This window comes from Pholis gunnellus, assembly GCF_910591455.1.
Source record: "Pholis gunnellus genome assembly, chromosome: 10".
NCBI lineage: Eukaryota > Metazoa > Chordata > Actinopteri > Perciformes > Pholidae > Pholis > Pholis gunnellus.
The window spans coordinates 3,697,611-3,835,856 of NC_136537.1; the positions used below are offsets into that span (position 1 = coordinate 3,697,611).

General features: G+C 41.9%; 1 protein-coding gene across 1 annotated transcript; it reads right to left on the bottom strand.

Moving 5' to 3' along the window:
* Window positions 1–51,118: 51,118 nt before the first annotated feature.
* Window positions 51,119–120,316, bottom strand: LOC306702111 (GDNF family receptor alpha-4-like). Its single transcript, XM_079167623.1, has 8 exons — window positions 119,850–120,316; window positions 99,234–99,512; window positions 93,502–93,573; window positions 91,986–92,340; window positions 89,938–90,047; window positions 87,541–87,675; window positions 84,063–84,199; window positions 51,119–55,948 (listed from the first exon to the last, which is right to left on the bottom strand). Exons 1-8 carry the CDS (start codon window positions 119,887–119,889, stop codon window positions 55,736–55,738), a joined length of 1,341 nt encoding a protein of 446 aa, XP_079023749.1. The 5' UTR covers window positions 119,890–120,316; the 3' UTR covers window positions 51,119–55,735.
* Window positions 120,317–138,246: the final 17,930 nt, after the last annotated feature.

Genomic DNA, 138,246 nt, shown 5'->3' on the forward strand with positions numbered 1-138,246 from the left:
CTGCCAAAGCAAGACACTGAAATGGAATTTGAGAAAGAGGGAGTGCGTGGGAGATTGTAAATGAAGAAAGGGAGGAAGATGCTGACAGAGAGAGAGAGAGAGAGAGAGAGAGAGAATCAGGCAAAAAAGGGGAATCAAATGAGAGAAAGGGGAAAAGACAAAGAAACAGGGAGCAGTGGTAGAGTGCGAGGGATGCTGCAGCATAATTAAAAGTACTTAACTTTGGCCAGAATGACAATGAAGAAGCACAAACAACACTGACAGAGGTATTAACACAGACACGTTTACCTCGACACAAGACAAACAGCCACACTGACAACACAGACACCGAGCCAAAACCACAGAGCATCAAGAGGGCCACACTGTGCATTCAGACAGCAGCACGGGCTTTACTCTAAGTGAAGGTGACTACTACTAAAGGCACTGAGTCCCATGTACTTATTTATTTACTGTGAAGTCTGTTCTATAGGGATTGTCTGTTCCTGCGCTTGACGTTTCTTTCTGTAAGCCACGTTTCTCGACCAATGAGTTGTTGTAAAGTGTATAACACCCCAAAACACAAGCGTGAAAGTGCTCTGCACGTTAGGTGGACTAAAGGTATATACAATATGTCCAGGCAGGTCCACACACATTCATACACCGATGGCACACTCTTCAGGAGCAATTTGGGGTTAATTGTCTTGCCCAAGACATACAGACAGGGATCGAACTGCCGATCTTCCGATAAGAAGATGACCTGCTCTACCTCTAAGCCAAGCTTGTGAAAATAGCAAGTGAGGAAGCTGCAAGAAGTGGGAACGTAAACGGAGAACACCGAACTTCACAAATGTGTTTTTAGGTATTATATTATCCTATACTGTAGTCGGACATAACTCATTATTTGAATAATTACAAGTACAAGTTCCTGGGTGTCTCCATCGACAACAGACTGAACTGGAAGACCAACATCAATGCTGTGTACAAGAAGGGGATGAGTCAACTCTTTTTCTTGAGGAAGCTTCGATCCTTCGACGTGTGCAGCAAGATGTTGGAGATGTTCTACCAGTCTGTTGTGGCCAGTGCACTGTTCGTCTCCGTAGTCTGCTGGGGGAGCAGCATTGGAGCCGGAGACACCAACAGACTTAACAAACTGGTTAAGAAGGCCGGCTCCATCATTGGCTGCAAACAATACATTCTGGAAAAGGTGTTGGAGAGGAGGACACTGAAGAAACTATTATCCGTATTGGATAACCCGGACCAGCCTGGAGGGACGGCGGAGCACTTTCTCCATCAGACTGATCCAGCGCCGCTGTCACAAGGACAGACACAGGAGAACATTCCTGTCCTGCAATAAGACTTTATCAATCACACAACTATAACACCGTTGCACTGCTGCTTGTTTGTTGAATCTTTGCACTATTGTTTAGTTAGTTAATTTATTTTATGTTATTTTAATTGCTTTACCTGTATCTCTAACCCAGTTATTTATTTTCCACCAGGCACTCTTCTTTTTCACTCCCTTGTCCCAGTAACTTTACGAAGTACATTTCCAAAAGAAAAGGTAGAAATCACAAATAACTTTGAATCATTACATTTAGTTCAGTTCGAAGACTCATAATCATTGCCTACGTAGTTTCTTCACTTCTTCTTGTTCGCTGCGTTCACACCAAATCAGGCGTTGGGGCGATAAACACAGGGTTGTCTGAAGTTGTGGGGGTGTCACCGAAATTGAAATAGTCCATTGATTGCCGGTTGATTGCTCATGTTGCACGTCTGCAAAAGTTGATTCAGTTTCAACGTTTCCTGTGGTCCCCACCGCCGCAGCCCAAACAAACTACCCACATTCACATTATTAACGCCTGATTTGATGTGAATGCAACCTAAAAATAAGCAAATTAATGTCAAAATCCGTTACACCGCCTACACGTTAATGCAGCGATATATATCTGGAAACATCAGATATAATAGTAAAACACTGACAGGGTACATTTTACTGCACGGGTACTTTTACTTTCTGTACTTAAAGTACATTTTACTATAATAACTTAACTTAACTTAATAACTTACTTGACTGTTTCATCTGTATGGTATTAGTACGTTTACATCCACTAATTACTTGTCAATGGTTTAAGTTTGGGAACTCACTTGGCAAACAGTTAATATACAACCAGTGGTTCCTAACCTTGGCTCCAGGTCCTTGGCAGGGTCAACATTCTTGCTCATAGTATACAACTACATTTTATCTGTTAACTTCTGTAACCACAACAGTATGATTAAATATGATCACATCATGTTTTAATCAATGAAGATCAAAGAGTTTATTTGAGCGGTTTGTTCCAAGAGGTTTGACGATCAAACATTGTCTGTAATAGAATGATGGGGTGAATTTTGCTCGCGGAGTGATGTAAAAGCACTCGTCAAAGTAAAATACGCGCGCAGCTGTTTGATTTTCGGGCGCGCACGGATCTCATTTACGCTCTCGGATTTTGCCAGTGATTTGCCTTCATACACACCTACCGTCTGTGTCAGAGTGATATCCGGCCAATCCAAAGACGAGGATTGTAACCAATTAAATCTAGAGATACAATGGTGACTGGGTCCGCTCACTTAGTGTCAAACAGAAAAACTACTCGTGAGCGAGCAGGTGAACGTTTCGTGAGCAGAAGAGCAGTGATAGTCGCGCGCTAGGGAACGCCCCTCACGCGTGCGTGGATCTCATTTGCGCTCTCGGATTTTGCCAGTGATTTGCCGTCATACAATTTGAGATATCACAAGAAAACTTTCAAATGGGAATTAGGAGATACAGGATCGAAATAGATGATTCGCTACTGTTGGGGAAAATCTAAATGACTAATGATTATGTGTGCTTACAAATGCTGTGCCATGTTGTGATAATTTTTATGGCGTCCTGCTCGAAGAGGGTGAACTTTGACACTCAGGACAACAGCTGTTTAGTCTATTTGAGGGTCATGGCCTGCTGAGAGGGACCTCTTAGCAGCATGTTCTGAATTGGAATGATCATAAGGACTGTGGAAGCGGGAAGGTGGGGGCAGAGCGATGTTATGGCCCTAACCTCCTGATGAGGAGAAAGTGACCTTTGTGCAAGAACAAACGCTCTAGTGAAGTTGCAAACACTCTGTTAAGATTACACGGCATGGACGCCATATGTATGTGTGTGTGTGTCACCTTCTGTAACGAATGCCTCAAGTCGTAAACCAAACCTGCACCAATCATTGCAGTTGTTTACAAGTATAAATACAAGAGTCTCAGAGCCAGACCTCTGAGCAGTCTTGGCATGTTGTTGTATGTGTTCAACCCTGCTTCTTCTTGCAAGAATAAATGTTACATGATTAATGATTTTCCATCGGTCTTGTGTGCATTTTTCTAACAGCTACAGTGAAGATAAAGAATTAAAAAAATGATGGTTATGTTATATGCCCGCTGTACTGAAAACATACCAAACCGTGACTCCAAAATCATGTCGCAAACTGACCCATGACGTTTGTGTACGGTTCCACCCCTAATAAACTATTAAAAATAGTGTGAATTGCATCTCTAATAGCAGCATTAATACCAGTGCCAGCAGAGAGACAACGACAAAGTGAAACAAAAAACAGCCTCAAACCAAACAAGTCTACAGAAGCATCAAGCCTATACAGCTGGGACCAGACCCAGTGTGTGTGTGTGCATTTACACATAGCTTAACTGTGTTCTCAGCTGCCACTCCACACACAAACACACACACACACACACACACTCACACACACACACACACACACACACACACACACACACACACACACACACACACACACACACACACACACACACACACACACACACACACACACACACTTGAAGAGGCTGTATTGATTATGATGAGTCCTTCATCCTTTCAGGTTATTAAATTATTGATCAGAGACAAAGACTTTTAATGGAATCCAAATGCCATGATGTGTGTGTATGTGTGTGTAAATGTGTGTGTTTGTGCGTATGTATGAGTTGCCGTGTTTACACTGCCTGTACTACATCATCTCAATGCTGACTGACACAAGCACACCCACCTACACACACACAACCTTGTACTTCTTTCTTTGTGAGGACAATCAATGACATAATGCATTCCCTTAACCTAACCCTTACCGAAACCTAAACCTGATCCTAAGCTGAACCATAAAACCAAGTCTGTACCCTCAAACGTTTTTTGAAGGCCTGTCCCAAAGTGAGGACCGACCAAAATTGTCTCACTTTCCGAAAAATGCTCTGAAGTAGGGTTGCACCTAACTATTATTATTTTGATTAGTCCTTAAACGACTAATCGTTTATGCTAAAGATAATTTTTTATCAATATCACTATGACTTCACCCTAAATAAATATCCGAAACTTGTCTGATTAATATTTAAGTATTTTATTCAATCATCTTGTCTTCAACAAATGAATGTATCAAGAAAATAGACCCTATTTGTCAGATCCCTGATCAGACAAATACTGGACTTCACATTGTTAAAAATATCAGCTGTGACATAGATGAATTAAAACAATGTCTGTAATTACAACCCAGTATTTTACAAGTACTTGACTTGAGTAATGGTTGTGACATAGAATAGATCGATTTCATCACTGGACTAAGATTCAGTTAAGATAATCACGAGTAATTGTACTTTTACATCAGTGTGGGGCAAGCAGGGAAATAATTGAAATAATCACAGACTGTAAAAACAATATGTGACGTTAGCTTGAACCATTTCCTCACTCATCAATGGCTGTTAAAGTGAACAGAAAATATAAAACGGACGAATAACAACGTCAGATGAGGTATGGTGTAACGTTGCCATAACAGCAGCCTTGCCCAAATTACTTTCAACATCAAATCAAATGTACTACTCCTTCCAGAAACACATTCCACACATTGATAATCCTAATATATCATGCTTTGGTGAGAACAAAGGATAATCAGGGATGGTTTTTTCCTGTTTTTAATTTGCACATCAATATATTTTTTTGAACTGTTGTCTTAAATACTTTCACACATAGTGCTAATTTTACGTGGCGAACAAAGCATCATTTCTTTTTGAAGCGAGTCCAGGCTTTTCTCAGATTTCGCTCTGCAAATAGAGGCATCGACCAATCTCACTAAAATGGGTTGAGTTGGGCTTATATTTATAAAACAACAACACGATGGATCAATGACGTTGATTGTATGTCAACAAATTTCCCCAGCCCTAACCCGAAGGTCTAAAACACAAATTAGTCCTCACAAAGATAGCTGTACAAGTTAACACACACACACACACACACACTCACGCACACGCCTATACAAACACAATTACACAAGTATAATCAGAGCTATATGACAGGATTGAACAGCAGGAGAGTTGCTTATTAACCCTTTTTATCTCTGTTGTTTCATTCTTTGATATTCTTTATTGTCCCTTGTTCTCTCTCTCTCTCTCTCTCTGTCTCTCTCTCTCTCTCTCTCTCTCTCATTGTCCCTCTTTCTTATCTCTAGCTGAACTTTCCTCTTGTCTCGTCTGTTGTCCTGCTGGTTTCCCTATGAGCCGGGCCTCTCACTATCACACCAAAAGAACTCGAGTGCCAGTTCACAGTCCAGGTAATAAAAACATACAGATGTAGAAGAGTGAATGGAGGCCGTGGGAATTTCCCAGTCATACAAAAGAAGGCCTACACGGTAAGAGGATGATCATTCATTCAAGGCAGACTTTCACAATATTTACCATAACTCTCCTCAGGCATTCAACAACGTTAGTTCAGGTGTGAGGAAGGGGGGCCTCAGGCTAATTCTTAAATCAGGCAAGAGGCAAGACGGCTACACGCTGCTTAATTTGCTAGCTGGGTGGACTCGCTTAGGGGATGAAAACTAAATCAAATGTGCAATGAAAAAACTCCAAACACTGCATTTTACTGCATTGCTGATTCGTAATAGGCTCAATATGTTTAATTACATACTAACTTTGTATTCTGCGGAATTTCGACTTTAGCCTTCAGGTCAAATCGTATCAGGTTTCATTACAAAAAGCGCTGAAGGATCGGCCATATTTGTATGCAACATGTTCAACGTAAAGGACCTACACAGTGTGTCTATTTTCAGTAGAAATACCTTATAATAGACATCAGACGTTTTGAAATGATTAGAAGTAGAACAAAGGAAGAATGTGTCACGGTTCCACCCCCGTTAGCCCTGTGAGTGTGATTCATTTCTTTTTTAAGTCTCCTTTTAGTATGAATGCTGTGTGCCTGGTTTGTTTTCTCTCTATCTCACTATCTCTATGTGACAGCTTTCCATGGGAGGAGTTGCACACCTGTGTGCAATTTCGTCAGTGGACTCCTGCTGAGAGCACACCCGTGGAGGATCTTCATTAGTAGTTTATAGAAGTAGCATGCTGCTACGTCTGAGTAGTATGCATATGCCAAATTCCTTGCTTTAGACTCTCAGTCCTAGTTTTGAGTAATGTCAGCCTCTCGATTGTTTGTGTTTTCTGCAACTTTTGTTGCTTGAGTCCTCAGTTTCTTTTGGTACTGTATTTGAAAGTTCTTTAGTAAAGCATGTTCTACTTCCCATCTTCTGTGTCTCTGAGTCTGCATCCGGGTGCCTCCACCTACCACATGTTAGAATGATTGTTGGCCTCTTTAATCAGATTTATATTCATTTTATCTTTGTGTCCAGTACAGAGTGATTGGTCCGGGGTTGTTTTTAGTTTATCTTTATTTAGCTAGCACAAGACTAAAGACTGACCTGCTCCACTATGATTACTCAACCACTTTATCGGAGTGTCTATGTTCTCACATCCCACTGTGCCCTTAAAAGTCTAACAACATTGATGTTGATGTATTTTTATCTTTTGTGCAAGAAAGCCAGGAAAATAGCATCTATTTCCCCACATGGCTAACATAAGAGAATGGCTCAATCTGGTGAAACCTCATTACAAGAGCTGGGATTGAACCTCCAATGGAAATAAAAATGAGCCAACACAGCCAAAATGATTGAAAAAAGAAAAGGCCAAAAATGTCCCCATAAGGGTTCACTAACAAGGACCACGCCAATAACAGTATGAGTTTCGAGAGGTTTATTGCATAATGGATTGATTGTTAGATTAAGAAGCGGAAACGGAAAGGGTCGAGGGATGAATAGATATAGGGTAGGGGTAGAGGGATGTAGGGTAAAGGGATGAAGGGGAGTAGGGTAGAGGGATGAAGGGATGTGGAGTACGGGTCGAGGTAGAGGGATGTGGGGTAGAGGTCGAGGTAGAGGGATGAAGGGATGTAGGGTAGGGATGCAGAGATGAAGGGATGAAGAAATTAAGGGATATAAGGAAGAAGAAATGGAGGGTTTGTAGAAAAGAGGTTAGGCGATCGATGGGGGACCGTTGGTGTCCAGTGGCTGGCAAGAACAGGGGGAATGGAGACTGTAGGGTGGGGGCTATCTCTTCGGAAGCTCTGGCGGTGCAGAGTCCCCTGTTGTTCCTGTAATCCTGCAAGAGAGAGAAAATAGGACGAAATGGGGTTGGGTGGGAGAGATGTGAAGACAGAGAGGAAGTGAACAGGTTCGTTGTGCTTAAATACTCTGTGCAGAGGAAATGAGCTGTGTTCTGAAGTTTATAAAACTCAATTTAAATATTCTCCCTTTTAGTGTGCATTTCTCTCAATGGTATCTGCCAATGCAATTTTGATATATCATTTGTAAAAGAATGTACTTTTTGGAATACTTTGTAATGGGTGAAAGTATTGGTCAATTGGAATTGACCAAAATTCTTCTGGTATTTAAACTGCAACAATCAGTACTTTCATATTCACAGCCTGACTCATCAGTGGGTAAAAGCCTGCTGTTGGCTGCGTATTTCACGTGGCATTCTCCTCCCCAGAGCTTTCCCCCTATAGCAGAATGATAATGTGTCGAGCCGGACTTTTCTTTAGCTGACCCAGCGCTGTGGTGAGAGGTCTGGCTATGGCTATGCAAGACGGATGTCTCTGTCATTTTTCAGATTCAGCAGGTATGCATCATCAGGAGCATGGCCAATTGTAATCAATGTGGTGGAGTTCTTCAGCAAATATTTAGGGGTAAAAAAAAAGTTTGTTGCTCATTTACAACCCAGCGTGTCTTCACTTTATAAAAAGCAGTGCTTGCATGTGAACACACAACACAGTCTCACTTCCAACTCGACAAATACGGCAGCTTGGTCATTGGCCCTATACTGTGACGCTGTACCCCTCTGGCATCAGTTTTTGCTTTGAACATGCTTACAGTGCTGATTCAAAATAAACTTGCATCTTCACAGGAAGAACTTGGTTAAATTTAGACAACAAAGCTACTTGCATAGTTGCGTAGTTAATGTACTTGACTTAAGTTAAGTTTGTTACATTATGATACATTACGTTGACTACCGTAAAATACGTCAACACCATCTTTTGGTTTCACACGGGACATAAACATCGGTCGTCTGGGTGAAAGTCCTGTTTGTTTGACCCATCCGTCCGCCTCGACCTTCTCCTTACAAGGATATAGACTGTATATAGGAAGTGGACTTCATCGAGACGTCACCCATTGGTTGGTGGACTGTCGTTATGAAGCCTAAATGAACCATAATGTACTAAATGAACATCATGCTGTATTGAAGAAGACTTGAAACTAGAGACTGAGACCATAAACTCATGTTTACAATGTTTACTGAGGTAATAAATCAAGTGAGAAGTAGAGTCATTTTCTCATAGATTTCTATACAATCAGAGGAGTGATGGACATTAGAGAGAATGCAGGTTTTAAGATACTTCCGCATTGGCTTCACTTGCAGAACCAGAGGTTGCCGCCTGTTTATGCTTCATCACATAACTTCCTCCTCTACTCCTGCCATAGCTACTGCCATGTAGAACGTCATATTTTGAAGTATAAGGCCACTGACCAAGATACAATTTTGACGCTTTGATAGTGAGAATTTGCTGAAACACAGGGTTGTGGCACTGTAGGCCAAGCTGAGCTATTGCAGACAATTTGGTGTGGACACAAGCACAATGAAACAAACTCTGATGCTGTGAAAACACAAATTATTGTCACCGTCTATTGTTGGAGCTATTTCCATGGACACTGCTGTCTCCCAGTCTGTCTGTCTGTAATACTTTAGCCATTCCTCCACTCTGCTGCTCCATCTTCTCTCTCTCACTGTCTGTCTGTTTGTGCTTGTGATGTCAGAGCTCGCCTGGCCTCCTGGTGTGCAGAGTTTGATATTTTGATAGAAAAATGATGCAAGTGAAAGCAAGTAAATAAACCGGTTATATACATTATCTGCTCTCTATTTCACCTCCCCCTCTGTCCCTCGCATACACACTGAACAAAGCGCGCTGAGACATAAACCGTATGCCTCGGCTTACCGCACATGGTGTAGTAAAATGAAATACAGAGAGGAGGAGGTGTGGAGAGGGTGTGTGAAAGATAGAGAGGCTCTTAGGTGAATTGTTTTGTTGGATTAATGTTGAGGATAAATAAAGAGAAATCCGAGGTGTCGGTAAGCTGTGATGAGCTCCATCACTCCAACACCTTAATGAAATCACCCAGCTCTTCATATTTCACGGAACTACACAATCTGATTAAGACCTCTTCCAAATATGGACACACACACACACACACACACTCATATGTACGAGCAAGCGCAACCGCATTGATGCGCACACACACACACACACACACACATTCACGCATCAAATATAGAGACATATGGCCTGGAAAGAGTGAGGAAGAGGAGGAGGCTCAGAGGAGAGGAACTGAGTGATGGGTTGATGTCCCAGGAAAACACATATGGACCCATCCAGCAGACACAACCTGTACTAACTCCCTTGTGATGGGTCTGCCGTTTCCCGCACAAGGTTGCAACAGTGCTGAGAGCGTACAATAAAAAAGCAACTACTCTCAAAGAAAAGTGCTGTAGCAAATTTTCCGTTTGAGTGCTACTATTAGTTGCCAGTCAAGCAGAAAATAAGTAATCACTTTTGTTTTTATTTGATCCCATCCTGGATGATAGAGTTTGATTTGTGTTCTTTTATCACTCTCTCAAAGAAGAGGGAGACATTTTTTTTCCCTTTTTGGCTGTGGGCAGATTTTGAGACCGTCTCAAAAGTGAAGCCAATGTGGATGTGCCTTAAGCTTGCATTCTCTCTACTGGCCATCAGGGGGCGACTCCTCTGGTTGTATAGAAGTCTATGAGAAAATGACTCTACTTCTCTCTTGATTTATTACCTCAGTAAACATTGTAAACATGAGTTTATGGTCTCAATCTCTAGTTTCAAGTCTTCTTCAATAAAGCATGATGTTCATTTAGTAAATTATGGTCCATTTAGAGTCAAACAGACCATAAAGCAGGGTATGCTATAGGGCGGGTGTTCTGCTCCGACCCAATGTCGACTCTGTGTCCTGTATTGGGCTTTGCAGTCAGCTAAACTCTTCATCATGCTCTTCCTCTAAGGAACAGACCAGCATGTTGTATATGGACAGGTTTAATATGAAGAAGTGTGAAACTACAAAACAGGCAACAAACATACAATCACATATTTAGTTTTGATCAAACTTAAATACTGTGTATAATAATACTGGAAACATACATTGCTGTGCCATCCACATATATTCATCAGTTACATGTTGCACATGTCATCAAACTATCTCTAATTTCAACAAACTAACAAAATAAACCCTCAGAAATACCTAAAGCTATACAAATTATACTCACTGGCACTGCCACTCAGAGGGCCAGAAAATGCAGGACGGATGAAGATACTATTGCACAATCACTAGTACAACAGAGTCATGTTGTCACAAAACCAGGAAAAGGAATACAACGCTACTTCCTGTCACATGTGCCACATATATAGCAGGTGAACACTGCATCATCTACACTTAACACTAGGCGGCACTATTTGCAGTGTGGGCGAAAAAACGTAATACCATAACGTAACACTAGGTGGTAGTGATTCCTTCAAATAAAATGCAAGTCATTACAGCGGGGCTACCTTGTGATTGGCCGGTTGCTACAGCTACCAGAGCTGTATATGCAGATCTACGTCACTCCTGCGCATTCCAAATATGGTCACTTCTGTTCATGGGCTGCAAAAAAACAAGAAGGCGACGGCCAAAATTAGATTTTTTAAAACCGCAGTCGACTAACCAATTAGTGACCTTACTACGAACACGTCGACTTCTTATATACAGTCTATGCTCCGGACACACACATGTAATCCTTTAACTACAAGAAAATAATCAACACTAAAGGGGGAGTTCACTAAGAATGGATTCTTACACTGATGGCACCAAAAAATTGTGCCCGGACTCAAGGTCCGATTCACAAAAGGTATTGCGCCAATGAGATTACAGTGAAAACACTCTTGTCAAGTATAGATGTTGCCTTTGAACCAAGAACACAGTAGGCAGAAGAATGGCAGGGAGAAAAATAAAAAAAATAAATGTTTAGACCGCAATCTAGAAGTCCTGATGAACAAGGTGCGGAGGCATTCCTCAAACCTTTACATGTGATAGAGAAAAAAAGTATTGGCGATTTAAAATCCCAGTCTCTAAGTATAAATGTACTTATAGGAAGACACTGTGGCTCAGTGGTAGAGCAGGTTTGTTCTTCAATCAGAGGATCGGGGTTGATCCCTGATCGCTAGTCCTCGTCATTGTGTCCTTAGGCAAGACATTTAACAGAGTTGCTCCCGTAGCTTCACGACGATGTGTTTTGCATGGAAGTTCCTGCCATCAGTGTATGAATTGGTGTGAATGTATCAGCGCTTGTGAAATGGACTGTTTTTGCAATTACGCTCATTTGCATAGAATTCCTCTGAATCCGTTTTATCTGGCCAAGTATATATGCACATACAAGGAATTTGATTCCAGTTTTTTTGCATCTCTCACAATGTACTCACACAGAAATAGAATTATTAGCCAGGGACAACACATTTTGTCATATTTGTGCAGTTTTAGCGCCTGCAAAAGTGACGGGTGACAAACACGAACCGGGTTACTTTAAAGGTCTTCTCATCTCTGTCTGCTACCTGAATGTGTTGTTTGAAAAGGTTCAACATGAGGTTTCAGGTATTTTGCCAAACAAAGAAACTATCTGAAACGATTCCGATAACAATCAGAGCCCTTTGACTCATTGAAGTCAACAACCAGACATATTGATAGTAGTCTCTTTAAAAGGAGCCTCTGGCTTGGGGCCGCCTGACCGTTTGAGCCCCTGAGTCCTCCATGGTAAGTGTTATCAATACTTGGATGAGAAATGGCAGAAAAGCATGAGGTGAAATCTAAGGTTGTCCTCAACCCTCCAACCAATCGATTGGTCAGTGAGAGGCAAAAAGAAAATTGTGTTTTTTATTCAACCATCCAGCAATTGTGGTGACTTTTGTGATATTTCTGTCATTTATTATTTTACTTCGTTTAAGACAGACCCATGACTTTTCCCAAGTTTTCACTATTATTCATCAGTTTCAAAGCTGCGGTGCAAAGAGGTCAGAAAAAGCAAACAACTACCTCTGACCAGTAAAAGGCCATGTTATGTGTTTAACTTTGTTTTTCTTCAAATATTCACATATATAGAATGTATTGAGAATGAATGTAGAATGTATGAATTGGTTAATTGAATAAATAATTAGTAATTTCAGAGGATTAGACAACTAGACAGTTGTAATAACACAAAGAATAACAATTTAGTGTGGTGTTCCTCTATAAGATTTTAACATTTTAAAAACAAATCAAATCTGCTACATCTGGACAGTTTGTTTGTGGTTTTGAACAGATTTTATTGACAGTGACCAAATGACCCATCAACTGTCATCCGATTGTGATTCAAATGTTGCTAAACTGTGATTGGTGTACAAATACAGTGGGCAATCCAATGGGGAATAAGCAAATCAGAAGGCATGCTCCGAACATGTCTGTTGTTTCATTGCTTTATACACAAAGGGATGACAGAGGCAAAGGTTGTTCTCCACAAAGAGCGAATGGCGCTTGTAAAACATGCTTTTCCAGCTTTTTATTTGTCACTTCCTGTTTTAGATATAGATTCTTTTGTCAACAGTGCATCAATGAGAGGGTGACTCATTGCCGTTGCAGATCCACTTGGTGATTCAGACTGGAACGACAGGAACATTTTCACATTAATGCCCACATAATGCCGCTCTAAGATGGAGACAAGTGCTTTCTCTGGTGATATTGCTAATTTGTGAGAGTTGGCTTGACCAGCCAGAAACTCATTACCTGTGTTCAGGTTTAATCCATCCAGTCCACAATGCCATTACAACAATAAAACGAGTGAGTGAGGGAGAAGGAGGGAGGGTGAGAGAGAGAGAGGAATGTCAAGCGGATAAATGGATGATGATGACTATGTTAGGATTTTAAACACTTAAGATTTTCTTGGATTAGTAAAAATGTACTGTCACAAAACTGTTGACATTTGTCATTTTACTTGACCAAATCAGGTCCAACCACAAACTTGAGGAAAACCTTAATTCATTTTTGTATGGGTGGATGGATATATCAACTTTCAATGCATTCTTACACCAATGGGGACTGTGGCTCAGTAGCTAGAGCGGGTCTCCCTATATCAAAAGATCGGCGGCTCGATCCCCAGCTTCTCCAGTCCATGTGAATGAGTAGTTATTCCTGATGGGCAGACAGCGCCTCGCATGGTATCAGTGTATAAATGGATGTGAATAGGTGAATGACATCTAGTATAAAAGCTCTCTGAGTGGCCAGCAGACAAGAGAGGCGCTATACAAGTTAATTTACCAATGCGTCAAATAAAGTAGCTCATCAGTGTCAGTAAGCTTTAAACCTTCCCCTCTAGCACCAGTTCTGCACGCCTCAGCGATGGCATGTCAAGATGTGCTCGTTACATGCATTGCTTGAATTGCTTCTTTTCAAACGCATGTCTATGCAGGGTGTTATGAAGTTTACATCCTCTAGGGGCCGCTAGCCGGGCTTCAGACTTTTAGTCTTGTTTATTTATTATTATTGATATCTTATTATGAACCGTAATGCATTTTGTGGGTATCAGTCAATTCCATTTCATTGCTTTTTTTGCAGAGTGGGGCTGAAATAGAATCGAGGGGAGACAGACGGGAGATGCAGGGGGATGTGATGGGCCGATGGGGGTGTACAGCTCCATTAAGACAACAGTTAAAGTAGTGGTGACTACAGAACAGCAGAGGAGACAGCCCTGACCGAGAATTATTAGTCAGCAGCGCACTACTCAGCATCGCCGAGGACAGGGCCAGGGTCTCTCTGTACTACGCTCCAGCACACCAGACTACGTGCTTCGTCCCTGTGCCAAAACACAGCTGTAGTTGTTGTTGGCAAATCGGGCCTCTATACCTGTGGAGCTGGTGTCTTTCCAGCCCCCTCCCCCCCCGACGACAACGATGATGATAATGACTCATTTCAGCTGTGGCGATGAAGATTCCGCCTGCAGTGACGACGCCTCTGCCCAGGATGGAGAGGAAACACACTGTGAGAATTGCATTTCCACCTGACTGACTGGCAGATTCCATCCCGGGACGTGCTGTGTGCATATAAAGCTTGCATTAATGGACTTTCTCTCATCCGGATGAGATGTTCCTTACATGGATTACATATTAATAATCGCCTGTTAAAAACATAACCTAGCAACTTTTCCTCACTTTCCTCCTCGTATCACTTTTCTTTCTTCGCAGCTTTCAGGGCTCAAACACAGTGGGCCATCAGCTCTTAATGATGAGGGACAAAACCTGCTGCTGTGCACTTCAGCTACTGCTATATTGTTCTGATGCTGTAATGAGACTGAACGAACAGTGTATGTGTGTGTGTGTGTGTGTGTGTGTGTGTGTGTGTGTGTGTGTGTGTGTGTGTTGCGTTAGTGTTTTCTAATGGTTAGACTTAAGGGCTCAGATGAAGATTCAATTACTGTGGCCTGTTGTTGTTCACAGCCGCTGGCTACACACACACACACGCACACACAGATCCATACACTGTCACAAGATTGCCTACACACACTTCATATACTGCCCATAGTTCATTGACTCAATGAAATTTGAATGCCCTCAACACGCAGATAAACAAGCACGCACGCACACACTCACAACACACTCGACAACAAAGTCATTTGAGAACCCTGAAGGAGCAATATCCAAATCTGCCAAAGAGAAAAGAATGATAATTCTATTGAGAGTCAATCTCGGGGCGTTTTGTGATTATGGTTATTTATTTGGAGCCGCACGGTACAGTCAGCGTCAGAATGAACGCAAATATCGATCTCTTTTAGGATATGAAAACACCTGCAGGCCCCAAATCATTCCTCGCAGTCTCCCTCCACAACACTCATTCATTGGCTCCATCACAACTCCTCTCCCTCTCCCCCCTACTCCTCCCCCACCACTTTAGTCTCACTTTCTCTTTACTGCCTTCTCCTCTTTTTTTTGAGATGGGTCATCTGAGGGAAAAAAAAGTAAAAAAACACAATTTGCCACTTGTGTTTGGACACTTGTGTCTGCGGATCACTTTCTTACATCCTACCTCTACAGTAAGAAGCGGTCAAATACTAATACCAAGAAGTTAACTAATGCTTTTCCTTTGTGAAGACAGCAGAAGTGAGGTTCACAGACAGCGGTCTGAAAGGTCTGTCAATCTATCAGTCCATCTGTCCAACACTCTGGTCCAGCATACTTTAGCAACTGTCCGGCCAGCTTGCCATGACATTAGCCGTGAATATTCATGGTCTCTAGAAGATGTATTGTAATATTTTTGGCCAACTCTAATTGTTCCATCGTCCCTTTGTCCCATGACAGGGTATGTGGGAAACTAATGGAAAAAGGTTCATGAATGTCTAAATGGATATTGATGATATAGAAGCCGTAGAAGATGAACGCTACGGTTTGTGGTGATGCCCCCAACATTTCCTCCAATATCACTCTCAAGTCAACATTCACACTATACTCCACTATGATTCAAGCTTCACTTATCAATACTTTATCGAACTAAATCACATGAGGACCCGCATTGAGACGAACACAAAAGTGATCACTCAACGATGAAGAACCACTGAACTTTTCAACAACCTTTTGCTCAAATAGTGCAGCGCCCGTTCGTGCAAAAAGTGAGTATTGGATTTTGAAATGATCAGAAGCACAGCTTTGCCATGGAGTTTCTTGAGCACAATTATGGCACCCTAAGGAAAACCCATTTTCAAACTAGAGTTTTCAGGACTTTTTACTTTTTGTTGAGTCAAACCAGCCCTCTTGACTCCAACAATAGTCCATTTTTGATCATTCCTGTCCCACCCAGTGTGGTCCAGTCATGTGCAATCCATTCAAGCATCAGTTCAGTCATGTCGAATCGAGTCCAAAACAGTAGAAATTCAAAGTGACGTGCACAAAAGAAAAGCAGTAGAATATAGATCAATAAAGTGAGAGCAATAATAAGAGAACGAATTGACAGAGAGGAGCGGGTTGTGGTGGTGGTGTGGGGAGGAAGATGTTTGATGGGCAAATGTATTTATGCTACTCTAAGTTCAGGAATCAAGTAGACTATTTGTAGTGGACGTGAGTGATAAAATAAAAGCGATCATCAGCATGGAAAGAAGTGTTTATGAATTATTTAAAGGTTCAGGGGATTTACAGTACATGCCAGCTGACTTAGCTAAAGACCCGCTTCCTCTCCTCTCCATCTCATTATTTACTCATCCCATCTTCCACTCTGTTTGACCCACACCCCTTTACTCACACACTGCCTGTCTACGTATATAACACTGCTTTCATCTTTTATGGTCTCTTTATGCCTTCCCCAATCATTTTTTGTCCATCTCCACTTCATCTCTTACTCATCTTTCATCCGTTTGTCCCAGATTTTTTCCATTATCTCCTCCTGTCTGTCTTCATTCCCTCTGTTACTTCCTCTCTTCTCCCTTTTCCGCTTCTTTCTTTTCCTTCATCCTTACCCTAGCATCTTTCTGTGCTAAATTCTAAATTTGTTAGTAATTACAGAACTTCACTTCATTAAAAAAGAAATGTCTGCATCTCTCACTTTTTTTAGCCACACTAGTTGCTTCAGGATTAGCAGTCGGTCCACCACTTTTGTCCACAGTGAAATATTTCGACCATTGGAAGGACTGCCGTGCAATTTGGCACAGGCAGTCATGGTCCCTAGAATATAAACCCTGCAGAAATGGTGATCTCCAGACTTTTCCTGTAGCACCACCATGAGGGTGACATTTTTCCTTATATGTTAATATTTCAAAAAATATCAGACAGATTGCAATCAAATCCACGGTAAGCTTTGTTCTTAATATCGTTATGTCCGTCTGTTTTATTTTTGGCTCCATGAACATTTTGATTCTAATATTGTGTTATTGTATAAACGTGAACACACTTAGTATATGGCCATATAATAATATTAGCAGTAAGCTAGGTTTTAACAGAACTTTAAACTCAGTAAGCAGACTTAAGTGTTGAATGTGATAATAGACAACGTGTGTGATTGTATAATTGTCAGTATTTTTGGAGTTCTTTTTCACATGAGATACAGTAGAACAATGTATAACTGACGTCAAATAGATTTGTTTTGCATATGGTGAATAAATTGATTCTGCTGAGCGAGGCTAAACGAACAGGAGGGAAGTCGCCCTGTCTTATCTATTTGTCCTGTTGGCAGAAACTATCATCTGTCTATTCGGTACCAGGCGGTATCTGTAACACGAGCCTAACACCTAGCGCTTGAGCACCTGTTGGAAAACAGGAGCTCAGGCTGGGCCAGTCGATGAAGTCTAAACTACTCCTCGAACACTTAGTCTATTCTGTTTATTTTGCTGTTAAATTTGCGTAATGTGAATTAAGCATTAGCGTCCTGATATTTACTCAAAGTTCCACACAAAAAAATGTCATGGGTACTACCCTGCCAAAATGTCCTGTTTAGAAAAACATAGAAATACAATGTGCACTGAGAGCTCTTGTAATTGATGGAGAGCAACTGCGACTCGTTGATCTTGTGAGGTAATTGTAGATAATACCAGCTCACTTACTAAGTAGTCTTTTTCCAAAGCTAAGCAGTTGCATCACAGTCAATTCAGTTCACTATGTACACCAGTAGGTGAATGCATCATTGTAAATACCAACACAATGTGCACGCGCTGATTCTGACTGCCTTCAGTTTAGTAGTACGTTCAGACAAGACTATCCCCAAGCAGCTTATTACAACCCACATGTACGTTTTATTGTTGGGCGGCACATCAAACCAAACTGCGACCATTTCACAATGTTAACACGCATCTATCTATCTATTAGAGGGTAGGGACAAACAGCTTGCAGGGCTTGCTGGTTCAGGCTGTAGCTTGTCCAAACTGTCTCGTTCAGTGATCAGATTATGATTGTTTCTGTGGACTCAACTGCTAAAAGCTACTAATTTGTTAGTCAGTAATAACGGTGCTCTACTACAGTCGGTTAACTTTGTAGATTTGAAGATGAAGAATCGTTTGTGCATGCACTGAACACCCTTAGTGCCCACAAATCCATACATTTCCTCCAAGCTCACTGCTGTTCTGTTAAAACTAACGCCATTTATGGGAAATGGTGTGAAATTTGCAATTTGGGGGCACAATTTGATCCTATAACAAAACCATGGAGTGCTCTTCTAAAATGGAGGACTTGAATCTCAGCAAGCAAACAAAGATAGTAAAGTGTGGGCGCCAAGAGTATGTCATCTGCTCTAAGCCCCCTGCCACAATGATCCCTTCACACTGTCTCATGATTTAAGACTGGGAGATAACACACCAGATGCTCTCCTGTGGGGAAAAACTCTGCCACGAGAAAAAGGAATGGCATCAAAGGAATCAGTGAAGTTCGGATTAAATAATGCATTCTACATGTAACTTTAAATAGCCGCAGTATGGTAGTTATTTAGATTATTTAGATTCATAATTCAGGTTCAGAGAAACTTTAGTGTCCATCACAATGTGTGTGAAGTAAGTGTTTGATGTGACACACAGTACACACATCCTGCCAAAAGACAAACAGATATTGAATAAAACACTGGATGAAATAGTAGTATAAAGTGGCAATAGTGTTCATGTTTTAATTGATAATAAGTTGGAATGAAGCACTGACTGTCTTGGCCTTGATACGCCTAATTACCCCTGTTAATTAATTTAGTTTCCTAGCAACAGATTACAACATGGCCGATGACTTGGTATTTGTGTGCACAGCCTTCAGACATTGTTCATTCATCCTCTGCCAATGCCACCATCAAGCTCAAGTGCTGTTTCTCAACAACAGACATTTAGCCAGATAAGTTTCAGTGAGAGGGCAATTAGTTTGAACTCCCACAATTGTTGTTGTTTTCCTGCCCCTATATTGGCATGGAATGGAAGTGAACATGCATTTATTTACAATTCTGAAACAGGACTGGCGTAACTTGATGTAACTGAGGTCAACCAGACACTGAAAGTAGTTATTAGCAACCCCTCAACTCTATCATTTAATGTCTGCACCACAGTCTAGCTTGTTTGACAAATGCAATATTTCATGTTATATGGCCAATTTAGTACACAGTCTCACTCCCAATTCCTCAAATACCGTCATTTAGTCGTCCTGCACTCAACCTAAGATGCTCTAGGTACCCCTCTAGCATCAGCTTTGGACGTGCCAGTGATGGAGTGTCAGGGACAGTGTGCCCAACACATTCACACAGCCAACTTATTTAAAACAGCTGCTTGGTCAATGCCCCTTGGTATCTTTGACTTACGTCAATACTGAGTGACTCACATGTCTAACAACACTAACGACTCAGGTGACAAAACGTCACGTCACGCATTTACTTTTAGTTTCACACAGTACGCGAACGTGTCTCCTGGACGTACGTCCTGTGTTTGTTTGATACATACTCCCCTCCCTCACCACCATGCACAGACGTTCTCGCTCTTTATGCTACATCAGTTGTTCTGAACATCTACTAATGACCTGGATGGGTTGACATTGGAGTTAGTTGAAAGCCTGGTGCGTCTCAAACGGATCTTTTAAGGTGACTTGGTGCGTCGGTATGAGACGCTGAAGGGCACTGATCAAGCTTCGCTACTTGACAAGTTGGGAGTGAGACCATGTTGATTATATCTTCTCATTACAGTAGTATCTCAATAAGTCATGTTCATATACCAAACAGCATCTGCAAACCCTTCCCCCAACATCTTTCTGACGTCTTAATCTGGAGTGCATTTTTCTAACTTTCCAAAACTGACAATCCGACAAGTATACGACAAGTAAGAGAATATGTTTGGAGAACAGTTATTAATACAGTAACCCCATTTCCACTTATAACCTGTGGTGTATAAAGTACCCAAAAGCCATACTTTTAAAAAAAAGTAAAGATACCTTACTGGAAAATGACTCCAGTAAAAGTGAAAGTCACCTATTAGAATACTACTTGAGTAAAAGTCTTAAAGTATCTGATATTTACTGTGTTTAATTTACTTAAGTATCAAAAGTAATTTTCTGATATTAAATGTACTTACAGTAACTATTGAAAGTAAAAGTACAAGTAAATGCTGTTAATAAATTAGCAAAGGGTCAGAATTTTGAGAATTATGAAGTTTATTGTTATAGGTGCTGTGGCCACCATGACCAAGGACAAGAAGTTGTGTTGAAAATAATTGGGTTGGCTGTGATCCATCCAGGAGCAACAATGTTCAACATAATATATTGTACATACTTTTGCATCTACTATGAACTTATCATCATAATTCTCCGAAAAGCAATATGACACTATGGAGTTGTAACAGTGTGTTTATAAGTATGCTCATTCCAACTAGAGGATGTAGAGGGCAAATGCATAATATTGTGTTCAGCAAAAAATATCAACTTGATGCATCAGATCAGTGTTTTGAGAAAGGACACCTGCCTTGTAAACTCCTATGGGCCTGATTTGTGCACTTTCGTGTCATCATTTTTGCATTAGGCTGCAGTTCCTACACAAAACCTCTAAATGGTTCTTGTTCAACAACACAGAATGGCTGGAGCCCTTGGACCACATACTTCACGACAGCTTTGTCAATGGACCTCAGAGACACAGTCAAGGTGTTCACTAATGTGGTCTGCTCAGGAGCCCTTTTTCTCTTTGTTGATGCCAGCTCTCCATATCTTTTAAGGTGCTGTACATGCTTTCTCTGAAACAGTGAGAGAAAGACATTTTGTAAGCATAACAACTTTAGCTAGCCCCACTTGCTACACACACTTGCATGCATCTCCAACTCCGACGTGGTTCAAATTGTAATGCGGCGCTCTCGCGGCTCCTGTCAATCCTATGGTGTGGTGGCTAGCTAACATTAAGTTAGCTAACGTTAGCCAACTAGTGCTGCAATGATTATAGCTAAGATAACTCAAATCAACAAAATCTCACAACTGTCAAGACTTCCTCAGCTCGCTAGCGATCTGTCTACTACACTAATTGTCTCATTTGATTTACGATAGCTAGCGAACGTTAGCCTAACATACACTATGTATAGCTAAATTAGAAGATCAGACACCTGTCTCCCCCCCTCCCCCACCAAAGATATACTCCAATCCTGTGGGAAACACTGCTAGATATCTTAACAGGTTTATGGTAATTATGATAACTAAACATTAATGTTGCGGCTCATGGGATTAATCTTAATTTACCTCAATATGTTTCTTGAGGTTGGATGGGGAGTTTTTGAATGCCAATATTTCAGTAGCTTTGGGTCAGAATAGTAAAAGACATATTTGTGATTAATCAGACATGGGTAAGGTATTCACTATTATATGTTAGCTAAAAACCACAGGGTCACACTTATACATCTGGTACGAAGAATCTTTCTCTCCAACGTAAGAAAACATTTCTAGCAAATATGGCCACGGTGTTGGTCTTCGTCACCACCGTCGTTTGTTGCGGGAGCAGCAGGTGCTTCCATTTCTGCTTCCATCATGAAATCAGTCATCGTAGAGTGGAATTCTACTTATGTAGTCGCTCGCTAGCGAGCATCCTGGGCATCACTGGGAATAAAAAAAAAACGCATCACTGGGAATCAAAAAAACGCGGCTTTGAGAGCACTTGTTTGCAATTGCGCAATAACGTGATTAAGCAATGATTTAACTTGCAAGCTAGGACCACTGATTCACCAAACCTGCTTGCTTGCAGTCTGTGTTCCACCACAGTCCCCGACGTTGGCCTCATGATTAATTTTTTTTCTAAAGATAGATTTGATTTTGTAGCGAGTAACGAAGGTTTCAGGGGAAATGTATCCGAGTCAAAGTATCAGTTTTCTTTGCAAAATGTAGTGAAGTAAAAGTGAAAGTCAACAAATATAAATAGTAAAGTAAAGTACAGATATCCAAAAAAACGACTTAAGTACAGTAACGAAGTATTTCTACTTCGTTACTGTACACCTGTACTATACACTACTGCTTATAACCCTTCACACCTTGCATCGGATTGCAATCAGATGGTGCTTGAATGAAAGTACAGGTGTAAATGCACCCAAAACAAGGACAAGTTGGGATCCGATCGACCAAACCACCTCTGGAGCTGTCAGGGAAACGTGCAATGACATTTTCAATCCACATACAATAACTACCTGATATGAGAGAAAGGAGGTGACATTCAGGTGTTTGGGTTGGACAGAGCATTCTGATCTGAAACGTATCTCAATACCAGATGCACGCAATGTAAATGCATCCAAGACGGGTTGAAATCTGATTGTTCAAAGCACCTCTGGAGGAGGTTTGAGATTCTAGCCAGATGTTAAAAAGGTGTAAATGTATCCGTTTGTCTGAGATGCATACAGTATTTACGCCTACGTCAAACTATATCAGTCAGCAGTCTGTGGAAATATCTACTCACTGTCTGATTCTCTAAATACATCTATGATCTGTGTCCTCTGTCTTTGTGATGGAGTTATGCTAAAATGACACTGAAATCGTTCTCTGGAGGAGGGCTGACCCCAATTTACATGAGAAAACTTAAATACAGGACACAAGACACTTCAAATGACAAATGAAAATGGTGCCAGTTTTTTCTTTTGTATTGTGCCTGAAAAGAATCGTTTAAATCACAGAGATTCAGTAACCTACATTTCTTTCTCTACAGTCTCATCTATATTCTTAGTCACCTCAATGTCCTACACTTTGTCATTACCTTCTGTCTTTTATGTTTCTGTCTTTTTCACTTTTCATGGTAACATTCTTTGGAGGGGGCACAAAGACGGGCATTATAATGCAAGTAAAGTATATTGTGAGTCCCTGGAAATGATTATAATCACAGCACATAAGGACACCACTATGGTTAATAATGCGAAGCCAAATTAATTGTAATTTTCTGATCTTTGCCTGATAATTCTAGTATAATAAAAGTCAGCCTGTTTTCTAATGGGTCCTAATCTGCTGTTATTGCATCACTGTGCACTTGAGTAAAAATGTCTTCTTAGAGAGAGCAGGAGATTGTAAGAAGGGCAGCGAGGGTACAAGCAGCTGCAAAATGAAGAGATCACAGTTATATGTGAGATGAAAGGCAACCCAGTCTGAACATAACAGTAGCCATTTCTTCTGTGTTACACCAGGCTAATGGTGCTCAGTACTCCGAACACTTGGCAGAGGTTGTAAAACCACAGCTTGTTGTAAAAAAAAAAAAAGCAGCTTTGGAGATGTTAGTGGTCGTATTATTTCCCTTTTATCATAGGCGAGCACTTTCCCGCTGCCTCCAGTCTTTGTGCTAGGCTAATCATGTCCTGGATCTATCTCTTTGACAACATGGACTCACTGACCCAGAGTCAGTTTGATCTTGGTACAGAGTCCCCATGTATACAGCTCTTGCAACACAATATAATATAGACAATATTATATAACTAGAAAATTTCGCAAGAAATTTTGACAGTGTGGCTTCTACTGCCCGAAGACGTCGCAATATACACACACACTGATGTTACCGGTAGTATCGTTCAGGTTCAATTGAGATAGCGCTTCTCTCTTTTCTGCATTTTCGATTCATAGTCTTGGATTGAATCTTGTATTCGTGATGGACAGTCCACAAATGGCTCCCGTCATTTCTGTACTGGACATATACATCTTTGTATATATTGTATATATTGCGAAATTTTCTAGTTATTATTATTATTAAACCCGATGGATTATATACAGTGTGCTTTGGCACAGGCAGTTTTACTGCCAGCAAATTAGCAGGATTCTCTAACGATTTTCTAGGAGTTGGTATCAGATGTGTGCGTTTGCTCAGCCTCTCTAAAAGCAGATCAGTCATTTTTTTTCTATTCCAGTCCATTCTTCTCTTATTTGACAACTACCACCTGCTAGATGATTTAGTTTTTAGAGCATTATTCTGTACTGTGCTACACGCCTTCTTTCAACAACAACAAACAAATATAATCTGTATTGCTTATTTTTCAAAGAGACGTCTGTAAATAAGCGGATCATTTGTTTTGAGGTAAATCAACTTCCCAGTACTTGAATAGCCCTTATCAAAACCATTATGTCCTAAAAGTTGTCAAATACACTAACCGCTGAATGCAGAGTTATTTTCCTTCCTCTGTTCATGTGAACGAGCCCCAGGACCGAGGCTGCACAAAGGGCTGAGAGGTGGGGTTAATGAATCCCATGGATGTGGAAAATCACTGGAAGATCTGGCTAATTCTATCTGAATTGTACACATGTAAGTCAAACATGTTTTGGCTTCATGGGCCACTGAGCAACTTTCCTAGGAATGAACAGGGCCCTGCTTCCAACATTGTATCCAGTTCTCTTTATACATCCATGGACATCATCCAGTAAGAGTTGGCCAATGACATACATGCAAGCGCACATTCCTGGTAGACTACTTTGTAACATATACGCAGTGTGGGGGGGGGGGGGGGGGGGGGGGGGCGACAGAGTACACAAATGTAGTACAAATCACTTCTGAGAACGAATAAAATGATATTTTATGATATATCATATACCTACGTAACGAAGAAATTCTGAGTAAATGTCACCATGGAAGCTATTTTACTCACTCAAAACACAGTTATACACAAAGTAATACAATAAACTACAAGTGGTACCACAATTTCACGTATTTTTTGCCAGGACACGGCGAGCTATGTACTCCGTTACCGATACCAACCAAAAGCTACGGCTCTCTCACGGACAATCCGCACATCACAGAGCATGAGCATTCCACACTGAATCCAACCATACTTTCCAAATTTCTCTCCTTGAAAGTATTAAAAAGTTACACTCCATAAGCCACAGAAGAACACACAGCCAAACAGCAAAAACATTTTCAATGCTTCCCACCTTGAGATGGTTTTCTGGAAGAAAATCGCCAAAAATCCCAGATTAATCCACGTATGACGAAGGGGTAGTCGTTTTCATTTTCGGCGAATGGGTTTTACGCTTGGGGGCGCGCGCCACGGTTTTGGATTTTTAGTGGCTACAAATTCTGTCAATCAACTCAAAAATCAGCCGACTATCTTCTTGACACTCTTCTGCATTCAACGAGGTGTCATAGGCGAAAATCCGCCAATCATAGGCTGTGTGAGGTTCAATTGAAGTCTGTAAAACTGGAATTCAGACGAGGGTGAGCCATGTTTTACAGGTTTATATAGAGCCCAGGCTCTCAAAATGATGCCAAACTGCTGTTTTGGATGGATTGAACACTATTAGTGATAAAACAAGTGAAATATATAGTTATATAGTATATTAAATAGAATAGCTGCAACAGCTGGTTCCAAAATGAGAATTTGGCTTGACCTCGCTTGACCTCTCCGTACTTAAAACCTCTATATCGTTGGCTTGCTTCACTTTATCAAAGCCAAATCTTTTTCGTGAGACTACTGACATGTTGTGCTATGATTTGGGAGAGTTTTTGGTATTATCTCAAATAACCTGAAAATGTTCAATTTGAGCTGTGTGCCATCTTCATTTGGTATTAACCAGTAACATATACACTGATATTTACACATCTGATCAAATCTCACAAGTGTTAGTGTTATTGTGCCATTAAGATTATTTAAAATTTACCTTGTAGTTAGAGAGATGCACTCCTTTCTGTACGGGTCTGCAATTTTCGAGCAGAGGCCTAAAAATAGGGCTAGGGTTTATTAAAACGACTTAATCTGTTTATCCAACTAAAAGTCTTGGGTTGTATCACTGGTTCCTTAAACAATATGCCCCGACCAACACAGCCTCCTGCATTCACAGTGAGCTCCTCCTCCCCTACTCAACAATGGTGAGTTTACAGTATAGGCTACTCGCCATATTGAAGCCGGCAAATGACGTAATCATGGCCGACGCGTCGCTTGGTTGCGCACCTCTGAATTTGTGTTACTTACCGTGCGATTTATAGCTTTTTGCCGGTTACGCGTACATTCTATGGTCATGTCTCTGGGTTACACCGGTTGCTTTTTTGATTCCTAACAGTTCATTTTGTTTGTACGCCCTCTGGCGTTTAGGAGAATAACGCAGCGAACAGCGCATGGAGTATAAACGCCTCCGTTCATGTTCAGAGCCTGTGCGCCGTCTGCGGAGGTTCGCGAAAGCCGACCCTAGATCCGCTCTCATTTTGGAGAGAGCTTACTATATTATTGTTTTTCCTGCGCCGTGTCCACCCTTTACATATCTTGCTATTGGAAGGCGTGATTACAATCTGGCAACTGCACGCACAGTTTTTATAGAGGTTGACGCCCAGACACGTCCTAAACATAACAACATAAGAACCTCCAGGCAGAGGGCAAGGTCTCCACAGATACAGACACTGCCACACACTTCTAGACGGTCCTATGTGATGATTGAGAGGGATCCTTTTTGAATAAGTGAATACATTGTTTTGTCATTGTGCCTAGCAGCAGCCCTGGAGGGAGAGACAAATTAGAGGAGCGAATGAAAGTAATTAAAAGTCTCTGATCCTGATTGAATGGAAGGCATGCATTTAAAGTAGGACGACCTCAAAATATTCTGCATTGCAAAATAATATGAAACAAATCCAGCAGGGACGTCAACCAATATCTGTCGACTTCCTTCTAACTGCACATATATTCCCCAACATTTGATCCATGATGAGCAATCACATTGTTATTTCCATGAAAAATATGAAAGGCTTTGCCAGTCTTAAGTCTTTTGTGTCACAGCTGCATTTTCACTCTGAATTTGTTTCACTTGTTTTCGGGGAGAAAATGAAAAAAAGATTTTGAGATTGAATACAAGTAGTTCAATCTGATTTCTTCTCTTTTTCTTTTTTTTTTTTGGAAGTGCAGCTAAGATGTCAGGCACGTAGCCAGTCAGTCAGCCAAACAGTGTTATTACGTTTTCTGCAATGCTTCAGTTCTTCATAAAACCATAATAAAGGATCTGCTTTATGGATTCTCGTCAGGATGCAAAGCCATATCCATATTACAGTTACAATTCAGCTCATTAATTTTTGGGCACTTTAATAGTTACTGCTGGTGTGTGTGTGTGTGTGTGTGTGTGTGTGTGTGTGTGAGGCTGACTATCCTGTATTCTTTTGGTGTACAGCTTTAGTTCTGTTCATTTATGATACTAACTTTGTGTTGTTTGCTGTATCAATATGTAATTAGAGGCTAGGAGCCACTGCAGTCTGTACCGGCTGTGTGTGTGTGTGTGTGTGTGTGTGTGTAATACCATGAAGTTCCTTTATGTGCCATCATTATACTTATGAGGTACAGACAACAGCCCTGCAGCCACTGAAGTGCGCAAACGCACACATATAAGATGCACATGCTCTCTCTTACACACACACACACACACACACACACACACACACACACACACACACACGGACGGTTTGCTGGTTAATGGAGCCCTTCTCTTCTTTAATGAGCGTTGTAGTCGTTCTTCTCTCAGCTGTCCCCCTCATTACCTCTCTGTCTTCACTTCCTTTCTCCTCCTCCTCCTCTGCTCTTTTGTACCTGCGCTTCACTCTTTCTTCTTTTTCTTCTCTCACTTCTCTGTGTGGTCAGTTCCTCCCGTTCATTCTGTCGCGTACGTCCTACTCGGTCAGTCTTCTTCTTTCCGTTCCTCTTCTGCCTCTGTCTTTCTCTTTCTGTCTTTCTCTGTCCTCTTCTTACTTCATCCACGTCTTCCCTCCTTCTTTTTACTCTCTCCATGCCTCAGCAGAACAAATGGCACAATGTCACGATAACATCATCTCAAACAGTGGTAATTTAGTCATGGGCAACTACTTCTTCATTGACACATATCATACTCATGCTCTTATTAAGCCGTCGCTATTACTCTCTCCAGCAACATAAATACCCACCGATGACAACATGTAGCAGGGGGTAGTTTACCTCATGTATCTTTGAAAGCACTAACCGACCGGAGCACACTGATTAATGTGCAAGCCCTTAATATGACAACACATTAACATTTCAACAGCTTCTGTGTCTCATCAGCGGAACAATACACAGAGCTAGTCCACTGGCCGTGTAATTATGGTTTGATCGGATAATAAATACAACAGGAAGGTGATCTCATTGGATAATTCTTTGGAAAAGTGTCAGCCTAAGTCTAGGTGTCCACATTGAAAGGAAAACTTTGCTAACTGTTGGATTGTTTACAGCTCGTGTTTCTGGCCCTGTCTGACTTTGTTGTAATAATGTGGAACAAAGTAACCATGACTGATTTCCTTGAATCTATGTTCATGTTTTCTGTGATTCACTGCTTAAGTTTTCCCTACTAGACCACCTCATTTGGAGGTTGAATCGAAAGTGAGTGCACCTGAAATGTCACCGATTGCACAGGAAGGTATGCAGGTTTACCACAATACTCGACAACCACCGTCTTAGAACCATGGACATGTTGGCGCACATCTATTTAAAATATTTTAAGTAAAAGTGAAAACAATGAACGCTGGTGGTTCGAGAAGAAAAGTCAGGAAATCCAGAAAGATTGTAGGGTTCATCCTCTGAGGATCATGAATAGAGAAGTTAGTTTTGATTGGTGGTGGACCCAAAAAAAATCCTTGTAAGAAAGTTGATCTGATGTTCTTAGAGAACAAAAATGTAAAAGTAAAAAAAAAGAAATACCATGAAAGTATATATCAATAAAATGTTCCAGTGCATATTTTTACCATCTTCAGTCCTGATCAAAACTACCAAATATGTATTCATTTTCAGAATCTTAACCGTTTAAATACCAGTTTATTACACAATGCCAACACAAAAATCTATCAATGATTAGCAACAACATTGGTTTTGATGCATTGCACCAAACACTGCAGTGCTCCATAATATAGCAGCAATAACCCTAATGGAAACTAAGAAAGGAGCATGTATTTGCCCCATAGGGCAAACATGAGAATATGGCTCAGTCGGGTGGAAGGGTTTAAAATGATGTCCTTAAGGGTCTGAGCGTCTGTGTTTTAGCTACACAAGTTATCAGAGACTTGTCAGAGGAGCTGAGGTTGAACTTCAAAATGTATACCATATGATCAGACAATTAAAAAGCCCAAAATGTTTTTAGTGATGCATGAATGTAAAAGTAAATTATTAATGCACTCTGATTGTACTTTCTACAAAGTGTGTGTTGATTGAAATGACATTCAGTAGAAGTCAACCTAACCTCATTATTTATGTTCTCCGTTCTTTAATGTTATAAATACAAGTAAACAGAACAAATACAATGACCTACAGCCAGACATAACTATGCCCGAGGTCATCACACTGGTCTTCTGTTGTGTATATGTACATTCAGTCATCATCTCCTGGTCCGTGCCTTCATTTATATTTTAAGAAATGCTCAGACGAATCATGTTGAGCGTTATCAAGTGAGAAGACCGAGCCTCAGGTTTCTGTGAGGCGAGTGACAACATGTCTAGTTCGGGCTATTATGCTCACAGCACTGAATGCACCTTCCTGTAGACAAAAGAGCAATGGCTCTCTGAAAGGAGCACACTGAATACAGTGATCAGTACGCAGGTTGCACTCATGTTAGTTTTATACTGGCTACACATGAGGACAAAGGTAATACTGTGACAGCAGCTGGGGTATTTATCCACTGTTTGGTAGCTGCAATGGATACCGTGGCAGTGCACCTGCATCTCTCCATCCACAAATATAGCTGGGTGTCGAGCAGAAGCACATGTACAATTAGGACTCATCTACCCACTGAGCAATTTAGAGATATAGCCCACGCAAACCTGGTCTCACAGGAATACATGAAATGACCACAACCTGTTAACAGCACATTACGTGGTAGTGGCGACACTTATTGGGTTAATCCTACATGTTAGCGCTCCGAAAACAATGCCAATGGAAAGTCAATTAGGATCCTTTTAAGTGGGGGAAGTACAAATTCACTGCATCCATGAACATGTTAGTGACGTAGCATAAACAGTGAGAAAGACTACTTATAGTGGGTGGGAGGGTGACTGGATCAAAGGAACGGTTCAAATCTACGTAAAAGTACAATAAGGACTTCTACCTCTGCTCAGCAATTGTGTATTTCATCAAGCAGAACAATTCAGCAACACAGCTCACTTCCTCCGTTGCCAAATCCATTGGCATGCCGCAGCTGAAGAGTTTAACCATCCAAAGATGCTTCCTATCACATATGGTGGAAGATTGGATCAAATACGTTGGAGAAGACACAAACCATTTGCTTTGGCAAATCCAGAATGACTGAGCTGACAAAATGTGTTGGACTGTTGGATGTGTAGGAAAAAGATGTATTGATACGTGGAAAGGTTAATGAGTTTTAGGACAAATGAAAGTTGAACATTGTTTCGTGTTGAAAGCTAGAAATGATAATGGAGATAGTCTTTACAGTCCAATCAGCGGTTTCCCTGTATAAAGGTGGAGTTTTGTCTATCAACCACAGCTGAACAACAACTGCCACAAACTTAAAAACCCAGTACCCTGTAACCTCTGAAGTGAAATAATCATAACCAGTAACCTTTTAGAAGTTTGAATTGTGTTTCAATGAATACAATATGTCCATGGCCTATCTGAGACAAACACTTATCTTCTCTCTTCCTCTTTCACTCACTATTTCCTCCCTTTGTGCTATAAAATCCTGTTCAATTATATCTCCTCTCACTCACTGCTTTCTTCTTCATCCATCTCCGTGATAATACAAATGTCTTTCCATCTCCTGTTACTTCTCAGTTAAAAGTGAGCTTACTTGTTTAAATCACATTTACTTACATAAGTTCACAAGTTGGTTATTATATATAAGTAATATTTGCCCCACTAGTGGTGGTAACTCGATGGTGGGGCACCAGGTTTGATGTTTCATTTGGTCCAGTTAGGATATCTTGGCATGGCATGATATCAATTGGAGTCAGTCTGTTAACGGTAACACTGGTTGCTTGGAGTGCCAGTTTGGTCAGCGCCGAACTATATTTTTGTCAGGTTTGTGAGTCGATATTTTTAAGTTAGTCAACCGCACACATTACTCAAGTTTAGAGCAGAATAAACACAAACACATTACTCATATCTTGAACCCTCCAAGGTACATCCCCATAAACATTTAGTATAGGTCACCAAACAATTAAACACCACAACAGATATCTATCAGTGTAAATACAGTCGTATTAGTAATTCACTTGCAGGCAAAAACAATACACATAGTGAGCTTTCCAGAAAAAACCCAATACCCGGTCCGTATTTTCCTCAGTTCAGTTCAGTTTTGTTGAAACCACGAGCAACACACGGATCTATCTGTATAGCTTTAACCAAGAAAAACGAAGAAGACGGATGTTAACATGCAGTAGCGGCCATGGAGGCAAATGAGCAGATCAGGAGTCCAGAAGAGGTTTCAGATGAAGCTTCATTTATTTTTATATTCTAACATCACACCAGTCTCTCTCAGTCTCTATCAGTTCCTACCAGTCTCTACACAAACACAATGAGCTCCTTATATACACCTTGTCACTCTAATTAGCCCAGACACACTGTAATCTACGGGTAAGTATATAGATACCAACAATATATGTACAATAAATATTTACATGATTTCACCAACCCAAAGATATCAATAATAATTTACAAATATTTACAATCCCTATAAATAGAGTAAATTATAAACACAATTTATCTAAATAAACAGTCCAACAATAAATAAATACAATAAACTTGTGTGTGTAATCTCATTGGCTCCTTCATTCCACCACATCTCAAATACTGTCCACAGCATAGGTAACGGTGGTGCATCGTTACAGCGGACGCCAAAATTCTTTTCCGACAGTACGATCAGTTCACGATCTCGTAGCACTGCACCAACCCGAATTTCCACTTCTTCACCATTTTACAAGAAAGTGAATGAGGGGGATTGGTTTCCGAGCGGGGTATGTCTGTGACAGGGCTGGGTGTGTGTAATGAACAAACATATGATAACCTCCCGTGGTAGCGATAGCAGATCACTACAAGTCAAGTCAACTTTATTTATAAAGCTCAATATCATAAATTTCCCTCAAGGGGCTTTATAATCTGTACTGCATAAGACACCCTCTGTCCTTAGACCCTGGGTTCAGATGAGGACAAAATAATGAGGAGGGATCCCTCTCCCAGGGCACAAAACATGCAAGTTGTGTGTACAGAATAAGCAACATAATAAAATTACAGTATTGACACTCACAGTATTGACACAATTTATTGATAGATTGTGAAGATATATGAGGAATATGGATCCGAATTTACTGAGAATATTTATGCTTTCCTGAGGATTAACCATTTCCATTTTGGAGCTGTAGCACTATAACCTGACCCGCCAGATGGTTTGTGTTACAGAACCATCTGAGAAGCCGTCATATGGAAACAGTTTGTAAAAGGGCAGGCACTTTCAATTGTCGATGAAACTCTTACCGAAGGTAATAGCATATTCACCAACCTTTTGAACAAATAAAAAAACGGTTACATGTCCCCTGGGATGTTTGTATTTGTGTTTGCGTGGATCAGTATGCTGACTTTTCTTTTCTTTCTTGCTCATCACAAGGAGAACACTTCCTCCTGCCCACACGTCGAAGTGACCTTCAGCAACATATTGAACCACAATTGCTCCAAATGGTTAGGCCAGTCTCATTGTTGTAGAAGTGTGTTTGTGAATGAATGGGTGAATGAGAAGCACATTCCCACCGACACCACCAGTATTGCCACCAATCCAAAGAAAAAAAAACTTCATGCAGTACAATAGTAGTGACATACCCACTGGACCCGTTATCAGAGATTGTGGAAGGTGGCGTGTTGTACGCAATGTTTGTAAGTATTTAATAACTTACTTGGAATGCTGCTTTGTAAGACTTTGAAACAAATTTCAAAGTCCAGGAAGATAACACAGATGGGTGCGCAATTTCCTTTTATAAATCAGCTTCGTGTTCCGCACTCTCACGCCCACATCCTACCCTAAATGGTCAATGTAAAGTACCTCATGAAGGTTTATGACCCTGCTGGTGAATGATTCTTTACGGAGAATCAAGGCAACAACGGGGAGGGGAGGGAGAGGGAGAGAGGGAGAGAGGGGGAGAGGTCTGTTGCAGCCACGTTTCTGTAAGTTCTTAATAACTTACTTGTAGAATAAACCCAGGACTTTCACCCAGGTTTACCTATGTTCGTGTCCTGACTTAAAGTATGTCACTATTTTCGTTATTTTACCCTAGATTTGTTGCGTAACTTCCGTTCTTAAACGGCGATTACATAACAAACGGATATATTTTACGTAACAAACATACTTATCTTAACCCAAACCAGAATCTTTTCCTGAGCCTTCACATTTTGTTGCCTAAACCTAACCAAGTTGTTTTGTTGCGTAAACTTGAAAACTAGTAAAACTACGCTGGAAGTTTTTGTCTGCTGCCGTCCTTGCCACTGTCAACACGAAGCGCCGTGAAGGCCTCCTGCTGGTCGCTGAAGCTCCTCCGTAGGCGCGCGAGCACAGAACATATTTCAGAATAAAAGCTTTGTGATTACAAATGAAGGGACTCTTTTCACAAAGAGACGCTCGTGGACTTTTATTTTGAAGGAGGACTTTTAGTGCTGAGTTAGACATAAATATAACTGTTTCGTCTGTGACATGTTCTACAGATATAGACATTTACACTGTAGTAATGCCACTGGTATGATGTCGATATACTGTCAAAAGATCATTTTCATCGTCTATTTTTCCTGAGAACCGCATGCAGAAAAAATAGGCTTGACCTTGAATCTCTAGAAGAGACGCAGCCGAGCCACATCCGAGCCACATCCGAGCTGCGTTGCTCATACAGGCAGCCGTATAGAACAAGACCTACCTGCTATAACTATCTCCATGCACATATTTTAAACTTCACATCCACTCTTTCATTTACAACAAATATACCTTGATTCATGTGTTAAGTCATGTATACTGTACTGTACCGTATTATTCCAAAGTACATGAAGTGCAGGTTGTTCTTCACACTTACATTTTCCCTCTGCATTGTGCAGGTGAGGAGTATAAACATACAATCTGACCTCAGCAATGCACAAGATAATGCATTGTGTTGAGAGGCAGTGCATGCCATGTTGCTGGCAGTCATCCAGGAGATGTTATTAAGCTTTGTGCATCGCGTAGACTCGTCGTAAAACAATAGTAAAGGATTGACTTTATAGATTAGCTACACTCCAGAAGCAGACCTCATTTCCATATCATATTTGTATTATTATATGTCAGCTCCTTGGTTGGCTGGTTGGTTGAATGATTGGCTAGTTGGCTGGTTGGCTGTAATTAGCTGCAGATCAGCAGTATTGAGTGAGTCGAATCTGGTAGAATCTATTAGTTCTGGGGAATTTCAAGCGAATGTGCAAATAGAGGCAACACTATCAGCTGGCTGCACACCTGGGGAGAGAGAAAGAGAGGGGGTCGAGGGAAAAAGGGGAGAAAGGAGGGGAGAGAGCGTTGCAATGATGCCTAATGTGGTGTGTAATGCTGTTTTTTCTGTCTGTGATTGGCTTTATTTAACCCTGAGTAACCCCACCCCCCCTACCTTCCACACCTCCTCGCCAGCCAGCTGGATGACTGGCTGAGCTGCTGCCAACTTACAGGCCGTACAGATCGTATATGAGGAAGTGTACTTTGGCTGTTATCTCTACCTGCTCTTGGAAGGAAATTCGTCTTTATCTGTCCTGACCCAGTCGCTGTTACCCGGCTGTGCTGTCTCAGCCACATCTACTGTGAATCAGCACAAACCAGAACCCATCACTGGTCACACAGAGGGAGATTTGGATAAGAGAAGTGGAAAAAGTGGTGCAAGGGAAGGGGAAGAAGCAGAAGAGAATGAAATTATTAATAATAATAATTATTACTAAGATTAGCAAATTTGGAAAATCTATTTTGATAACCTTATGCCACACATCCCCCAACACCCACATCTGATATGACAAATATGTCATTTTCATTTAATTTCAGTTTTAAAATAAGTAGCTGCAGATCTGTTCGCCAATGCCGTGAGCAGAAATATAATATGATAAGGTGGATTTTTTCCAAAATGTAGAATAGCCTACACTGTCAGCTATCATATTCAGAGCGGATTAATACTCTGGAGAATGTGGGTGATTAAACATTAGTCACGCTGAACTGATCATTCATAACCAAATTTTGGCCGGTCCAAAAAAGAAAAGGATTCTATTTTACTATCTATCGAGGATTTGCACACAGCCAGAGGGCAGAAAACACATTGGTGCCATGATTGCATTGTTTTTAGAAGTACATTTTCTATGGGACACCTTTCCATAAGCTTTTGTATGGCACGCCACTCATTATACCCCACTATACCCCATTTAAACCTGGATATGTTATCTGGATGAGGAAGAGCACAAGATAATGCCACATGTAAATGCATGCAGACTGCATTGGGATCAGAATATGATCGGTTCAGCCAGACCGATCCGATTTGCATTCCAATCAAAGTGCGTTCTGCTTGTTCTTCCTGGTGCTGATAGGACACATTGATGCAGATTGCATTAATTAATGCATGCATGGTGTAAATGGAGTGTAATTTTTTACAAAATTGTTTGTTCATCAGTGCCTTACAAAACTGTATATATGTCTTCAGTCAATACATTTGGAAATGGTCTAAGACACCAACAAATTATCAGCACAAGGTCCACTTCTGGAAATTTCCCAACATCTTATAGCCTGCAAATGGACTCCATTGTCATGGAGATGGTTCAGATATCATCATGTGACCCAAGTATTGAACTTTCAACATGTTAGAGGAGGATGGAGAGAGGGAGGTGCAGTGTGTGCTGAGGGGCCCTTTGGACCACAAGGAGTGGAAGATGAGAATCCCACCATGATATAAGACCAATCCCACCTTGAAGAAGACCCGCACCACAAACACAATGGCAACCACCGGAGGCATTCCAGTGGGACTCCCTTATTGGACTGGGCTATCAGAACATTTATCCAAGTCATTGAACAGCTTAAGATCTCTGCTGCTACACCATAATGACAGGACGCCCCCTGAGAGGAATACTGGAGTAGTGCATAAGACAGGTGTGGGGAACTCTGTATTGGAGAAACAGTGATGACCCTGGACCCTTGTCAAGCGGCAACCTCGGTTCTGTCAAGTGAAGTCAATGAGAAAGTGTTTAGAAAATTGCATTCTCTCTACTGACCAGCAGGAGGCGACTCCTCTGGTTGTATAGAAGTCTATGAGCAAATGACTTCTCTCTTGATTTATTACCTCAGTAAACATTGTAAACATTACGTTTGCTCTGGTTTATGCTCTTAGATGCTTGTTTAAAAAAGGAGATGCACTTATGACTCCTGGTGACTAGTAGTTCTCTTGAATACCTGTGTTGAAGACACTTATTGTAAGTCCCTTTGGGTAAAAGCGTCTACTAAATGACTGTAATGTAATGTAATGGGTGCTGCCTGAGTTGTCTGGTTTCACACTCTGACACGGTCTAGTTATCCTTGCAGCCAAAAAGACAAAATTGGTAGTTAATAATAAAAGATCTCACCTTGAAGGTGTTTCATATACGACAAAGTCGACTCTACTGTTCAGTTAAAATGAAAAACCTTCACACGTTTTGTCCTTCACAACAGATGATTGAACGGCCACTGCTCTGACACTATCATATTAAAAAAACTTACCACAAGCTATAACAGTATAAAACATACCACAGGGTATTATCTAACTCAATAGCTGTCTCAAAACCATATCTAGTAAAAAAATTCGGCTATTTTTGGTTGCGAAAGTAGCAAGTTATGAATTTCGCTACACACTCCGTGAAATGAATATATGGTGTTTTGGGAGGGGAACCCTTCAGAGATGTGTTTAGGGAAAAGTGTAATATACAGTTTGGTATATTCCCCTTGACAGCAACACACTGCAGTTCATTTTCGCATTGCAAGATGACTATTTAAAGAGCTAATGTATTTTTCTTTGTATTCTCCCCCTTTCTGTCTCCATTTCTCACACTGTCACTCCATGTTTACCCCTTAATTCTGAGTCTCTCCCCCTTTCTCTCTCCCTCTCTCTCTCTCTCTCTCTCTCTCTCCTCACTCTTCCGAGTAGAGCCCTATAACCAGCAGTGATTTGATTACTCTGCGTAGCTACGGTCTTTCGTTGTTATCAGCCTTCATAAATGTTTAAGGGGCATTAAGGAGACACAAACAGAGCAGACGAACGGACGGGGGGGGGACGGGGAGGTATCTTAATGCTTAAATGACCATTACCCTTCTCCATTTACAGATTAAAAGCTTTACTTTGTTTCCTCCGCCTACGACTCATCTTCCCCCCCGCTCACCATCATCCCTCTCTCTGTATTTGTCTGTCAGGACTCTGGAGAATCATTTTTGTTTAGGTAGATGACGGCAATGAAGAAGGAATTAGACAGACGCTGAGTAGAGGAGGAGGGACAAACGAGAGAAAAGAAAAAGACTAAAATTGGTTTAAATGTTGATGATGAAATAATTTATTAGGTCAGATCCATTTATTCACGGCTGATACAATGGCTAAAACTGTAGATTTGGTTGTTGTCTGATGTTTATGAGAACAAATACCACAGAAGTATGAATAAACTGTTTTAGTAGTAATATTATAGGTAGTAGACATGGTTTGAAAAATCCTTTCTGGATGTCTGAGGTCCTCATTCAGTCCCTGAATGTGAGTCCAGATACTTGTCTTGCTTTCACTATCCAACCATGTGTTCTGGACTAGCATGACCTCATGCCCCACCTTAGTGTCACTCATGAACAAAAACCCAAAGCGTCTTCATGCTTCGAATTGAAGTGCTTCTCTGAGGTCGAACAGTGTCTGAAACCGTTTCCCTGCACATCTTTGCAACCTAAGGCTACATCCACACAATATGTTTTAGTTTTAAAACGATCTCCGTCCACACGGCGTTTCAGCATCGTTTTCAAAATGATCTCCGTCCACACTAAAAACGCCTGAAGACGAATATCACGTGACTAATCACGTACACTGGGCATACGGGTGGGTGCCGGTGTAAACAGCAAGAAGATTGGTTGCTTTGTTAAAAAAATACGACAGAGTAATAAAGTAGTCTTTAAGAATGAAAGGTTGTGTTTGACTTCAGATCTTCCTATAAGATCTTCCTCTATGAACTCAAACAGACACATTTCGTGGAAGGTTTTAGAAGTTTTATTTGTCAGACTTAGTCACAACACTGCGGGTCTTCATATCTCTCTCTCTCTCTCTCTCTCTCTCTCTCACATTAAATTTACTTTAGAATGAACACTTACACAAAAGTTTATTAGATTATGGTTCCATAAATGTGGTCAACACACATCTCTCACTCGTTTCCTCTGCATTTAGGAGTGGAGACAAAGACTTGTATAAAGAGTCAAAATACAGATTTAGCAAGGCAGTGAGAGACGCTAAGCGACTGTACTCTGAGAAACTGCAACACCAGTTGTCAGCAAGTGACTCTGCTTCTGTCTGGAGAGGTCTCACAGACAGGCCGCCAACTACAAGCCAAAAGCCCCCCCACTCCATCGACGACCTATGCCCGGCAAAACGAGCTGAACGAGTTCTACTGTCGTTTTAAAAGACAATGGGACAGTCCTGCCTCCATCCCCCCATGCCTCTGCACCACCCATCCTAGTGCAGCCCCCACCCCCCCAGGTCCCCCTCCCCCAGCTCAGCAGGGGCCCATGCCTCCGTATGACCCAGCGAGCAAGAAAGATTGTAGCCGACCCCTCTCACCCTGGACATAAACAGTTTGAGCCCCTTCCATCGGGAAGGAGGCTCAGGACCAAGACCTCACGACACATGAACATTTTATTCCTGTCATCAGTTGGGCTCATCAACAAAGCCCGGGACCCCCACTGGCTCTGACATCCCCAGGACAATTTCCTACCGGTCACTCCCCTGCACATCCCTTCTAGGTTTCTTATTTAAACACACTCTACACTTTTACATTACACTTACTTCTCACTTTATAGTCCTGTTATCTGTTCGTTTGTGCACTTTATTTTATATTTTACTCTATTTTATATTTTACTGTACATTTTAATATGTTTCTACTTTTTGCACTGTGTTGATTGTTGTTGATTGTTTGATATTGTGCGCCCCCCCCCCCCCCCCCCCCCCCCCCCCTACTAGCATGTGCACATTGTCAGCGTATATAACTGTGTGAAATGCCTTGAGTTGCTTTTTGGGAGGGGCTTAGAGTTAAGATAACATAGAAAGAAAGCATTTAGTAAAGATACAAACACTTTTGCCTGTAGACGTGGTCAAACGACATGTTGGATGACCTGAAGAACTTCTTTCAAACTGCAGGGTGCATCACCTTTTTTGGACACAATACCACAGCCTCAGAATTGGAGTTGCTCACTCTCATCTCAACTGCTTCACACTCGGCTGAAAGCCACCCCCATGTGTGGTGAGGAACGCTCCGTCCTCAGCTGTAGATTCTGTTCACAAGCACAATCGACCCTTCACAAATGCAGACTGGCCCCGCTCCCGACCAGGGCTTGATAACCATCCGGCTGTGCTCCATAGACTCTCATGCAATTGTTTCAGATTTTCTTCATTTTCAGGCTGCTTTTGTGGATTCGGAGCTAGTCATGGTTGAACGTTTATTAATGATACTTTTTATCCGGAGAGGCTGAAAGGAGATATACGTTTCTACGTATAAACCTGTGGAGCTAACATTGGCAGAGTACGTTAGCACATCATTAACTAGCGTTAGCACTTATTGCACTTGCTACACCCGCTACTGACGGTATACTAATTGTATATTGTGCTTTATCTTTATAATGGTTGTAACAGTGAATAAACACCTACCCAGCTTTACGGGAACATTGTCCTCGATCTCAATTGCCACGTGATGTGGTGGTAAACTTCTACACTGTGATCTGAAGCTTCTATCTTCATCTTTTTAACCTGTTTTCGCTGCTGAATGAGTTTGACATCCTGGATATATACTTCCAAGGCATATTGTAGATCCTTCTGTCTGAAGATCCTCCTTTTTCATTTTTTCGGCTTAGCGAAGGGTCAGCTGTCAACATTGTCATTTCAAGCACCCTGTTATTTTACATACATGAATAGAAGGTATTTGCAGTTTCGCTGTCAACCTTCAAAATAAATGCTATCAGTCAAGCTGTGTACGGGGAGAAGAGAAATAACGAAGGACAGAATGGAGTGAAAGAGTGGGTTTCAAAGTGTACAATGCGAGTGTGTGTGTGTGTGTGTGTGTGTGTGTGTGTGTGTGTGTGTGTGGGGGGGGGTTCAAACAGGGTTATTGGTGAGAGATGAGCCATGGAGGCTGAAAATACATAGCACTACTTCTGGAGCTGCTGCTCAGTGACTGGATTGCAGGAAACACACTTGCACAAACAAACAACATAGACGTCTGTAATTGTGCATGCACACCTACACACCGACATATAAAGAATCCTTCCGTCTCTTTCTGCCACACACACATAACAGGCACACGCAGTAGTTCGCTGAGGAGCAGCCGATTGGTTCTGATTTTTGCCAGTGGGGAAGGAACCTGTCTGATTATTTAATAGGCCTTGGAATGGACCTCACAGGGAGCTTTGTGCGTATGTGTGTGTGTTTAGGTGCTTCTATCTTTGTGAGGACTGCACTTTTTTGACCCAGGCAATGACAATTTATTCGCCTGATGTACAAAAGCTTGTCAGCCATCTGGACTTTAGGCTTTAAAGTTAAGTTAATAATCCATGACGTACAAATAAATGCTCACTCTTCCACTTTTCATCACAAATTGCCACAGCTCAATACTGATTCGACCAAAACCCCCTTTATGAAAGCTTTTATTTTTGCTCCTCCAATCACCTGAGGCTCTTATCACTGCGAACCAATGGCGCACAGCACAAGTCCATCGGGTGTGGCGAGTGATTTGTGGTAATTTGTGTGGCCCGAGGTGCACAGCGTAACTGCAGCAGAGTTCTCACACAGTATGGGATTAGTCAGACTATATTAGCAGCTGGTGTGGCGATGACCAATCATATCACCCCTGTTTCCTTCCCTGTAAAAGCAGAACCCTATCGGAGCAGAGTGGAGCCATCTGACCAAGTTGGACTCCAGCGCCCTTCTGCAGAATGTGCCACAGCAGTTCAGATGAATTATCTTTTGATGAGACAGAATGTTTAGTTACTGTGTTGCTCGAGTCATAATGGGACCGCTGCTAAATGTAGCAAATGGAAATGAATAGAGGATGAAGTCAGTATCTCCGGACTACATGCATTGCAACACATTCTGTGGATGAACATAATTCACACCATAGACATAACTGGCTGTGGACGTCGGGGGTGCTTTCAATGTCAATCCTTATATACAGTTTATCTGAAACAGCATACATTTTGCTTTATAAATTACACAGCCCTGTTCTCTCCTTTGAGAAAAAAATCTAAACCCCAAAGAGGGCAAGGCACCTCGAGGAGTCTTACGGGGGCTTAGCCCCCTCATTTCTATCTGTTTGTCCCTTCTGAATACTCAAACAAGGATTGGACCCAAACACAAAGAGTTGAGGAGGCTGCAACATTATTTATGTGATTTATTGAAGATTCAGCTGGTGGCAGAGAGTCATGCAACAGAACATCACATAATAACTGGTTTGGGAAGTCGGGACAGGTGAGCAAGATAACTAGGAAACGGCAGACAATCAAAACCGGTGGGAAAAAGCACACAAAGGCCGGAAGGGAAGTGATCTGAAGTAAGAGGAGAGGTGAGTGACGAAACCCAACAGGAAAAGAGGGTTTGTATTGGTGCAGCGCTGTCCGTAGTCCTGAGACAGAGCGAAGAATGTTGACAGACGGACAGACGGAACACGTCAGAGAGAGCAAACAGCTTTCTGTGCTGCAGATTTTAACAGAGAAACATTCATGAATTCAAAACATATTTAGCTTTCTTATAGCACTGCAGTCTTTTGTGAGTGCTCTGATTAATAACTCTTTTCTTTGATTTTGAAACAGCAGCCTTATGCAGGCTGGTCTCATCCAGAATTCTCAGCAAAACCTCAGAAAAATAACGGGCTGAATCTGTGAATATCCTAAAATAAATTGTTTTTAATGTTATCCAACTAATTATGAACGAGGACATATAAAGACCACTAAAGCACACGCCAGATGTTAGAAGAGGTGGATGGGTCCAACAATCTTTCAGCCAGGAGAACGGAACTTAATGTTGATGTTTCGTCATGTAAATTGCGTACTTCAGTAACGCCACCTCAGTCGGTATTTCAACCCAAATGATGACCTAAACCTAATCAAGTCATTTTTTTGCCTAAACCTAACTGACTTTCCTGTGAAGATGGAAGTTTATTTTGAAAAATACCTTTGTATGTCAAAAGCGGAAATTGACACGTGTTTACTGTCTTTTGTAGTAAAACGCACACAAAATGATGATTAATACGAACCGTTGTGTGAGGAAACGTTGCCTTATGTCGTTGTTATTTAGCCTTTCTGAGGGTATGGAATGGTTGAATCAATTCATTTTATTTTATGAAAGAAAATGTCACCTCGCAATTTTTAACAGTCATCACTTCATCCTGGTGCCTTGCCTGCCCAAAAGGGCTACATTTATATGTATTCTTTTTTTTTTAGTTAAATGATAGCACACCTGTGTCCTTGCATTAACTGGGAATGTCGTCAGGATAAGGGTAGGGAATGTGATCAATGGCAGGTCCTTGCAAGTATAGCAAAACAACCAGTCTTTGCAATGTTTGTGTGTGCCTGTTTTTTTTTTGTGCCAACATCAAATTAGTTTTCAGATATCGGTGTGTTTTCATCAGTCCCACACTGACAGGCTCTATTAAAAACACTCTTGGACTCATTCTCATCACAGTTTGACAGGAGTAGTTCCCATGGCAAGCAGGAGGACGAGCTGGAGAGCAGACGGGAGTTAACACGTATCCAATTTCAACGTATTTTTATTGAACTTAATTTATTTACTCCATCAAGCATATACTAACATGTAGGTTCTTGGGCAGTAAATAGAATCTACAGGGCAAATAATTTGCATCATTTAGATTGCAAGAAGGGTTCAGTAGTGTTTTTCTTAGTCTGTCAGAGGCAGACTTTTGAGTGAGCTGGATGCGGGAATGAGGGTATTGTTGCTGAGACTTGGAACCTGCTGTATCAGGCCGTTTGTGCACACTGCAATCTGTCCTGTACTTAAAACTACTGCCTGAAGGAAAATCAATTTGCCTGTAAAGTCGAATCAAATTACAGCTCTCCCTGCATGTCGTATACGTATGTACCATTATACATGTGCATGCTTATTGCTACGGCCATATGTTCGAGCAAATGCCCTCCCCAGTGAGTGTGAATATCCCTCTGCCGTTTGGAGGCTTGATTAATGCAGACCTTTTCAGATGCACAGGAATGTTTACAGCTTGTCGTCCATCTGTATGCACTATACATGCACATCTTCAAAGCAACAGTTAGTGTGTCTGTCAATCTCATCTAGTGGGTGTGATACATCGCTTTTAGTCCACTGAAATCCTTGTATGTTTTTGGGCTTTTCAGTAAACAGAAATGGCCTATGAAGGCTGTGTTTTTAACACAGACCTTTTTCCAACAATAAAGGAACCATCTTCTTCTTCAGCTAATGTGAAAGCATGGAGATTGCCGTAATTTGGAGAAGCAAGTTTTCACATGAAACCATCCATTCGATGCTTAACAAAGTAGCAGTCCGACTCAATTTGGTCAATGACATCTCGACAACAGCTGGCCCTGAATCAGTCCTGTCGTACACTGACAACCCTTTTGTCAAAAAAATACATTCTCATTCAACTAAACTGAATCATCAACTACGATTCGAGTGAAACATATTTTCTCCTAGATTATGGTAGCAGAAAAACGCATCAAAACTGTTTGATTTTTGCCAAACAATCACTAGAGACCAACGTATCTGCCTGAATACGATGTCATTAAAAGTCAATGGGTGATGTGTTGCCATGACACTTTGTGCCAGTGAGTACAATTTGAAAGTAAAAAAAAAAGACCTAGTTTCTACAAGTAAATAATCCCAATCCCAGATAATCATGACAAGACATCAAAGCAGAGTGCTGTTCAGTACTTTTAATCCGTTTATAAAAGTCTCGATAGCAACGTTATCTGTTGCGTTCTCCATTTTGTTAATATTATTACTCAATTCGGGCGCACTGCTGACAGCTCTTGACAATAGCTTCAAAACGGTTTCACAACGTTAGTCCCGCCCCCTGGCACTGATTGGCTAATTGTTCTGGCTGGTCTCCCCCCCGCTACGCTGTTTGGTCGATTACTTTTTAATCGGGAAACCTTTTGTTTCATGTCACAATGAATAAATCATTGGACTCGAACTTGGTGGAGTAGGCAGATTCAAAGGTCTTGACACAGGCAACTAGATTAAAGAAGAATCTGTTGGACTGTTTGGTATACAACATAGACCCAGAATAGAAGAGATCCATGTGTACATCATACAAATAAAGGTAAAGAACTAAAACTAAACCAAAATTAAATGAAACCCAAATGTGTTTGGGCAGTTACACGGTTCCTGTTGTGTTGGCTCTGTTCTCCATTACTCCATATTTAATGACTATAAAGTTAATGTGCCGACTCCCATCTGTAGTTTGAGGGGGTGGATCACATGAGATGAACGGTGTAGGAATTGTAGACATTTTTAAACATAATCCCCAAATTTGAGCTGGATCAACTAAAAACAATCACATAGTTTTTTTGTTGAACCTTGGTGGTCAATAAATGCAGTTTATGCTAAATGGTGCCTCGTGCATCTTTATCAGAAGCCAAAGGCTGTGACAGAACATCTGTATTTGACACCCGGGGAATGAGACCGGGCTGATATACCCAGAAGATCTGATAGAACATGCAATTTGGAAACAAACCTATACCACGATCTTTTCCTAAACCTAACCAAGTAAATCTGCACTGCAAACATCTGTAAGAAGTCATTAGAGAAGAACAGAGACACTGGAAGTCAAGATAAGGAACTGTCAGCTCGTACATTTATTTTATTATTCACAGGTGAACACAGCAGAGGCATGGAGTGTTTCATATCCCCTCTGGGGCACATTCAGCAGGGCAAAATGTCCACGTATGATCGGAAATAGAAATATGTAATGCCCCCCAGAGATACAACAGTTTATTTTACCAACACAGTTTGAAACCATTCAATCACTGATCTCTATCAACTGGAGTCGGTTTACTTCGATCTTTTTTTAACTTTTTTTTGTTGTGCGCAAGAGAGTCCGGTTAGAGTTCATGTGTCAAAGATTTACCAACAGTCCAACAGGCAGAAAGCACAGCACCAAAAGAACCGTTAGGATGGATTGCACACTAAAATAGCGACGAGTGGGGGAAAGCCCTGTGGTAATGGGACTCCCCCACTCTGGCACTGTACACACGGACATGCTTTAGACAGGAAGTGTGTGTGTGTGTGGTGGTGGGGGGGGCTTGGTTAGGGTTAAATGCAGTACATTTATCTCCACCTGCGGCCGCTTGTCTCTTGGGCTTTAGTCCGGAGTAACCTGAAGGAAAGGTTTACGTTTGACAGAATGAAAGCGAATAGAGAGATCCGTCCATTTTCACACAGAGGGATGGAAAGAGCAGAGCAGAGTTCTCTTCAAGTGACAGCTCAATCTGCACTGCTGTCTCCCCTTCAGAGAGACAACTTTTCATTGAGTCAGACTGTGCAGACTCTCGCTCGCGAAAAAGCCAGTCTCATTTCCGAGTCTGTGACTCTATGTGTGTATGTGTGTGTGTGTGTGTGTATGTGTGTGTGTGTGTGTGTGTGTGTGTGTGTGTGTGTGTGTGTGTGTGTGTGTGTGTCATCGCCTCAATCTCCCCGACGATGATGTCCCATTCAGCCAGGAACCTGCCGGGATAAGAGGTGGGGGATGAGGGAGGAGGGGGTTGGGGCTCATTCAATCAGGGGGGCGGCGAGAAAAAAAGCATAAAAATGGCCGCCTCGCCCCTCGCCAGGTGTTGGCGCTTTGAAAAGAATCAGACTTCCAAAGATTATTCAGCTCCATTTACCTTTTCGGGATCACGCAGGGTGCAGCAACCCTGGGTGAGACCAGGGTAACCATGGCAACACATGCCAACCGTGACATCTTGTGCATCTGTGTCGGCTGGAAAAAATCATCAAAAGCATGAAGTTCGATGCGGAAAAAAGTTGGTTCTCAATTAGTCCAGGAAGTCCTGGAGAGGGATCCCAGAGGGGGTCCTAGAGGAAGCTCCAAGAAGTCCAAAACTATTCATCCACTAGATATTCAACTGTACAGAAATCATCCCAGTCACGAAGTGTACAAGAATGAGACAGTTATACAACTAAATACCAAATCCTCAGCACAAATCTGGGAAAGTGGTGAAATTCACTGCACACAAATCCCTTTTTACCCACAGTATGACATCGTTTAAGTTTAACTGGACAAAACAGAACACTAGATTTTGAAAAGATGAAAGTTTTTTGAGGGGGATATCAGAGTTCTTCGACCAATAAGGTAAATATGACATAATAGATATTGGCCAGGAAGTGTGGTCTACCTCCTAAATGACAGAGCTTCCTCTCTGGCCACTGATGACTGTGTCTTCATAGAGTTCAGATGAAACTGAGAACTCACTAACGGGAGACTGTGGTCCTTTTTGAAAGACGATTTAACACATTCTTCCTCATGCAGTGAAAAAATCTAATTCATTAGACATAAAATGCACCATTGCTCAATTCAATACACTGAGGGGTATTTGCTGCTACAGCCTCACTTGATCTGGTATGAACAGTAACTTGTAGTCAGGGGTGTAGTGCTATTTGTTTAAGTACCTGAGCGCACCAATTATGCGTGCAGCGCCGGCGCTACGTATATATGCACATCACGCGTTGTGCGCAGGGTACTGACTGCCTGGGGGGACTACCACATGAAAGTATGGCCCCAGAAAAGGCAACACAAGTCGGGGCAGAGAAGAGAGGAAAGAAGGAACTGCATCATTTTATGATCCGTTTGTAATGTAGGTGACTGCTCAGTGTGCTGCTTTATTGTAAGCTTTAAAAATGTGTGAGAATCAGAAGCTTCTGCTTTATTTCTCTGATTTTTTATACTAGTAAGTCTCAGAAAACAATTGAAATGTTTTTATATAGGTTTATATACATTTTGAATTGATCTATCACAGATTATTTTTTATTTAGATCAAAGGATTTGAAGTCCTGGTTAAGTTGTACCCACACAAAATTGTGTGTCAGTGATGATTGAACCTTCAAGGGCTTTAAAAAATGTATAAGAATTTACAACTGGATTATGAATATTCTGTTTCCTTGGCGGCACATCATTCCGGTGTGCTCTGGCAGCACTACACCTATACTTATGGTGGCCAAAGTTAGCGAACGTTAGCTAACGTTCGCTAACTTTAGACAGATATAAGTAGAGAAGAGTGACTCAATAATAGCTATTGTTACACTATGTTTTAGCATTTAGCATTATCCAGTGAATGCTAGTTGTAGCTTACTGTTGAGCAAAAGTTACATAGTCTCGCTTCATTCTACTCGTATGGCTTTTAATGGAGTCTCTGAGTGCTCCATGATAGTCTAAATGCCGTTAACAATCTGTCTGGGCGAGTTTAGCACAAAGACGAAGCTGGGGAAAAAAGCTAACATTAATACAAAGTTTAAAAACGCACCTTTTAACGATTCAAAGGCTGTCTTTTTTGGACAGTTCATTAGAGAGACTGCTCACCTGTTGTAGCCTACCATAAATTCTACCTTTGTCAATGAGTTTGTAGTAGTTATTCAGAATTGTTTTTTTCAACTGTGATAAAGTTAGGCTAGCAGTTGTCCCCTGCTTCCGATCTTTTCACTAAGCTAGGCTAAACATGTGCACCAACATGAAATTAATATCCTGTTTTGTCTAAATAAGTGCACACATAGGTTGAAATGTCAGGCAGTTCCTTAACATAAGATACAATAACCCATAAATAAATAGATAAATACATAATAATAATGGGGAAGCAAGGTCACTATTAGCAAATGACATCTGACTTTTGAAATTCTATTACAGTTTTTTGCAATTGCTGAGACACAAAATCTGGCACTTGTGACACAATTATTGAAACTACTAACTCATGTATTTTATCGATTGATCAGGTGTGCTGGGCTACAAGCACGTTGTCTGCTTTGCACTAAGTTTGAAACTCTAAAACACACTTATTGCAAAGAACTACACACAGTTATCTTTATAAAACACATGATTTAAAGCTAAAAGCCTGTGTTTGTGTCTGTACCACACTCTATTCTAAACCCCCTGCACCCAGAATGCACCTGTGAAAATGCAACAGCTTGAATGCATGAACAAGATTCAAGTTTGCTCTATGGTTTGCACAACAATGAAAGCCAATTTTGGGAGAGAGAGTTAGAAGACTAATTGCTATATACTGTATTTTGTTTACGGTACAATACTGTGATATGTTCATGTCGTTTTCAGTTAAGGTCATTGTGGCTGAAGCTGTTATGAGTTTACGAGAATTGAGAGTAAACTTGGATTCTAAGTAATACTGTTTTATACACTTTTTGTGGTGTTTGTATATATTTTGTATTTTAAATATGTGTACAGTTTGGACAAAGAGAACCCAACTTTCAAAAATGGTGTTTTGGCAATTGCAAAATACTGTATTATGAAAAAAAAGACGTATAGTTTTGGTTTATTTCTTCAAGTTTTCTGATATTTGTCATCCAGTCAAGTTTTTAGAAACAATTTCTGATGTATGGTCAAAACACAATTCAATGCCACATTCAAACTTCTATCTCCCTCGATTGTATTGGAATGAATGGCAAATAAAACCCAAACCATCTGTATGGTTAGCGCACGCACACGTCTTCTCTCGGTACATCCTGTCACATTGGGTAATTCACGTTTTTGTTGTATCAGCTCTTCCTCGAACCTGACTCACCTCTGCGCGTCTCTGACAGATCATCAAGCATCGAGGTAAATGCTCCGTGCAACATCACCAGAGCCCCCCCCCCCCAAGAAAGGATTTACATATACGTTTCAGAGGGGCCTTTTATCTTTAACATCTCTTGAACCCACAGACTGAGAGCAGGGATCCAGAAGGCAGAGAGAGTCGAGGGCAAGAGCTGTAGGAATTTCATATTTAGCGACTGTGACTGTGTTTGTGCATCTCTGCTTGCATGACTGAGAAATGGCGGTGAACGTGTGTGTGTGTGTGTGCGTGCGTGTGTGTGTGTGTGCCGATGCGTCAGGACCTACAGAGTGTAAAATGGAGCAGGGAGGTTCAGGCTTCAGCCACGACACACTGCAACACACACACACACTGCAACACACACACACACACACACACACACACACTCATGCCTCTCTCTCTCTCTCTTGCTCCTTCGCCCTGTGCCACCAACCCCTCATCCTCCTCTCCTCTGCCTTCATTTCCCTCTCCTTCCCTGCTTTTCCCACTCACCCCCCCCACCCTTCCTCTTAATTTTCTTCTTCTGCTCCTTCCTCAATTTTACCCTCCAACCCCTTTCCATCTCCTCAACTTCTTCTGTATCTCTCCTTTATTTCGCACGCTCTATCTCTCTCTGGATAAAGCCCCCCCCCCCCCTTTGCTCTGCCTTTATCTCCCGTTTGGATGCCGTGTACGCGCAGCAGCATAGAGAGAGATGTCGACGGAGAGAGAGAGAGAGAAAGGAGAGAGACAGCATCCCCATGTCAGGCCACTGATGGATTAGAATACTAAAATACTGGAGAGAGAGAAAGCAGACACACTAGACACTCAAATCTGACATGGTGTGTGTGTGTGTGTGTGTGAGAGAGTGCGTGTGCGTGCACTTTTCGTGTGCGTAAATCTACATCGCGCTAATAGTACAATAAAACGAACGCTTCTTTCCGAGCACGCGCGCACACACACATCCTCCTCTATTCCCCTGTCACCCTGGAGGCTTTATTTCTTTCTCTCTCTCTCTCTCTGAGTTGATTTAACGCATGGCTTCCCTGCTTGTTTATTTCAGTACATATTAATGTAAATCACCGGTGTCCACTTCCTCCTCTCTCTCCCCCCCTCCGCTGTCTCTCTTCCTCCCTCCGTCCATCCCTCTTGTTGTCCTGCCACCGGGTGTCGGCCTGACAACAAACAGCAGAGACAACAATTAAAATGAACAATGGCTCCTGGGTAAAAGTCTGCCGCCCTGGCCACGCCAATCACACACCCGCCCTCCTATGCTGATCTCAATTAACCCCCACTATTGTGGGGAGGGGGGGACCTGCTATCTACTTCTGTGTAATGCAGGGGAGGATGGATGGAGGGAGTGATTCTGAGGTCAGAGGAAACTGCTCATCACCTTTTGAGCTATTTAAGAGTATCTCCCTCGCTGTTACGGACAGAGAGCTCTGTAGATGCGTTCCAGTGTCTTCAGACTGTTGGACTGGAATCCACCTCAGAAGTGGTTCAATCAGCCAATGCAAGCCGACTTGTTTCAAGCACTCTCTAGCATCAAAGCGTCATTTGTGGCTCGTCCTAAGCCCAGATCACTGCTCTTTCCCGGTTGTAATAACCCTGTTTAGACTCACTGGTGTGATCCAACATCAAAGAGAATCCTCAGACTGAGCTCACTCTCCGGCTGTGTGCGACCTCCAACAAGCTGCACCAGTGGAAATCTCAGCAAGCCTTTTCTGATGGAGCTTTCCATGGAGTTTGAATTGAGAGAACGATTCATTCATATGCAGATATCTGTTTATTGAAATTAATAAAAAGCTTAATCGCAGACAGATGATAGGCGATGGGTTCTGAGATTGCACTTCCCTCAATGCGTTCCGCCTCTTTTGTTCTCCACACGGACTGTTTTATTTGCAGCAACCACAGTAAACTCGAACATGATTGGTCAATACTACTCGCACTACTAACGGACGACAAATCAAAACCATTTCCAAAAACAAATTCTTGTCCCCTTTCCATCAGATATCTGCATTGATATGCAGATATCTGTTTATAGAAATTAGTGACCTTATTATAAGATTCATTTCATTTTTCTCTCTAAGATTTCAAATTTCTAACAATACAGCAGGTAATTGAAAAAAAGAAAGCTATTCTTACACAAATTTCAAATTTGGGTATTTTAGACCACCATAAATAGTCATAATAATCAATCCTGGTGGGACTGAGAAAGAAAAGGGAAATCTGCTGTGGGACAATGTTGAACTGGCAAAGTCCTTTCTATAAATTACAGCGTTACTTCTTTCCCACCAACATGGAACGGGTTCTGTTCCAGTTCGCACACCTATTGAACCATTCGGAGCATTCCGACCGACAATAAAACGGTTCGAAACCCGAATCAGCAGCTTTTCCTGGAACTGGTGTCAAATTCTACAACAGGTTCGAAAGGGAGGATGGAGAAGGAAACAATGGAGAAGTCAAGTGAGAAGGCGTTCAAACCTTCTTCCCTTTACAGTTTGAGTAGCTCACAGAACAGGACGACGGCACCAACGTGCTCTTAACCCAGTTTCAACTGGCAGCATGCCGCTGTGTGCGCTGAACCCATTGGCGAGCACGGAGCTAATCGCTTCCTGTGTGACAGGTGCTGTTCCAACCGCAGTCCTTGATGACGTTTCACTTTGACATTACTTATATTTTTACCAGGAACATGGGCTTCATCCACTTCAACTGCTTTAATCGTGACTTTATGTTTACAAGTGCAAACAGCTGCTAACGGCAAACTATTATATCAATAACAACATTCTCTTGAATTCAGCACTATGTGCGTGTGTGTGTTGAATACAAATGTACCACAACATTCTTGTCACATTATGTCACATTGTGAATTCAATAAACACAAAATAGTTGTCACGAACGCCGTAACACGACTGCTCAAAGGAACGGATGTCTCATTTGTTAAACGCCTTGACTCCTCTCCCCCTGGTGTCCCTTCCTGAGGAAAGGAATCAAGGATGTACAAACTGGGAGAGGAGAAAGGCCTTCAGTGTTGGTTTTGGGTTTTACACATGGCCGTCAGAAAAATATAGAATTCCACTTCATCCTCTTAATATTTCTTCAATGTCTAAGTTGACGCTAAATGACTTTATGTTTAAGGTGCACAGTGTGTTTCATGAGCTCTCTGATGAAGCCGAATGAAAAGATTTAATGTAAACATTTGCAGCCATTACTATGAACGAATGTGTCATTGTAATCAGTGTCATCTGCTGGATTCAAGTGGCTGATTGCTGTCGGAGTATTTACTCTTCAGCCTGCTGAATGTTTAAAGAAGTATCTCAGGTGAGCCGACGGAGCTTTTCTCCGTTTCTTATCGCTGTTTCACTTGATGGACAGGCGCTTTGTCTGAGGGGTGTGTTCAGACAGAGAGGCCTTGGAGATTGTGTGTGTGTGTGTGTGTGTGTGCGTGCGTGTGTTTCTCAGCAGTTGCACACAAAGAGAAAGAGAGGTCAAAGTACACTGCAGACCCGTCACCCCTCTCTCTATCTCTCCCCTCATCCTTTCATTCCCTCTGCAGTTTATTTCCTCAATGGCTCCACAAAAGCACAAACCTCTTCCTCTCTTTTATTTTTGTCCTTCATGTCCTTTTACTTCTCCTTCTCGCTGCTTTTCTTTTTTCCGTCTTTCATCCTTTCCCTTCACCTCCTTTCATTCCCCACTTCCACTTTGTGTCATTCATTTTGTCCTTAATGCTTCCTCTCTTTTTTACTTCCTCTCCATCCTATTTGTTTCCTCCTTTTGTCTCCTATCATCTCCTTCCTTTTCCTTCTCTTGTTTCCCCTCTGTTCTCCTCCTCACTTTCTTCTTTCTCTTGCTTTCTTTCCAATCCCCTTTCCTCTCATCTTTTTCCCCTTTTCTGTCTCCTTGCTCTCCACCTTCGCTGGCGCCCCTGTAGATGGAATTTGATTTTACACGTTCCAAGAAATAGGAAAGGGGGGGAAAAAAAATAGTGTCAGCAAAAGATTTATAAGACATAGAAAATCAAGAGCCGGCGATTCTCTCTGCTATGTTTGTGCTCCGGGGTCTTTTCAGTTCTCGCTATAGCACACTATTTCTATCATTGCCTGATACACACACACACACACACACACACACACACACACACACACACACACACACACACACACACACACACACACTCTCTCTCCTCCCTCCAGGAGCCTGTCAGATGATAAAGAGATGTTGTCAGGGACTGATTACCAGCCTCCCAACTAAAAGCAAGTAAAACATCAAACGCACAAAGACCACACAGGGACTTGGCCTTATTTTTTTTCCCAAATTTCTCCTCCATAAATCTCTCTCTCCCCTACTCTTCTAACTCTCTTCATTCTGATGCTTTGTCGGTGTCAGAAGTATAGCGAGTGGTTTTGTTGCCTGCTGGGGAGCTATTTGATTTGTTCTGCCGTTTTAGAGCTCATATTGTTTCTGGTGTATTGTTTTTATTATGACGGCTTTATTCATATCGGTGCCCGTGGCAGCCCGGGTCCCGGTCCTGAGTCACCGGGTAGAGGAAATAGGGATGGAGATAGAGCAATAAAGCAAGAAAGAGCCGCATTGGCTCAATACATGGCGGGCCGCATGTGTATGTGTGTTAGTCTATTTGAGTGGCTATGCTGACGTGGGTGGGAACGACAAAGTGCAAGACTCAAATTATGACAAAAAGCTTCACCCAATGTTCTTTGCGATCTCTCTGCCTGATCCCTGCACGCAAAAACACGCACGTCACACACTTGGCACTTGATGTTCATTAAACAGTGAGAGACAAGTGTGTCATTTGTCATTCGCTGTGAGGGGCGGCAGCAAGGGGGGAGGAGGATCCCTCCATCCATCACCATGATAAAGTTAGACTGATGCATCATATATCAGGGCCCCCTTCCCCCCTTCAGTCACTGTTAGGGTGACCCTTGGACAGGTAAATCGCAACCAGTGGGACAAATCATCATCCATCAAATAGTTACAAAATAATAATAAATAACAACAACAAGGTCCGACTGCAGCCGACTGGCATTTGTGTGAGGTGTTCACATCCAAGCAGCCACTTTGCTGCGCTCATACTCAGATCCTTTGTTTGGCCCGTTTGGCCCATCGTCTGATTTGACGAATTAAGGAGTTTGGAGTGTGGATGCAGCAATTTTTGCGTAGCTGCCAATGATAGCTAGTTAGCAGACTTTTGGTTGTTGGGTGTTCATTAATTTGACTGTGTTTCCGATAAAAAAGTGGATTGCTGGATTTTGGAGGAGCTATATATTTTTGTTCGTCTATACAGTGTATCCTTAACAATTTAACCAGCTAAGCTCTTTAGCATGCTAAAACCTTTGTTTGCACTTTGCCAACATAACACGTACCAACCTTTTTAGATTTCCTTATTGTCACATTTCAAGAAAGCCAAAAGGAAGAGTTTGGAGTATGTTTCTGCATCGCCAGCAATTTAATTATGTTGCAAGTAGTTGATACATTCATTTTCATTTTAACAGAGCCGCTCCGAAAAAATAAGCCGAGATCAAGTGATGAACAACATAGAAAGTTACCATAATGTTGCAAACAGAATGCAACATCGTAGTAGATGTGTTTGAGTGCTAAAATGCTAATATTTGTTTTGCAACACCCTTGCAGCCTAGCATGATATGCTTATTATTACGCCAATTTGTTAGCATTGTAAAGTATACTACGGTAATGTGATAAGTGCATTGTGTGCTATGGGGAATGGGATGAATAGGAAAGCGTTCAACGATGGTTAGCTCCTCTGCTAAAGGCACACCTGATGAATGGAAATGGAGCCTAGCTAGCTTGCTACTTTCATCATGGTACATTTGTAGCCTCTTGCTAACAAGTTAAACAGTAACTGTGCAAGCTAAGCAGTCGTTTCTACTCAGCTGCTTGCCGTTATTATCTGTACGATATGACGAGCCGATATATTTATTCTGCTCACACATCTTGCCTAATATTTGTGTGCTAACAACCCAGCAAGCCACTCTAATTAACAGGTTTTTTCTGGACCTTTGACAGGAAGAGCTACATCCTGCTCATTGGCTGATGGCAGCATGTGAACACCTAACACGACTATACCTTTTGTGCTCCCGGGATATTAATACACCACTGCAGCAGCTGCAGTAAGACCACGTTAAACAAAGTGCCATTTTCAAAGGAGGAAAAGAACGAAGCAAGGACAAAAGTGAGGAATCAAGAGGATGCTACTGACAAAATGTGAAGTCCATTTCTCCACTATGTTTCCGATAATTTTACAGCAATCAGTCCAGGATTGTTGGCAGGTCCATCATATGTGAGGGTGTGCGTGTATGTGTGTGTGTGTGTGTGTGTGTGTGTGTGTCTTCTCTGTATCTTGTTCTACCCCCAGCTGAGGGAGGCAGATAGAAGCAGAAGGAGCAGTAGGATGGCTTTAGGAGGGCCGGCGGTGAGGGATGCGCCCCCACCTGTCCCGGGGGAGTCCAGGTTGGAGACGGTGGCCCTCTCCGAGTACAGCGGGATGACATCAAACTGGCCACCTTCATCGATCACCTCTGTCTGTGTCTGTTCCTCCTCTTCCTCACTCTCCACCACCTAACAGCGAGTAGATGGAGACAGTAGAAATTGTTTCTCAATTAAGATGTTTTCACATTTCCCAATGCTTATTTAAAAAAAAGCAGCAGCTACATGCATCTGACGACTGAAGAAATGGTTCTCCTACACTCTCAAATGGTGAAGATGAAGTTTGAGCAAGGCACTTGGATATGATTTGGTGATTCATAATTCATATAACATCATTTGTCAAGTTTTTAATTTGAACTTGAATACGTATAAAAAAGAAGTACATTTGAAATTGGTAATTCCTAATTTGTATTTTATTATTTGAAATTGTGTTTTAAGACTGAAGTTGATCAAACGGAACTTGTAATACATCATTTCAATTTGGAATTGACTTTAATTTCCTTTAAGAATAGAAAGGAAAATATAGTATATAGTAAAATACAGTTGATGTCAGACATAAACCATCTTTCTGAGACACTGTATTGAACAAGAACAGAAAATTCATCCTACAAACTTAATACTAATACTAAAAAAGCGAGTGATGCATGATGTGAAGCCATTTTGAAGTACATTTTTTAATTTAAATTAAATAAATTATTGTGATGAAATAAGTGCAAGTCTTTACATATAAATCTTTTTTTATTTTTGCATGTCAAATGTCATTTGTAATAGTCACGTAAATTGTATTACAAAAGACAGCTTCAATAAAAAAAAGGACTGATATTTCTATACAGCCCAGCCCATAGACCTCGGCATTGTGTTCATATTGGAATAATGTTCATATTGGACGCTTCCACATGGTTTACATGTGAATGCAGGACGTTCAGTCATAGACACCGGCATCAAGAAATGTACCATTTATAGCAGATTTGGTGTAAAAGGCTGTGCTCCATGAGAGAGCTCCCCAAAGAGCCGAGAACTGGGAGCTATCCCCGTAAACAAACACATACATGAACAATCAAAATGTGCATGTGGACCTGTTGATGTGTATGATGTGATATTTACTGTATCGTTTGCAGAACTAAATTTGACTGACAGTGAACAGGCACATATTGTTTGTTGCTGCTTCACATGTGTAAAAATTCAAATAACTTTTTAATACAGATAATTACAAAATGATCAGCTTGATTTTGGATTTTTCGGGGATTCCCAGGTGTTCAAATTTGTGGGTCACCAAACTAAGATATTTCCCCCAAACCCAAACCAAACCAAGTTGATATTGCTAACCAAACCTTAACCATAGCGTTGCCACATCATTAAACAGATTCATTTTTAGCAATGATTTTGAAGACTCAGACAGACGACGTCATTCTGCTGATAGAAACGCTTCAAAGTATCTTTCTAAAGGACTGTTACAAACAGGTCATTTCATTTGGAGGATTTTGTTGTTTTGTTGTGCTGCCATGTGCAGATATTAGAAAGAACAAATTTACAAAATGCAGAATTTTATATTTTTGAACATTATTGAATTGATGTTTTCAATAGTTGCAACCCAAATGACATCGATAACATTAACATTCTTGTCAGACATTTGGCTCTCAGAAGCAAACAGACACACACAATACAGATTCTTGTTCAAAACCTGCTCGAACAAAGATCTGCCAATAAAGATCTGATGCCATGTTTCTTATATCGTGGTGTAAAAATCAAGGTTGACATTACTCTTAATGTTTTGTCATTACATCCATGTGTTTTTCGCTATCAAACACAACGTAGAATATATCATGCGTGTCCATGTGCGGGCACTTTGATCGAGACACGTCTTTATTTCTAACTTTGGAGCTGTTGATAAGTGTGATTCACTGCAGTGTTATGGGTGCTGACTGTTGAGGACGCCCAGCTGTTTGGCCTCAATGATATGCACTGACATCTGGAGGAGCCCCAGGCCCTGTGCTAAGTTATTGTGTGCAGGTTGTTTTTCCAACGATAATAATACAGCACTTCATCATTTCATTGAAATGCTGCATCTGATACCTGCTTGTTTTATTGCGACTCATTTTTAACTTTTCATCATCTGGTCTGACAGTCGCAGAAGTAAACAAGGCAGTTGTCTTGTTCCCCTCCGGGGCGCAGAAACAGATGATTGTTAGGTTTTTCTCACTTTTTTAAAGTGATGTGAAATTAATTTTGTTCATTACCAGTAAAATAAATACATATCTAATATGTATTGTGCATTTGACAACCATTTCAAATGAACGCTGGACCAGCAGTAAGAGCACCTTCTTTCTCTGCAACAAACTTTTCTCCAGCCTATTCTTAGTCTCCCTCTTGTACTTGAGAGTCTTCTGACCTTTTCTTTGATCTGCTGCTATTATAACACACTTGTGGGGGGACAGAAAAAAGCCTGAAGAACATTATTAATATGTCTTTGAAGATAATTGGAAACTAGAAGACAGGCTTGGGTACTTTTCAGGACCAGCACATGTCCAGGAAACATGTACACAGTATTTTTTAATGCTGTCTTTTCCTGTAATAAGAATATAGCTGTTACTGTATTTTGTAGTAGACTCCATTGGAACCTGGTATTGGTAAATGATAAATGGACTTGTATTTGTATTGTGCCTTTTTAGTATTCCGACCACCCAAGAGGTTTATACAACATCTCATCATTCACCCATTCACACACTGATGGCAGGGGCATCAGGACTATCGCATTCACACACATTCATCCAAATGGCACATCTTTTGGGAGCAACTTGGGGTTAAGTGTCTCGCCCAAGGACACATGGACATTGGACTAGGATCGAACCACCGATCTGCCGATTGGAGGACAACTCGCTCTACTATCCCATAGCTTCCCTCAACCGATATTTGGATATCTAACCCGTTCTCTACTCGTCACATGTGGACTCTTGGTCAGAACCTCTTGATGCCACTTAAAGGTTTAGGCAATTCCTTGATTAGGTTTAGTAAAAGATTTTGGTTTGGGTTAAAGTGAGTACATTTGTAAAGTACTTTCTTCACGTGCTCACATAACTTTAAATAAGTCAACCTTGACTTTAAGTCTCTTGAAGAAGAGTCCTGCTGAATGTCCTGCTGCTCGTTTCCCGTGGAAAACTAAAATACTGCACCTTGATCTTTTTGTCATGTCAGTTGTTTAGTCACCTGACTCACGTGTGGTAGTCACGTACAAAGTGAAATTATCACTAACCACACTCTTTTCCGAAACATTACAAAGTTGTTGTGTTGCCTTATTAACCTCCTTCAAAGACAGAAGTATATTTTGAAAGGACGCTGTGAACATAGCGGGCGTATTTTGACACAATGTCACTGAGGCAACGCTGGAGTGGTAGGTATGGAATCATAGAGGCTTAATGCCACTGAACAAGCTGCGTTATTTGACGCATTGCTGTGAGAATGTGTTGCTACAAAGGAACAACAACAACAACACCTGTCACTTTCTACCCCATCCATTCGTCCTGCCCAATTGGTACTGCACACGTGCAACTCTCAACAGAGAAGGCAGAACTCGTTAGCTCCTCCCATCATCAGCTCCAGAGAAAAACTGTGTCGCTGTGTCCGAAATCCATGATCTAAGTAAACTAAGGAGTGAGCCATCTCGCTTCTTTCTCATCTCTGTTGAGAGACATGCGCATTACCAATTAGCAGGTGCTAGCTGAGAGTATAACATTAGCAAAATATAAGCAATTTGGCAATATTTTACACTGAAAAATGTGATAAAAGAAAGTTCTATGGCATTCATGCTCTTTATCAATGTGTTCATGTGTAACAATGGGTTTAACTGAGCCTGGCCATAAACAATGATGAGGATTCGTAATATATAACTGTAAAAAAATAATCTATACTGTATATCTTTTTTTTTTCGGACAGACCAGATCTTCATCGGTCTGTCTTGAACTGGGATTAGATCTCAAATAATGTAACATAAACAGAAAAAGGCTATTACTTTTTAAAACTCAAAATAACGTCATTTTCATATGTTCTCTTATTGGCTGGATAGCCCACTGTCAGCAAAATGAATATCTCTACAAATAGGAAAATGAACGGGCTGCTGGCATTCAGAATCCCATTAGAATCCCACCTCACTACACATCTGATTGCCTTCCTTGTGGAAATGGAAACATGTAAAACTAAGAGCAGTCATCTGTGTGTCCAAATATGACTTGTTTTTTTTTTCTTCGCTGCCTGAGCGGATACTCTGCTTTTTGAAGTGAAACCTTTCAAATTCTGGAAAGAATCACTCCAGAGAAACAAGCCAAAGCTCCTCGGAGAGACGAGCCGAGCCACTGAGTGATGGACGGCTGAGGAGATGTGCAGCAGGTATAGATGGGGGGGATCAGACAGAAAATAATAAATGAGGAGAAGAGAAGGTAGGATTGGAGGAACTATGGAGTGAAGAGAAAAAGGGAAGTGGGGGATTTGAAGAGAAAAATGGGGGATACATATGGGCATGAATAAATTCATACTAATGAAGCCTGACTGATGCACTGCTTCCAACCAGCTTCTAATCCGCTCACTGGGAGAGAGACACAGATGGACACAGAGAGGGAGAGAGAGAGAACGGAGGAGGGCAACTGAGGAAGAGAGAGAGAGTTGGAATCCCCTCTTGTCTGGCGGCCCAGATTATCTCTGGCAGCGAGGCATGCTGGGAGCCGGGGAGCCACAGCAGATTGTGGTCCAGCCAAGGTTACAGTAGCCAGTGCCCACGATTGGATTGGGCCGCGTTTAACGGTCAGCGTTAGGACGAGGGCAGCCAGGAGCTGCCGCGGAAGCTCTCAAACACATATGTGTTTGCAGCATATTTCAGCCTGTCTGCACATTACTGAGCTGGCAGACTCAGACCCGATCCAACGGGACCGGAATCAAAACACGTCTGGGCCAAGACTCGTCCGCGTGCCACAGACTGTCTGGAGAGGATGCTGTCGGGATGGCTTGAACATTTGCTTGGTTGTGGTTGAGGTGTGACCCTGAACCCACCCTCACCCCCCACACTGCTCAGCACCAAACAGGAGAACATGTATATGAACTGAAGGATCACTTTCAGATTGAAACATTTTCACACTTAAACTGGTTCAATCTGAAAAATGCTATTCCATCCAACATTATCTTTCACCGCTTATCCTGTTCAGGGTACATCCTGGACAGGTCGCCAGACTATCGCAGGGCCGATAAAATAAAAATAAAATTATAATAAAAATGCTATTAATGTGTAAAACAACAACAACAACAACCTGCAGAGGTTTTCAGGCTGCCAGGCGTGTTAATTTATCCCCCCTCCTCCCCCCTTCACTCCTTCAGTCTGAGTTCCCTCCGCTGTAAAGCCCATTCCATGATCTTACTTCTGAGGAGGCTTTTGTCACTGAAGGCTACTTTGACCAGTTCTTAAAAAGTTTACGTCCTACTGAAAATCCGAGAAATCGTCAAAAGGAACACACTTTTTCAACGGTCCCATCTTTTGAACTACTCAATACATTTATTAGGGCCCGAGCCGCCGACAACGTCGGGCCGGCGAAGGCCCTATTGAAATTGTAGGGGTTCTTATTATTCCTATTCTGATTTTTATTTGTCGTCAATGAGCGCATATTTGGAGTATTGCCCATACCCAAAAACTCACCAAATTTTGCAGACTTGTCAGGTCTGGTGAAAATTTTCATATTATATAGGTTGCAAATATGCATTTAAAAAAATGGCTCTCTAGCGCCCCCTACAAGTCGCGCCGGCGACGCCCCTCGGCCAGTTTGTCCGATTGACTTGAAATTCAACACACATGTCCGAAACCACTAGATCTAAAAAAAAGCCTCTCAGACCCCTAAGCTCCGCCTACTTAGATTTTCCGCCATCTTGAATTTAGTGTAAAACACATCTTTGCAAACTCCTCCTACACGCTGGCTCCTATTGCTACCAAAATTGCTGTGGATCATTAGTGGATGTAGATCACTCAGATTTATCAAAAGCTTTTTGATATCTCTTTGCGTTGAAAAGATATGGACCAATGAACTTCTTAGGGGCGTGGCTTAATATCAATACACATAACTTCTCAACCCAGTGTCGAAAATTCACGAAACTTTCAGCATATGTGCACATCGCATACCGTTACATACCCTGTGATTTGTGTTGCATTCAACCAATAGGGGGCGCTACAGTAAACCCGCAAAGTTGTGTTTTTTGGCACTTTTCGCATTTTGCAGCCTTCGTATTTTAACGAACTCCTCCTAGAGCATTTATGCGATCGACTTCATATTTGTTCAGGGTGCTCTTAAGACCTTTGTGATTAAAAATTATTAAAAGCTAGCGCTTTCGTCGAAGAACCTTGACGTGGCGTGGCGGCCATTTTGCATCATTTTTCTGAAAAATCAAGTTGTTATAACTCCAAGGTACATAATCCAATCCACACAAAACTTCTTGTGCATGAGGCCACTTCAAGCCTGAACATACTTAAATTGAAAAAAATGAAATAACTCATAGCGCCACCTACTGGCTGAAGGAAATGTCATATTTTATACTTTTCTTTATTCCTCCTAGCCAGGTGACCCGATTAGTCTCAAAATCAGTAAGGATAGTCTTAGGACATTGATGAAGAGCCATCATAAGTATTGTGTGTTTTCGTTGAACGCTGTTGCCGTGGCGACGCATCGTTCGCCGTGCAAAATTGAAGTGGTTATAACTCCAAGGTACATTATCCAATTTGCACAAAACTTCTTGTGCATGATGCCACTTCAAGCCTGAACATACCTGATTTGAAAAAATTCAAAAAACTCATAGCGCCACCTACTGGCTGAAGGAAATATGGTTCAGTAGGTTAGGATGCTCAGAAATTCATGGAACTTTGCACATGTGTCAAAGGCATCGGAAGAAGTATGTGGTATGAGTTTTGGCCTTGTCCGTTTTAAATTGCCTCTGTAGCGCCCCCTACAATATTTCAAAAGACCAGCCCCGGCGCTACGTTTGAGCTACACGTACGAAACTCGGTAGGCGCGCGTATCCTGTGGAGACTTAAAAATAAGTCTCTTGGCACCATGCTCTAAAACCTACCAAAGTCGGCCATTTTGATTTTGGTGTCATTTTTCTATAGCATAGTAGGTTAGGATGCTCAAAAATTCATGGCACTTTGCACATGTGTCAAAGGCATTGGAAGAAATATGTGATATAATTTTTAGGCTTGTTCGTTTTAAATTGCCTCTGTAGCGCCCCCTACAATATTTCAAAAGAGCAGCCCCGGCGCTACGTTTGAGCTACACGTACGAAACTGGGTAGGCGCACGTATCCTGCGGAGACTTAAAAATAAGTCTCTTGGCACCGTGCTCTAAAACCTACCAGAAGTCGGCCATTTTGATTTCGGTGTCATTTTTCCTCAGCATAGTACTATTTGCAAAGCATCGTTTCCAGCATCGGGCGGTCCCACGCGGGATCGACGACGTCTCGCTCGCGGACGCGCCGTCCCGCGGTCGCGGACGTTCTCCGACGCACAGGCCGGAGTCCGCCGCCGGCCCCGACGCGCAAGGGAGGCGAGGGCCCGTTCATCACTGCTCGCAGTTTTAATTTTTGTAGGGAATGAGCTAGTTGGGGAACTTGCCATGCATGAAAACTCACCAAATTTGGACACCTCTCAGGTGTGGTGGAGAAACTCTGCTGCGCAAGGTTGCATACTTGCGTGTAAAAAAATGGCTCTCTAGCGCCCCCTACAAGGCGGGCCGGCCACGCCCCTCGGCCAGTTTGTCCGATTGACTTGAAATTCGACACACATGTCCGAATCCGCTAGATCTAAAAAAAAGCCTCTCAGACCCCGAAACTGCGCCTGGATAAATTTTCCGCCATCTTGAATTTAGTGTAAAACACATCTTTGCAAACTCCTCCCACACGCTGGCTCCGATTGCTACCAAATTTTCTGTGGATCATTATTGGATGTAGATCACTGAGATTTATCAAAAGCTTTTTGATATCTATTTGCATTGAAAAGATATGGACCAATGAACTTCTTAGGGTTGTGGCTTAATATCAATTCACATAACTTCTCAACCCATTGTCGAAAATTCACGACATTTTCAGCATATGTGTACATCGCATACCGTAACATACCCTGAGATTTTTGTTGCATTCAACCAATAGGGGGTGCTACAGTAAACCCGCAAAGTTGTGTTTTTTGGCACTTTTCGCATTTTGCAGCCTTCGTACTTCAACGAACTCCTCCTAGAGCATTTATGCGATCGACTTCATATTTGTTCAGGGTGCTCTTAAGACCTTTGTGATTAAAAATTATTAAAAGCTAGCGCTTTCGTCGAAGAACCTTGACGTGGCGTGGCGGCCATTTTGCATCATTTTTATGAAAAATCAAGTTGTTATAACTCTAAGGTACATTAACCAATACACACAAAACTTCTTGTGCATGAAGCCTCTTCAAGCATGAACACACACAAATTAAAAAAATTTCAATAACTCATAGCGCCACCTACTGGCTGAAGGCAATGTTTTTTTTTACACTTTCATTTATTCCTCCTAGCCACGTGACCCGATTAGTCTCAAATTGTGCTAGGATGGCTTTAAGACATTGATGAAGAATCGCCATAAGTATTGTGCGTTTTCGTTGAACGCTGTTGCCGTGGCGACGCATCGTTCGCCATGCAAAATTGAAGTTGTTATAACTCCAAGGTACATTATCCAATTTGCACAAAACTTCTTGTGCATGATGCCACTTCAAGCCTGAACATACCTGATTTGAAAAAATTCAAAAAACTCATAGCGCCACCTACTGGCTGAAGGAAATATGGTTCAGTAGGTTAGAATGCTCAAAAATTCATGGAACTTTGCACATGTGTCAAAGGCATTGGAAGAAGTATGTGGTATGATTTTTGGCCTTGTCCGTTTTAAATTGCCTCTGTAGCGCCCCCTACAATATTTCAAAAGAGCAGCCCCGGCGCTACGTTTGAGCTACATGTACGAAACTTGGTGGGCACATGTATCCTGTGGAGACTTAAAAATAAGTCTCTTGGCACCATGCTCTAAAACCTACTGAAGTCGGCCATTTTGATTTTGGTGTCATTTTTCCATAGCATAGTAGGTTAGGATGCTCAAAAATTCATGGCACTTTGCACATGTGTCAAAGGCATCGGAAGAAGTATGTGGTATGATTTTTGGCCTTGTCCGTTTTAAATTGCCTCTGTAGCGCCCCCTACAATATTTCAAAAGAGCAGCCCCGGCGCTACGTTTGAGCTACACGTACGAAACTCGGTAGGCGCACGTATCCTGCAGAGACTTAAAAATAAGTCTCTTGGCACCGTGCTCTAAAACCTACCAGAAGTCGGCCATTTTGATTTCGGTGTCATTTCTTCCATAGCATAGTACTATTTGCAAAGCATCGTTTCCGGCATCGGGCGGACCCACGCGGGATCGACGACGTCTCGCTCGCGGACGCGCAGTCCAGCGGTCGCGGACGTTCTCCGACGCGCAGGCCGGAGTCCGCCGCGAGCCCCGACGCGCAAGGGAGGCGAGGGCCCGTTCATCACTGCTCGCAGTTTTAATTAGGGCCCGAGCCACCGACAACGTCGGGCCAGCGAAGGCCCTATTGAGTTTCTAAGGGGTATTATTAGGGCCCGAGCCACCGACAACGTCGGGCCAGCGAAGGCCCTATTGAAATTGTAAGAATTATTAGGGCCCGAGCCACCGACAACGTCGGGCCAGCGAAGGCCCTATTGAGTTTCTAAGGGGTATTATTAGGGCCCGAGCCACCGACAACGTCGGGCCAGCGAAGGCCCTATTGAAATTGTAGGGGTTCTCGGTCGTTTTTATTCTGATTTTTATTTTTGTACTTTGGCTGCATATTTGGAGTATTTGCCATGCATGAAAACTCACCAAATTTTGCATACTTGCCAGGTCTGGCGAAACTTGGGGTTTGATATAGGTGCCATAAATGTGTGTAAAAAAATGGCTCTCTAGCGCCCCCCACAAAGCGGACGGGCGACGCCCCTCGGCCAGTTTGTCCGATTGACTTGAAAATCAACACACATGTCCTAATCCGCTAGATCTAAAAAAAAGCCTCTCAGACCTCTAAGCTCCGCCTACTTAGATTTTCCGCCATCTTGAATTTAGTGTAAAACACATCTTTGCGAACTCCTCCCACACGCTGGCTCCTATTGCTACCAAAATTGCTGTGGATCATTACTGGATGTAGATCACTCAGATTTATCAAAAACTTTTTGATATCTATTTGCGTTGAAAAGATATGGACCAATGAACTTCTTAGGGGCGTGGCTTAATATCAATTCACATAACTTCCCAACCATTGGTCGAAAATTCACGAAACTTTCAGCATATGTGCACATCGCATACCGTAACATACCCTGAGACTTTTGTTGCATTCAACCAATAGGGGGCGCTACAGTAAACCCGCAAAGTTGTGATTTTGGGACTTTTTGCATTTTTCTGCCTTCGCACTTTAACGAACTCCTCCTAGAGCATTTATGCGATCGACTTCATATTTGTTCAGGGTGCTCTTAAGACCTTTGTGATTAAAAATTATTAAAAGCTAGAGTTTTCGTCGAAGAACCTTGACGTGGCGTGGCGGCCATTTTGCATCATTTTTATGAAAAATCAAGTTGTTATAACTCTAAGGTACATTAACCAATACACACAAAACTTCTTGTGCATGAAGCCTCTTCAAGCATGAACACACACAAATTAAAAAAATTTCGATAACTCATAGCGCCACCTACTGGCTGAAGGCAATGTTTTTTTTTAGACTTTCATTTATTCCTCCTAGCCACGTGACCCGATTAGTCTCAAATTGTGCTAGGATGGCCTTAAGACATTGATGAAGATTTGCCATAAGTATTGTGAGTTTTCGTTGAACGCTGTTGCCGTGGCGACGCATCGTTCGCCATGCAAAATTGAAGTTGTTATAACTCCAAGGTACATTATCCAATTTGCACAAAACTTCTTGTGCATGATGCCACTTGAAGCCTGAACATACCTGATTTGAAAAAATTAAAAAAACTCATAGCGCCACCTACTGGCTGAAGGAAATATGGTTCAGTAGGTTAGGATGCTCAAAAATTCATGGCACTTTGCACATGTGTCAAAGGCATCGGAAGAAATATGTGATATAATTTTTAGGCTTGTTCGTTTTAAATTGCCTCTGTAGCGCCCCCTACAATATTTCAAAAGAGCAGCCCCGGCGCTACGTTTGAGCTACACGTACGAAACTGGGTAGGCGCACGTATCCTGCGGAGACTTAAAAATAAGTCTCTTGGCACCGTGCTCTAAAACCTACCAGAAGTCGGCCATTTTGATTTCGGTGTCATTTTTCCTCAGCATAGTACTATTTGCAAAGCATCGTTTCCGGCATCGGGCGGTCCCACGCGGGATCGACGACGTCTCGCTCGCGGACGCGCCGTCCCGCGGTCGCGGACGTTCTCCGACGCGCAGGCCGGAGTCCGCCGCCGGCCCCGACGCGCAAGGGAGGCGAGGGCCCGTTCATCACTGCTCGCAGTTTTAATTATTATTATTCCGATCCTTATTTTTCCACTTTGGCTGCATATTTGGAATATTTGCCATGCATGAAAACTCACCAAATTTTGCATACTTGCCAGGTCTGGCGAAACTTGGGTTTTGATATAGGAGCCATTTTTGCGTGAAAAAAAATGGCTCTCTAGCGCCCCCTACAAGTCGCGCCGGCGACGCCCCTCGGCCAGTTTGTCCGATTGACTTGAAATTCAACACACATGTCCGAAACCACTAGATCTAAAAAAAAGCCTCTCAGACCCCTAAGCTCCGCCTACTTAGATTTTCCGCCATCTTGAATTTAGTGTAAAACACATCTTTGCAAACTCCTCCTACACGCTGGCTCCTATTGCTACCAAAATTGCTGTGGATCATTAGTGGATGTAGATCACTCAGATTTATCAAAAGCTTTTTGATATCTCTTTGCGTTGAAAAGATATGGACCAATGAACTTCTTAGGGGCGTGGCTTAATATCAATACACATAACTTCTCAACCCAGTGTCGAAAATTCACGAAACTTTCAGCATATGTGCACATCGCATACCGTTACATACCCTGTGATTTGTGTTGCATTCAACCAATAGGGGGCGCTACAGTAAACCCGCAAAGTTGTGTTTTTTGGCACTTTTCGCATTTTGCAGCCTTCGTATTTTAACGAACTCCTCCTAGAGCATTTATGCGATCGACTTCATATTTGTTCAGGGTGCTCTTAAGACCTTTGTGATTAAAAATTATTAAAAGCTAGCGCTTTCGTCGAAGAACCTTGACGTGGCGTGGCGGCCATTTTGCATCATTTTTCTGAAAAATCAAGTTGTTATAACTCCAAGGTACATAATCCAATCCACACAAAACTTCTTGTGCATGAGGCCACTTCAAGCCTGAACATACTTAAATTGAAAAAAATGAAATAACTCATAGCGCCACCTACTGGCTGAAGGAAATGTCATATTTTATACTTTTCTTTATTCCTCCTAGCCAGGTGACCCGATTAGTCTCAAAATCAGTAAGGATAGTCTTAGGACATTGATGAAGAGCCATCATAAGTATTGTGTGTTTTCGTTGAACGCTGTTGCCGTGGCGACGCATCGTTCGCCGTGCAAAATTGAAGTGGTTATAACTCCAAGGTACATTATCCAATTTGCACAAAACTTCTTGTGCATGATGCCACTTCAAGCCTGAACATACCTGATTTGAAAAAATTCAAAAAACTCATAGCGCCACCTACTGGCTGAAGGAAATATGGTTCAGTAGGTTAGGATGCTCAGAAATTCATGGAACTTTGCACATGTGTCAAAGGCATCGGAAGAAGTATGTGGTATGAGTTTTGGCCTTGTCCGTTTTAAATTGCCTCTGTAGCGCCCCCTACAATATTTCAAAAGACCAGCCCCGGCGCTACGTTTGAGCTACACGTACGAAACTCGGTAGGCGCGCGTATCCTGTGGAGACTTAAAAATAAGTCTCTTGGCACCATGCTCTAAAACCTACCAAAGTCGGCCATTTTGATTTTGGTGTCATTTTTCTATAGCATAGTAGGTTAGGATGCTCAAAAATTCATGGCACTTTGCACATGTGTCAAAGGCATTGGAAGAAATATGTGATATAATTTTTAGGCTTGTTCGTTTTAAATTGCCTCTGTAGCGCCCCCTACAATATTTCAAAAGAGCAGCCCCGGCGCTACGTTTGAGCTACACGTACGAAACTGGGTAGGCGCACGTATCCTGCGGAGACTTAAAAATAAGTCTCTTGGCACCGTGCTCTAAAACCTACCAGAAGTCGGCCATTTTGATTTCGGTGTCATTTTTCCTCAGCATAGTACTATTTGCAAAGCATCGTTTCCAGCATCGGGCGGTCCCACGCGGGATCGACGACGTCTCGCTCGCGGACGCGCCGTCCCGCGGTCGCGGACGTTCTCCGACGCACAGGCCGGAGTCCGCCGCCGGCCCCGACGCGCAAGGGAGGCGAGGGCCCGTTCATCACTGCTCGCAGTTTTAATTTTTGTAGGGAATGAGCTAGTTGGGGAACTTGCCATGCATGAAAACTCACCAAATTTGGACACCTCTCAGGTGTGGTGGAGAAACTCTGCTGCGCAAGGTTGCATACTTGCGTGTAAAAAAATGGCTCTCTAGCGCCCCCTACAAGGCGGGCCGGCCACGCCCCTCGGCCAGTTTGTCCGATTGACTTGAAATTCGACACACATGTCCGAATCCGCTAGATCTAAAAAAAAGCCTCTCAGACCCCGAAACTGCGCCTGGATAAATTTTCCGCCATCTTGAATTTAGTGTAAAACACATCTTTGCAAACTCCTCCCACACGCTGGCTCCGATTGCTACCAAATTTTCTGTGGATCATTATTGGATGTAGATCACTGAGATTTATCAAAAGCTTTTTGATATCTATTTGCATTGAAAAGATATGGACCAATGAACTTCTTAGGGTTGTGGCTTAATATCAATTCACATAACTTCTCAACCCATTGTCGAAAATTCACGACATTTTCAGCATATGTGTACATCGCATACCGTAACATACCCTGAGATTTTTGTTGCATTCAACCAATAGGGGGTGCTACAGTAAACCCGCAAAGTTGTGTTTTTTGGCACTTTTCGCATTTTGCAGCCTTCGTACTTCAACGAACTCCTCCTAGAGCATTTATGCGATCGACTTCATATTTGTTCAGGGTGCTCTTAAGACCTTTGTGATTAAAAATTATTAAAAGCTAGCGCTTTCGTCGAAGAACCTTGACGTGGCGTGGCGGCCATTTTGCATCATTTTTATGAAAAATCAAGTTGTTATAACTCTAAGGTACATTAACCAATACACACAAAACTTCTTGTGCATGAAGCCTCTTCAAGCATGAACACACACAAATTAAAAAAATTTCAATAACTCATAGCGCCACCTACTGGCTGAAGGCAATGTTTTTTTTTACACTTTCATTTATTCCTCCTAGCCACGTGACCCGATTAGTCTCAAATTGTGCTAGGATGGCTTTAAGACATTGATGAAGAATCGCCATAAGTATTGTGCGTTTTCGTTGAACGCTGTTGCCGTGGCGACGCATCGTTCGCCATGCAAAATTGAAGTTGTTATAACTCCAAGGTACATTATCCAATTTGCACAAAACTTCTTGTGCATGATGCCACTTCAAGCCTGAACATACCTGATTTGAAAAAATTCAAAAAACTCATAGCGCCACCTACTGGCTGAAGGAAATATGGTTCAGTAGGTTAGAATGCTCAAAAATTCATGGAACTTTGCACATGTGTCAAAGGCATTGGAAGAAGTATGTGGTATGATTTTTGGCCTTGTCCGTTTTAAATTGCCTCTGTAGCGCCCCCTACAATATTTCAAAAGAGCAGCCCCGGCGCTACGTTTGAGCTACATGTACGAAACTTGGTGGGCACATGTATCCTGTGGAGACTTAAAAATAAGTCTCTTGGCACCATGCTCTAAAACCTACTGAAGTCGGCCATTTTGATTTTGGTGTCATTTTTCCATAGCATAGTAGGTTAGGATGCTCAAAAATTCATGGCACTTTGCACATGTGTCAAAGGCATCGGAAGAAGTATGTGGTATGATTTTTGGCCTTGTCCGTTTTAAATTGCCTCTGTAGCGCCCCCTACAATATTTCAAAAGAGCAGCCCCGGCGCTACGTTTGAGCTACACGTACGAAACTCGGTAGGCGCACGTATCCTGCAGAGACTTAAAAATAAGTCTCTTGGCACCGTGCTCTAAAACCTACCAGAAGTCGGCCATTTTGATTTCGGTGTCATTTCTTCCATAGCATAGTACTATTTGCAAAGCATCGTTTCCGGCATCGGGCGGACCCACGCGGGATCGACGACGTCTCGCTCGCGGACGCGCAGTCCAGCGGTCGCGGACGTTCTCCGACGCGCAGGCCGGAGTCCGCCGCGAGCCCCGACGCGCAAGGGAGGCGAGGGCCCGTTCATCACTGCTCGCAGTTTTAATTAGGGCCCGAGCCACCGACAACGTCGGGCCAGCGAAGGCCCTATTGAGTTTCTAAGGGGTATTATTAGGGCCCGAGCCACCGACAACGTCGGGCCAGCGAAGGCCCTATTGAAATTGTAAGAATTATTAGGGCCCGAGCCACCGACAACGTCGGGCCAGCGAAGGCCCTATTGAGTTTCTAAGGGGTATTATTAGGGCCCGAGCCACCGACAACGTCGGGCCAGCGAAGGCCCTATTGAAATTGTAGGGGTTCTCGGTCGTTTTTATTCTGATTTTTATTTTTGTACTTTGGCTGCATATTTGGAGTATTTGCCATGCATGAAAACTCACCAAATTTTGCATACTTGCCAGGTCTGGCGAAACTTGGGGTTTGATATAGGTGCCATAAATGTGTGTAAAAAAATGGCTCTCTAGCGCCCCCCACAAAGCGGACGGGCGACGCCCCTCGGCCAGTTTGTCCGATTGACTTGAAAATCAACACACATGTCCTAATCCGCTAGATCTAAAAAAAAGCCTCTCAGACCTCTAAGCTCCGCCTACTTAGATTTTCCGCCATCTTGAATTTAGTGTAAAACACATCTTTGCGAACTCCTCCCACACGCTGGCTCCTATTGCTACCAAAATTGCTGTGGATCATTACTGGATGTAGATCACTCAGATTTATCAAAAACTTTTTGATATCTATTTGCGTTGAAAAGATATGGACCAATGAACTTCTTAGGGGCGTGGCTTAATATCAATTCACATAACTTCCCAACCATTGGTCGAAAATTCACGAAACTTTCAGCATATGTGCACATCGCATACCGTAACATACCCTGAGACTTTTGTTGCATTCAACCAATAGGGGGCGCTACAGTAAACCCGCAAAGTTGTGATTTTGGGACTTTTTGCATTTTTCTGCCTTCGCACTTTAACGAACTCCTCCTAGAGCATTTATGCGATCGACTTCATATTTGTTCAGGGTGCTCTTAAGACCTTTGTGATTAAAAATTATTAAAAGCTAGAGTTTTCGTCGAAGAACCTTGACGTGGCGTGGCGGCCATTTTGCATCATTTTTATGAAAAATCAAGTTGTTATAACTCTAAGGTACATTAACCAATACACACAAAACTTCTTGTGCATGAAGCCTCTTCAAGCATGAACACACACAAATTAAAAAAATTTCGATAACTCATAGCGCCACCTACTGGCTGAAGGCAATGTTTTTTTTTAGACTTTCATTTATTCCTCCTAGCCACGTGACCCGATTAGTCTCAAATTGTGCTAGGATGGCCTTAAGACATTGATGAAGATTTGCCATAAGTATTGTGAGTTTTCGTTGAACGCTGTTGCCGTGGCGACGCATCGTTCGCCATGCAAAATTGAAGTTGTTATAACTCCAAGGTACATTATCCAATTTGCACAAAACTTCTTGTGCATGATGCCACTTGAAGCCTGAACATACCTGATTTGAAAAAATTAAAAAAACTCATAGCGCCACCTACTGGCTGAAGGAAATATGGTTCAGTAGGTTAGGATGCTCAAAAATTCATGGCACTTTGCACATGTGTCAAAGGCATCGGAAGAAATATGTGATATAATTTTTAGGCTTGTTCGTTTTAAATTGCCTCTGTAGCGCCCCCTACAATATTTCAAAAGAGCAGCCCCGGCGCTACGTTTGAGCTACACGTACGAAACTGGGTAGGCGCACGTATCCTGCGGAGACTTAAAAATAAGTCTCTTGGCACCGTGCTCTAAAACCTACCAGAAGTCGGCCATTTTGATTTCGGTGTCATTTTTCCTCAGCATAGTACTATTTGCAAAGCATCGTTTCCGGCATCGGGCGGTCCCACGCGGGATCGACGACGTCTCGCTCGCGGACGCGCCGTCCCGCGGTCGCGGACGTTCTCCGACGCGCAGGCCGGAGTCCGCCGCCGGCCCCGACGCGCAAGGGAGGCGAGGGCCCGTTCATCACTGCTCGCAGTTTTAATTATTATTATTCCGATCCTTATTTTTCCACTTTGGCTGCATATTTGGAATATTTGCCATGCATGAAAACTCACCAAATTTTGCATACTTGCCAGGTCTGGCGAAACTTGGGTTTTGATATAGGAGCCATTTTTGCGTGAAAAAAAATGGCTCTCTAGCGCCCCCTACAAGTCGCGCCGGCGACGCCCCTCGGCCAGTTTGTCCGATTGACTTGAAATTCAACACACATGTCCGAAACCACTAGATCTAAAAAAAAGCCTCTCAGACCCCTAAGCTCCGCCTACTTAGATTTTCCGCCATCTTGAATTTAGTGTAAAACACATCTTTGCAAACTCCTCCTACACGCTGGCTCCTATTGCTACCAAAATTGCTGTGGATCATTAGTGGATGTAGATCACTCAGATTTATCAAAAGCTTTTTGATATCTCTTTGCGTTGAAAAGATATGGACCAATGAACTTCTTAGGGGCGTGGCTTAATATCAATACACATAACTTCTCAACCCAGTGTCGAAAATTCACGAAACTTTCAGCATATGTGCACATCGCATACCGTTACATACCCTGTGATTTGTGTTGCATTCAACCAATAGGGGGCGCTACAGTAAACCCGCAAAGTTGTGTTTTTTGGCACTTTTCGCATTTTGCAGCCTTCGTATTTTAACGAACTCCTCCTAGAGCATTTATGCGATCGACTTCATATTTGTTCAGGGTGCTCTTAAGACCTTTGTGATTAAAAATTATTAAAAGCTAGCGCTTTCGTCGAAGAACCTTGACGTGGCGTGGCGGCCATTTTGCATCATTTTTCTGAAAAATCAAGTTGTTATAACTCCAAGGTACATAATCCAATCCACACAAAACTTCTTGTGCATGAGGCCACTTCAAGCCTGAACATACTTAAATTGAAAAAAATGAAATAACTCATAGCGCCACCTACTGGCTGAAGGAAATGTCATATTTTATACTTTTCTTTATTCCTCCTAGCCAGGTGACCCGATTAGTCTCAAAATCAGTAAGGATAGTCTTAGGACATTGATGAAGAGCCATCATAAGTATTGTGTGTTTTCGTTGAACGCTGTTGCCGTGGCGACGCATCGTTCGCCGTGCAAAATTGAAGTGGTTATAACTCCAAGGTACATTATCCAATTTGCACAAAACTTCTTGTGCATGATGCCACTTCAAGCCTGAACATACCTGATTTGAAAAAATTCAAAAAACTCATAGCGCCACCTACTGGCTGAAGGAAATATGGTTCAGTAGGTTAGGATGCTCAGAAATTCATGGAACTTTGCACATGTGTCAAAGGCATCGGAAGAAGTATGTGGTATGAGTTTTGGCCTTGTCCGTTTTAAATTGCCTCTGTAGCGCCCCCTACAATATTTCAAAAGACCAGCCCCGGCGCTACGTTTGAGCTACACGTACGAAACTCGGTAGGCGCGCGTATCCTGTGGAGACTTAAAAATAAGTCTCTTGGCACCATGCTCTAAAACCTACCAAAGTCGGCCATTTTGATTTTGGTGTCATTTTTCTATAGCATAGTAGGTTAGGATGCTCAAAAATTCATGGCACTTTGCACATGTGTCAAAGGCATTGGAAGAAATATGTGATATAATTTTTAGGCTTGTTCGTTTTAAATTGCCTCTGTAGCGCCCCCTACAATATTTCAAAAGAGCAGCCCCGGCGCTACGTTTGAGCTACACGTACGAAACTGGGTAGGCGCACGTATCCTGCGGAGACTTAAAAATAAGTCTCTTGGCACCGTGCTCTAAAACCTACCAGAAGTCGGCCATTTTGATTTCGGTGTCATTTTTCCTCAGCATAGTACTATTTGCAAAGCATCGTTTCCAGCATCGGGCGGTCCCACGCGGGATCGACGACGTCTCGCTCGCGGACGCGCCGTCCCGCGGTCGCGGACGTTCTCCGACGCACAGGCCGGAGTCCGCCGCCGGCCCCGACGCGCAAGGGAGGCGAGGGCCCGTTCATCACTGCTCGCAGTTTTAATTTTTGTAGGGAATGAGCTAGTTGGGGAACTTGCCATGCATGAAAACTCACCAAATTTGGACACCTCTCAGGTGTGGTGGAGAAACTCTGCTGCGCAAGGTTGCATACTTGCGTGTAAAAAAATGGCTCTCTAGCGCCCCCTACAAGGCGGGCCGGCCACGCCCCTCGGCCAGTTTGTCCGATTGACTTGAAATTCGACACACATGTCCGAATCCGCTAGATCTAAAAAAAAGCCTCTCAGACCCCGAAACTGCGCCTGGATAAATTTTCCGCCATCTTGAATTTAGTGTAAAACACATCTTTGCAAACTCCTCCCACACGCTGGCTCCGATTGCTACCAAATTTTCTGTGGATCATTATTGGATGTAGATCACTGAGATTTATCAAAAGCTTTTTGATATCTATTTGCATTGAAAAGATATGGACCAATGAACTTCTTAGGGTTGTGGCTTAATATCAATTCACATAACTTCTCAACCCATTGTCGAAAATTCACGACATTTTCAGCATATGTGTACATCGCATACCGTAACATACCCTGAGATTTTTGTTGCATTCAACCAATAGGGGGTGCTACAGTAAACCCGCAAAGTTGTGTTTTTTGGCACTTTTCGCATTTTGCAGCCTTCGTACTTCAACGAACTCCTCCTAGAGCATTTATGCGATCGACTTCATATTTGTTCAGGGTGCTCTTAAGACCTTTGTGATTAAAAATTATTAAAAGCTAGCGCTTTCGTCGAAGAACCTTGACGTGGCGTGGCGGCCATTTTGCATCATTTTTATGAAAAATCAAGTTGTTATAACTCTAAGGTACATTAACCAATACACACAAAACTTCTTGTGCATGAAGCCTCTTCAAGCATGAACACACACAAATTAAAAAAATTTCAATAACTCATAGCGCCACCTACTGGCTGAAGGCAATGTTTTTTTTTACACTTTCATTTATTCCTCCTAGCCACGTGACCCGATTAGTCTCAAATTGTGCTAGGATGGCTTTAAGACATTGATGAAGAATCGCCATAAGTATTGTGCGTTTTCGTTGAACGCTGTTGCCGTGGCGACGCATCGTTCGCCATGCAAAATTGAAGTTGTTATAACTCCAAGGTACATTATCCAATTTGCACAAAACTTCTTGTGCATGATGCCACTTCAAGCCTGAACATACCTGATTTGAAAAAATTCAAAAAACTCATAGCGCCACCTACTGGCTGAAGGAAATATGGTTCAGTAGGTTAGAATGCTCAAAAATTCATGGAACTTTGCACATGTGTCAAAGGCATTGGAAGAAGTATGTGGTATGATTTTTGGCCTTGTCCGTTTTAAATTGCCTCTGTAGCGCCCCCTACAATATTTCAAAAGAGCAGCCCCGGCGCTACGTTTGAGCTACATGTACGAAACTTGGTGGGCACATGTATCCTGTGGAGACTTAAAAATAAGTCTCTTGGCACCATGCTCTAAAACCTACTGAAGTCGGCCATTTTGATTTTGGTGTCATTTTTCCATAGCATAGTAGGTTAGGATGCTCAAAAATTCATGGCACTTTGCACATGTGTCAAAGGCATCGGAAGAAGTATGTGGTATGATTTTTGGCCTTGTCCGTTTTAAATTGCCTCTGTAGCGCCCCCTACAATATTTCAAAAGAGCAGCCCCGGCGCTACGTTTGAGCTACACGTACGAAACTCGGTAGGCGCACGTATCCTGCAGAGACTTAAAAATAAGTCTCTTGGCACCGTGCTCTAAAACCTACCAGAAGTCGGCCATTTTGATTTCGGTGTCATTTCTTCCATAGCATAGTACTATTTGCAAAGCATCGTTTCCGGCATCGGGCGGACCCACGCGGGATCGACGACGTCTCGCTCGCGGACGCGCAGTCCAGCGGTCGCGGACGTTCTCCGACGCGCAGGCCGGAGTCCGCCGCGAGCCCCGACGCGCAAGGGAGGCGAGGGCCCGTTCATCACTGCTCGCAGTTTTAATTAGGGCCCGAGCCACCGACAACGTCGGGCCAGCGAAGGCCCTATTGAGTTTCTAAGGGGTATTATTAGGGCCCGAGCCACCGACAACGTCGGGCCAGCGAAGGCCCTATTGAAATTGTAAGAATTATTAGGGCCCGAGCCACCGACAACGTCGGGCCAGCGAAGGCCCTATTGAGTTTCTAAGGGGTATTATTAGGGCCCGAGCCACCGACAACGTCGGGCCAGCGAAGGCCCTATTGAAATTGTAGGGGTTCTCGGTCGTTTTTATTCTGATTTTTATTTTTGTACTTTGGCTGCATATTTGGAGTATTTGCCATGCATGAAAACTCACCAAATTTTGCATACTTGCCAGGTCTGGCGAAACTTGGGGTTTGATATAGGTGCCATAAATGTGTGTAAAAAAATGGCTCTCTAGCGCCCCCCACAAAGCGGACGGGCGACGCCCCTCGGCCAGTTTGTCCGATTGACTTGAAAATCAACACACATGTCCTAATCCGCTAGATCTAAAAAAAAGCCTCTCAGACCTCTAAGCTCCGCCTACTTAGATTTTCCGCCATCTTGAATTTAGTGTAAAACACATCTTTGCGAACTCCTCCCACACGCTGGCTCCTATTGCTACCAAAATTGCTGTGGATCATTACTGGATGTAGATCACTCAGATTTATCAAAAACTTTTTGATATCTATTTGCGTTGAAAAGATATGGACCAATGAACTTCTTAGGGGCGTGGCTTAATATCAATTCACATAACTTCCCAACCATTGGTCGAAAATTCACGAAACTTTCAGCATATGTGCACATCGCATACCGTAACATACCCTGAGACTTTTGTTGCATTCAACCAATAGGGGGCGCTACAGTAAACCCGCAAAGTTGTGATTTTGGGACTTTTTGCATTTTTCTGCCTTCGCACTTTAACGAACTCCTCCTAGAGCATTTATGCGATCGACTTCATATTTGTTCAGGGTGCTCTTAAGACCTTTGTGATTAAAAATTATTAAAAGCTAGAGTTTTCGTCGAAGAACCTTGACGTGGCGTGGCGGCCATTTTGCATCATTTTTATGAAAAATCAAGTTGTTATAACTCTAAGGTACATTAACCAATACACACAAAACTTCTTGTGCATGAAGCCTCTTCAAGCATGAACACACACAAATTAAAAAAATTTCGATAACTCATAGCGCCACCTACTGGCTGAAGGCAATGTTTTTTTTTAGACTTTCATTTATTCCTCCTAGCCACGTGACCCGATTAGTCTCAAATTGTGCTAGGATGGCCTTAAGACATTGATGAAGATTTGCCATAAGTATTGTGAGTTTTCGTTGAACGCTGTTGCCGTGGCGACGCATCGTTCGCCATGCAAAATTGAAGTTGTTATAACTCCAAGGTACATTATCCAATTTGCACAAAACTTCTTGTGCATGATGCCACTTGAAGCCTGAACATACCTGATTTGAAAAAATTAAAAAAACTCATAGCGCCACCTACTGGCTGAAGGAAATATGGTTCAGTAGGTTAGGATGCTCAAAAATTCATGGCACTTTGCACATGTGTCAAAGGCATCGGAAGAAATATGTGATATAATTTTTAGGCTTGTTCGTTTTAAATTGCCTCTGTAGCGCCCCCTACAATATTTCAAAAGAGCAGCCCCGGCGCTACGTTTGAGCTACACGTACGAAACTGGGTAGGCGCACGTATCCTGCGGAGACTTAAAAATAAGTCTCTTGGCACCGTGCTCTAAAACCTACCAGAAGTCGGCCATTTTGATTTCGGTGTCATTTTTCCATAGCATAGTAGGTTGGGATGCTCAGAAATTCATGGCACTTTGCACATGTGTCAAAGGCATCGGAAGACATATGTGGTACGATTTTTAGCCTTGTCCGTTTTAAATTGCCTCTGTAGCGCCCCCTACAATATTTCAAAAGAGCAGCCCCAGCGCTACGTTTGAGCTACACGTACGAAACTGGGTAGGCGCACGTATCCTGCGGAGACTTAAAAATAAGTCTCTTGGCACCGTGCTGTAAAACCTACCAGAAGTCGGCCATTTTGATTTCGGTGTCATTTTTCCTCAGCATAGTACTATTTGCAAAGCATCATTTCCAGCATCGGGCGGTCCACGCGGGATCGACGACGTCTCGCTCGCGGACCCGCCGTCCCGCGGTCGCGGACGTTCTCCGACGCTCAGGCCGGAGTCCGCCGCCGACCCCGACGCGCAAGGGAGGCGGGGGCCCGTTCATCACTGCTCGCAGTTTTAATTAGGGCCCGAGCCACCGACAACGTCGGGCCAGCGAAGGCCCTATTGAAATTGTAAGAGTTATTAGGGCCCGAGCCACCGACAACGTCGGGCCAGCGAAGGCCCTATTGAAATTGTAGGGGTTCTCGGTCGTTTTTATTCTGATTTTTATTTTTGTACTTTGGCTGCATATTTGGAGTATTTGCCATGCATGAAAACTCACCAAATTTTGCATACTTGCCAGGTCTGGCGAAACTTGGGGTTTGATATAGGTGCCATAAATGTGTGTAAAAAAATGGCTCTCTAGCGCCCCCTACAAAGCGGACGGGCGACGCCCCTCGGCCAGTTTGTCCGATTGACTTGAAAATCAACACACATGTCCTAATCCGCTAGATCTAAAAAAAAGCCTCTCAGACCTCTAAGCTCCGCCTACTTAGATTTTCCGCCATCTTGAATTTAGTGTAAAACACATCTTTGCGAACTCCTCCCACACGCTGGCTCCTATTGCTACCAAAATTGCTGTGGATCATTACTGGATGTAGATCACTCAGATTTATCAAAAACTTTTTGATATCTATTTGCGTTGAAAAGATATGGACCAATGAACTTCTTAGGGGCGTGGCTTAATATCAATTCACATAACTTCCCAACCATTGGTCGAAAATTCACGAAACTTTCAGCATATGTGCACATCGCATACCGTAACATACCCTGAGACTTTTGTTGCATTCAACCAATAGGGGGCGCTACAGTAAACCCGCAAAGTTGTGATTTTGGGACTTTTTGCATTTTTCTGCCTTCGCACTTTAACGAACTCCTCCTAGAGAATTAATGCGATCAACTTCAAACTTGGCCAGGATGCTCTTAAGACCTTTGTGATTAAAAATTATTAAAAGCTAGAGTTTTCGTCGAAGAACCTTGACGTGGCGTGGCGGCCATTTTGCATCATTTTTATGAAAAATCAAGTTGTTATAACTCTAAGGTACATTAACCAATACACACAAAACTTCTTGTGCATGAAGCCTCTTCAAGCATGAACACACACAAATTAAAAAAAATTCAATAACTCATAGCGCCACCTACTGGCTGAAGGCAATGTTTTTTTTTACACTTTCATTTATTCCTCCTAGCCACGTGACCCGATTAGTCTCAAATTGTGCTAGGATGGCTTTAAGACATTGATGAAGAATCGCCATAAGTATTGTGCGTTTTCGTTGAACGCTGTTGCCGTGGCGACGCATCGTTCGCCATGCAAAATTGAAGTTGTTATAACTCCAAGGTACATTATCCAATTTGCACAAAACTTCTTGTGCATGATGCCACTTCAAGCCTGAACATACCTGATTTGAAAAAATTCAAAAAACTCATAGCGCCACCTACTGGCTGAAGGAAATATGGTTCAGTAGGTTAGGATGCTCAAAAATTCATGGAACTTTGCACATGTGTCAAAGGAATCGGAAGAAGTATGTGGTATGATTTTTGGCCTTGTCCGTTTTAAATTGCCTCTGTAGCGCCCCCTACAATATTTCAAAAGAGCAGCCCCGGCGCTACGTTTGAGCTACATGTACGAAACTTGGTGGGCACATGTATCCTGTGGAGACTTAAAAATAAGTCTCTTGGCACCATGCTCTAAAACCTACTGAAGTCGGCCATTTTGATTTTGGTGTCATTTTTCCATAGCATAGTAGGTTAGGATGCTCAAAAATTCATGGCACTTTGCACATGTGTCAAAGGCATCGGAAGAAGTATGTGGTATGATTTTTGGCCTTGTCCGTTTTAAATTGCCTCTGTAGCGCCCCCTACAATATTTCAAAAGAGCAGCCCCGGCGCTACGTTTGAGCTACACGTACGAAACTCGGTAGGCGCACGTATCCTGCGGAGACTTAAAAATAAGTCTCTTGGCACCGTGCTCTAAAACCTACCAGAAGTCGGCCATTTTGATTTCGGTGTCATTTCTTCCTTAGCATAGTACTATTTGCAAAGCATCGTTTCCGGCATCGGGCGGTCCCACGCGGGATCGACGACGTCTCGCTCGCGGACGCGCAGTCCAGCGGTCGCGGACGTTCTCCGACGCGCAGGCCGGAGTCCGCCGCCGGCCCCGACGCGCAAGGGAGGCGAGGGCCCGTTCATCACTGCTCGCAGTTTTAATTTTATGTTATTTTTTATTTTTTTTTCATTATCTAATCATTTTTACCTTCTTTTATGGCCAACAACCTTTTTTACACGTTAGCATCGGAGGAATAAAGAACAGCGAGCTGAAACAAATTCTAACTGAAAAACAGGGCACAGAAGCCTAGAAACAGCCTGTGAAATGGACGGTTTTAGTACTTTATGTAAAAAATGTCCGACAGGCCAGGGGGAGAAGACACTTTTAATCAAACTGAGCATTGAATACAGGGGAACCCATTTTAACCTAACACAGGAAGAACATGCAAATAATGCGTACATGGCCACCCCACTGTTTGTAAATGTATCCAATACTCTTCTCTATTTGCTGTTCCAAATTACAATAAACACACAGTCAAAATTAGGCTACTTCCATAAAGTTTTTACAGTATATTTTTAATGTACTTTGTTTTTTCTTTGTATATTACTTTGAATAAAATCACTATTTTATGTACTTTGTATTTATTACTGTGATTGCTGTACTATTTAATTACTACTTTATGTATTTCTTTTGTCTGAATGAGAGCAGGGATCGGTACTCTGTACCGCCAATTTCCCAACTCAAGATATAGTTTTTCAGAGATTCATTTCAGAGAAATTACCGATATGGAGGGTTTAAGAGCCAAAACTAAATATATAAATACATAACTAATTATACAATTAAATGCTTAGATTAATGTGTAAATAAGTCATTGTGTAATTTAATGCTCGTTTGTCACCATAAATAAATGGTGACAAACAAGTTATTTATTAGTTTTGTGCGTCTTTGCTGTGAGTGAAAGCAGTAAGTGAGCTAAAATCACAAGACTCCGCTGATGACGTATGCAAATCCACGACTTTAGCCTTCACCCTCGAGGTTGAGCATTCACCCTCGTCTCGCAGACTTGATGAATATTCAATACATTACAAAAACATTCTGCAGCGGCCAAAACACAGCTCCTCGTCCACCACGTTCCTGAAAACAATAAGAGACCTTAACAAGATCCCCATCTACTTCTTCTGCTGAGGGGGGGGGGGCCCCCAGCAGATGTTTGAGACGGCATATCGTTTTTATATTTTTGTATCAGGCATTCTCCAGGTTACATCTTACATCTTGTTTGAGTTCTGGATAACGTAAACTGTATTCATGAGGCCCTTCACACCGCCTGGACCTCAGCACTCCCAAAAAACAGTGCTCCTGTTGGATCGTACGCTCTCTGTCGAATCTTTTGAAGGCTTGTCAAAGTGCTTTGATAATTCCATGCCTCAGAGCTGCTCCTTTGATCTTCAAATCTGATGCTGAACCACTATTGTGTTCTACTACTGCCGAAGAGAGGTTTGATCTTCTCATGAGGATGACAACTGTCAATGAAAGCCTGATCTGATCAATCACAACTAATACCGAACGACTCCCTCAAAAAAAATGTTTCTTTCCTCATAACATGTCCGTATATATGTTATGAGTCAAAATGCATTAGTGCACTACAACAGTGGCTACCATTCAGAGCTGGGTTACACATCATGTTAATCTGTTATTAGTGCTGACGAATATCCTCAGCACTTCCTGCTGCATGCCGCTTCACAGTAAAAGCCTTCCAGTGGCTTTCCATTGAAGCTGCGCATTACCATTAACACACTGCAATCTTCATGTCAATCATTTTACGAGATAGTAAATTGTCTCTGAGGTCTTTAAAAGAAATCTATGAAAGTGAACCAATCGTTCTGTTGGAATCTGTATGTTAACTCTAATGTATTGCACCTTGATGTATTTAAAGGTGCCCTGACGAGTTTTCTCCTAAAGAAACAAAAGTTCAGTTCACATTGAATGTTACTGCCCAAAATACATGGTGTGTATCATTGGGCTCTAACAAATGTGCTGAATGCATTTCCTTCCATGTAAAACATTTACAAAGCAGATTCATATTTTAAACCCCACGTTGTTTGCATCCATGTTCACTTGCTGTCAGTGTTCTTCTTCACTGCCTTTGCTGCATATGTTGCCATGTTATCGCCGCTTTTACATCACTGAGATGAATGTGAGGCCATTCCCTGACAAAATGAATATATTTTGGATATCATTTGTCATTTGGACTGCTAAAGACATATATAAACGTCACTTTTAGCTGTATTTTTTAGCAATATAAGCAGCAACAATTGGTCAAATGGAGGACATGTGGTGGATTATGTTGACACAAACCAAAAGTGAATAGTAACAGTAAAGTAAAAAAACTGATTTAAAAAAAAAATCTACAGCAATGGAGATAAAACCAATAAATAAACAACATGCTGTGTGACAGTGACAGGATGAGCTCAAACCAGAGAAAATAGAAAAGGCCCCGGGACAAAAGGTAATTTGAAATGCGAAGGCAACGTGTGCGATGAGCAGAGGTGGTACTCACGATGTTGTTGTGCTCCGGCAGGTGGTTGTTGCTCAGCAGCTCGTCCTCCCGAACCAGCGGGGAAGGTCTGGGAGCCGGAGGGGGGCTGATGTCTGCAGGCAGGGAGCCGGGGCTCCCCATCCAACTGATAGAGTTACCTGCATGGAGACACAACCCCGTCACTGCCTGTGTGTGTGTGTGTGTGTGTGTGTGTGTGTCTGAACCCTCCTGGCCCCCGTGCTGCGATGCTGCATCTGAGTGGGCGTGAACCTACAGATCTATTTGACAGCTTTATTGTCCGAGCTGTCGGTGGCTTGATAAATCATGGAGTTTTATGGGAAGTGCATTGACGCATCGATCCCGGCTTTAGTGTTTGGACATACGGGCTCGGTGTGTATCGACAGCCTTATCGACAGCTGCTGTGATTGAGTGACAGACGGAGGGGCTTTACCCTCCGGCTCCTCTCCTCGCACCTCCTGAGCCCTGCAGAGGCCTGAAGCTGCAGATACACACTGTAAAGCTCTTATGAATGCTGAGGCTGGAGCATGTAGCTCACACATAAAGAGGCAGAGCTACCCAGACAGATTCAGCAGACATTTGTGTTAAAATTCATTCCCTTTGAGTGTCTTCGATGGTGACACATTAATTCTGTTTTCATAATTCGGGTCCTCAGATACATTATTCAAAACAGGGGTTATTAAAACAATATGGATAGCAGTATTGTTGGTAAGTCTTTTAAATGTGACAAACAATACCCCACAATTCTAAATAATCAATTGAGTTTGGGTAAAAAATGTCTGAAACTGAACACAGGGCATCATAGGACAGGAATACATAACATGAAACCATACAAAATAGTAATTATAATAGAAATAATTTGCTTTTAAATTCTATTTTTGATTAGACCAGAGAAAGCCTCTGAATAAATAAAAAAAATGTACATGCAGAAGGAATCAAAGGAATCTTTCAACTAAATTTGCACAAATATCCTGAACACCAAGAATGAGTTTAGTTCCACATTTTGGGAAAATATTAGCATTTTGAAGCTGAGAAGATTGAAACAAATCTCATGTCTGTGTGTTTAGTGTAGAGCTGGATTCAGGATGCAGTTAGCTTAGCTTAGCATAAAGACTGGAATCAGAGGGAAACAGCTAGTCTGGCTCAGTCCAATGTTGTTTTTTTTATAAACACACCTACCAAAAGATCTAAAGCTCACTCATTAACATGATGTATCTCTTTTATTTAATGTAATGTAAAACAGAGATAACACTGGTACCAACACTGGCAACCTCACTGTGATAACAAGGTTGAAGTCGAAAAGTCCAAAAATGACCTCCTAACGTCTATTCCTAAACAATTCTTTCTTGACCTCTATGGAAAACACAGGGTCACAGGGTCAAGGAAAGATGTGAAGGCGAATTCATGAGGAGTTAGGAAAGGAAAGGACAGCCGTGGTGCTCAGAGAATCTGACTTCACTTTCGTAATTATGATGCAACGGCGGATGTCACTGACGTAGGTCTGGCATGGCAAAACTACAACGAAGAAGGACTACAAAGCACAAGTAAAACATAACCCCACGAAATCAATTTCGTGGGGTTATGTCAATCAGTTTTCCTACTGATGCTTCTTATCGTGATTACAATTTGTTCATTGACAGTTTGCAGTATTTAGTGTTCATTTTAGAAGGGAAGCATTGAAGCACCTCCTTAGCATTTAGATAATTCAAACAGCTCTTATCATGGCGGCCACTTAGTTACTTCCGGGCAAAAAACACTTTATGACCACAGTCCAGGACTCCGGTAAGCTCTGCAGAGTCATGGTGCCCAACTGTTGTTTGCCACAAAATAGTTCCAGCATATAACTCCCTCTAAAATTAAGACAAATCATGTTTGCATTTAAATTTGTGTTCGGATTAAATGGACAAAATGGCAAATGTGTAAGCTTTATTAAAAGGTGTTAGTAGTTTCTGAACTATGGCCACAATAGCTGTTTCCCCCTGCTTCCAGTCTTTATGCTAAGCTAGGCTAACCACATCCTGATTAAGCTCTGTATAGGCACCTTTAAAAGCAAGCCTTCTCAATCCACTTGTTGCTTTAGACTGAAACCTTGTATCAGTGGTCTATGGGTAGATTAATGAACAAATATAAGTTTCACCTCCTCGGTCCGGTGGGGCTCCTTTTGGTCAGATTTTCACCAGACATTTTAATAACCTCAGTAAAAAAACAACAGCAATAAAAATGAGCAGAGGGCCCTTATTGAATCCCCGTTCTTCCCGCTCTATGTGAATTAGTGTACACAAGTATCCATCAGATGCAGGGCACATAGTAGAATCCACATGGCATTTTAATTAGATTTTGCCTATAGAGCCCCAGACAGCCACCAGTTCCCCGTCCTGAAATACTACCCGGCCCAAGGTCGTGTATAAATTATGTTGTGGTAATTTCGTTAAATACAAATTTAGGTGATATTGTGGTATAGCGGTGCATACTCCTCAACAAATAAGCAATTAATCAAATGACCACAATCAAACCAAGACCTCTGGTGGCCACTGGGGCAGTTGCCCACTTTAGCCAGTCGGGTCATTCTCACTCCCAACTCGTGGAATACAGCAGCTTGGTCAGTGGCCCTTCGTTTTCAAACTGTGACTCTCTAGATACCCATCTAGTGTCAGTTCTGAACATGTGAACATACAGTTTCTGCCCTTTACAAGCACGGAGTCTCCTTTCAAAAAGAACTTCCAAAGTTTACTGGGTTTTAAGGTTTACTTAAGGATAGAAAAGCACTTGGTTAGGTTTAGGAAAAGATTGTGGTTTGGGTTCAAATAAGTACGACTCTTGAGAGGAACTACGTATGTTTGTTATGCAACAGACGTTAATACGTAAGTAATGTAACAAAACTAAGGTAAAATGAGTAAACCCCTGTCTCCCTAGTGAAAGTCCTGTGTTTGTTTGACCCATCCAACCTCCCCTCCCATGCACCTTACGGACTCACTCTTTATACCCCGCCATTGCTCTGAGCGTCTAATAACGACGAAGTGCCTGCGTAACAGGCAGAGCTGGAAACTCAGTGGCAATCTGCAGGTCTTGTTGGCGAGCTACTTCGGGTGGCAAGCTTACGTTTCAGAACGAACGTTCAAGAACGAATAGTTTCCAATAAAGTGCCGAGTACCAAGTGTCGATATTTGACGAGTTAGGAGGGGGAACGGGCTGCCCAGTCTGTAAACCAGCCTCAACGACAACATTTTGGATAAGAATCAGGAGTTGTTTGGTCTGAGAAAAATGCTGTATCAAAAGTGTTAAGCAGTCAACACATCAAGTGAAATCTGATCAAAATGTCATCACTGTATCACTTCAGTTTGAAGGGTCAGCGGACAACAAATGAATGAATCAAACTCATCAGACTTGTAATAGACCAATGGACTGGTGAATCTCCACAGAGACCGAACACAGCATCTGAAAAGACCAATACATGACACACGTGTGTAGAGTGCAGACTCACGCAGGCAGGTGTTGTGGGTAAACATGCGCTGCAGCCTCAGACAGTCCTGCCACTGGTTGCCACTGCCTTCACAGTTACACCACAGCGACACGTCTGCAGAGCTGTTGCTGACGTAGTTGGGTGTCATGATGGTACCTACAGGTCAGAGGGGTCAAAGTTGGCAAATGTTAGCTTCTGTACAAGTTCAAGGACCTCGGGGTTTTACTTTACTGTTAATCTGCATCACAGTAACTCAGAGATGTAAACACAATCGCCAGATGCAAAATTTGCCTGGAAGCCTCTGCTGGCTTTTTACTTTGAGCAATTTGGGAGGAAAATAAGCTAAATTGCTTCACAGCACGACACAGAAAGAGGATGCTGCTCTTCTACTTCAAACAAAGCTGAAACATAGCCTGTAGGAAAAAAATGATGTAGCCTCTGTGACGTCTCCTAGGGGAGCTGAAAGGACATTTTGAAGTCCGGAGTTGGTGTTTTTTTTTCTGCTCAATGCCGTCTTGGCAAATTTTAGAGGCAAAAAGCCCAATTTTGACAATGTGTTGAAGTCTGGATGAAGCTGAGGTAGCAAACACCATAGCTGAGTGCGACGCACACACTCCCAAAGCATCCCACTTTTGTGTATAAAGAATAAGAAGAAACACTTCACCATTTTGGGAAGTGCACTGACTGGCTTTCTTGGGGGGGTCAATTAGCCTTGCTCAGTATAAAAAACACTGTCTAAAGTTCCCTAATGCACCTACCAACAACTGTAATACTCACTAATTAACATGTTGCACCTAATTGTTTTTGCAGTTTAATAGTCGTAACACCTGTAGAGTGCCAACATAAAAACAATATATATTTCCAATATATTTGTGTTTCTTCAGGAAAACAATGCACTGCAATCACATTATTTGATTATCTCTGGCAGCTATCCTTTTGTAAATATGTGGATTATGCAAGCTGTGTCTTTAAGAAGGCTATGAACCTCATAGAAAAGGCATTCATCACTGTCAGAGCAGGCAGAGAGCCAATCACTGCCTCTCTACCCACATCTCTTGTCAGCTATCACGCGTCCTCACTTTCTAGCTTGCTGCTTCTTCTCCTCCATTTCTGCTCTGTCTGATCACCTCGCTGACACACTTCCTGCCTCTCCACCCCATTACTCTCCCGTTCCAGCCATTCATCCATCCTTCCACTCAACCACTCTATCGCACTCTGTGCAGCCACTTCTTTTTTGGAGAACTTGCGCATTGTTAGCTCTGTTTGATAGCTGTTACTCATGATACAAATTCATGAATTCACCCAAACTTCTTTGTCTTTTCTCTTCATTTCAGTCCTTTTCTTCATGTTAGCCAGCATGCCCATGTGGTCCTGTGATGTGTCTTACAGCAACAATTGTTACAAACCAACTGATGTTTTGGGCCTCGATGTACAACTGAGGGTGCACCTCGGTGTAGCGTCCCACTTATGCACAATTCCCTATCCTATCCCCTATGCACCATAACATTATTTCCCAGGAATTCAACTCCATTTGGCTTTCTATGTATTCCTTAAAAGGCAAATTCTATAAATGTGGGTAATGGTAGCAGATCTCCTTGATAACAAAAACAAGTATCCCTTTTGTGATCTTCTTCTCTCTCCTGGCAAACCAGCGAGAGTTGGATTCATTTTTTTTCCGCTTGGAGTCTGCACGGACCCTTGCGGAAATAAGCAGATGGACATCCCTGTGGACATAAAAAGTATGAATTGGCCATGACGTTTTGTTGACATACTTATGTAGCCTAGTAGCTTAGCTACTTAGTCTAGGAGATTGGTATTTGATTTGTAGATGACAGCATTAAGGAAGGGATTGAAATAAACATAAATAAACAAAGAACTCTTTGGTGGTTTATTTATATATATATATATAATTGGTTCTTGATACTGACACCTTCAGTGATGCACACTGGAAATAGACTGCTGTACAATAAATTAGATGGTGGGATCCAACAGGATCGTGCTTTATTTCTGGGTCAAATGCACTAGTGACTGCTCCGCTCTGAGGTTGGATCTGAGCACCGACATCAGTTGTGATCACAATGCTGTTCTCTCTTGCTCTTCTGAGCTGACATCTTGACTTTATTGGTTATCATTTTTCTTTCCGTTTGCCTGCTCGGTAGCTCTACCTCTAGTACTTCTACTTGGTAGATGTTAGTTGTTGATCAGAAATCAAAATGACTGCCAAGTTACATTACATAGTTCAAGTGCCCAAGGCCTCTCAAGTTTCAGGGAAATCTGCATTAGGATTTTCAAAATGTCCTACGGACAAACTCAGTAACATATCAAAACATCCTCTCCTAGAAATGATGTTCTGCTGGCAGTGAAAATGAAATTCACATCACTCCTCCTTTCCTAACCGTTCCCCCCTGTATCCCGTACCGATGAGTCCGGCGTAGGCTCGGAGGCACAGGCCTGCTGAGTCTTTCAGACAGCCGCTGGGCGTCAGAGGAGATGGCTGGCAGTTATTAAGGAAATCCGCCAGTCTGGACCTGGCAACAACACAAACAACAACTCAACATCAAACACAAGAAGTGGGTTGGAAATCCGGAATGTGCATGTTGGGGTGTGTTTGCATGCATATAAATTGGGGTTCAAGAGATGTAGGGTTTTTAGTCCAACACCGTTTCATATAGGACTTTCATATAGAAATAATATATATTTTTTTCATATAGAATATTTTTTAATATACGCCAATTTGTATCACTGTTTTCTCTATACATTAACATTACAAGATGGAAGAGCCAATCAAACTAAACACTAAAATGAATGAGCATTACACGAGATTTAAATCCATAAATATATTAACAGAAGAAAAGTAAATCGCATAGAATGAACATTGACATATGAATTGGCAAAGTGGACCAATAGCAAATCATAGCAACAGTGCTGAGCTCTGATTCTGTGTCCACACTGCCGCCAACAAAGCAACAGGCTTTTCATTGCATGAGTAATTTTCAACAGAGGAAGCAACAAACTGAAGGCACTTGCCGCTGCGTGATGCAGTGGCAATTTAAAGTTTAACGGACCTCAAAGTTGACCTCAACCTTTCTCAGCGATCAGTGGTGAAGCGTCTACCAATCATATTTTTTTTTTTTGTTTCACCATTCACCCCTTCTCCTTCACTTCGATTCCGTTTCATCTAAATAATGTAAGACAGCCAAGCTGAGGTGCTTTTTAACTGTTGGTTGGCGTAATTATGTTGTTAAATAGCACTGGGAACTGGCTAACAGCAAGAATAGGTTTTCTTCCATCGTTTTAGATGAAACAGAACAAAAAATTTGTGGGCAGAGACACAGGGATCTGAAATGGTGAAACAAAAACATTTGACTGGTTGAACCTTCGCCGTGTCGTTGGAGCGCTGAAAATCGTATGAGGTCAATTTTGATATATAGCATGTCTCGCCGGTCACGCAGCAACACGTGTTGGGCCTACATTTGTCGCTTCATATCACTGGCTTCCATTGAACACCTGAAACCTTTTGCTTTGTCACTCGTAGTGTGAACATAAGTAAACAGGGAGCTGGAGAGGCCCAAGCAGTATATAACCCTACTCTGTCAAAGTATAAGCTGCTCCACAAATAAAGTTAGAGCATTTAAATTCATATATTTGAGTACAATTTAGACTGTTGTATGTTAGATAGCTGCTTTGGAGGATCATTTGCTTGCTATTCTACCTTGCCACCTGAAGTAGCTCGCCAACAAGCCCTGCAAATAGCCACTGAGTTTCCAGGTCTGCTTATTTCGCAGACACACAATTTGAATGAATTTTGCTGTACATGGAACTGTGGTTAAATGAATGCAGTGGGTGGATGATGTTAATAAGCTCAAATATCTTTATATGCCTTGCCCAATATCAGGATATCAACAATGTGATCTTATTTGTGCCTCCAAGCGTTAATTACTTGAACTGTTAGCCAGCACTGTGGGTGATCAATTAACCATTGATTATCTAATTTCATAGTCGGCACCAATATTTAGAGACAGTAGTCTGAATTCCCTGATTCTTTTATAGCACCAAATAACACCCAAACACCCACAAAAATATGTAATCAAACTGTGTAGAGGTGCACCGATTGATCGGCCGACAAACCAAACCAGCCAGTCAGCTGATTGGCCACCACCGGTGACCGGCCTCTTGAATCATATTTTTTGCCGGTCACGTTTAACACTTGTGACACACAATGTAGGCCAAGCAAGTGTCGGAATATCGCATCGCTTATCAGCAAACGCTTTCTGTCAACACTGGATCCGTCAAACATTATGTCATGTAAACAAACCTTTGAGGACCTAAAAAAATTAAAATAAATCGGAATCAGCCAAGAAAATACCAATCGGTGCTTCTCTACAACTGCCTTGTATAATCTTATTGTATAGCCTTTTACATAAACAGCATCAGCCCCCTACATTGGTCTGGGCTTCATGTCTAACCTGCAAAGGTCGTCTCGGCGGCAGAAACTCTGCTGGTGGAGGCAGTTAGGTTGCAGACCCTCCATCTCCTGAAAGGAGCAGGACGGGACAATGGTTTTCCTCCTCCTCTCACCACACAGGGTGTTGGTGCAGGGGCAGAAGAGGACGCCCAGGCTGTACTCCTCAGGCACCCGCTCCAGGAAGCGCCGCAGGCCCCGGTGGCACTTGTGCTGGTTGCATCGGTTGGTCCCGGGCACCCGTTTGACGCAAGCCACGACGTACTCTGATCGCAGAGAGCCGCACTTCTCGTACAGACCACAGTCCTGCGCTGCCTTCAGGCACTGGTTCTCGCCATCCAGTTGCATGAAAGATGATGCTAAAGGGGTTGGGGAAAAGTCGAATTAGTGCCAAAAATGGAAGTGCCAAACCTTATACGATTATTGCTATGGTACATTTTGCAATTTTTACTTTGGGAACCTAACAAGTTTTGGGGCAGATGGAAGAGTTTACTTTGTCCTGATGGTGGTGGTAAAGGAAAACTCATCTAATCTCCAAAATCTAAATGTGTCCAACCTATAGGGTCTCTCTGCATGTGGCTAAGCTCAGTAAACTTTATTGCCCAAAGAAAGGGCCAAATTGTGAACAATGATCCCTAATTGGTCAAAGAAACATTGACGGAGGAAAATCATTTTTCTTTTGTCTCGCATGCCTCTATGGCAAACACAAATACGAAAAAAGTCTTGATAAAAGTAAATGGGCTCAGCTTAAAACATTTAAAAGGAAGGTTCTAGTGAAGATGGACGTGTTTCGAAGTTATACTGCACAAGTTGTGTGAGTTTGTAAATGTTTTGATTAGTTTTGCTGTTTCCCCATTTACCTCAATTCAAGACAAAACGTTTCTCTGTTAGGCGTTGAGAAAAACATTTTCTTCAACAATTTAGGGTAAAATGGGGTGAGCAAACTCCCATGTTCCCCAAAGCACTTTTCAAAGGGAGCGATGGTTGAGGAAAGATCAGGGAGTAATAATTATCAATAGAAATCCTCCTCTGGGGTCTGAAAATGTGAGTGGTGATCTGGCCAGCAGGGTTTTGCTCTGAAAGCGTTGGCTTCGATCCTTGGGCTCCAATTCCGGTGGGGCAAAATAATGAAATGACCGACTGCAATCAGGTAGCTCATTGGACAAATCCAGCCATGGGCATTTCTTTTATTCTTGAGAAACTTAAAAGTGTTCTAATTATGTTTTGCTAGCTAATAAATCAACAGCTAGTTAATCTTACCCAGGTAACCCAGCACCTTGTACAAGGACAAAGTACAGTATGTGTGTGTCCTCAGCTGCTCACTAGGTATTACATCTTCATTGATTGATACATATTGATCACCATGTCTGAGGTTTAGTGATTATTTGTGCTGCAAGCAGTGATTCACTGGCATACTTGTATGACTCCATGTGTGACAGGGATGGACACTGACTCAAACTCAGGTCAAAGGCACCATGAGTGACTCTGTGTGTGTGAGTGTGTGTGTGTCAGAGTTTTACCCGCCACTAAAGAGGCCATGCGAGTATCCATTAGCGTGTCGTCATAGGGAGATATTTCCAGCTCATCTTCCCCTGGAGAAAAGGAACACACAAACATTGGCAAACAATTGAGTGATCTCTTAAAATGTGACCCACAGTAGCTTGGCAGGAACAAATGTAAGACAAACACTGTGGCAAAGAGAGAAAACGGTAATTGAAACTGAATGTGAACTCCCTCAAATGCACAATAAAGATACATTTAATGTAATCTAGAATGAGGAAATGAAATGATTTGAAAAGATGAATAAAACCAAAGCATTGTTATGTTTTTTACACTTTGCTAAGAAAGATATCTGTTGTGTTGATTAAGGCCATATCATCCACTCTGAGGTTGGTAGATTTCAAATGTTTTGAAATTGTTTTGAATAGTTGGATGGCCAAAATAACCGGGAAAACAGAAAAAAACTCTGAGGCCTAGGACTGAACTTTGGGGCACACCAAAATACAGTAATTGTTTAGTGTCTTTGAACAGAACTTCCAGAGGGAAAAACGTTTCTTGATAGAAATCTAAACCAGTCCAGAAGTCTGCTGGAGAACCTGAGTCACAATTCAAACCTCTAAATGAATAAATAGATTTTTTTAACCATTCAAAACTACTTTGATTTAAAACTTTAAGGACTGTTTCCATGCTATTTCTTGCACAAAAGCCGGATAGATTTTTGGGGGATATACAGCCAATGCAATTTGATAAGTGAAGAGAAACCAAGACCTTTATTTTGTTCAAAAACATTAAGAATCTACAGAAGTCCATTGAGGGAAGTGAGAAAATGATATCTGGTATTGTTAAAGTCTGATCCGAATGGTTTTATTTCTTGTGTTTAGGTAAAACCTCATGCTACACTTGGTCAAAGCATGAATTTCCCGGAGAACAAGCTCCAGCTAAAAAAGCTCACCCATTACCCTTTAAACTGTGGGAGTATTTTAGACATTATTATTATTTTACATTTATTAACATAATGCTCTGTGAGCACGAACATTTCCAAAACTGAACGCATCCTGGAGCGATGTGTCAAGGTGGCAGCAGCAGCAAGACAGCACCGTTGTTTTTACATTTTGTCTCCACCAAAGCATGATATATTAGGATTATCGACATGTTTCTGTTAGTAGCAGTCACTTAAAATGTATTTTCTAATTGTTTCTTCATTGTGGCATGTTAAGAGTAATCACTGCTGTTATGGTAACGTAACATTACACCATGCGTCATCTAACTTTGGCATTCGGCCATTTTATAACTTCTGTTTATTTAATTGGCCGAGTTTGAGAGCAAAAATGGCTTAAACACAATAATACATTTGAAAATGATTATCTTAATTCCTTATTACTCTAGTGATGAAATACATACATGTCATGAAAACCATTTTAAGTACTTGTGAAATACTGATCCTCCAGTATTTTTCTTCAAGGAGATCAAGGATCTGACAAATAAGGTCTGTTATCTTGGTATTTGTGTTTGTTTTTAAGAGAAGATGATTGAATATAATATTGAAATAATAATCAAACAACTTTCTGAGTCTCTGTGTAAATTAAATGTTACATAGATCTGGAATTGGTTACAATAAATGTCTTCAGAATATTAAATAAATTAGTTGTTTCATTACTTAACTATTCCCAAAAATAATTGTAACATTAATTGTTAAAAATAATTGTGAGGTGCTGACTCTACACCAAGATAAGCTAAACAGAAAATGAACTTCTCCGTTTCATAAATCAGCATCAGCTGAAGCTACTGGTTGTTTTGGTAGTATGTACTGTAAGTCATCTTGTGTCTAACGTCAACTTTTAGCATATACAGTATAAACAGGCAAACAAGTACTTAGCGAGCATTGAACTGCTGAAAGTAAAAGTCTAAGTCTAGAAAGTTTGATCCCAGTTTTAAAATTGCTACATTTTCCTTTAAGATAACGAGGTTAATCTAGTGGTTATGTCATTGCACAAAGAGTCAAGATAACACTTTATGGAGGTACGAGTAAGCAATACAGGAAAGAGAAATGACGGTGGTGGAACATCTTCCAATGATAAGAGGACCATGGGCGTAAACATGACTCATCTGCAACATCAACACATCCAATCCCCCGACATTATATTGCAGTCATACATGTAAATGATTGATAACAGATCAAACCCAGTAAAAGCTGCCTCACCATCATGCTGCTCTGTGTAAATTATTCCGTGACATATTATATTCTATCTCTAAATTAAGCTGTCACTGTATTTTCTGACAGTTCACAGCATGGACTTGACGTTTATTTTAAAGAAGTTAATTAGACGACCTGCCTCCCATGCACTGCAGAGGGGTCCCTGAAGTAAAACCACCCTTTGGCACAGCCTGTATGAGTCTGTGATGAATAACGCGCCAGTTTCTTAAGTCACTACGCGTTTTGCATGGGATTTGAGGTCAGGCAACGCAGTAGAAAGAGCAAGAAAGTCTGCCTTTGATCTTATTTACAGGGACTACCTAACTTCTGTGTGTAATTTACGTAACAAACATCCTTATTTCAACACGGACAGCGCTCTTTTCTTGAACACCACCAAGTGGTTTTGTTTGAATTCCCAACGTTAACCAAGCAATTTAAAGTACGACTATGCGTCCGTATGTGATGAGTTAGGAATGAGAACGGGGAGTAAAATGACAAGGCGAAAAAATTAAAATGCGTAGAAATGTCTTGAGATCATGGTGGCATGCAAGTCATTAGAAGGAGGCCATGAATTTAGCACGACACAAGTGACAAATTGCTGTCATTCAACGGGTTGTTTCATTTCTCATTTATTAAGTATTTAATCATTTGGGGAAATACACTTACACTATTGTCTTCCAAGAATGAGATGAGAAAAAATGGTGGGAAACAGCAACCCTAGCTCTGTCCAAAGTAAAAAAAGAATCACCTCTAAAGCAAACAAATTAGCAAATGCATCTCATTTGTTTGATTAAATTCACAGACACAAACAAAAAGGCAAAACTTTAAATACAGTTTGAATATGCGGAGTAACAATCTTTTGCTGGGCGTGGCTAATCACCCCCCAGCTCCAGCTCTACTTAATGCACATAAGTAATAGTGGCATCAATCTTCTTCCTCTCTTCTTTTAATATCATTCTTATTCATCTCATTACTGAGGGCTCTATACCCATGTAACACAACATCATAAAAACAACCCGTGTCACTCAACACTACCCCCTCGTCATTTGTTTTTCACCATCAGCAGCCGACATAAGGATAGTAGATTGACGGGCAGACCCGCAGTCACCATGAGCCTTGAGTGACGAGCTACAAATGATCTAAAACACCCTCAAAAGTTCAAACTCAATCAACAATGTAATAGCATGTAAAGTGTTTATGTATGTAAATCCTATTCTACACTATATATTTATGGTAATGACACGCTAGAGCAGCCTAGCAGCGTTAGGAGCTGAGGAGTGTGTAATTACACTAATGCTCCGCTGACTAATAGGCCACAGGGGAGCAGGAGTCCGCTGGCTAGCGGTAGCTCACTTACTGATGCACACATCACACCAGCACTATGGATGTGCCTCAGTTACTGTGTGGGTGTTGAGAGTGAGGTCTTTTTGACTAGACCTCACATAGATACATAAGGCTGGATTAGAGTTATGACAAATTTGGGTGGGTTTTCACGACGACGCAGCTGTAACCGCCCTATGAAAGCAGTGCAGAGCGGCGTTCGTGAGCTAACCAGTGCACTAACATGCTCTATAAAGCATGCGTAGCTGGCCTGGCAATGTTAACAAAGCAAGGGGAAGCTCGTATAATGACACGTTCTGCTCAACTAGACATTACTCCATTATGTTTTTACATAGCAAATAGCTTGTTGTTGCTATATTAATAGCTGGCCTTATTGTCCGTGTTAACAAATCTGATGAAAACAGCCAAACCAACAATAAATGGATTGTTACTACTGACAAAACATTATCTGTGTATCCAAAGACTGTCATACAGCTCCATTGTTGTCCACAAAGACATCCATGAGCCACACCGTTGCTCTAGGTCACACACACACACACACACACACACACACACACACACACACACACACACACACACACACACACACACACACACACACACACACACACACACAGTAGTTTATTTTGATTCAATCCCACACCGTCCTGCTGTCCCAAATTCACACCAGAGCACCAAATGTGGGTGAATTGCTGTAAATAGCCACCTACAAATGCACGTTTTTAATTACTGAGCCCTTTTTTAATATGAGGTTTGGGAATGAGAGTAGGGAAGTCACATACGTTTGAGCAATGGAGTAACACATTGTTGTTTTTTGTATTTTATATACAAAAGAATAAGCCCAGCTTAATATTAATTACAGGATGTTTGACTTGCCCTTAAAGCTGCACTGATACTGTTGTTTTTTACATCATGTATGGGTTGTAATTGCTAAATGATGGCTTCTAGCTGAAATTAATTTGCACACAATAAACTTGTCCTTACCACTACTACCACTACTTAAAACTCTTGGCTACCGAGCGAGGACCATTTGGGGTTCCAGCGAGACAGTTTAGTGAAGAGAGTGTCGTAGAATGCACTTTTCAGAAACGAATATAATGAATGCTACACACGTTATATACCAGATTAAACAGCAACATCTGGGCAACACTACCATGTAAGTCATTATTTTTAGAGACTACTGACGTGCTATGATTTGGGAGAGTTTAGGCTAGTCAGGGCCTCATTTCAAGAACAAAATAACAATAAAAGTGCTTTTCTTTCCAGGCGAAACTGACACTTTTCATTTCATTTACTCTTAACCAGTATATATACACTATATATACACTGATATTTACACATCTGAACACATCTCACAAGTATTACCATTATTATAACATCAAAATTATTCAAATAGACCTTGTAGTTATAGAATTACACTCTTTTTGGTATGGGTATGCAATCGTCGAGCAGAGGCCTAAAAATAGGGCTAGGTATTAAAGAGTTTTAAGGTGCTCAATGCTCCACTATGTTCACCAGCTAGAGTTTTTGTGTCTGCTAATTGGTGCTGAGCAGGTAGTGTGTAGTGGGTTTTAATGGAACTTGCTTGCTAAAAGCAGCTACCTGCTCTTACCGGAAACTACTGGTGAGAGCGGTGAGACTGAACCAACACATGTTGCAAGCCGTTAAACCAAACTAATGAGTTGAAAGATGCCAATAATGTTTGTAGAGCTGAGGGGAACTGCAGAGTTGGTGATCATTCTGTCGGTTTGTCACTATAAGCAACCCACATAGTCAACTGAGTCTTTTATTTAAGAAATGTATTGTTCAGTGAAGCTAAACGCCCAAAACGTTTTTCTGTGTCTGTGTCTGTGTTCATGTGTTTCAGGCAGGAAGAAATTCTGTATAACATAGGTCATCATTTCACATAAACTATACAGTATTTCCAACACTTCGCCAAAGTATCAAAACAGAAGCTTGCTGAGCTCGGGGCTCCCACCACAGCTTTCTATAGTCATTGCATGGCAGCTCGCCGCAGGCTGCACTTTACCACTGCCCTGGTGTGTATTCGGGGCTCTGATAACCACACTGTATTGGCTTTAGCCCCCTAGGACCTTGAACTGGATGAGGTGATAATGAATGGATAGAGGGAGACCCAGTTTTAGATATGCCCCCCCAAATACAGACATGCATATATGTCCACCCCCACACCTCAGCCCCAGCAGAGGCCTGACTGACCTGGCAGCAGGCGAACCCTCCAGTATATGCGCAGGCACTGCTCCTCCCTGCGAAAGCCGCGCTGGCACTTGCAGGCCAGGAGAGCGGGGTTCTTAGCCAGCAGAGCGTCCTGTCTCTCCAGGCACTCGGCGGCCACCTGCTCCCCCAACGGGGACACCGCTGCGTCGGCCGCACACAGCTCCAAGCCCCGGTACAGCGCCTCGCACCGGGGGTCGGCGGAGCACACTCGGTGAGCTTCAACACAGTCAGTAGGGGAGTGAGTTAGAGAGGGCAACACACCTAAATGAGTACAAAAGAGATGGAGAGAGATAAGTTATGTGTCAAGGCCTGGTCACACCCCAGCAAAAATAAAATGCGTGTTTGCAAAATATGTGGTTCTAGAAGCTCGGTACCATAATGACCCTATTTAAACCTGGCATCAACCCGCGCAATTTGGGGTTAAGGATACAATGACATGCAGAGCCTGGGGATTAAACCGTCCATCTTCTGATTGGAAAATGACCCCCTTTCTGCAGTTGACGTTACCTTGACATGTTAACGTGAGACTAGTAACTCCACCTGACCATGTGCATGCATGTGTATTCAATTTGATCCTGATTTTCAAGTGGCCCCTTGCATGGCAGCTTGTATGCATGTGTGTGGGTGAATGTTGACATGTAGTGCTTTGAATGGTTCAGACTTGAAAAGCCCTATATGTCAATGTGAGTCAATTTACCATTTACCACTAACAGAGAGAAGAGTGCCTACGGTGACAAAGCTAGATGTCCCAAGTCCCAACAAATATCCGTAAAACACTGATATGTCCCGGTTTTCATCAGACACGACCAAATTGTCCCAGTTTCAAAGTCAAAGTCAAAGTCAAAGTCAGCTTTATTGTCAATTTCTCAATGTACCGAACATACAGAGGAGTTTGAAAAAACGTTTCTCTCCATCCAACATATAAAGTGAATACAGATAATAATAAAGTGCAATAGATAGAAAAATCATTGCGACAACATATATATTAAGATCTGTATTTAGCAGCGGTCAGACATGGGGAGTTTTAAAAGAGAGGAGGAGGGAGGGAGAGAGTTCAGCTTCCTGACAGCCTGGTGGATAAAGCTGTTTGAAAGTCTGGTGGTGCGAACACGGAGGCTCCGGTATCTGCTCCCAGAGGGCAGGAGGCTGAAGAGACTGTGTGAGGGATGGCTGGCGTCGCGCACAATCATGGTCACTTTGCGGGTGAGGCGGGTGTCATATACGTATGTCCTGCAGGGAGGGGAGTGAGGCACCAATGATCCTTCCAGCTGTGTTCACTATGTGCTGCCCAACTCAAATAATAATCCCTTCTGAGGAGCTCCAGGAAGCTTACTCTTTCCTTCATGAAGTACCTGGCCATTAAAATGCTTATTCTTCACCCTGCAGGAGTACATTTTCGGTCGCGCGAGGTGGAAATGCCAATATGAAAGATCATATTAAGATGGCCAGATAGCAATATACAATAGCAAGCATTTGTGAATGTGCAGTACACTTTGGGGTCCCGGTTTGCAGGTTTGAAAATATGGTCACACTGGTGTTAACAGAACTCGCCAGAGTTTGTTGCTGAGATTGAGACAGCTAGGTCTCAGATCATTTTCTCCTGATTTGAGCGTCTAAAAAAATGCCATTTTAGATATGTGGATTGTGAATAACGGGTCTAACATTTACTTCAGTGACAACGGAGTGAAAGAATCAGTCATAATCTGAACTTGGAGTGAATAGACTCAAGACCTACTTCAAAAGGGCCAAATTAGTGGCGAAATCCACATACAGGATAAGAATTATTACAAATGAACTGAGAGGAGTAAACATGAAGTCACATTGTGCCAAAGTTAAACAGCGCTTACTTTGTGAGCTCCCGTGAAAATGCACAAGAGCGGCATCATAACTTCATTTCATCCATATCTGTGAACCTCATCAACATTCTCCTCTTCAGTCATTTCCTTTATCTTTCTAGTTGTAATCTAAAAATGTCTATTTTTCCGTCCTTGATATTGCAGAATAAGCAAAAGGTCCTGAACATCGTGTCTTTGACAGTTACCTTGCAGTAATTTAATGGTTTAGGTATGAATTCATGCTCTGATAGAACTTCATACAATCTCTAATTGGTCTGTTTTTCTTTCAATGAACCATGCCAGATTGTGATTGAAGGCAGATAAAACCGCTACGTCTTCCAGGATGCTCGCTGTGGTTGTTGGTCTCTAAGAGTTGAGAAACAGCCAAACTAAACAGTAATGAGAGTTTGTTTGAACCAGTTTGTGTGTTTGAGGTGTGAAAGTACCCTAACAGGTCAGGGAACACTGTGGGCCAGACGTCATGCCTATAGTCACGGACAATTCACACAGGTCGGCTTCCACTCATCCCATTTTCAACCGCATACCTTTCTGTTTCCTTTTCCAGAACACTAGAGTAGATGCTCCTCAGCCAAAACATTCAGCCCCGGATAAAGTTACCCAAACTAGTTTTCATTTATTACAGGTGTTCGCTCTGTGTGGAACTTTCTCCAAGAGAGGAACCGTTGTTTTCTGAAGTGTGTCTGCTTCGATTTGCAATAGCAAAGAGAAGAGGCTTCCCTGGTAAAAATCCAATAGCTGATATATGCACAGGGGGAGAGTGCAGAGAAGTTGTTTGAGGACAGCAGAAATGTCATACGGGGAAGTAGAAATAGGGGAACGGAGAGACGGATGGGAAAATGGAGAGGTGTGAGGCGAGGGAGCGGGGCGAGAGAGATAGAGGCAGAGGTGGAGAGCGAGCGTACCAATGTGAACCGTGATGGGTTGGACACGCGCACAGTATGAGGCACAATCAGCATGCACCGCCGAAAATGATGTTCTTAGAATCACACGAAGATGCACACACACACACACACAAACACACAAACACACAAACACGTACACGCAATTGCAAAAGAACAACACGTAAGCACACACACACACAAGCGCATGGCTGCCCCGGGAAGGACCCTTCTATGTGTGTGTCCTGCTGGGAGGGAGACTGGGAGGCACAGAACCCATCATTACTAACAGAATACAATACTGCACAACCACAGGGGAGGGGGGCGGAGGGGGCAAAGCAATCTGTCTAAGACACACACGCGCATACATACTCGCATAGGCTTCCACAGACACACACACAAACACACACACACACACAAACACACACATATCTCGGTGTCAGAATAAAGTGGCTGAGAGAGCATAAACAGCTTAACATTCGGTGCCGGATCAGTAGACAGTATGTAAATTGAATACTGAGTGTGCTGATGAAAGACTAACCACATACATAAAACATTGTTGGTTGAACAAACAGCCTTTGTGGAGCGCCGCTTCCCTACGCTGCGCCGCAACTCACTTTGTCCACACATCAGTCTATGGCTTGATCCCGACCACCTCTCTCTCTCTCTGAGGTTGTCCTGTCTCACGACAGCACCGCATCATCAAACTTTTACAGCACATTTTTATCTGTGCTAAACTGGAAACACTGCCTTTCCTTCCCTTTCTCATCCCTTCATCTCAGTCATCCAGGTTGTACGATGACAGTTGAAAATAAAACAATATATCGCTTCACAAAAAAAGTCCAATGAACTCCCTTCAGGGATTTGAAGAAAGAAACTCCAATGGAGTCCATCTGGCGTCACATAGTAGAAAAAATATTAGCATTCAGATCAGTTGCTAAGCTGAGGCAACAGATTAATTAACTCTGTGAATGGACTGCTAAACTGCATGCGGTTTAGATGCTATTTTTGAATAACGCTTCCAAAAGCCAGAATGACTCTGGCATTCAGAATAAAAGTGTGGAATAATAATTCTGTAAAAAGAAAAAAATGTAACCATCATACCAGTTAAATCCTTACACTAGTTAAAGCTACTACAAGGAACTTTCCTTTTTGTGTTGAATTTGGCGGCCCCTGTGGACAAAGCAGTAGTGTTTCCATGAGCACCCTGCATCGTGTCGTAAAGATGTGCAGCTGCCAGACTCCCTTTTAGAAAAGCTCTCATTTTACTGCTGCAGGGTCTGACAGTCTTCACCTCTCGGTCCTGGTTCTCCCATGCCTCCCTTTCCTCCAGCGGGCCCATCAATACGGCATGGGCCTCAAGCAGCGTGCTGTTGGAAGTTGGCTCCCAGGATGTGGCTCCGAAGAAACAGCCACTGGCACATGCGATTGAACTTCACGCCGAAGTCGATGTACAGGTCACCCTGGACCACGTGAAAGATCCTCCCGACCTCCACCTCGTTTTTTGCCCAGACCCAAAGCCGGATCTGGGTCTGTACGCGGCAGGATTTTTGCTGTCGGAGGCCGCACTTGAGTTTGAGCTAAAAGAGGTTCTGCCAAACCTGCGTGTCGAACATCGTATCGTCTGATGTTGCAGGGAATCAGACCCAATGACAAATAACATATTTTGAATATATAGAACAGCCAATCCTCTCACCAATGGTCTTTATTGCTTATGTAGGTCATATAGAAGAATCAATATTACATTGAAACTGTTTCATAACCAGTTAGAAGTTAATTGTAGTAACTTTAACTAAAGGAGCAGGCTGCAGAGATCTGGTAATTATTCCACATCCCCAGAGTTGTTTAATTTTCAAACTTGTAGTTTTTAGATCCAGCTGAAGCTGACTTTAGAACCCTTATATGACTTCACACAGCCCCTATGGAGACAATAAAGGCTTTATACAACTTCCTTCACGTAGGCAGTAGTACTCTCAAACACAGGGAAACACACTTTGACGTGTAAAATGGACCTAAAACCAGCATAAAAACCATTGTGCAATTCCTCTTTGATTGTTAAAGAAATATTTACATTTTAGGAAACTAATGTGCTTTATTGCAGAGAGTTAGGTCACCTTTACTATCCAAAGAGACATTTTGATCTATTTTCCACCAAATAAAATTTGTCTGGAGCCACAAAAGCTATTTGATGTCACAGTTTATAAAGTTTTATATATAGTTATATTATATATACAAAAACTATAGTTTGTTGTATTTATGAAATTATAGAACAAGAATAAAGACACTTGTTGACGTTTTATTGCTATTTTACGTGTTCTAACAATATCAAACTCTGATGAAGAGGAGAGTTTGCTGCAGCAGTTGAGGAATCGCTCTTTTTCTCTCATCTCCAGCGTGATACTTTCAGCTAATGCTGTGTGTTTGTTCTGGAAGCGTCTTTCAACATTACATTTGTTGTTGTTTGCAAATTTCTCGCCACATATCAAGCATACAGGTAAGCCAGCATCGTTCGCAGTGAAAGCAAATTAATACGTCCACGCAGAATTAAACTCTCTATTTTCCTCCGTGACTTTTCTGTTTTTGGATTTATCCATCGATAGTTTACCGAGGGCGAGAGTCTGCAGATCATGATCAGTGACCTATAGGGAAAGGCGCTAGACAGCAACGTAAGACGCAAGTGGCGGATTACTGTTTTGCTCGACAGAGTTCGAATCCAGGTTGATGCGATCTTTCCATAAATATATTTTCTTCAATGTATTTCTTCATACGTGGCTGTGATGTAGTGCTCACTTATACAATCGTAATCCCCGAAATATATATGAGATGTGGCTTTTAGATCTCCAGCAATATGTTTGTGAATGTTTGAGGAATCTGGCAACAGATGCAGAAAACAGCGCGAACACAACACACGCACGGAAGGAAACCAGTAGGTTTGAAAACCAGTAGGACCGGCACCCACTGCATGCCCAGTGTACGTGAATAGTCACGTGATATTTATTAAATAACTATTTTTCAAGGATTTTTGAATGGATGCTAATTTTAAATCTATTTTTATAAAAATCTCACGTACCCCCTGGAGTGCCTTCACATACCCCAGGGCTTCACGTACCCCCATTTGAGAACCACTGACTTAGACTGTTGGATTGCACAACAACGTTTTCTTCAACTCAATAACTCAAAATCAGAATTAATTAATTAATTCTATCTGGTTATTGTTAACGGATCAAACTCTTGTAACATTGAAGGATCACATAGAAATATTAATTATAAACAGAGATGAGAAGATGAAAAAAAATGACAAGCAAAGCTGACATACCGTTATTAATTCATCATATCATCATATGATACTTTGACATTTATATTTCTATATTGGGACACTATTCAAAACAGCTTAATGCAACGCAGATGAGTGAATCCAGCTAAAGCAGACGACTCTGGCCCTGTGTCAGTGCTTAAGGCAGCCTGAAAGCACATCATAAACACTGTCTGCTGGCCTTTACGGAGCTTTCTGTTTGATTATACAGAGGGAAGTACAGGAAACGTAAGAAGGACACAAGCTTTAGTTCATCCACTGCAAAAAACTATTGTAAACAATGGATTGAACCTCACATTATTATAAATGTCACATTCATTTTGAAGGAGCTTTTTCCTTCTTGTCTTCTCAATCTCAATACCGGTGAAGTAAAAAGCAAAGTAATGCTACAGGGGCAAACACGGTGCCAACTAGAGCCAGAAACAACTTGTGTTGCCGTAGTACTCTGGCTTTTTGCCCCCCCCCCCCCCCACACACACACACACACACACACACACCACCACCACCACACAGCACCAAAGGAAGTGCTACTGAAATGAATAAGGTAGTCAGTGTTGTTGTTGCCTAGTAATTGTAGTCGTAAGCCCCTTTAGGAGTCTCTCAAGAGGTGTTCCCACAGGAAGTCCAAGCCACAGTGTGTTATGTTGCCAAGCCAGAGGGCCGGGCGGACCAGAAAGGGGGCCAAGCAGTGAAATTGTTTAGCTAAACCTGACTTTGGCAGCAAGTCTTTTTTTCCTCCCAGACTTCAAAATGTTCAGTCAGAGAGAGAAAGCTCCTCACTAATTTATCTTCACTGGAAAATAATGAGGAGTAAATGTTGATAAATAAATGTACGTGCCTCCGTCTCGGTAGAATTTCCAAAAAAAACTGTTTGCCATCAGTGCATCGCAGAAGGGAAGATAAAAAATGTTGTTTCCACTGTGTCTGCAGGCGGCGAGCAGCCCCCTGCATCAGTGCTGGAGGAGTTTATCATTGTTTTCCCATTGAAAACAATGAGCATACAGTGTGCCATCTGCTGCACACCAGCTCTGTGTGAATAAAGAGTCTGGAGAGCTGCTTCTCTGGAAGACCAGCATTCAGACCGAGTAGCCCGTTTGTTTGACATTCACTCGATCCAGCTAACCAACGGGTCACATTTCTTAACAGGCGCTCCAGGTCTTGAGCAGAATGTGACGCTCCATTTGGACTCAGCTAACGTCTGGACAGCTGGTCCATTGGTGGATTAAAACAGATTGCAAAAAAAACCTCTAGGAGTAGTATGCCACCGTTTTTGATCCAGTAATTGTAGCAGCCTCTTTGGGTCAATGTAGTTCTCAAAATCAAACGATATAGTATTTCCTCAAGTGTCACTATGAACAAAGTTGAGAAGAATGCAACTTTCATACATCACGTTTGTTTTTCATGTGCCGCAGTTTTCGACCAATCTAAGTAGCTTTTCAAAACATCTGGCGATTGACAGTTACAAGGAGGGAAGTGCCCCACTGATAAATGAAACCCGTCAGTGTGACCCTGCCTGGACTGGCTGGTACTTTTACTGCTATCTCCAAGCGCCAAAGCAATATGTTTAATTTGCAACGAGTGCCTTGTGATAATTAAAGAATATAAAATCTGGCGGTACCATATTGAGCAAAGGACAAATGTTCAGAGTGGGATCAGAGGAGAGGGCCGCTAAAGTCTAGAATTCATTTGCAACCCGCGATCAGAGCCGTATGACCCTTTATGCTGTGCTCGGGTCCGATATCAGACCGAACTTCTTTCATTTATTTCAGAAGTAAAAAAACAATCTTTTCTTTTCTTTTTTTTTGTAAATTTATTAATTGTCATTTCAAAAGCTAAAAGAAAAGTTTGAAATATGCTCCTGAAAATGTATGGCTCGTCTACATTTCCTAGTATTAAAATCAGGCCCAATTGAATTTGTAATAATCAATGCCCTATGGCAATGACGTGTAAGGTATAGGTCAATACAACTTCCCCTCACCTACCACATTGATTCTGAGGTGGTAACATAGCACCGGCTCTTCTCGGCCATCACGGCGCATCTTACAAATCATGTGCCACAGGGTTGAATTTAATGTGAAACCTGCTGGATTCTTTTACAGCACAAAGCACACTACTGCAGCTAATCCACAATGTGATTCCACTTCTATTATTACAACTGCACAGTCTCACTGATTTCCCTGGTAAGAATATACTGGCTGTTATCAGCTCTTATCCTTCTCTCTGTACAAATAGCTCCCTTCTTTTTATATTTGCCACAGAGAGACTCAGAGAGAAATGAGCTGTGGTGAAGAAACGAGGCAAAGAAGTGTTTCTGTGGGTGAAAGTACTCCCACCACTGTGATGAAGTGGAAGTGATGCGTTTCACATTTGGGGTTTGCTTGGTACAAAGAGAGGAGTTACTGGTCGGGTGGAATGAGTAGTAATGGCAACCAGAGTCGAATGAGCGGACAACAAATAAAAAAAGAGACAGCCATCTATAAAACACCAAACTTAAATTGACATCAAAGAAAGAATCTCAGGGAAAAAGTAGAGACCCCAGTTTTTGCTTTAAAAGAGAGCTCTACATGGACAGCAATTAAGCATCAAAGAGACAAACTGAAGACATAATCCTGTGGATTCTCCCTTAAATGCCATGGAAGCTAGATTAGATATCCAGTAGCCTTTTACTGTACTGTAAAGCTGAAGCAGAGCTTTAGCATCAAACATGCAACATCCAGTTGCTTGTTTGCCCGACTGTGGCTCAGTGGTAGAACAGGGTCGTCCTTCAATCAAGAGGATCGGTGGTTCGATCACCGGTTCTGCTAGTCCGTGTCGATGTGTCCTTGTACAACACACTTAACCCCCAAGGCTGTGCCTGCGATGTATGAATGAGTGTGAATGTTTGTTGGAGTCCTGATGGGCAGGTGGCACCTTGCATGGTAGCCCCTGCCATGAGTGTATGAATGGGTGTGAATGGATGAATGACGACATGTAGTGTTAAGCACTTTGAGTGGTTGGAAGAATAGAAATTCCTTTTAAATTGGAACTCTAGCCCTGTCAATAAACGAGGAGTTTAAAGGTGCAATGTGTAATGTTAGCCATTTGTGTGTTTACTGCGCCACTAACCGGGGGCTTCACGGTCCATGTATGTATCTTTGTTTGTAAGAGAGAACAACATTTTTTCGATTTGTCCTCTGCTGCTTCATTTAGTGGTTAGCTGTCGCGCCTCACATTTACTCAGGGCGAAGCTGAGTCACAGCGGGTGACTCGGCTAGTGGGCTGGGTATAAACTGTGGAACAGCAGCAACAGAAATCTTTTCAGATCCCCCCAGTGTGAGGTTTATGCTGGCTGAATGTGAGTTGCTACAGCTCACTGCTAGCTGAAAGTTCGTCTCCAGGGTGCCGTCGCCTGCCCTCTTCCCAGCAAAGTACCTGCCTGCCACCTGGACAAAGTGAAAATAAGAGTTGTTTTCTTGTTTTTACCACTTTGGATTTAATCCAATAAACAAACTATAAAAGCGTACCTTGAACATGACTGACAAACCTTCGTCTGCTCTACTTCTTCATCCTCTCATGCTGGACCGAGGACAGACTGGACGCTACAGTGACTCACTCCTCTTGAGGTACAAGTGGTATTGCAATACAGAACGGGCCGGGGCTAGCTAGTTAGCTTATTTCAGTATATATATCTCTGCAACACAACACATAGAGGTCTTTGACATAATGTCAACACTGTAACCGCCAACTCAAGGTCCATCTACTAGCTATTTTCCAGAGCTTTCAACCTTATCACACGACTTAATCAACAGGAGTCCTTCGTAGTTGGCTTAAATGTACACATGCGATTTCACTCATGATCTTGGAAATACCTTAGTAGGTCCACTTACTAGCTTTTTCTGAAATTTTAATCATATTTTTCTTCAACTGCATCACTAGGTCTTCATCAGCGGATGGAGTGTGCTCATCAACCATCAACCACAAATCTGTACCACAACAAGTGAGTCAGCAATGTCTTCGTCAGCCAATGAACGAGATGCATTTCAAAGCTCTAGGAAAAAGTTGGGACTGTTTAGTAGAAGTAATAAATCACTTTTTGATAAGACAATGGACGGAACAATGTCAATCCCACAATGTACCTCAGAATAAGGTTACATGAATTGTGTTCTGTGTATATTAACTCAAGGCCCACTGCTTCTCCTGGAGCTTCCAGAAACACGCTAAACAAGGTCAAAACTGAACTTTTCTGAATTTCAGATTTTCTTCAGTTTGAACCACATGTGTTGAATATATCAAACAGTATATCAAAGAAGGCTGGTCTCATCCAGCATTCGTAGCAATACCTACACCGTCATTTGTAGATACCCCACAAAATGATTTTGTACGTCCAACAACCAGCAATCTTTCAGCCAGGAGACCGCTGTTCCTTCCTCATGTGGAACGAGAAGTTATGTTTATTTATTTCTCACGTAACTTGCATGATGTAGTTACAGCACTTCAGTGGTTATTTGTTACCCAAACGACGATCTTGTCCTAAACCTAACCAAGTAGTTCTTTTGCCAAAACCCTACTGACTGTATGCATGTTACGAGGGGATATTGACATGTGTTGCTGGCTCTCGTAGAAGAACACATATCGTAAGGAAATCATATGAACAATTGTATGTGGATCAAAGAAGTGACACAGTCCATTTTTATGTTAAAGCTAATCACAGCTAATGAGAGTTTTGAGTCATCTCTTGATTTGCCTAGAAACCCACAGAACAAGCAAAATCAACCTTGACACTGAGCAAATTTAAAATCATCTTGGACGCTCCAACACTAATGCCACGCCAAAGCCTTGCAGCAGTGGAGCAGGTTTCATTGCTGCCCATTCATGGCTGATGGCTGAGGTTTGAAGGGCTCTTACTGACTTACAGACTGCAGCAGAGTGAAGACAGACTCCGTGTTTGCAACCTCTGATTCGAGGACATCTAAGAGCCGCTGCATGGACTTTGGTTCCCTATTCTCTGCTTCCGTAGAAAAAGCTGAGAGCCAATATGTGGAGTCTGAGTGACCTTTTAACAGAGCAAAAACTTCATCATATTGGTCAAATTAGTTCTGCAGCACCAGGGTAGGTCAACCAATTATATAATATCAAATAAATTGTGTGCGCAAGAGCATGTGGAGCAGTTTGCAAAAAATCAACGATATGAGCTGAGCTTTGGCTCAGCACTCCCCCCCCCCCCCCCAAAATGAACCAGAATCATTTGTGCAAAAGTTAGCGTGTCACCTGCAAATGTCTAATCACATTTCACAGTCACTCCAAGGCTCTGAATCACTAAGCCTCTACAGTCTCTCACTTCCTTGTTTATGAAAAACGGAGGTAAGAGAGGAGCCATAATTAGCGTAATTGTGATCAAAGAGCAAATAATGGATAATGTCTGATGGTTGCAAAGGTCTCAGACAGTGATGAATGCCTCCCATTTTTCACGAATCGAACTTTAAAAAAGAATGCTGGCAGAAGTCCACCGCTGCTCAAGGGCTCATAAGGCAGCAGCGGTGCAACATGGGGATGTTGAGAAAGAGTCAAATATCTTCTGGCGTGTGGGTGGAATGAAATCTGAATATTTTGGACAGTGAGCTTTCTGTTAGTGCCATCCCCAGGTCAAATAGTATACTTTCCCTTTACCTTCTTCTGGATATCTCATAAATTACTAAACAGATTGGAATGACATGACCAGGGACATTCATGATTCCCAGAAAATAAACCCTTTATTACCCGCCGTTGCTCACGTCTGTCCAAAATGTATTGAGAGATGCAACGAACAGCCTATAGTTGTCTTTAGCACTTACAGCTTTAACTCACTTTATAACTTTATTCTAGATGATACTTTCGTACAGTTAAACCTCTGGTGGGTAATGCATTTTTTCTTATATTTATTGAAACTGTCTTGACGTCCCAACATGATATCAATGAATCAAATGCTCTGACTAAAAAATATTGTTGTTTACGTTCATCACGATCATTTTGGAGGAGTGGCTTTGGCATGAGGCCTGACGGGACAGGGTGTCACTGTTGCCAACTTGACGACTTACTCGGTAGATTTGGCAACTTTTAAAGAGAATGCTGCTAGCTCCCTTCATTGGAAAAAAGTTGGCAATACTGGACCATAGACTGTATATTAGAAGTGGATGTAATCATGGTGACGTCACCCATTGGTTTGTGGACTGATGTTATGAAGCCTCGCGTTCGGAGATTTCGCCGTCGCCTTGATGTTTTTTTGCAACTAATGAACAGAAGTGCAGTCTGGTAGCTGCAGCGACCTGTCAATGACAGTAAGCCCCGCCCTAAAGCATGCTCTGCTTTATGGTCTGTTTGACTCTAAATGGACCATCATTTACTAAATGAACATCATGTTGTATTGAAGAAGACTTGAAACTGGAGATTGAGACCATGAACTCATGTTTACAATGTTTACTGAGGTAATGAATCAAGAGAGAAGTAGTCATTTTCCCATAGACTTCTATACAATCTGACTTCTTTTTGCAACCGTAGGAGTCGCCCCCTGCTGGTCAGTAGAGAGAAAGCACGTTTAAGACACTTCTGCATCGGCTTCACTCGGCAGAACCGGTGTTTTTCGGTTGGATGCTTTCAAAATCTACCTTACTCTTGCTGGTTTCGCCAGTATTGCCGACCCCAGCTAAAACTCATGCATTTGAAACATCAGCTTGTCAAAGAATTATTAAGGACTGCTAGCTTGGATTTTCTAGAGCTTTTTGGGGGGTTTTCTAGAGATTTTATCGAGACCTTTCTCCTGGTACACTTATACATATACAATATTTATCGCAATACAAGAGGTGAAGAGGAGTCTGTGGGCGTTTTTATAAGAATGCTGAACTTTCAGGTCAATTTGATGAGTGCCTATGTTTTGTATGTTCCACACTTTATTATAAGTGTGTTATTCAGTGTGACACTCCAGATGGTCTGGTCTTGGTCTTGAATTAGTCTCAACCCCTTAAAATCTTGGACTTGTCTTGGTCTCGATACACGTTGGTCTTGGTAATGACTTGGTCCTGGTTTAAGTGGTTCTCGACTTAAACACTATCACGCCCACGTACACGTACACACACAGGCTAAAGTCGATTATCACTAAACTTTGGAATTAATAATATAGATTTCTTTGCTGAAATGTGTTGAAAATGATTATTTACTCCCCATGGACTCATGCCTCAGTCCCCTCTTTATCATATGTGTTGGTGCTTCTCACTCCTCACTACTGTAAGACAAAGATGTAGGAAGTAGAAAACACATTTGTTTCCAATTACATTTAGGATTTGAAGAACCAAACTAAATGTCTGGCAGAAGCCCCCCTGCCAACAGGGAAGCCAGTCTGTCAGAAAGACTAACTGGGGATTGTGGGTGCAGCCACAGATCTGAAGCCAGTCTCTGACACATCTGTCATCATGATAGCAGATGGGCCTGAGGTCATGCCGCAGCTGACCTGGGATCAGCCCTGGCTCTGACCACACAGAGCAGCGGTACCTTCAGGGACCACTGACTAGAGTCAGGCACTGAGTTTGAGTAAGGACACACCAAGACACACACATAAGGCACTCAATCTAAAGCCTCTGCATACTTGACACACACACACACACACACACACACACACAGACAGCCATGGAAGCAGAAGCCAACACACCATCTGCCGCCCGTGTTTGAGTTCCAAATCCCAGTTATCAACAAAACACACAGAAGACCTCCAAACTAACCCTCTTGGATACACCATTCCCTTTGAGAAGAACGTTATCACACACACACACACACACACACACACACACACACACACACACACACACACACACACACACCTCTGCACCCAGATCAGATAGAACCAGGTGGATGGAGGTTAGGTGAGTTGCTCATTTTTCATTAAATGTGACAGAAGAAGGAAGATAGATTTCCTCAATTCTTTCACCGAGTTCATTCACCTCACAACACTTCTAATCCTCTTCGTCTGTCTGTCTGTCTGTCTCCGTCTCTCTGCCCCCCCTCCCTTTCTCTCTTTCTTTCTCAATTTAATTAAATAAGCTTTAATGATATGTTGCCAAAGAAGAACAATCAACAATATATTACATACAATATAAATTAGAAAATTACATCACACCTTAGTGTCTCAAACAGATAGACAGCCTTTAAATAAAATAAAATAAAATGAATTACAGTAAAATTATGAATACATTTTGAGAATTAAATACAACCTAAATAGTTCTAGTTGACGTTTTCCTCTGTAACATGGTCACTCTGCGGGTGAATGTATGCATTGTGGTTCCTCTGCTTAACAGTTTAATCAGTTCGTCACATGTTGTCTCTGCCGCTAACATGGTTTCTGAATTGCTTTTGTTCTGACAGCTTCATACAGCCGGCAGCCTTCTGGGTTTCCAATCCTCATGATAACGACCTGTTTCCATCTCTAGTTTATGGTCGCTGAGTCTACATTGTGAACAAGCATCTGGGTTTTTAACGCTGACAAGTTATTGTGCTATTCTCTTTTTCAATAAATGATGAGGTTCTACTTTGGTGATGGATCTTGTTTTAGCTTTCCAATGTTCAATGTATCTGCATTTATTTCCCTTGTCAATTGTGTTTGGATGTGTTTTCGGAGAGATGATGGAGTTCTTGGTTTTTGAGCTGGTAGGTTTCTTGATGATTCTCAGAGGATCTGTCTCTGGGCAGAAGCCTGTCACTGAAAAAGGCTGATGGTAGTATTCAGGATCAAATCGTGCCAAGTAAACCTGGAACTGGATTGCTCTTCTCTGGTTTGGACTGTTTCTGTGAATCTTTAGGATTACTTTACAGAACTGTAGACATGTGGGACATGTGTGTGTTTGGTCCCAAGATGGATGACACTGGTTCATTAGAGGCCCCTCCACACTTCACCTCCCAATGAGGACGGGTTGAATGACATCTCTCTCTATTCCGAGCAGCTTTTCACACTTATCAACAAAGTAGATTTATGATGCTCATTTCTCAGGCTTCATTGCTCTTCATAGACGTCATTGTCTGTCGCCGGAGATCAATACAGATAAGACAATCTCTCTCTCTCTCTCTCTCTCTCTCTCTCTCTCTCTCTCTCGACTGGAGGGACTCCTGTTGTTCAGAACACACACCCCTGCAATGCTGTGGAATCTTCAGTAATTGCACAGTGTGATAGCCTACAGCCAACACTTTCAAACACCTGACACCTGTGTGTGTGTTTTAACGGAGCTGGTGTGTTTGGATGAGGTCATTTCAAAAGAAACACCACTATCATATTTGTAACAATATCAGTCGATATTTTCCTTTCATTTAAAGGGGCATTTCATTCATTTCTTTTAAGTTTAGCTCACTGGTCACGTTGAGCACTACTCAACCTGTAACGTTTGTGGCAGTTTCAAAGGAATCACTGTTTGGGCAAACATTGAACTGGGCAAGATGTGTTGAACTTGCTGACCTTTGAGGGATCGGAGAGCCGTAGAGTCCAAAATGGAGGCAGCTATCTTATTAGCTATGTATGTCTAATTGAAGGTGTGTGCAATGGTGAACAATGGTAAACTGAACAGAGGAGAGGAAATAGAGAGAAGCTCGGGGAGATGTTTGGACTATTGCTAGTCCACCTGGCGAGCGTTTTTCAGCAGCTAGCTCATCACCTACATTTCTTCACCAATTAGCCCAGCCGGTAGTCACTACGTCACCAAGCTTCCACAATATTTCACAACATTTTGTGAAATTCATTTAGCTGTGTCACTCTCGGACCAGACCTAAAGAAAATAACCATAGTGATGTCATCAGGGTTATCTGAGTTCAGCCTGGGAGACCGTACATGTTTAACAGAAAGCATGCATTACAAACTGGAGGTGTGGCGTTTGGAAGAAGGGAGCATATATCACACAAATGAATGGTCAAATGAAATTTGGTTACATTATGGATAATGTTGGATACATCATTTTGGAGCTTGTTCCATGCGGAGGACTAATGGTTTAACGGTTTAACTATGAAACCATTGCTTTCATGTGTTTGTGTCTCCAGCAAGACCTCCAACCCCAAGAGGTTAGGCTAAAACAAAATCACTAGAATACTCATTTAAAGGACCTATGTTTTCATTATTATTATTCACGTCAAGAAATGTGTTTGTCCATAGAGAAAGCATGTTGTGTCAAACACTGATACATTTTTAAATCCATGTTTTTCTTTCCAGGAAATTAGTCAAATTCAAGTTTTCCAAAAATAAGAAATATGTCTAATATATAATGAATTTAACCTTCATCAGACCACAAATGAGACATGAATTACACCCTGCAGTCCATCTTCTTTGTCCCTTGGAGACAACTTTGCCGGGAGGAGAGCGGGCACCAGCTTCAGAGAGAGTCTAGTAACTTGATCTTCAGCCAGCACAGTCCCTAATGTTAGCGTCTCCGTCTCCGGAGCTGCCGTCTGCTCTGTAATTATTATCTGTAAACTCATATCTGTACTACTTTATTGCCTTTATACAAGCTCTGTAAATAAACAAGTCAAGTATTGCATGCATTACAAGGAAACTAAGTTTTAATATTCTGTAAACTATTAGATTTGGCTGCCAAATATTTACTCAAATAAAGAGACAAATTCAGAGGTGCACGACGAATCGCTTGGTCGCGGCGCTCACCCGCTGGTCTTGATTACGTCATTTTCTAGCGTACGCACGCCTCGCACCTGCTACACTATAACGAGTATAAAAACAACCTAAGATTAGCGAAGGTAAAGTTCACTCTGGACAGGTTGCCTGAGACAACCATTCACACTCACATCCACACCTACGGACAATTTAGAGTCATCAATTAACCTGTAGCCCATCTTTGGACTGTTGCAGGAGAACCCGTAGAGAACCCATGCTGACATGCAAACTCCACACAGAAGGCCCGTCTAGCCTGGGAATTGAATCTGGGTCTTTCTTTCTGTGAGGCAATGGTGTTGGCCACCACACCACCGTGCAGCATTTTCAGCATTGAAATGCAAATTTCGATAAATTTAGTAAGAAATTTCAAAATTAACACCAGCATTAATGTGTTTCATTACCATCATGCAATTTAGTTTTTAGCTTAAAAAACATGTTGAGGTGTGCAATTACAAAACAGTATGTTATGTAAGACCCTATCACTCCTCCAGGAACGAAAAAGTGAAACTGTATGTTGAAGGGGAACCTAAGAGGAGAAGGTAAACACTCCCTGCAGGCAGCTTCACTCCAAAGGATAAGTATCAGTATAAGTCTTCAAAAACCCACTATTGGCATCTAAGCAAAATGAGCCCCCTCCCACCCCTAAAAAGACACACAAACACGCACACCTGCCTTCACACCGATAAGACGTCAACCACTGCCGCTCTGAATGTTTGCACCCCGGCGTCGGTTGACTGCACTTCCTCATTGAATGACTTGAACAATTTATTGTGACGCGCCGCTGAATCCGAGGGGGAATTTAGATTGAGGTTGAAAAAAAAGAAGAAAGGAAAATCAGACGCGACCTGAAAGCGTTGCGGGAGAGAGATAGAAAAAGGGGGGGGGGTTAACCTGAGGCGAGGGAGACAGGGAGATATATGAGCCTGTCACTCAACATTACAGTGTCACTACAAGCTGGACAATCATTAACACGGCTAATGAACACAGCGGGGCCGTGCTGTAAGTACAGACCGTGCACACGTAAAGCCACCGTGGGGGAATTTCATTAGTCCTGCTACAGCAGTGATATAATCCACTGATTCCCAACCAGGAGGTGCGTCTGCTGTTACCGGGGGAGGGGTACCTGAGGGGCTTAGTTTATATAAAAATTGAGAAGAAATGATAATTACATATCCACATGCATGTTGTTCAGGAGTACAATAAACACACATAGGTTTTGAAATTGGTTTGAACTTTATTGTCGCAATGACATTCCAACTATATTAGTCTGTCAACTCCAGTCGACTCCAACCTGAGTCACCTGTAGCAGCTGCCATTGAGAGTGTCATGCATGGTTAACACTTCTAATTTGTGCCACTCAAAGTGCAAAGTGCAAAACTGAACCGAAACTAGTGCAAACTGGAAAGGTGCACTAGATCTCCGCCAGGTGTGTCTGCAACGACCACTGCTGTCATGTGTGATTGAATGAATACTAATTGTTCCTGACGCAACAGATACACTGTCCTGCACCTGCTCCGTTTAGTCAATGAGATATGTTTTCAATAAACGTGAATCACTGCAACCGCGAGAGGTCCTTGAGAGACGCAAGCACAAAGAAACATTAGGCCAATGGGCTTAGCGGGATTAGCTGTGGACAGACACACACACACACGACCGAACACATGATCTCCTGGCGAGATAACAAGACCCCTGCATCGACAATAAAGAAAAGTGCAAGACTGACATTATTTTTAGAATTGTACATACCCTATACCTGACAGATTTAATATTCTCTGTGAATGTTCATTAATACAAAGAAATAATAAGTACATTTGAGTGGTAATAAAAGTCCACATCTGGGAATGAGCAGTTTTTTGGCATGCGAAGTCCAGCTGAAACAGAAAGTGATCCGTCATCCTGTTGGACTCCACCTTTTTAAGTAGGTCAGACGACCTCCCACTGTGACTTCACGAAAAAAACAACAAGAAAAATACCAGCAACAGCCAGATATGGCCGTGTCTCGTTGAAGCACTGTCAGTGAGAAGCGCTCGGAATCCGATAAAACAACCGGAAAAGAGAAATCTTTGAATGGATGTCTGGACATTGATTACAGATTAAATCCGTTTTATCCTTATGTCTCTCTGTTGACTCATCTTCAGGCCTTTGAAAAAAGGGTTTTTGGCCCACCAACAAGGGCCCTTCAGACTTATGTTTCCTCCAAATCTTCTTCTTCGCATATGTTTCCCTCTGTTCAGTCATGATAACTCCCAAAATCAGAGAACAATACATCGGTCTTTGTTTCTTTGTCCAGTTTTGGTAGATCTGCCTCCATACACGGACCCATCTGTAATTTATGTAATAAAGTATGTAATAAAGAGCAGTGGACACTCACTGAAATGCCCCTTTAGCTCTTGGGCTAAAACACCTGTCCGTGGCTCTTAACGCCGTAGTTTAAGGCTTTACCACAACCCCGCTATTGTGCTATAAACAATAGAGACGTTCTCTCAGAGTGAGTTTATGGCGCTGTAAAGACGCCCCTTTTTTTCCTTTCTGATTTCTCTTCATTTGCAAGCTTTCAGTGGCCACACACAGGCTCCCAGACACACTAACGCCATACAAAACACACAAAGACACAAAGGAATAAACTAAACAAGGTCATCGTCAGGACAGCAGCACGCTCACACCCGACAGCAAGTTCATTAATTACAAAGTGGTCGTCTATTCATGCAGCGTAATGTCAATACAAGACCGTAAAATCAAAACTTCTTACATTTGGTTTGAGATTTTGAACTTGTTAAGAAAAAGTTTTTCCTGTGTATATGAGAAGCCATTCAATACAACTATTCATATTTTTGTTATAATCTTTAATTGTTTGTATATAATATATGGTCTTTGTGTAAAAATCTATCAATGGAAAAAAAGAGAAGGATTTTTTTTAAAGTCAAAACACGGTCTAGTGATTCGTAATAGAACATTTACTGTAAGTAGATATCAAGAAGAATGTTATTTTTAAAATAACCAAGAAAGAAACCTGTAAGCGTGTATAGACTGTAGGCACAATGCAAAATATCCCTTAAAAATCTTAGAAATACCTTAATTGTCACTTTTCTGCATACAAAAATAAACTATGGGCCTGTAAAATCAATTCATATATCAGCGCTTCGCAGTGGTCTACGGATCATCAATTTGTGTTGCTCTAGCAATTTTGTTCTCGTTTGTAGCAATTTACATATAAATGGGACAAAAATGGCATCAAAAATCCCAATTATTTCAAAACCACAAACTGGTTCGAAGACAAGCTAATTTAAGCAACATTGTATATTTAGAATCAGAGGAATTATTAGAGCTATAAGACAAACACGCATATAAGCATGTCTAAACTGCGGAGGGTGCGTCTGTTACCGTCCGCGTGTTTCAGACGTGGTATGAAAGTTGTAGCACGGGGGCTTGGAGCTGGAAGGGCGTAGCCAAGTGGCACTTCTGATGATGGAACAAAAAAACACTTGAACTAAAAGAGCACAGGACCTCAGCCAAAAACGGAATTATTGAGACCAAAATATACTTGATTTAAATATTCACTGCCAAATCAAACGTTTTTCTTTTTTTTTAACTCTGCTGAAAAGTTGGCAGGAAAAAACACAAACACACACTTCTTCCCATCCATCCCCGGGGCTCCAACACCGTGAAATGGACCAAAACGAGCCGTAAAAAACGCACCTCGGAGTAATGATAACTAGAAGACTCAGAGATCTCTCTCTCTACCTCGGAGCATAATGTGAGGCTACAAATTAAGTGTGACTCTACCATCCTCATCTCCATCCAACTTGTGAGTTAAGCACCATCTAGACAAAGATAGTTTATTTATGTTTCACCAAACAGTTTCTCTCTTTTGTCTAAATGTAAAAGTCAAATCAGTGAACGTACCTGAGAAGAAGAGCGCGAGCACACTCCCGATGAGAAACATGTTTGCAGTGTTCGGGACACTGGAGGGGGGTACAACGGGAACAAGAGACTTGGTGCGTTCTGATCCAGCAGCACCGCCGTGCGCCCCGCAGACGGACAACCCAGCCTGCCGCTACATTCACCGCGCCGACAACACGCGCCCGTTCGCCCTTTGCTCTTTGCACCGCAGACAGCTCGGTCGCTCAAGTTTCAAATCCTCAGCAGGAAGACGGAGGAGCCACCGAGGAATGCGTCGGATCAAAGTATACGCACCGGAGAGGCAGCCTCTTGAGTGTGACTGTTTTTTGTGCCAAAGGCTTCCAGCTTGCCGCCGCTTGGGGAAAAAAAGAGAAATCACAACTACTGGATGGAGGAAATGTCAAGCGTCACCGGGGGATGCAGCTCTGCCCGCGGACAGTCATCGCGACGCGGCTCCGCTGGTCAGGGGGTCCCGGTACATTCTGCGATCATGATGCTGACAGGCAGGGGAGGCTGGGGTTATTAACTGGCGATATCCCTCCTCCTACTCCTCCTCATCCTCCTCCTCCTCCTCCTCCTCCTTCTCAGATCATCATCATCACCTTTAGGGACAGACAGTAAGGGATTGAAATAAGCCTTAGTTCATTAGAACTGAGTAGTCTGATTTATTTTTACTGTCGTTTTGCACAACTAAATTGTGGTCATTAGTTGCACATAGAGTGTTTGCTTTGGCAGCAACTTAAACAGCAGTGTTGTTTCAACAAATTAGTATTATTCTAATATATTGTAATACAATAAAGTTCACTTTACCAGTGTTTATCATTTCGCCCCAACCAATCTTGTATTTATACATGACAAGATTTATGACATTTATTGCTGACAAACAGTGAATAATCACCCACTCTAGTCTTCCCCTCGGCTCTGCAGAGCGTTTTATCATCTTTCAGCTCATTGTTGCTTTTACTTTTTTTTTTTTGGTTCACTCTGGTGGCTGTCATCAACCTCATCTGGCAGCAGGCAGCTGTTTTCAGTGACAGAGCTGTGATAAACTGTACATCACAGTTTGAGACATGGCTGGTCAATATAGTGGAGCATTTAGCGGCTAAAAGGACAGGTATTTCCTTCAGGAGTTGATGGAGACCAAAAGAATAGATAGAAGAAGAGTGAATATACTTCATCAGGGGGCCAGAAACACTGTGTTCTGTATCTGATAGATATGAAAGCAACTGTTTGTTATTACGTAAGCTATAAACTTTGTATTGTAATATGTCAATTTTGTGATTACAGTTTGTGCGAAAGAAGAAAAAAGACCACATTTGCAGTTTTCCTAGAAAAGGATAACTGCTATTAACCCAGTCACTAGTGAACCCAAACAAATTACCATTGATGTTACATTTAAAAGTTAGCTTTGAGATGAAAACACAAATAACTACTAAAATATATCAAATCCAGATAACATAAATGTCATATTACACTACCTTTAAATGCATGATAAAAATAAAAGTATTAGTAGAAATGTGTGGAATATAATATAGATATTGCTATGTACACATTATTACACACAATAGTAACCGTATGGTACTTAGTACCATACGGTTACTATTGTTTGATAAACATGTAGCTACAATTTGAATGTTAACGTTGTAAGTATGACACAAAGGCGACGGATCATTCTCCAACTAAACCTTTCTTTCTGCCACACGTGCTTCACTTGAAGCTGAACTAAGTTGAAACACTGTATTCAGCATCCCAACTCGTCACATATCTGCATATGAGGATATGGCCCCTTGGCGTAGGTCTAGGCAACAAAAGTACTTGGTTAGGTTTATTAAAAGATGATGATTTGGGTTAAAACAAACATGTTTGCTACATACTTCAGTTACCTAGCCTATGTTACTTATGTGATGTAAGTTAAGTATGTTTTATAAATTAAGTATACGCAAATTACTTATGTAACTTAAAATAAGTCAACATTGACTTTTGGTGTATGAACAGCGGTCTCCTGGTAAAAGTCCTGACTGCGTTTTACCCATCCAGACTATGTCCCCTGTTGCTCTGAGTGGGTCACAAACAGGTCACGTGACTAGTGACTGACGTGACCAAATGTCCACATTTACTTTTAGAGTTCACACTGGACACAAGCCTGATGCTTCGCGTACACTTGCTAAAGGGTGCATACATGCGTCGGTGTGAGATTCCAAGCACTTGGCACAAGCTGCAGTTTTTGATGCATTGGGAGTGAGAATGGGGTAGGGTGCATCGGTATCAGGGCACTGCCAAAATGTCGGTACTTGACATCCTGGGAATGAGACCGGGCTGATTGCAACATTATCAAATAACTTTCTGGCTATTGTGTTAAACTTCTCTTCGTGTGGTAAACCACTTAACCCCAAATAGCTCCCGCAGGCTGTTCCTATTGTGTATGAATTGGTATGAATGTTAAGATAGTCCTGATGGGCAGGTGGCACCTTGCATGGTAGCCCCTGTCATCAGTGTATGAATGGGTGAATGATGACACGTAGTGTGGTCGCAAGACTAGAAAAGCACTATACAAGTACAAGTCCATTTACCATTCATGGCCTCAGGCAACAAAAGAGAAGGAAACTATAAAAGAAACCAAATTTGGGAGGATTATGCAATATTACAACATTTCCCGTTATGTAGCGCCTACAGCAGTGGGGTCATTTAGAGGGCTGCAGGGGCTCCACCTGTTAAACCACTGTAGCGTCACTGTTATTTTCATTTGCACATAACGGCACAACAGAAGAACAAAAGAATGACACTCTTACTGCCTGCGGTATGAATATGTCTCTACATTAATCTTTGCAAAAACAATTCATGTCCCTGTCTTTTGTGAAGTTCCTCTAGGATCTGCTCCAGTCTCCTAAAAAGCAAGACAAGTCATTAGGGCCCGAGCACCGACGTAGTCGGAGCGGAGGACCTATTGTAATCGTAATGTTTATTATTATTATTATTATTATTATTATTATTTTTACTCTTTTGTCGCAAAAAGGAGGTGCTTGGGATTCTGGCAACATTTTGAAATTTTGCACGCAAGCCAGAATTTGTGAAAATTGCAGTCTGATTGGGGTGTCCAGCTGCGTTATGAAATATTGGCTCGCTAGCGCCCCCTATTGAGTAGCCCCAACATTGGGTTTCACCGAGCTGTATGAAACTTGGTAGGTATGTGGAACGTGATGGGGCGTACAAAAAATCCTCTTGGAATTTTTCACTAAACCAAACAGGAAGTCGGCCATTTTGAAGTATATGACGTTTTTGGACCGTTTCAAGGCATCATACTTTAACGAACTCCTCCTAGAGATTGAACCCGATCGACTTCAGACTTGGTCAGTATGCTCTTGAGACCTTGGCAGTGAAATGTTACTCAAAGATCAAAAAGTTATCGTACTATGTATCCGTGGCGTGGCGTTAAAAAAACACCATTCGCCATGAAAAAGGAAGTTGTTGTAACTCGGCCGTACATTGTCTAATCTGCTCCAAATCTCTCATATGTCATATCATCCTGACTCAGAGCACATCTATATGAAAATTTTGAATCATAGTAAGAGCGCCACCTATTGGCAACTGGAAGTTGTACGTTTTGTACTTTGACATCCTGCTCCTCACAGATTAATCAGATCCCTCTCAAATGTTGCCAGGAAAGCCTTAAGACCTTGATCATGCTTCATTGTGAAGATTGTAAGAAGTTGTCGAAGGGCGGCGACGTGGCGGCTCGGCGAATTTCGATCCTTCGCCATGAACGAATAAACTGATGTAACTCGAATCCACATCATCAGATCTTTACCAGGTTTCACATGTTTGATTAGACTCCAGGCCTGAAGACATCTGCAGGCCAATTTTTAATCATAGTCATAGCGCCACCTACTGGTAACAGTAAGTTAAAGTCTTTATACTTTGCCTTGTTTCTCTTAGTAGGTAAATCAGATCAACATCAAACTACTTCCACACAAATATAAGAAGTTCATAATGCCAGTTCATGAAGCTTTTGATGTTTCGTCAAACGCCGTTGCCGTGGCAACGCAGTCTTCGCCGTGAAAAACGAAGCTCATTTTGAGAGGCTAAAAAAGCTCGAAACATAAGCAAATTCTGTACGCAGATTACAAGCCCAAAATGTAGTTATATAATATGCTTTTATTCGTTCAGAGTGGCAAATCGGCTCAATAGCGCCCCCTACAACATTTCGCCGAAGCAGCCCTCGCACTACGTTTCACATAGATTTCCAAAATTTGGTGGGCACATGTGTCACATGTGGACTTAAATAAAAGTCTCTTGGGACCATGCTCTAAACCCAACCGGAAGTCACCCATTTTCAATTTATTTTGAATTTCTAGTGTCGTTTTTGTCATTTCCAGGCGCTGCACTTTAACGAACTCCTCCTAGGGAAATAATCGAATCAACTTTAAAATTGGTCAGTACAATCTAAAGACCTTTGTGATGAAAAATTACTCAAAACTTGTTGTTTCGTGAAAAGCTGTTGCCGTGGCAACGCATTCTTCGCCATGAAAAATTAAGGTGTTTTTGAGGGGCCAAAAATGCTCAAAACATAACAAAACTTGTCACACACATTTAAAAGCGTGAATGTAGTGATCTGATGTGATTTTAATGCTTCAGAGAGGCAAGTCGGCTCGATGGCGCCCCCTACAATATTTAGACGATTCAGCCCTCGCAGTACGTCACACCTAGATGTATAAAATTTGGGAAGTAGGTGTATCACATACAGACTTAAAAAAAGGTCTTAGGGGTCTAAGCTCTAAACCCAACCAGAAGTCAGCCATTTTGAATTTTGTATGAATTTATAGTGTCGTTTTTTTACAAGTTACAGAAGAGCTTAAAAAGAAAACGGTGTTAAATTAAAGTGTTCAAGTAAAAGCAAATGATACTACTGTTTTCTTAACTTTCATGTAAGTCCAAATAAAATCAGGACACTGCAGGGAGTTGAACCCCATCCCAGTAAACTGACAGTCTGTTATGTTACTAACCCTGAAGCGCATTCACGCACATTCATTTTCTTGATGATCTTAACAGGCTTTCATTTATGATTGTATCGGAGGTACCCTCAACACATTTGAGGCTTAAGACCTGTCAACGCGATCTTGTTACGCTGCTGGTCGACGCAGGAAATATCATCTAACTCATGCACGCAGTGTTTGATGGTCAAAGAAACGCACGGCAGCGTCCTCCAGAGTCCTGCCAGTACCCTCGACGTGCGTGAATGTGCGAGGGCCCGGTCAATGCTGCTTGCAGCTTTAATTTCAACTGAAGTAATACCTTCTGTTCTTTAAAAGTATGTGTGGTTCTGTATTTACACCTGTACGTTTCCTGAAAGCTTCTATATATTTATCAGCAACAGATCATTGCATCATGCAGACATTCTAAAAGGCATATAACTGAATGTGCGGACATCTGTCCTGAATTCATTGTGGGTTCCTGATCTAAAGGGAAATATGTACTTGTGTACAATGTACGTCATTACATCAAAGTTAATGAAAAACCTAAGGAATAGCTCAAAATGTTGGGAACTATGATTTTTTTCATACAATGTACACTGTATATACAGATCTTCAGATGATGCCCATTTTAGGTATACACATAAAAGACAAAGATCAGAAAGAAAAACTATATATAACTAGGGAGTCTACGGTACATTTATCGATTTATGAAAATAAAGTCAGGTCTATGGGGTGGTGCATATGTATCCCATTTTTCCCAATATGACAAAATGTTTTCCAATTTGTAGTTGACAGATGCTGTTATCTTCTCCATTTTGTAAATGTCCATTGTTATGTCCATCCATGTATTGAGAGTGGGACTCTTCTCTTCAACCAGTCCTTATTCAATATTTGTCTCTTTTTGACAATATTTTAGGTAAATATCCAAGATACATGGTCTTACTTTCTAGGGGTATTTTATCTTTTAAAAAAATGTGTATGGCAGTGTTCCTCTTCAATAGTCTTTGATAACAGAGCAATCCCCAAAAAATATGACAATGGTTTGCATTTTGGTTTCCCTCTCGAGCAAACAGGAGGATTACTATCATAGCGGCGTTTCTGAGAGCGTGTATTAAAATACCTTATCACATTTTTACACCCAAACTCTCTCCCCGTCTGCAAGCTGGTACACTTCCATTGAAATTTCCATATTGCTGTCCAGATATAGTTATTCCTCCTTTGTTTCAATGTAAGAATGCTGGATCTATGGTTAAATCTCTGTACAGGTACGCTGTTAAACCAGGTAACCTCCCTGTGAAGACAAAACTCTGGGAAACTGTTCAACGTCACTGCATAGTTTCAAATTGATTGACACAAATCATTTGTATTTGTGATTTAATTTCAAGTTTGAGGAAATGTATAAGAAATGCATAGGTTTTTTGCCTATAGCTCTCCAGTTCTTTTCAGTGCTGGGAGTGTAGATGGTGTCTGGATTGGTTGCAGCAGCGCTGTGGTGTGAGCTGTTAGGTGCACTGCTGGACTGGATGATTCTATGAATAGAGGAGGGAAGAGCTAGAGGACCATAAATAGCAGTTACAAAGAAAACAAATATCTATATATATACATATATTTATATATGTATATATATAGATATAGAGATATATAACACTCACACACAATTGCATACAGTCTATTAGCTTGTGCTTAAATTTCCTCACATGCAAATATCTATAATTTGTGATGGAAGCAGCGGCGATCGCACACAGTTTTATGGGTGAGCATTTGCAAATTGCTAATACCCGAGTGTCACAGATTAGTCTCACTTACAACAGGGCAAACAAGATAATAGAATTAGAATTGCAACCTAACTGTCCGGTTTTCTTTTGCACAGAATCATGAGCATGAGATCAGCAAGCTCTATTGACAAGAGAACAATGATGGGCAGAACGCTTTGGTTCCTGTTTTAACAGCTTTTTCAGCTGCAATCAGTGAGTCCTTTTTTAATGGTGGCATGCACACTCACACATATATTACCCACACACCTACAAACACACACATACGTGTTACAACCTTGTCCCATCAAGCAAATTACATGGCTCTCTGTTCACCCCCAGAGGTCATTTGACCTCATGGCCTGTCGGGCAACAAGCTGCTCAGCTAATCAGGGGAGAGCTTCCTCTCTCCAGGGAGAGACATATGGCGAGCAGCACTGTGACATCACAACAAATGACAACCACTGTGACGTCACAATAAAGGCTCTGCAGTGGCGCCATGAACCTCTTTGTGACCACCTCTGGCTCCACTATGGCGGTCTACTGCCACGCTGGCTGGAACGTCTATACACAACTACAAGGCTGGAGGAGTTACAGCGTCAGGCTTCCGGGGCCTTATATTAGCGATGCTTTTTTTTTTATCTATCCCCGAATCTTTCTGACAAAGAACAAAAACTATAAATCATTCCTGACCACCCCAACCCTTGATGCTGACTGTATGTGTTTGCGTTTGTGTGTTTTGAGACTAAGGTGATGGGGGGGCTGGGTAACTTTTATAGCAACCATTTAGAGAACCACTGGTTTATTGACTAATGTAGCTAGCTAATTGCATATCTGTGATAGAATGCTGCTGGTGGTGCATTCTGACATGTTTGCCGGAGAACTAACGTGTCAACAAGCTAATTAGCATAGGCTAACAGCGTTACCTGAACATGATAATTGGTCCGCAAGCTAATGTTAGCTGCTGCGTCGTTTAGCTCCTGGTAGCCTGTGTGTTTAAGTAGGCCTATGTGATGCTACCTTTGTTCGATGGTTGGTCAAAGGTCATCATCTGCTGGGCATTTAAATTCAATGTGTCGTGCTTTATAGATGGATATATTGATTTTTTTGGGAGAGAGCAGGCTGGCAAGCGGAAGAGAGAACAAGTTAAGTTCAGCTGAGTATAAAGGGTCGAGGGGACAATGCTCTTATTGCCAGCTCAGCAATAAGAGCATTACACATAAAACATAGAATAAGATATTGTTCATGATACTTTTAGTATTATGATAATCAGAATAGATTTGAAATAAACATGTTATATGAAAGCACCTTTCGCACACTGAATGATACTGTGGGCTATACATTGTAAAAGAAGTTCTAAAAAGTACATTAAAAAAGGGACTAAAAACATTTATGTCTGTCAGAGGCTCTAACAGGTTAAATTTGTTAAAGGGAAGATTGAGATATCTCCTAAAGCTAGAGATTCCTCAGATACTACTAATAACTATTTGGTATTGGTGCACTGGGTGTCTGACATCATTTATGCATCTCCCTGTTCTTCAGATGTCCATTTTGTCCAGAGCAATTGTCTTAGCATTACGAACTTAAATTTCAAATGTAATGTAATGTTTGCACAGTTTGGGAAATAGTACTCTCGAAAGAATAGCAGAGGCCACTCAAAATAAATTCCCTCCACATGCGAGCATCACCCGACCTCAGCCCCTGATAGTCTGTGCTAAGCCGCCGACCTTGACAACTCCGAAGGCCCTTGCTCTGCTTTTTCATCAGAAGATTATTTTAGCATTCTCATCAAGTCAAATTGTAATCCTCCCAATATTTTGATTTACGACCAAATAGCCGCAGAACTAATAACATTCCCATTAGCTTCAGCTACACTGTTAGCATGCTAATATGCTAAATAATATGGTGAACATGGAGAACATTATACCTGTTAAACATCAGGGCCAGCAGTTGCACCAGCTGGTCTTTACTAAGCCCGGCCCTTACTGCTAAGTCTCTGTTAAGACCCGTCTTTAGAATGGACTTCATGTCGGTTGCACCAACCAAACTTAAGCCTATAGTTTTAACTACTTTCTTGTAGTTACATTAGGTAGGTACATTTTGGCCATTCATCCTCTTTTTTTTATTTTAGCTATTTTCTTGGTAAAACAGAAAAGGTGTGAAAAAAAGCTCAATGAAAAGTTTCTTCGATATCGCAGGTTGGGTGAATTTAGTTACATACACTCCTCAGCATAAGTAACAGTGGACTTATTTCTAGATTGATAATTTAATTTAAAATGAAGTTTCCTGACACACAGTGAGCTGACTTGTCTTAATAAATAAAAAAGTTTTTGCTGAAATCCAATCAACGTAATCAGTGTAAGTGTGCCAGGGTTACCTCATGCTAATGGCCTTTGTAACGACCTTGGCATGTATGCTTGGCTAATATTCACAGCGCAACAAAGAAACCACTGACACAGAGGATGCAATCATCTGCAATCATTTTAATGCAATTATTTGAATGGATTTGTACATATTTATAAATGGTGATGATGTTGCTGTCCTCAACAAATGTTATATTTAGCTGCCTGGCAAGCCGGTGAGCACGGCTTTGACTGGTTTAAAGATTTCACGGCCCTTGAATAAACCTTCTGCAAATGACACTGCTGATGAATAAAAAGCCATTGAAAAGCTGTTTGGAATAATAGCTATTATATAATATTAACAAATGCAATTATAAGCATGCATCAGAAAAACAGACTTACTATTAACAGAACAGGGAAGTCTAACAAATGTGTTTTAAAACATTCTTTTTTATCATAGAAAGACCACAGGGAGGCTCTGAGTTGTAATATCCACTACCAGGTAAACCCATAGACTGTATATAAGAAGTGACTGTAATCACTGTGACGTCACCCATTGGTCACCATCATGGTTATTGTCTGTTACCGTTTAGTTTTTTGCAACCAGACGTGCCGCAAGAGGGTGAAGCTAAGCACAACTGAACACCCAAGTAAACCCTGAGGAGATTTTAGGCAACCAACATGTTACAATTAACTTAATGAACCGAATCACACTGGGAAGGGGTTTAAGTTGTAAAACTAAAACACAGACACCCAAACCGGACGACGCCGTGATAGCCACCTCTCAATCACAAGGTAACCCTGCTCAAAGCATCCCCTGCTTTATGGTCCGTTTGACTCTAAATGGACCATCATTCACTAAATAAACATCATGCTGTATTGAAGAAGACTTGAAATTAGAGATTGAGACCATAAACCCATGTTTACAATGTTTACTGAGGTAATAAATCAAGAGAGAAGTAGAGTCATTTTCTGTGACAGAAATAGTCATGTAAAGACTGTAAAAAGAGAGCTAGAGAGAGGTTCAAACCACTGAAAGACAACTTATGTAACACGTGTGCTAATATTCAGTTATTTCATGTGGATTATCTATAAAACATGCCGCCCTCTCATAAACTTCTAAACAAATGTAAATTCCCAACAGGAATCTCCCCTCCTCTGCTGTTACATTGCTTCACGACTTCTTCTTTTCTGCTCCTTGTCAAGCCCTCTCTTTGATGATACTGATCAAATGAATGGCGCTTCCGGTGCAGAGAATTAGCCTAATAAAGTCATTAGCATACATAATAAATACACTGTTCCTTTTCTTTACTTCACTTTCATTTTGTAGGCTTTGTCTGAATTGTTTTTGTCTGAATTGGGGTCAATGACGACAATTATACACAAAACAGCCCTTTGATGGAAATATGCGTCGTCTTTTTGGGTTCAACAGCACCCCCATCAGTGCAAAACCTCTACCTTCATATCTGTGAAGACATATTCTGAACTCCAGGTTCACTCACCAGCTTCTTCCAAAGTTTTCAGCTTCGGCCACGGCGAGCACATTTAACCTGACCGGGGGTCGTAAAGAGACCTCAATACAGAACATCAGATGTCGTCAAGTGGTTCATAGACAAAAATCCAGCGAGGCAGATATGTGCTCCTAAAGGGAATAATCTTTGCATTCATTTTAAAATATGTAAATAAGCCCATCACTCCTAAAACCTGTGCATGTGTCAGTACTTGTCTTAGTGAATGTAAGCGGTGTCCCAGTTCAGTGGCTGCCTCCTAACAAGACTGAGACTATTAGGACGATTGCTCCATTCCCACCGACACTACCATTTTAATGCATGGGACATAAAATTCCCATGATCCTCAGGGGGCAGTAGCGCTGATACGTAGTGGTTGCGTCGCTGTTTTCTGAATCAGTTAGCTTAGCTTAGCTCTTTTATTGATCAAGTTTGGAGGTAGCGTCCACACAAGCTACAAAACAAAACCCGTCAAAGAAACGCACAGTCCTGCTTGGCTAAAAAAAACGGCGCTGACGTTAACGAAGGTTGCAGTTACGTTTAAACGTGCAATCAAGCTCTGTTCAGTAAAAATGACTCCTGGGCGAAGGTAAAGTATAATATTTTCATCATATGTTCAAATGTAATCTTGTATCATTTTATTTTTGGCAAAAATAGATATACAGCCTGCAAAATCAAAACTACTGATGCTAAAAAAAATGTAATCAAAGCAAATATTTCAATAAAAATGCAACTAAGTATTTTTTTACCATTTGAAACGTGTATTTGTAAACAGAAAAACCCTATAGCTGACAATAATGAAGCAAAAGGATAACATTTAGAATTTTTGGTGGTTTACACTGACTTCGGGACAGTTTAATTTATTTTCTCGGGCGGTTTCGGTGGTGGTGAATAGAGTTAGTCTGGAGCCTTGTATACCAACTGCTATAAGACAAAAACACTGATTGGTATCAGCTGTGTATGAGCCGATGGCTCATGAAGATGGGCAATCAGTATCAGCGACAAAACTGTGATTGGGGCACCTCTAATTATATTATTAAATTGTTATACCATTTACATTATATTCGTTATATAAAGAATAGACGGTGAAATTGATCTTTTGACAGTATATTTACATCACTCCAGCAACTACAGTTTTAATGTCTATATCTGTCGAGGATGTGACATTTGTATTTCAAAATGAAACACTTCTTGTTTGCTTGTCAAAATAAAAGACATCTAGCGTCTTTATGTGGATGCATTTGTTAACACAAGGCTTTTATTCTGAAATATTTGCAGGACAACGAGACTTGTGCGGCTCCATAAATGAATAGGAGTAGCCTACAGGCTGTTAATTGTGGATTGTTAATATTATTTACAAATGAGCATATGCTTCTTAACATTTTCTCTGTCTAAAATAGATATTAATGTAATTTATGAGGAAATGAAATATTCTGGCCATTATGAAAGGCAAAACTGTGGGTGTGGCCACTACTCACGTGAGAGATGCAGCAGTTCAGCCAGGCTGCTTACGCAGGCAGTGTGGCGCAGTCGTAAGTTAGAATTATCCGTGTTTACCGGCACAAAGTTGTTCTCAAATGTCAACCAGAGATGGCAATTACCAAGTGGTCAACTCAGGCAAGTTCCATGATATACATGAAGAGACAAAACCCAGGTGAATTTATCAAGGAAACCCAAATGTTTAATAATAAAGAGAGTAAACAGTAGATGTTAATGATTGCCAATATTTCCAAGCAGCAACTATCAAGAATGTGGAAGAAGTCCATAAACAGAAGAACTATGACAGTAAATCCAGCATTGACCTTTGCATTCATTTGGTCCACTTCATGTGAAGTATCGTAACAGACTGTGACAATCATGTGGTAATCACAATGTGGTCACATGACCATGACCTTTCCGAAATGATAAGGTTCACCCAAGTGCACCATTAGTCAAGTAACCAGCATGTGATGGATTGTGGGATATTTTGGGATTGTAGGCAACAAGGGATGTATTGGACAATGTCTACCAAGGTGAAAGAATGCTGAATTTCTTCGCTAAATGGAACAGGCCTTGTACACCCATTATGATGTATTCAGCAGTTTTCAGTTTCAGCTTAAGATTCCCCGTCAGTGTACACGCCGCCCATCCCACACTGCTGGTAATGTAAACAGACTTGTCCGACTCCTGTAACTTAAAACTGTTAGGATTCCCGTCTGCTCCTAGTGTGTGCTCCTCTGTCTGTTTTGTTATGAAGGGCCGTGTGCTTATGTTTTGTTTTTGTGTCAGCCTACAGTTTTCACCCCCGTGTCTCCAGAGGCTGCCTGTTCCGGCATCGGTTGAGTTTCCCTCCCGATTCCGGTGGAGAAAAGGAGTGACTTTTTGTCCGCCGGAGAATTTGCCGTTGTTTAGTTTGTTTATTCTTTGTTTTCCTCCTGCATAATTGAAAATAAAGTCCTTGGCTGGATTAAACCTGCTGTGTGGCGTGCGTTTGGGTCCACCTCCTACACCATCCCATAACAAAAACTGGGATTACAGTTAGTTTTGTTTCTCTTTCTTTTCTCATGTTAGTTCATCTTGCAGGGGAATGGCGATTGTAGATTTTGTCACAACACAGTAAAAGCATTGTAATTAATCTGGTTTGAATCTGGACAGGAAAACACTCAAATAACCACAGAATACAGATAGATCCTCTTACAACATTTTGTTCACTTTTCCGCTTGTTACATGCCTACGGTCTTTTCAAATAAAGTTGTCCGGGACCTGGATTTCCTGGGGATCTGCAACACGAGGAGCGATAGCGGCTAGTACACTCTGTTAAACCAGACGCTGACCATCTACAGGAGGCGGCAAACCTCCTCTCCTCCTGCTGGGACATCTAACCCCTCCTCTGGCTGTCCTCATCACTGCCTTTTGTCTCTCAACCCCCAGTCCTTCCCACAATCAGACACACCTGTTGTCAGTTCAGTTGATGAGCCCATTCACATCACAACATGAACATTGTTTTTCGCACCATCTGCACGAGCTCCCCTTACCTCTCCACTTGCGATATATATATAACAGCTGTGCCACCATAGTTCTGCTTCCATTTTTTTCTTCAGCGTCAAGTAGACCGCAAATAAAGAAGTCAAGAAGATGAAGACGCCCAGCAGTGTTCGTTGGTGTACTGGCTGCCTTGGAGCTGTCCACGCCAAGCTCACCCTCCATCCAGCCTTCCTCATAGGGAGGACGGACGCACAGTAATTGTAGAGCCAAATCTCTTTTTTACAACTAAAACTCCTTTTGGTCTAGAATCAATTCTCCGGTAGGGTTTTCCCTTCCCCCTTATCACATTTAGGGTTAGGGGTAAATGCATTGAAACAGACGTAGGCCTGTATTACTGATATATGAGTATTGGTTAACATTACAGAACACTTTATTAGTTCAATACCTCGGGAAATCTTTTTTTAACAAAATAAAAGTAATTGATTTAACCATGCTATAGCCAGAAAGGCTAAACAGCCACAGCATGAGGCTACTGTTTCAATCTCAAATAATGCATTCCTCAGAATACTAAGAGCATAGCATCAAGCTGAATATTTGATCAGATCAGCAGGTGGAGGCGCAGAGAGACAGCTGTTTGCAGCCTATATCGCTCTCAATTCAACTCAATTCAATGTGTCTTTTTTTGGCATGAAAGTAAAATAAATATATAAAATGTTGCCAACGCATCAAAAGAAATCTCTCTCTTTACAACCACGAAAAAGCAAGCGGGCTAAGAAACCAGACGAAGTGACGTGTTCTGTCTTTCTGTGTATCGAGCTCAGCTCTGCTTCAGGAGCAGTTTGGTTTTGTTGTTGAATTTCCAAAGTTTGGACTTGGTCTTGGACTTTACATGGGCTTGGTACAGCCGTCTCTAGTGGCTGCTGGTTTTTTGTTTCATGGTGAAAGCCCATTGACCCTTTTGCCGTTGGATTCAACATATATATTCATAGAATATTCATAGAGATGGGGATGCACATCCACGTAAGCATGAAATAATGACTTTGTTCTGACAATTTCACATGGAATCTCTCCCACTCAACCTCTCCCTATCTCTCATACCTACACCCCTATTTCTGTCTCGTACTTGTTGTCTCTACGCATCCATGTCTTGAATGTCTCTCTCTTTTCTCCACGTTTTGCCTCCGCCTCCTGCCGTCTTCCTCTCGTTACCGTTTTATAGGCTTGTTAGTTCCACTTGAGATGCCAAATGACAAACAATCTAAACCCGGTGAGCCGCTACCTTGCTGCCCTCGTAGAGCTGCAGAGTCTGAACAAACAGGATATGAGCTGAAACACTCACACAGTCCGCCCCCGCCCGCCCACCACGAACCCTCATCGACACTTAAACACACATATGTTGTGTAACGACAAACACAAAGTCATTTTTAGCCTTTGAATTGACAGTGTGATGAGGCAGTGAGCAGGGTTAGGTCAGCTACTGTTGCTGCGGTGAAGTTTACCCTTCATTTTCAAGCTTGATTGATTCCTTATTACTGTAATACTTTTGAAATAATCCTAGCTATATCATTTGTATTGATATGTTTGAGTATATTTTCATTTTAAATTATATTTTATGTTGTGCTGAGTTTTAGTGTCCCTTTATGGCCACAATGTTATGTCGTATTTAGCTCAACAAAACTCAGTGTATGTATCCTTGAGCTCAAACAAATATGTTGCATTTCCTTCCTCAAAAAAACACAAACTTTGAAAAAAAAGTTTTTAAATCTGGTATTGTTTACGTCCATGTTTACTAGCTTGCATTCATCTTCCATAAATCCTGCCTTTTGTTGGTGCATTGCTTCCTATTGATCGGTGGAATACTGTGAAACTTACCGATTTTACTATATTTAAAATAATGAAAATCAATGATCTGGATATGGTTAGTACGACTGAGCCTGTGAGTTGTGTGATGTTTTCTGTAGCTCTGGAGGTGCTTCATGAAGTTGGAGTAAATGACTCGCGCAGAAAAGACTACAGAAAATGACCACTCAAAGACAACAAACCGGTGCTAAAAATGTTATTGTATTCATTTCATTACAACCGTGGATCTATTAAAAGGATAGTTTGGATTGTTTCAAGAGGGTTTGTAGGAAGCACTTACCCATAGTCTGTGTATTACCTACAGTAGATAGCGGTCGTCATGTATGTAGTTTTTGACATTTCATCAACAATTTACAAATAATTCAATCTAAAGATCTGAATCAAGACGGGACATATCTGGGAGGGAGATTCAAACGATGTGACTTAACATAAGTTCAAGGGCAAAATACCCCCCCCCCCCCCGTGTTATTTAGAGATGTTAAATGGTAAATAGACTTCTACTTTTATTGCGCTTTAACACTACATGTCATCATTCACCCATTCACACCCATTTATACACTGATGGCAGGGGCTAACATGCAAGGTGCCACCTAACTAGCCATTCATACCCATTCATACACTGCAGGAGCAATTTGGGGTTAAGTGTCTTGCCCAAGGACACATCGACATGGACTAGTGGAGCCGCGGATCGAACCGCCAATCTTCTGATTGAAGGACGACCTGCTCCATCACTGAGCCACAGTCGCCAAGGAAACCATGGAATTTAATTTCAAACATAATTTACAATTCACATTGCAACACTGACACTCCGCTGAGGGCTGATGGTAAGTGGTATTAATATCAGAGAGGGTCTGTGGGATTACCATCCTAAATTGTTCCTCTGCGAGACATTTAAATATCCTGCATCATAGCTTAATTAATACTGCTGTTGCAGAACTTGAAACAGAAAAACAAAGACAAATCTGTGGAGTGAATGCAAACATGTATAAATGTGTAAATATGATAAACAATTGACTATTTTTAAACGTTGACCCCTGAGATCGAGTGGTTGTGGTAAAGTGTGCTTTTTGTTGGTTTCAGTGTCCAAGGCCCAGTACTGTTTGATGTGTACAGGCTGTGCCACGACACATTACACATTTTCAATCCAGTTTCCTTATTCCTATTCAATATGTGTATTGTGGTTTATTTAAGATTGGCTTGTTTGATTATTTATATCTGTTTGATGGATACAATTTTGTGTCAAATGCCGTATAAAGTTAGGGATGGTATAGAATGTTGGATGGGGAGTATACATTTCTTTTTTAAAATCTAGTAAATCAAAAAACATAAGCAACCCATGTGAACCATAAAAATCATGTGACACCCCAGCTCCCACACACAGGGTACTTCTCCTTTATCAAACATCTGCCGATACTGTGTTTTGTTATTGGCTCTGGGCCTTGGTGAGTGACTGTTCCATGCTACTATCGGAGCCATCAGCACCCTTGTGTTGGACGTGTGTGTTTGTTTTCTGTGGTGGAGGGGAGGTGCAGGGGTGAACAAACATGTCCCTTTGAGTCACCGGCTGCAGAGCTAATATTGACCAGCGTGCCCCGGCCACATGCAGAAGGTCAAATTAAGCACAGTAGCGACGGTCGCAGGGCACAAAGAGCCAATGACACGCCTTATCACCTGGATGAATTAGCCTCCGTCTGTCAGATTGATCACCAACACACCACGAAATGAGAGAGGGATTGGGGGGGTTGTATTTTAAAGGACCCTTTTTAGGCGTTTATTCTTTCCCGCCACCTCCTGTACAGATAAGAAGAACTGGAAAAAGGGGTTTAGCATGTCAAACTGAAGACATACTACTAAGCACTCACTTCCTGTTCTTCTTTTCTTTTCTTTTCTTTTAGTAACTTATGAAACAAGAATGAAAACAGGGTTAAATTAAACACCTTCAACACCTTCCTACATTAGGGTATTCATTTACACATTAATTTAAAATACTTGAAACATATTTTAATTATAAATTAGGTGTTGATTAAGTTTTGTTTTTCAGATGCAAATTAACATGGCACTTTTTGCAACACACTTCACACAGTTATCACTAAAGCCCTAAAAGGACCTGCGCTCCTACAGTGCTGTTCTAGTCTTCCAACCACTCAAAGTACTTTAACACTACATGTCATCATTCACCCATTCACACTCATTCATACACTGATGGCAGGGGCTACCATGCAAGGTGCCACCTAACTAGCCATTTATATCCATTGATACACTGCAGGCACAGCAATTTTGGGTTAAGTGTCTTGCCCAAGGACACATCGACACGGAACCGAGGATCAAACCGCTGATCCTCTGAAGGACGACCCGGCTATTCTTTGAATCGTTTAAATATCTACAGTATAACCGAATTGTCACGTACATTGTAGCGATTACAAGACGACATTTGGAAATCATCATTGGACCAACGCAATATTGTATTGTGGTTGGTGATTGACAAACAACCCAAGGGAGAACACATTCCCTTGGAGTGTCATGTTACGAGTTTCTGGCCAATTATTAGCATGAAAAAAAGGATTAGATTAAATTGATAGAATATATTTGTCTGCCCTGAGGGAGGACAGGACCTCTACCCCCAACCACCACTTTCTTCACCTGCAGGTGTTGAAGTATTTCAATCAAATTGTAAGAGCCATATTAGACATATAAGATGTGTTTTGTGATTAAGTCAACAATGTTGAAATGCTCCTTTAGTTACGCTACTGACTACGTCATAGCCTCTAGTTGAGGTTAATCAATTTGCGGAGCAAGATAGTTTTGCCAAGTTGAGCATAGAATGAATCTTGTAAGTTAGCACCTCCAAATCTGAGGCCATGGTGCTCTGCCGGAAACCGGTGGATTGCTCCCTCCAGGTGGGGACGGAGTGCGAAGGAGTTTAAGTATCTCGGGGTCTTGTTCAGGGGTAAGATGGAGCGGGGAGATCGACAGGCGGATCGGTGCGGCTGCAGCAGTAAAGCAGG

Bases quoted from the DNA above. Each gene is read 5' to 3' on its own strand.
- LOC306702111 (XM_079167623.1), bottom strand. From the start codon at position 119,889: ATGTTTCTCATCGGGAGTGTGCTCGCGCTCTTCTTCTCAG. The intron at 92,341-93,501 runs GTAAAACTCTGA...CAACCCCTTTAG, and splicing joins CATGGCCTCTTTAGTGGCGG to CATCATCTTTCATGCAACTG. The intron at 90,048-91,985 runs GTTAGACATGAA...TGTTGTTGCCAG, and splicing joins CGCCGAGACGACCTTTGCAG to GTCCAGACTGGCGGATTTCC.